The 144,008-nt window shown below is 42.0% G+C and overlaps 3 protein-coding genes across 5 annotated transcripts; 1 reads left to right on the top strand and 2 right to left on the bottom strand.

Moving 5' to 3' along the window:
* The first annotated feature begins 32,505 nt into the window (after positions 1 to 32,505).
* Positions 32,506 to 33,219, top strand: SOD3 (superoxide dismutase 3). The gene has a single exon (XM_009948450.2). The coding sequence runs from the start codon at positions 32,506 to 32,508 to the stop codon at positions 33,217 to 33,219; it is 714 nt and encodes a 237-aa protein (XP_009946752.1).
* A 4,577-nt stretch (positions 33,220 to 37,796) lies between these two features.
* On the bottom strand, positions 37,797 to 87,793 carry CCDC149 (coiled-coil domain containing 149). Of its 3 annotated transcripts, none has more exons than XM_086464358.1 (13): positions 87,722 to 87,769; positions 78,223 to 78,384; positions 77,643 to 77,681; positions 65,991 to 66,098; positions 60,360 to 60,476; positions 58,706 to 58,878; positions 57,182 to 57,254; positions 55,773 to 55,857; positions 54,357 to 54,501; positions 48,097 to 48,173; positions 46,704 to 46,736; positions 42,895 to 43,005; positions 37,797 to 38,389 (listed from the first exon to the last, which is right to left on the bottom strand). In XM_086464358.1, the coding sequence occupies exons 1-13, from the start codon at positions 87,767 to 87,769 to the stop codon at positions 37,797 to 37,799; spliced, it is 1,764 nt and encodes a 587-aa protein (XP_086320484.1). The 3 variants fall into 3 exon arrangements, with proteins under 3 accessions (XP_086320484.1, XP_086320483.1, XP_086320482.1); XM_086464357.1 differs by having other exon boundaries at positions 37,797 to 38,386; XM_086464356.1 differs by lacking the exon at positions 46,704 to 46,736 and having other exon boundaries at positions 87,722 to 87,793.
* A 33,668-nt stretch (positions 87,794 to 121,461) lies between these two features.
* Positions 121,462 to 138,740, bottom strand: LGI2 (leucine rich repeat LGI family member 2). The gene is made up of 8 exons (XM_086464274.1): positions 138,559 to 138,740; positions 138,392 to 138,463; positions 135,459 to 135,530; positions 132,054 to 132,125; positions 131,425 to 131,496; positions 130,155 to 130,324; positions 124,850 to 125,014; positions 121,462 to 122,279 (listed from the first exon to the last, which is right to left on the bottom strand). Exons 1-8 carry the CDS (start codon positions 138,738 to 138,740, stop codon positions 121,462 to 121,464), a joined length of 1,623 nt encoding a protein of 540 aa, XP_086320400.1.
* Between the last annotated feature and the right edge of the window lie 5,268 nt (positions 138,741 to 144,008).

Raw genomic sequence — 144,008 nt, 5'->3', positions numbered from 1 at the left:
ATACAAGCTTATTGGCTGAGCTATATATGTGGAGGTGATGCTGTCACGTCACAGTGCCTGAGAAAGAGTTAACCCTTATCCACACTCAGTCCCAAGGGTCTTGCTGTACTACACATCTTAGATGACCGGAGTGTTTCCGCTTCTCCAGGCTGTTGCAAAGGATATTTAATTACAGTAATACTGCTGTCCCAGTGCTATTACAGCATTGCAAGGCAGTCATAAAGGCTGAGAAAGCATTCTCCTTCTGAGCTTCTGTTGTTAAGTGGCTTATAATGTTTCCAAAATGTGACCTTTAGAGCTGGAATTTATTGTGCTTGCATTCTATCCAAAACTAATTTAATTAGGAAGTTCAAAGAAAACCTGTTTACCAAGTTTTGAGTCATCTAAGTGATAAAGAAGTATTTTTCAATTGCTAAAATAATTCTTTGAATGCAGGAGAAAATTGTACAAAAATAGAAATCTTTTTTTTTTTTTTTTTCCACTTTAGGCTTGCCACATGCTGAGGAATAATCTCATTGCCTGCAACCCCTTTTCAGATTTATCTATCACTTGCAGTCAGTTTTCTCTCTCATAACAGTCTCTGAGGGTAATTTTCACATGTTGGCTTTTATTGTCTCAACTCAGTGTCTGCATCTTTGCTCTTGCTAGAGCTATGACAACTGCAAGTGGTGGCCAAATAGCATTCTTACAGTGAATAGCGTTTGCTTTAGCTTAGGGTGTGGAAAAATGTCAGTATATTTGCAGGTTCTGCCTGTTTGTTCTTATTAGAAAGCCAGCATTAGGTTTTTCCTGTAGAGAGAGATGAAACTCCAGTGCTTAGTAAACCCACCTGTAAAAGTTAGATCAAGACAGTCATGCAAGAAACTAGTAATTCACATTAACTATGCTGAGACTTTCATTACTAATCAAGTAAAATAAAGAGTTCATGGCTTTTTTATAATATTTTACTAGCTCGTGTCAGCAATGTAGTGATACAGACTTGTGCATTTACCCAGTAGGAGCACTATTGCCTTTAAAGAAGGGAAAGAAGGAGGGAAAATGGGACTGCGAAGAGGCTGAGTTCTGCAGTGTCAAAAGGTGTGGCCAGCTTGACACTTGGGGAGAAGGATCGCAAGGCAAACGGAGAATGTGGAGCAGTAGGTCCTGATGGTCTGAACATGACAAGGCAGTGCAAATGAGCCTAAACATCACCTCTAGTGATGGACAGAAAGCCAGGGATGACAGAGGTGGCTGGGAACAGATGTCCTGGAGACAAGGAAGCCTGAGGGTGATGCATTGTGGAGACAGGATGAAACCTTGTCACTTACCATATTTTAATCTGCAGTTGTCATTAATAGTTTCTAGGCTAATTTCCATCAGTCTTACTAAAGAAAAACTTAGAGCCTGAAGAGCCTACTATGGCAAGACTTACTACATTTACTTATAAAACGTCATTCCTTGTCATTCTACTGAGCATTTTGGGACTGGTGCACAACCGTGTCAGGAGAAACACTCCTCTGGGTCATCAGATACAGTAGGAATTTCACCCAGACCCTCTATGAAAGCAGTAGATAGACCAGTCAGAATTTTAAGACAACTGCTGGATATCTTTACCTCATGGAAGAGGATGGAGTTTGGAAAAACGAAGAAACAAGTAGTCAGGTGTAGATCAAAAAAAACAAGGAAAGAAAAAAGAAAGAGTAAGGAAAGAATTATAACAGAGAAGGATTTTTCTATCAAGCAAAAAAAGAGAACTGAGAAGGCCAAAAAGAGACAAAAGAAACGTTAAAGATGTCAAAGTGAGTCAGGGAAAGAAGATGTAGAACCTCAGGCTGCTGTGTTTTGTGTAGCTCTGTGTGTATGTTATGCAAATAAACCGGTTTGCATATATAAGAATAATTATGAACATCAGTTTAAAAAAGAAATTAGTATCAATTAGAAGTATTAGATAATGCCTTTTTAAAATTAAATCCTGTGTTTATCTACAAGAAGAGCTTTCCACAGATACAACTATGCCTATATGACCCCACCCCAGTCTGAGAAGGTTTTATTCCCTGAGGATAACTCATTTGGCCTCCAATGCTCATGCAGTTTGCAGCCTCTTTGATGAATCTGCAAATTATTCCATAGTATAATAATAACATGATTTAGGGGCAGAAATTTTGCAAATACAAGGTTCTGTGGATGGGTCTAATGCCTTGTGTACACACAAACATGACTCTGCAACAAGGTAAGGTACAAACTTAAAAAAGGAACAGCTGTTCCACAGTAATTCCTAGTGTAAAAACACCAGCAGTAGCTGAAGCAACTCCTTTTTTCAGTTCTTAGTTTAGTGTGCTTCCAGTGTGTTCAGTGTAGTGGTTCCTATATTGGTCCCTTTGCACAGAAGCTCTTAGAGATGAAATTTTAATCATTGTTCAGCTGAGCTGGTTTTAGCTGGTGACCTTATAGGTGGAAAGCTGAGTGTCCAAAATGTCACACCAGCCTCAGCATATGTCCCCAGACCTGGCTGGCTTGCTTTGGTGCCAAACACTCATAGTTAGTCAAAGAGAGCAGGGAGGACCAGAAAACTGGTATGAATTGAGGCAGAAAATGATAGGTGATAGAGAAGGAGATGCAAGTAGCAGCTCTCAGCAGTTTCTCTACTGAAGGTCTGCGTGTTTTTCAATTGTACAAAATCAGGTAGGTCTTGAAACTCATGTGTTAGATAGATGGAAGTAAATAGTGTCTTATTTCACACTGAAAGCACATCTGGATTCCAGCTATTTAAAGAAAAAACAAAAGTGGTAAAGTACGTAAGTTACTCACACGGTGTTTGCTTGGTACCTGGACTCTAATTATAAGTAGATGAAGAAAACAAACAGTTAAGGATGATACATACCGTATGTCCTTCTGGTAACAGCACGGTAAGGTACCACATAAACAACTGCCTCAACACCCCCTGTTGATATCTCATATTGAAGGCCGTTGCATGCTTCACCCCTAACTTTATATTTCCTGGAATTTAATAATTTTCCCACAATTTTAGCACTACTAGCATGGAGCTTTGATCTTTGGAACTATTTCTAATATATTTAACAAAGATTTAATTGTTTTGTACTTAAATAATTTAATAACCAACATGCAGCAGGACTCAAAGACTGCCTTTGGAATAACTTTGAAAGGTATTTTTGAGGACAGAAGATGTCTATTTAACATAGACATACTAAGTAAGTATGGTTACACTATTCACAGTTTAGTAGTAGATTTGAAAGTGTTTCATGCTCTACAAGTATGTCTTCCAGTTTCTTTCCAACAGAAGTGCCCCAAAATGAAATAATGCTTTCTCTTTCCTCATCTTTATTAACAAATCTACTATCTTTAACTAGTTAAAAGCTTATAGTATTGCTGGGATTTCTGTCATTCTTTCTATGCTTTATACAATTATCATTCACTATCAGGGATTTTTTTCCTTGTCTTTTGCTTCTCTTAGCAATTTGCTGTGTTTGTAACATTCGGTCTATTTGCATTACCACTTCCCATTTGTTATTACTCCTAAGGTAATTTTTTGTACATAGAACTAATATGTATGATTTTTAATTGCTAAATTTATTTTATCACTGAATCGGGATGGCTTTTAGCCAAGTATTTCCTTGATTGTGAAACCAATTTCTTTGGTCCGATCCTGAAATATATCCCTGTATTTAGAAGGCCAGTAGTAAATTTTAAAGAAAACCTCATTTACGTCAACAAAAATATTACAAATATTTTATCCAAGACTAAATATAAGACAAATATATTTGCCAGTTTTGTACAATGTATCCACATCCTGTTGCATCAGAATTCTACAGTTAGAGAAATAAATTTATGGGTGAAAATATTGAATTGTATGTTAAATACGGTTTCTGTTATTCTAAGTGTAATATATGAAACCAAGTATTAAGAATCATTAGTAGTATGTGATAATTAAACTCTATATGTAGCTGAGGATTTCTTAACTGCAAGTTTACTGTAGAGAGCTCATTGGATTTCTAAAACAAATCATCGGGGACTGGACAAATGATATTTACACTCTTTTAATTATCCATTCAGATTAGTGTTTGCAGTCTGTGTAAGTAGGTCACAAACATAGCAATGAAAATTAATTGTGCTACAGAACAGCAATGATTCATATGTTTTCTAGTCATAATTCTAGTAGTATTTTAAAGATAATCCTCCTTAAATAATTTATTTTTAAGAAGATCTATTAACACCATTAAAAGGATACTTTAAAAGCAGAACAAAACACCACTCTCCGTGGAAGCAATTTCTTTCTGCATTTATCCAGTTTTACTTTGCAGTCCAATTACTTCTGTTTTCAGAGATACGCAGAGTCAGCACTCCATCACATGTGCTGTTTGTCAAAAACCTATGTCCTCAACTGTATTTTTTTCTTTTTCAGGTATAGAGAATGGGAAGGGATGGTATATCAACAAGAAAAGATTCTGAGCCTGTTTTTTAAATCAGCTGTTATGCCAATAGAAATATGTTGGACTTGACCACATTTATGTCCACACACATGTCATTCTTTTTAACCGTGCTCCAGAGTTCATTACTTTGCGATGTTCTTGCTCTCAGACACTTCTTACAATGGTGCTGGCACAACACAATGCTCTGCAAATGTCAGCAAAGACTCCTGCCACATGCTGTAGCTGCTGACTTTTTTGTTTCACACACACACACACCCCCATTAGGCTCAAAATCACAGCATTTTAAGGCATTACCAACCTCCGTGGGCATAGTCTTTCATTACACCCATTTGTTTTATTCATTACATTAGTTCCATTTCCACAGTCATAGTTACACTAGTGTATCAGCATTTCCCACTTCAGTTGTTTTCAGTGCATTAAAAATTAGTCATAAGTATCGTTTCATGATCAAATTTGGCATAACTTGCTTTACAGGTCAAGCAAAGACATTTTTATTTCACAGATTAAAAGAAAAATCAGTTTGATCATATTTAAGCCATTTCATTAGTTGAAAAACATTTAGGTTTAGTAATTTGGAAACGCTGTGTCAGGTTCTGCTGTTATTTATACCACTGTTAATCCAGAGTAACGCAAATATATTCAGTAGATTAGTCTGAATTTATACCCGTTTTTTATAAAAAGTCAAAAATTAGCCCCTTTTAGCTTAAATAAATATTGAGTAGGAAAAAAAAAAAAAAAAAACAAAAAAAGGAAAGAAAAGGAACAGACCGATTAGAAGAAAAGTTTGCCTGCTCATTGAATGGTCAAAATGAGTTGGGGTATAATGCTTTGTGGCTGCAATACTTGCCCCAGGAAGGAAGGCAATTGCAAATACAATTCCTACTGATAGTTCTGTATTTCTGGTTCAGCTGGGGATTTAATTCCTTTGTTTGAATTATTGAATAGCAAGCGGCGTCTCCAGGAGCAAGGCTGCCTTTCCTCAGTAAACATTAACATTTTTCACATATGGAAACAGTGGTTAACATACAACGAGAGTTTCTGCACTATGTCCAGTCGCAAACCATTTAGATCACCAGAAAACCTTGAAGTGAAGTATTCTGAAACCTGATTAACTTTCACTGTGCTAAAGGCATTTTACAAGATCAAGACCTGCCATGGAGATGTCTTCTCAAGCACATCTATTGCTCAAGAACACAGTGCTGTGACAGCAACAACATTTTAGATTACTTTGATCCAGGTTGTGTATCTTGAAGCTAGGATTTCTGAACAGGGTGGATCAAACACACCATGTTGGAATAGCTCCTCTGTAGGTTTTTACTGTTGCAAATACTAAAGAGCCGTTCCCGGGGAGGTCGCAGTCCATTGCACATTACTCGGAGGATTTCAGGATTCCACAGCTGCATAAATCCTTTAATTAAAATTCCTCTGTGCACCTTTTAAGGTAGGCTATGATGTTCTTGATGTAGGTGGATTGGTTAACTGTTCTTTCCATCTCCTACTCAAAACCCCAATAGCTTTGCCAGGTGACAGTAGCCACCTCTGCTACTGAGCTGCATTTCTTGGCATCTTTTTGAATTTCTGCATAGTCATATATCTCTATGACAAGGATATACCTGCTGCCTTCTGTTTGATGGCTGTGCCACTGATGGATTCCGTCTACAAAATCCAGCAAGGAAACCCTTCCAACCCAAATGAAGATCAATCGCACTGCATCTGAAGTTTTGATAAATACTTTTGATCATCCAATAATGACTAATTGCTTCAGGAGAGCACAGTAATTCTGATGACACTCATTTATCAAACAAGGGAGAAGAGAAACTCGGACCTTTATAGCAAAGTCAGCCATCCCGCTTTAGCAACTATATTTTATTTTATACAGTGTAGGTCAGCAAAAATAGCCTCTCCTACCCTGTTCAAATTAATAGGTAAGCCTCGCTGAAGACTAGAGTGAGCATGGTGTGAATGTTACCGCAAATGATGCTCTTTGTCTATGTGGCCTCTGTCCTTATCCAGTTCATTTGATGTCTGAAGGAGATTATCAATAGACATTAATAAGAAATGGCCAAAGCACATTGTCAGCTGTAGAAACTGTTTCCACATCTGCAAATGACAAGCTTCTCAGGCTTTTCGCTGTCTTCTGAAATGCACCTGACTAAAATAATCATGAGTACTTCGTGTTACGCCCATGGGAAGATGAATCCCAATGTGTGGAATACAGACCCGGCAGCTGCACCTCTCTCATACGCTGAAATGACTGTCTCAGACATGGGCCCCCTTGCCAGCTGCTCCTGGCTTTGGGGGACCTTGCCAAAGTAAAGCCAGAGTTCTCCTTGCCTTCTGCTGGAAATGTAGGACCTACCTGCTAATAGAGTTTTGCCACAAAGCGCAGGTCACCCTTCAGCTGCAGTATCCAGGCTGACCTGCGGGTGGAAGTCCTGCAGAAGTAAAAGGGAGGCACAGAGGCAAGTTTCTGAAACTGAAAAACCAAGAACGTTACCAACACCCAAATATGGTGTCAGTCTGGAGGACATTCTGGAGGAACTACCTTGCTCTCCTCTTCCAGCGACACATGATAATTGTGCTTCTGTCCCCTCCCATGGTGTCAATGAACAAAAGAGAGTGAATGAGTATCAACTGTGCTCTGTGGGCTGTGGAAAATGTCTGGTACAACTCTTCCTTCCCTTAGATTCATGCAGTGGTGGCTGAAATTAATACACCAGTCCATAAGCTATTGCTTTAGTTCATGCTGTAGATTACTGCTTCATACTGAGCTCTAGCTACAGGAGCTGAGGAGCAAATGCACTACTTATTCTGTAATATCCATGCAAAATCATAACTTATTTCAGAAGGCATTGAAGTCAGTGGGGTGATCATCTTTTAGTTACCACAGAAAAACTGAGCAGGACTGGAGGATCAGAACTCTTGGACATAACAGGGAATGAGTGATTGTATCTTTGGTCAGCTCACCATTGCATTTCACGCTGTCTCCTCACACATCTTTGTGTAGCTTCCAGTCAGGAAGTGACTTAGCTGAGACCTACAGGATTTCAAGCTAAACACGGGCATGGGTAAAATGCTCTCAGTTTTAGGGTGATAGCCATAGAAGTTGTAAGCCTCAGAGACAAGCCTACTGTGCTTCAAAGGGAGAAAAGATTGTACTTGACCTCTTCCTTTACATAGAAACTGCCTCTGGAGCCAGCGGGCCGAGGTATCCAATAATCCAATACTCTATCTTCATCTAAGCAATCTCTGTGGAGTTTTGAACTGCCACCTGCACTTAGAAAATCTAAGTCAGATTTCAGATGCTGTGGGTTGTTGTCACCCTGGAGGTCAAATGCCTAGAAGAGAGTAGCATCTATAGCAAGGATGCTTTAAAGGTGTACACATATATCATACACGATGCTATCTTTTTTACATCTTTATAATATATTGGCAACTTTTACTTTAAGCAGTAGCTGATGTGAACTTAACTTGTCCCAAGACAGTCCTCAAATCAAGCACTATATACCTAGCAATATAACTCACTTGTTACCATTAGCACAAGAGAGCATACTGATGAACACATTCAGATTCCAAGACTGAGGTTTTAATTTCTAAGGTTGCTGGTTATTATTCTGGCAAATCTTCATGGCATTAAGAATACTGCTCCTCAGAGAGCAATCTGTAAAAGCCACAACCTCATCCTTGTTAACATAGTGTTCATGCTATAGGAAGTATAGTGGGGAACAAAGGAAAAAGAAGTGCATGCATGAATATTCTTGTTATAATTCCTATATGATTTCCATCATAACGTTACATAAGTAAACAGATAATACTGATTGACCTAGCAAGCCAACAACTCTAATGGATTCTTGGTCGAATGGCAATAGCCTCATCTGCTGGCTCAGAACAGCCATGGATCTGAGTGGCTGTGGCCTTCTTTGCCACCCCTGTTCCCTGGACTGAGAGAAAAACATTACACACCTGTTTTTGTCTTAGTTTGGCCAATGCAATGATTCCTGCCAGACAGCAAGGCTGAAGAAACCAGTTAAAGATCTGGGTGAGAACATGGTGTGAAGGCTGTTTCATTCTTAGGCTCACCTTGCTCGCTGACACTGGTTTTACTTTGGAAAACAACCATACTGATGGTTACTGCATTCTTAAGTTATTAATTCAGTATGTAGGATCTAGACCATCTGGATCCTTGAATATCAATAAATATACTTTGTTTATGACAAATGAAATGATAATGAAAACCACTGTCCCTGTGTCATGGTTTAACCTCAGCCAGCAGCTAAGCAACACACAGCTGCTCACTCACTCCCCCCACCAGTGGGATGGGGGGAGAATCAGAAGGTTAAAAGTGAGAAACTCATGGGTTGAGATAAAAACAATTTAATAATTTAGAAGATCTAATAATAATAATAATTTTTTAAAAGTGAGGAAAAGAGGAAAATAATAACAAAAAGAGAGGGAAATATAACCCAGGAAAGACAACTGATGCAAATGAAAACAATTACTCACCACCATTCAACCAATACCCAGCCAGCCCCTGAGCTGTGTCCCCACCCCAAACTCCCCCACAGCTTTATAAGCTGAGCATGATGTCATATGATACGGGATATCCCCTTGGTCAGTTGGGGTCAGCTGTCCCAGCTCTGTCCCCTCCCAACTCCTTGTGCACCCCCAGCCAACTCGCTGGTGGGGTGGTGTGAGAAGCAGAAAAGGCCTTGACTCTGTGTGAGCCCTGCTTAGCAGTAACTAAAACATCCCTGTGTTACCAACCCTGTTTGGGTCACAAATCCAAACCACAGCCCCATACCAGCTACCATGAAGAAATTCAACTCTATCCCCACCAAAACCAGTACAACTTGACGGATTTTTTAGAATCGAGAATGGTTTGGGTTGGAAGGGACCTTCCAGATCATCTAGTTCCAACCCCCCTGCCATGGGCAGGGACACCTTCCACTAGACCAGGTTGCTCAAAGCCCCATCCAGCCTGGCCTTGAACACTGCCAGGGAGGGGGCAGCCACAGCTTCTCTGGGCAACCTGTTCCAGTATCTCACCACCCTCACAGTGAAGAATTTCTTCCCAATATCTAATCTAAATCTCCCCTCTTTCAGTTTGAAGCCGTTACCCCTCGTCCTATCACCACACTCCCTGATGCGAGGGTCCCTCCCCACCTTTCCTGTAGGCCCCCTTGAAGTACTGCAAGGCCGCTATAAGGTCTCCCTCCGGAGCCTTCTCTTCTCCAGGCTGAACAACCCCAACTCTCTCAGCCTGTCCTCACAGGGGAGGTGCTCCAGCCCCTGATCATCATTGTGGCCCTTCTTTGGGGGTCCTTCTTTGTCTTTCTTATGCTGGGGGCCCCAGAGCTGGATGCAGCACTGCAGGCGGGGTCTCACCAGAGGAGGGTAGAGGGGGAGAATCCCCTCCCTTGACCTGCTGGCCACGCTGTTTTTGATGCAGTCCAGGGTGCCATTTGCTTTGTGGGCTGTGAGTGCACACAGAGAATCCCTCCCATCTCCACACTCCTGCCTCATAAGCCTTCTTCATGCACAAAAATGCAGCAATAATTGTTCATACCTGTTATCATAAAATTGTTAGGATACAAAATATGGTTTTTACTCTATACAATGTCAATCTTTCTTCTTTTTTTAACACTGCAGTACATTAGACCTGTGTTAGCGGCCTGAAGTGGATGTAGTTGGATAACTTTCCTTGTTGTGGATGTGTTAAGAATTTGCACTGCTGATACTTCACTGCCTTCATTCACTGTAATAGTAGATAGAAACTTTTTCTCTTCCCAAACATCTACAAACTAGAAACAAGAGTTTAAACCAAGGGGAATCAGTGAGTGCTCTTTAGGTAGGATAGAAAAGTGGTTAACACATGGCAGCTGGTTTGCTGGTTTTGTGGTGACTTATACTAACATTGTGCCTCCTACTCAAGGGTTTCAGTGTGAAAGAGGAGGAAAAACTTCAAATAGTGTTGTTCCTAAAGGGGTCACAAGTCTAAGGTACAATGGATATGTTTAGCATGGCTGGTGCTAACTATTCAAGAAAGGACACACGCAGAAGGAACTGACTTTAGTGAAGAAGATGGTGTTGTTTCTTTTTTTTTTTTTTTTTTTTTTTAAGTGCTGCATTGATGTGAGAGAGAGGCAGAAATGGATGGGCTGGACACTACTTCTTGAAAGTGCCTACCTTTTTGTCGCTAGCATTGTGGTAGTTTGCTCCTGTTCTGCAACAGCTTTTTCCTGTGGGAGTAGCAGCTGTAAGGAGCAGCTGTGAGGAGTCTATGATAGGATGACCAGCAGATAACAGTGGAAGGAGTTTATGAGAGAAGGAGAGGGATTTCTGAGTCTGTCAGGCTGCTCATACTAACTCGAAACAGCTAGTCTGTGCCAAGATACTATACCAGGAACACCATGGTTCAGTACAAACCACTGAAGAGCTGTTCATCTTTATATCTCCCTCTTCCAAAGGGAAAGGACACAATATGGACTGTGGAACACCATGCCTTATATTAGCAGGCTGTGAGTCAGTTTGCCTAGTCTTTGCATTTTCTTCTCAGTTTGTCCTTGTAAAGATGTCAGGCTCTTCCATGACCTTCTGATTCTGAGATTCAGCATCCAAATCCCTTTCATCCTCTGAAGGCATTTCCTCTTCATTTTGTTAGTCTGTTCTGGTTTAAAAAACATAAAAACAACTTAAAAAAAACCAAAAAAAAAAGCAACTTTTTTTACCTGTATTTACTCTTCATATTAATATGCATATTGTTCTGCCATAGCATAGGCTGTAGCTTGTGCTTGCTGATTTCTGTGTTTTCTATGTGCTTGCTTCTAGTGTTTAAAAGACTCCACAATTCCCTATTTTTAATTTTCACGCTTAAATAGTCAAGTTCTCTGGTAATAATATTTCTGTTGAACAACACTTCCTGCAGGTGACAGCTTTGCATGCAGAGGTATAACGTTCCTTATCTTTTCATTTAAAACATTATTTTAACCATGTTAACGTTATCTTCAATGGAACCACTGGCTATTCTGGTCTCAGAGGAGAGTGCTCATTACCATGTTCTTCTCATAAATATTTAAACACATAACTATCACCTTACGGCTCAGTATTTCTTACTACAAGTGGTTTCTGGCAACACACGTGAGATTACCCATTTTCTAATGGCCTTCACAAACAATGCGACTCTGGCCAACAATGGTAAGAATCCAAACCCAATACATGTTTGTCTGCAGTGTAAAGAAACAAATCTTTGCCAACTTTAGACCATGGTCTTACAATTTCTGGAGTCGTCCTCCCAGATTTTTGATTCAGCCTTTTTAATTTTTTTTTTTAACATCCATTGGTATTTTTCTCTGCTTGGGTCCATTTATCTCATTATAGCATAGTTCTGACCTATGGTCTAGATTTTTCCATATCTAGGTATCCTAGATAGCAGATGTAACACTTCTTGCTTCAAGGATTTAGGAACAATCAGTCCATTCCATCCCAGCAAAATTCCAATCAGATTATTACAGGAATGCTATATATGTTGTCTGGAACAACCAGTATTGAAAGCTGGTGTTACTTTTGGAAAGTTTCATTACATTGTGGCTTCTGCAATGACCGGCCACCTTTTCTTGAAGGCTGAAAACTTCCTCCTGAACACTGGGGAACAGGAAAGGCTATACTGAGCCAGATTGCAAATTGAAGTAGTCAGCATCCTCTGCTGATGATGGACGGTAGCATACGACTAAGGAGAAATTGCAAGAACAGGACAAATACAGCATTAAACATTCTTGAGAATATTCTCAAAGCCTTCTGCAAGCAAGAGCCTGTTTCCTGAGACAACCATAGAGCTTGCATTCTCCACATTTTATTTTATCACACACCATTGGAACCATAATATGATACAATCTCACGGAGCTGGCCGTGTACTTGTCTTTGTGCAGCATACACTCTCCAGGCTATGTGGAGTTTGTTTTTCTACCGATTCATCCCCCTTACCAGCAAGCTTTTGTGAAATAGCTTTTTTCTTACAGCTGCAGCTATGAGTGCAAGAGCACTGCTTAGCACTGCGTGTGCCTCCAGTCTGCACATAGTCATTCAGCTCCTTGCATACTCTGAGTTTACATTTCATAGACTTTTCTTTTCATGCTTGTTTTTGCCCAGGCATTGAATGTTTCTATGGGTTCAAGACTGTCTAATGCCGTCATCTACTGTGGCAGTTGGATTTCTCTTCAAAATGCACATCTGGTTTGATGATGTGTCTGCTAGCATTTTTGAAAGACTGTTTCTGTATGGTTTGGCTCTGGGATGGAAGTAAAGGCCTTGGAAGCAAATTTGCAAGGTGTGCTCCTATGCCAAGCTCTGCTCTTTCTCTTATAGACACAGCTAAAGACCAATAAACTGTAACTCTGGATCTTGAAACTTCAGGAAAATTGCTGTGCTCTGAATCACATCTCTTCAAGGGCCACTCATCCTCTCACTACCACTCTCTACCTATTTTGCAGCTACTCCTACTCCTGCCTTTAACACCATGTACAAATAAATAAAAACAGAGAAATAAAATTCAGGAAGAAATATTACACCTCAGAATACTTCATTTTTTAAATAAAGCTATGTAACCTGCCATCTCCAGACATTTCTAATGCTGATCCCTATCAGCAACATTAGCCATTAGCTAACACATTGGTACTCCTATGAAAAAAAAAAAAACAATTTTTTTTTCTAAACTCACAGTAGATCAGGAAGAAAAAAAGTCATTTAACCTATGTGTGCTTCAGTTTCCCATTCTGTAAAATGTGGATTGCAAAACTGAGCTCTACATGAAAGGCAAATTATAAGTTTAAGTAATTAATGCAGAGTAATTTATCAGTATTATTATGAAAAAGGGAAACTGGATGCCAGCACTACATAATCTACATTGTTATTAACATTACATTTCTGTTCTCTTGTTAATTGTTGCGCTTATTCAGATAGAACTTTAGTAGAGGCCTGTAACTAGTGGTGTTCCCCAGGGGTCAGTATTGGGTCCAGTCTTATTCAACATATTCATCAACGACCTGGATGAAGGAACAGTGTGCACCCTCAGCAAGTTTGCTGATGATACCAAACTGGGAGGAGTGGCTGACACGCCAGAGGGCTGTGCTGCCATTCAGTGAGACCTGCACAGGCTGGAGAGCTGGGCGGAGAGGAACCTGATGAGGTTCAACAAGGGCAAGTGTAGGGTCCTGCACCTGGGGAGGAATAACCCCGTACACCAGTACAGGCTGGGGGTCAACCTGCTGGAGAGCAGCTCTGTGGAGAAGGGCCTGGGAGTTCTGGTGGACAACAAGTTGACCATGACCCAGCAATGTGCCCTTGTGGCCAAGAAGGCCAGTGGCATCCTGGGGTGCATTAAGAAGAGTGTGGCCAGCAGGTCGAGGGAGGTTCTCCTTCCCCTCTACTCTGCCCTGGTGAGGCCACATCTGGAGTACTGTGTCCAGTTCTGGGCCCCCCAGTTCAAGAGGGATGGGGAACTACTGGAGAGAGTCCAATGGAGGGCTACTAAGATGATTAGGGGGCTGGAGTGTCTCTCATTTGAGGAAAGGCTGAGAGACCTGGGGCTCTTTAGCCTGGAGACTGAGAGGGGACCTTATCAACACTTATAAATATCTATAGGGCAGGTGTCAAGAGGCTGCGGCCAGGCTCTTCTCAGTGGTGCCCAGTGACAGGATAAGGGGCAACAGGCACAAACTGGAGCACAGGAAGCTCCACCTGAACATAAGGAAAACCTTTTTTACTTTGAGGGTGGCAGAGCACTGGAACAGGCCACCCAGGGAGGTTGTGGAGTCTCCTTCCCTGGAGATATTCAAGGCCGGCCTGGATGCAGTCCTGTGTGACCTGCTCTAGGTGAGCCTGCTTTAGCAGAGGGGTTGGACAAGATGATCTCCAGAGGTCCCTTCCAACCCCAACCACTCTGTGATTCTGTGAACACCTCTGTCACACCTGTCAGTATATAAATGCATAATAAAGAGTCCAAGCCTTTCCAGAGCTTTTGCTCACAGTTGGTTGGAGCAAGGAGTAAATGATGCTCCTTTGACCTCTCTGTCACTATCTCCTGCTGGCCTGGATGACAGGCTTTCCCATCAAATTCCTTTCCTCCTTCCTCCTCCTCTGCCCTTACTACAGCTCTTGATATGTTTTACTATAGTTATTCGAAAGACCTATTCTTAAGGTTCCTGTGACCCAGTTATTATGGTAAGATGTCCACTCATCTACTTACCAAGGGAACATTGTGAGAAGCCAATCTGCAGGATGCAAACATTTGTTTTGAATAAGACCTTCCATGGGTGCAGTTAGGGGCAGCTAAGGCAAAAGTAAACTCCCTCTGTTCTGTGTTCTGATATGGAGAAGTTTAGGGAAAGAGAACGATACACAGGAGAGAGCTATGATAAATTATCTCTAAGTTCACACTCTCACTCTGCATGCTGCATAGCCCTCAGGAGCATAAGTTAATGTTCCAGTAAGATGAAAAAGAGATAGAGTTTTGGGAGCTGGTGCCACCTATATATACACTGAATATCAATGTCATTTATTTCACCTGACATGCTTACACAAATATGTTAAACTTCAAGAAAATTAGCTTTTCATCTTACTCTAGAAAGCTGAATTTAAGCTTTGGAAAGAAACCCCAGTGCAATTCTTTAGTTGTTAGAAAGCTAGCTGCTTTCTAAAATAAGGAGCTTCTGAGAATAGATGCATTGATCAAAGTTGTTTTGATCAGGGGACTAAAGGCTTTGTTTTTGGCATGGGTTTTCTGTTTATGTTTGTTCTTTTGTTTATTTCTTAGCTTGTTTTCCATCCTTCTTTTCCTTTCCCTCCCTCCCACACAGGTTTATTTGGGCGTTTTTTTTTAACACTGATGTGAGACAGCAGATACTCCCCACCTTTTCCTTTCAAACCCGAGCATCAGGACAAGCCCAGTGCTGCTGTGACAGCAGCACTGAGGATTTGCAATGTGGTACTTAAGCCTCAATCCTGGACCACTGTTTTAAGTGGAAGTAGGATCAGGTCCTTAATTCTTTTGGAACTGGATCGTGGTTTCCACTCTGATTGAACACAGTCCAGCAAATGGGCGGTGCCTTGCGTTCTTCACTAGCCTTGGTTGTGTGACTTACAAATGAAGCCCCAGCAGCCTTAGTCTCAGTCCCCTGAGCCATCCCGTCCCCATCTAGTTGGCATTTTTAAATTTAAGCACTTTTGTTCTCAGAAGCAGGTGAGATGCAAGATTAAATAGTCATTTTACAACTACCTTTCAAATAATTGGAGAAATCTCTGGCAGTTAAGTTAATCCTCCTCTCTCTCCCCCTCACACAAATACTTTCTACGAAAGTAAATTCTGCAATTAGCCACCTAAATCCTCTAATCCCACCTGCCGTGCTTGGAATCCTGGCAGATGGTTTGGTCAGTGCGGTCTGTGCCTGCATCTCCAGCCTGCGACGCCGGTGGCTCTCCCTGGCAGTGGCGTGGGCAGCCATGGGCAGCAGGATGAATCCTGCTCCTCGGGCTGCCGGAGCTGCTGTGCACAGCATGGTTTGGGATTTCTGTGCAGGTACAGCCTGTAAAGGTCCCAGCAAGCTGCCACCTGGCCCCACAGGCTGCAGCGAGGGAGAAGTTCTCCTTTTGAGAAACATGCAGTTTGGTCCCCAGATGGAAATTCTGCCCCAAGCTCCCATTGCCCAGGAACAGAAATAGGATCAAAAGCCTCTGGTAGGGACAGTTGTTAGGTGGATGTGGTTTGGCACAGCTGGCATCGTGGTGTCGGGATGCGTAACAGTCCGGAAAATCAAAGCAGACCTTCCCTGGACACGATGGAGGGCTGCTGATCAGACATCTGCCTCCAGACACGAAGCAGTTAATAGGAAGTGTTCATAATTAGACTTCATATTAGCTCTCAATTAAGGTGAACGAGGAGCGTTCACACCTCTCTCAGTGCTATTATTTCAGCCTTGCTGGCTGGCAGACTCCACAAGACAGCAATGTATCCTTGTCATAGGGACCAGCTGTCCCTGCTTAGGTGAAACAGTCCCTTTTTTGTCATTCTGTCCCATTAAAATAATTCATCAACTCCGATGCATTTTAGTAGGGGCTAATGGTGCGACCCTGTTTTCCCTTCAAATGTCCCTATTAATTACTTCTACATATTGTTGTCTGTGTTATATGGTAAAATATTTTTCAACTTTTCTTTTTTTCTTATTTCTTGAAAACTGAGAGTAAAACAGCTGAAAAAAATCCACAATAAACAACAATCCTATTTCTGACACAAACCCTTTCTGGAGGTTGTAAATCACCATTGGGTTGTTTTGTCTCTCCAAATACATTGCAGTTAATTGCTTTTTGGGCAGATGTCTATCACCACCCTCTGCTGGATGGAGTCCAAACAACCCAGTCATATATCACAGACCCTATGTTGTGAGCACCTTGCCTCCATTTTTTCGGATAGCAGGTAAAGAAGCAAAAAGGAAGGTTAGGAATCAGTAACTTTTGAAAAAAATCCTGTTGAGTTGAAAATATTTTAAGGTATAGAATAAAGCTATGTAGGTGATTTGTGGAAGGGCACACAGCAATACGAAAACAGATTGTGTGGCAGATTAGACAAAATCTTCAGATCATGAAATATTTTTTTTAGTAGTGAGCTGAATTTGAAGGGACAAACTCTTTTCTGTGTCCATGTTGGAGAGATCCACAACAAAGAAATCTTGACTGGTTGCTTTGAAGACCACTTAGGCTACTTTCAAGGCTTGTGATTACCTGGTGCGAAGTCGCTGTCACAAAGCACAAGCTGAATCTGGCCCCTTGGATTAGAATAGCATTTTTAATTATTGCCATGAGAGAAAACCCATAGTTTTAAAATCCATTTGATATTTAAATCTTTATAGTCCTTCCCATTTAGACAAGTAACATGGATAGCACACGCAATTTTTGTTGATAGGAAGATCCGAAATGATTTTTTGAACCCTTTGAGGCTTTCATATCACAGGGTATAAAGGAGCCACGTGATGATCATTAGGGACAGGGCTGGCTGCACAAGTTTGTGGGCGTTCCTTTTGCCACGACCCAGGTTATGTGTCCACCAGGCTGGGCTGTCATAGGGTACATGTATCCTGCAGTGTCAGACCAGTATGGAAGGAGTAACCTTGTCAGGTGTTTGGAGCTGAGCCATCCTCACTCCACGGGCAGAGCCTCCAGCAGTTGCCATCCACAGCATCAGCCTTGGACGCTCCTAGGATGCAACTCACACCTTACTCTCAAACTCACAGCCAAGGAAAGTGTAGATATCTGCACTCTGCAGTGTTGGGGGCGAGACTGCTGGAGCCCATTCAGACCGGTTCTGTGTTATAACCTCCCTTTGCTGTTTCAGTAACCTTCATCCTCCATGCAAGAGATGGTCTATACTCCTAAGGTCTTAGCACTTTGAAAATAAATCCTACAAAGAACATGCATCTTTAAGTGTCATTAAATATATTTAAAGTGTGGTCTTTAACAACTTTGTGGGGAAAAAAAAGAGAGGGGGGGGCGGGAAAGAGAGAGAGGGGAAAAAAAAGACAAAAAAAAAAAAAAAAATCAAAGCCGGTATGTGTTTTCAGTCCTCATTACTACAACTTCCTATCACTAATATGGGGATACATGAAATGAAAGTCAATTAAATGAATATTAAGGTGTGTCATGGATAAACATTTACATTGCTCTCCTCTTACCACCCTCTCCTTTCTTGGAAAGTGCCTTTCTCAAATATAAGGACCTGAAAGATGTGACATGTGGGACATTTCCATCCTGTCAGGAGTTTCAAGCAGATACACACTAAAAACCCCGAAGTCTAACGGGTTTCTTAGCCCAGCCAGCATTAATCTCTGTTGGTCAAGTACCTCAGCAATATGTGACATTCCTGTTGATAAAAGGGGAGCAGACATCCAGGGGCATAAGACTCACAAAGACTGAGATTGCTTTAACTGAATAACAAGGTTTCACTCAAACCATCTTTTCTCATAAGGCACCAGTTTCCCACCTCTAGCAGAGAGGATGGTGAACGAGACAGACATGGCTGGGTTTCCAGCTGATTTCCTCACATCCCATATGTTTCTCTGCAAGAGGGAAGAACTGGCTCATTATTCAGAAAACTGAAAGATGCCCAGATTCATCAGTCAGTTTTTCACGAAAGGCTTTATTATCTCTGCTGTTAAGGGGGTTCAGCTCTAGCGTGATTCTTCTGTTTCTTTCAAGGGAATTTTTCTCACATCGTCTCTTTAATTCCTTTAAATTCAAGTGAGTGAATGAGTCAGCTTGACAACAATAAGATAATAGATCTACACCTATGAGATGACTCTGAAATTTACCTTTCACATCACCTCTTGTGCCATACCCTTATGAGAGTCTAATGTCAAGAAACTTCGGTGTGAAACTACATAACCAAGATGCAGGCACAGGGAACAAGAGCCTGGTTTTCACTCTGTAGATAAACATACACTGAGGCTCATATCAAACTAAAGATATAGCTAGAATATCTCAAGTGATACAAAATTATTAGGATTATAGAAAAGAAGCTGGAAATTGAGATGGACTTCCTAAAGTGACTCACACATGTACAGGCTAAGGTAAGGAATTTTTCCTGGCATAATTATTTTCAGTTTGTCTCCAAGCCATTTCTTCTTGGAAATTACACACGAAATGTGTGTGTCTAGCTATGTAAGCATAGGCACATGCAAACATATTGTATATAATTTGGATTTCTTCTTCTTTACCACGATTTTTGTTAATGATGAGAATGAAGCATTTTTATGTGCTTTACATTCTCGAAATCCCAAAGGAATTTAGAAGTCCTGCGTTCGTACCAGGGACACTGACTTTGCACTCACTAAAACAAGAGAACTTTCCCCATTGTCCTCATGGCTAGGAAAACCGGCACTTTGCTTGGTGATATTCAACTCACACACGGCCTTGGCTATTCTAATTTTTTAATTTATTTTATTTATTTACAGGGAAAGTAATGCCACTGGGGGCCAGAGATTTTCTATGGTTTTAGTGAAATGCCATGTAGTCTTTAACTTCCACCTGGACAGCCACCAGAGACAAACAGAAAGGACCTTGGGTTTAATGTCTCATCTAAAGGATATGATAATGTGTTGGCCTCATTATTCACAGCAGAAAAGGCCTTTGTCATGGTCAGATGGCTTTAATGTGTTTCGTATGCTACATAAATTCAAACTTGATGGCTCATTTATTTGTTGGATTGCAGCGCTATTCAACCTAAATGAAGCCTTGGTATTTACTAATAATTTGGGCTCTGGCTGTTGTTTACTTAAGCAAGCAGTGTCCACTATCGGCTCTGTTGTCTGTATTACGTTTGGACTCTACTAATTCAAGGAATATTATAGAGGGGGCCAAAAAATTGCAGAGAAAATAGCTTTTCATTTGTGGACAATTATTTATCAAGCCTTGAAAGATTAGTATTCCAATATTGCAATTTCTGACATCAATTTTCTCAGGGTCAGAAACAACTTCTCAGACTTCATCTAAGCCTCAAAGTACCCCCATGAGGAAGTGAGTCATCGTTATCAACATTTTGAAGAAGGGCAAATTGGAGGTAAGAGGAGGTTAGACGGCTTATTCCATGACAAGAGAAAGACACTGACTAAAATGCATCCGGAATCCAAATCTGCCTTTTAATCTTAGGACTGTATTTCCTGTTGTGATGTGACAATACTCTTTAATGAAGCTACATACAGCAATTATCGAACTATGTGGTCACACCACACCAGAAGTGTTCAGAACACAGAGGTGCTCTTCTATTGTCTGAAAAATGAGGCTATATGGTTATAATGAGGAACTATGTACCTATGCAATTACACAGTGTGCATCCTCTATTCTACCTTATAGAGAGACTTACCTTTTGGTGTGATGTTTTTTAAAATCTGAATTTCATAGTGGAATTCTAGACGAACTCTCCCAAAGCTGATTTTAAAAGCCTCACCCAGTTGGACATTGTGACACCAATCCTGAAATTAAAAATTACCCATTAAATCAAAAGATAAACTAAGAATCCTACTGTCCCATCTTAGATCTAGTCAGAAACGTGAGTAAATATCCATAACCAAGGCTAAAGATATTCATCCTTCCTGCAGAAACACACAACTGGATTTTAATAAACTAAATAACCAAAAGAACTCAAATTGATTAATAGATTCAAAGTGGAACAGGACCTGTATGACTAATTCACGGCTAGGAAATACATAAATATAGTATAAATACCAAACATAGAATCATAGAATCGTTTTGGTTGGAAAAGACATTTAAGATCATCAGGTCCAACCATTACCCTAACACTACCAAGCCCACCACTACACCATGTCCCTAAGCACCACATCTATACGTCTTTTGAACACCTCCAGGGATGGTGACTCCACCACCTCCCTGGGCAGCCTGTTCCAATGACTGACCACTCTTTCAGTAAAGAAATTTTTCCTAATATCCAATCTAAACCTCCCCTGATGCAGCTTGAGGCCATTTCCTCTTGTCCTGTCATTAGTTACTTGGGAGAAGAGACCAACACAGGCCTCACTACAACTTTCTTTCAGGTAGCTGTAGAGAGCAATAAGGTCTCCCCTCAGCCTCCTCTTTTCCAGGCTAAACAACCCCAGTTCCCTCAGCTGCTCCTCAACAGCTTTTTTGCCCTTCTTTGGACCCGCTCCAGCACCTCAACTTCTTTCCTATACTGTGATGCCCCAAACTAGACACAGTACTCAAGGTGCGGTCTCACCAGTCCTGAGTACAGGGGCACAATTCATTTATGCAACTAATTACACTTTAAAATTGTATACATGGACCCAAATGTTTCCTTTTCCTGTGGATACAAGCAGGGAATAACTTTAAAACTTAGAAAACCCCATGGTTCTGGCACTGAACATTCTTGAGCCAGTACTCCCAGTCAAGCTTCTAGTATAAAACAGCTGCTGCTTGCAGCCAGTTAAGAATTTGCCACTCTACCAAATAATTCTGCAAGTGATTTATTAAGCGGAGTCTGCTCAGACAAACCAAGCAGACTTTATGATCACAGCAACGGTAATTCGGCCCTGTAGCAGAAGGAAAGGTGTACCTGGAAGTACAAAACAAAGCCCTTACTCAATACCTTTTACTTTCCTCTTGGAATTGCAAACCACATTAGCTGTGCCTTACAAATCTGTTTTCTCTTTTCCCTTCCAGTGCAGGGCGATGCCAGCACCCAGCCATGCAGGCGTACTGTGTCTGGCTGGGGTGGAGTTAAATTTCTTCATGGTAGCTGGTGTGGGGCTGTGGTTTGGATTTGTGACCCAAACAGGGTTGGTAACACAGGGATGGTTTTGTTACTGCTGAGCAGGGCTCACACAGAGTCAGGGCCTTTTCTGCTTCTCACACCACCCCACCAGCGAGTTGGGAGGGGGACACAGTTGGGACAGCTGGCCACAGCTGACCAAGGGGATATCCCATACCATATGATGACATGTCAGCAATCCATATGATGTCATGCTTAGCAATAAACCTAGGGGTTGAAGCTTTTCCAAAGTTACCACTACTCAGCGACTGCTGGGCACTGGTCTGCTGGTGGGGAGTGATTGCTTTTTCATCACAGGTTGTCTCTGCCTTCCTGACACCCACCACCCCGCAATTAAACTGTCATTATCTCAAGCCAAGAGTTTCCTCACTTTTGCCTTTCCAGTTCTTTCTCCCATCCTGCTGCAGGGTAGCAAGCGGTGGGGTGGGTCTGAGCTGCCCACCAGGGTTAACCCACCACAGCAGGGTAAAAGTCGTTAGGCAAAATGCTAGAAGCTTCTGGAAATTTCTTGACTCCTCCTCCCCTTAAATGAAGAGCCTGTAGAAATTACCTCCTCAGTAGCCCTTGAGTGGCCTTAGTTAGACAACTTCATCACTGTGAGCAAATGGTGGCTCTAAGGTCAGGGGTTTGTTTGTTTTTTTAGTGTTGATGTTCTCCTCTGATTTCTTGCTTTAGGCTCACTAGCTTGAGTTAGCCCCTCACTCACAAACACAGCAATCTATTCACGTTAAGACTATTAGTTATATGTCATCATAATCTCATGCCTTAGGAGCAACAATTTTGCTTAAGGGCCTAGTGTTATGTACTAGGGATATCCAAGTTATAAAAAGCTACAAAAAGCGTTAGGTATTTTTGCTGTATTTAAAACTAACATTGAAGCATGTAACTCATATGCTGATTTTATTTTGGTGCCTATGTGTGCCAGAAGTGGAAAAGGATTCTGAAGCGAACAAGATATTGGGATATTTGTCATTTTATGGTAGGTGAAATACTTTCTGCCATGCCCATTACGCTTTTTCCAGTGAAACCATTACACATCGTTTGCAATGATCCAGCTTTACCCCTCACAAACATGACCTATCCTCTGCGTGGTTAGAGAACTGGACCTTGCTAAGGTGCAGCTCTGTATCTGCTTTGGGATCAGATGTTTCATAACAAGCACAGCAGAGCTTCCAGTGCAATTACTCAGGCGCGCTCCTGTTAACAAAATTTGGTAATCCTCTAATAAAAACATCCAATCTGTATCTGGCTTCTACCACGTACTACATAACCTTATAATCCTCAGTTTTAATAACATCTGCAGGTATTGGGATTAAAGTCTTGCAAGTGACAAAACAGATGACAACTCATGGGAGGGAAACCTGGAGGCTGAAGATGGAAGGTTTGTAACAAAATAAAAGAACAAAGAAAATGGATTTTTCTCTTGTTTTTTTCCTGCATCTGTTAGAACAACTTCTGCACTCAAAGGATTGCTTTCCCTTCAAGAAGGCCACAGTGAAATATTTCTGTGGCTTTATTCTTTTTCCGCACCCTAATGCCGAGCATAGGAACAACAACCAACCCAAGGTTTTCTCCATGTGCCCTGGAAAACAGCTGGTATCCTATTTAACTGGAACGGAAAGGCTCCACATTCATACAACATCCCAGCAGGAGCCTTATTTTGTACAAATGTGTACTAACTTCACGGGGGAAAATCTGCACCAGCATACCTCATTATATCTAATGGAATACTGTTAAGAACTCCATGCCCTGTGAGTTGAAAACCTTTCTGTAAGCAGGTGGCATTCTCAGTCTTGCCTATTAATGCATACATCGGAGCTGGTAGAAACATAGTCCCGTCATGTGTTTTGCCTCCTCTCTATCCTCTGTTTTTCTAGAGCCAAACACCCGGCTTCAGAGATGCTCAAATCCTTTGTGCTGCTGGGTTGGAACTAATGGGATTCACCTGGTCTGAAATCAGAATCTGCAGCACCATGCTGCATCTCTGCGGAGATCCTCAACCCTGACACCATTTGGGGAAACTTTGTTCCACTGCACAGTCAAAAGGGAAAAAAAAAAAAAAGCAAATGCAAATATAGAAATAATACTAAGAGCATCTTCAGACAGAAGTGACCAATCCTACTTGCTCTCCCTCAGAATGGCCCCTGACTTTAACTGTTTATTTAGTCGGGAGTTAATCTTCCTGGGGAGGAATTCAGGTGAAAATACCTACCTCAGGTAGAAAGTTGACAGTGTGCAAAACATTTATGTTAAAATTCTTCAAGTTGAGTCATTTAGAAACGAAAATGTTTGTATTTAATTTTCCAAAAAATGATTCACCCGTACTGTGGCCCATTTGACAGTTCAAAACACCAGTCTTAATGACTTAATGACTTACACTAAAATGTCAAAATGATTTTAAACAAGGTAAAAAACCTCTTGTGTTCCTAATCCCTCAACATCTGATCTCCAAAACCATTCTCCACAGGGGAACTTAAATATGTGCATAGGCTTACAAAAGCTGCATGAAACTAAGAGATGTTAAGGTCAGATGAGGGACTGGAACCTCTGAAATTTCAGATTGTAAATAGGATTTAGGATCCCGTGTTTTCATGAGACAACAAAAGTGGATATAATTAACAGACATTGTTAAACTTCATTAGTCTCCCAGGGTTTCAGTTATGCTTACAGAAATCAACTCACTAAAATAAATATGGCTAAAAAGACGCAGAGCCACTTTACCATGAAAACAATTTTTACTCTAAAAAAAAATTATGTTGGTCCACCCCCCCTTTTTCCACTGTTCTGTAAGATACAAATACAATGGCTTTTACCACAAACTGCTTTGAAAAGTACTCAGAGGTTCAGGCCCTGAACTACTCTGCACGGCTCTCAAAGGAGATGGGTATCCAACAGTAAGCCATACTTTTTTTGGTGTTGTTTTTTTTTTTTAATAGTAGCACACTACAACATCTGTGGTGGAATACCTGCTTTGAGAAAGCCTCCGGGAGCTCAACCTGCTCTCCGGCACTGCTCAAGGATGAGGAGCCTCCTCAGGAGCCTCCCAGATGCTGCTGAGTGTTGACTTCAGCTAAAGCCCAGGGCTGTTGCCTTTCATGGCTGCTGGTCAACGGCACCTGCCTCCACACACAACATTTGCAGCTGGGCCCGTCTCAGAGCAGGAACTGCTGTCTGCTGTCAAAGCCAGGTGGGCGTTTGTCCTCTAAAGCACGATTGCCCTCAGCTTCTGCTGAGCTCCAGCTTGCCCTTGTGCAAAGCAGAGCCTTTGGTGCCTGCAGGCGTCAGCAAGAATAAAAGTGCTGATGGGAGGTTTCCTGTCTGTGGCATGGGAGCACCAAGAGCCTCCTGAATTTGTAAATAACACCTCATCATTTTTCACTTTATTTAGTAAATTGATGTGCACATCTGACTCCGCATTAAAATGCAAATTTAGGAACAGGCATGGCTTTCCCAGTGGTGGTGAGGTGTGCCTCATGGTGTGGGCAATTGTAATGAAGGTGGTGGGGAGCACAGGGAGACTTTTACAAACAGGTGCTGCTTGCAAGAAGCAAGAGGGCCAGAAATGTGAACCTCTGGAAATGTATTTAGTCTAGTTAGCAGGAATTAACCTCCTCTTTGCTTCCATAGCCAGTGTAACATTAAAATGCAACAGGTCCTATCGACATTTTTGGCAGAAGGGAGATGCAGCAAGGTGGGGATGTGCACATAAAAGGTGGCTTTTCACTAGTTTTTGGATGCCTAAGGGTTCAGACACCACTTTGTGTCAGGCAGCACTTCAAAGACACTTCACCTCTCCCAGGGGAATAATGGTAGTGCAGATAGATACATTGAGATAGGGCCAGTAAATGATTTTGGTTCCTGTGAAGTCAGAGGACTCAGGGAGGATAGGTGAGGTTCAATCCAGGAGTCACAGCCACAGAAAAACCACTAAAAGAGGCAAACATTTCCATTCACCTGAAAGCCAGAAAGATAAATAAATAAAGACATCAGGAACTTTTTATTTTCTTTCTATGAGAGAATAACAAGTCTTGCATATAGAGAAGCAGTAGATGTTTATCTTTACTTACGTTACTAAATATCCTAACTACTATCTCACATGACATTCTTACACACGAGCTGGTGAAAAAAAAATGGTCTTGATCACACTTCTACAGAGAAGGTACAGAGACGGTGGGCAATCTGCAGCTGGTCTGGAAGCCAGTCAGTTCCCAATGGGGAGGACAGCCTGCCTCGGGTGCAGAAGTTTGTCTGTGGTTTGCTTTTATTCAGCCCTTCTGTTAACGACTTGGATGACGGAACAAAAAGTAAAGTGATTAAATTCACAGCTGACACCAAGCTGGAAGGGCTGTAAATACACTGTAGGGAAGGATTAGAATTCAAAATGTTTGTGACAAGCTGGAGAAACAATAAGGGGTGGGAGAAATAAAAAAAAGGAGGTAACTCAATTAAGACAAAGGTAAAATCCCATGCTTGGCAGGAACAGCCAACTAAAGAAAAATAAAGTGGAAGCAATTGCATAGACAGCAGTTCTGCAGGAAAGGATCAGGCAAAGATCACATCATGATATAGAGAGTAATACAGTCTGCAAGACAAGTGCAGTAGTAGGCCACGCTGGTCGGCTGATGTGCTGATATGTTTGTGCATTTCTCCTCCAGACAGAGGTGCACAGTCCATGGGAAAAGGAGATATAGTCAACATAGGAGCCTACAAAATTTAGGAGGAAATTTTAAAAGAATTTAGACTGTTCAGCTGAAAGAGGGAAGGGCCAACTCTCAAGTTTGCACAAGGAGGTTGCAAAGAAGAGAATAATCCGTCCCCCATGTCTGTAGAGGATACACCCAAACCAACGGGTCTAATCTGCAGCAAGAACCAGGACAGAGGTGGAAAACCTGCAAGAGAAAGGATAGTCAAGCCACGGGTGATGGTAGATTCTTCATCAACGATGAGTTTTAAGAACAGGATAGATAAGCTTAAGTCATGGTTTACATTGGTATGGTTGGGTACGGTGTCTCTAAATCCCTTTCAGACCTTAGCACAGACACAAAACAAGGGGTCGTGAGTGGACACACCGTCACTTTCCCAGCACTCTTTAAAACAACTTGTATTTCTTTGCACAGTTTGTTTTCCTCCTACTCTTTAACTGCACTGGGTATCCATGATAGTCCATAGCCTTTCACACATTTTGGAGGTTATTTAAAGAGAATGCCAAGTTATGTTTTGTTGAAATAAAGCAAAGTGTATCTGTATTGCAATACGTAAATCAAAAGAGTTTAAAGTTTCTTATTTGAAATACTGTCTGCTGCTTAAGTGAAACTGGACCAATCCTTTACATACAAACATAACAGAAGTTGAACTGAAACATGTGAAGAAAGGCCAGTTTTGAAACACTTAAACCTTTTGCCTGTAGAAGTACTTGTAGTTCCTCCTTTCCTGCTGGCTTCCATCCCTGCTCCTTGCAGCAGCTCTTACCTGCCCTCTCTCATCTTGCTGACATGCTCCTGAGGACAGGGATGAGCTTGGGCCAGGACTGGGCTTGTTCCTCCAGGAAGGGACCAAGCTCTCCCTTTTTGGTCCTGGAAAGCCCTGCTGCCTCCTACTGGAGTGGGAGCCCTCAGGTCCACTGCTCCCAAGAAGCACCTGGCAGCTGTCAGTGCCCACAAACCCACCTCCCAGCGGTGACAACAGAAGCATGGCAGCACATGTACACAAGAAGCGCACAAGCAGAAGGCAGGGATGATCCTGTTATCAACGGCTGTGTCCCCTTACTACACTGGAAGGACAGAAACATCTGAAAACCAGGCTCGGTTCATCCATGATGACCATTAGACTTACGAGACACCTGCTACGACATGTCATAAAAAGAGGGATTGCTTTGTATTTAGTTATTTGCGTGTAACTGCTGTTCATGTACCACTCCTCCCTGTGGCTCCTGAGCTTTGACTTGAAACTACACACAGTGTTGATGTTGTGCAAATATGTGCTATGTGTGCAGTGCGCTCTTTGAAATAAAAAAAAAAAATCATCAAGATATTTCCATTTATGGCCATTGGACAGTGAACTTGAGGAAAGTCTTGTGTTTATTTCTTGTCTCCTCTCAAACAGCAAACCCCTCTTAAGATTAATGCTACACAGCAGGAAGGATAAACATTCAATAAAGGATCAGGGAATTAATGCAAACACAAATAATAACCTAAATTATCTAACAGCTGGGTTCCGTCCCTACTTTTTACATTACATATTTATAGTTGATATCCACATGTGAAGATGAAATTCTGTTAAATTAGGTTGACAGACCTAGAATGAGTTTCTGAATGCAGCTTTTTGAAAAAGCTTACTTACAGTTCATCTCTCCCTCACTCTCATAAAATGATTTCTTCTCAAGCTATTCAAGAGGAAGAATTTAAAGAATTTTTCAAATTAGCTGATGTAGAGTAGTTTAACAGTTGCATGATCTTCTATTTTCAAGAGAAATTATTCCCCAGAGAGAACAGTGTTGTTTCCCTTTTGTGTATTTATTTAACTTGCTTTTTAATGGATAATGTCCTGAAAAGTTGGAAATGCTTATAGCTGTTTCGCAAGAATATTATAAATGGATGCTTATCTCAGGCACTAAGTATCTTTATTCTTTAAATAGAAACACCAAGTCAAGGAACAGGAATAAACAGGAAGGGTAAGCCTAGACTAGTGACAGATTTTCCATTTGCCACAGCAAGATTTTTAGATTTTTCATTTTCTTTTCTTTTTCTTTTTTTTTTTTTTTTCCTGCTTATAGCAATTGCAAATTAGTTCCTCCACCATGATTTCTGTGGGATGAGGTGCTGCTTGCAGTCCAGCACCAGCCCCGTGCTCTCCACGCAGGCTGAAACTGCTGAGCCCAGGACAAAGGCTGTCTCTCGTGGGCACTGGAGCTCCACCAGACATTAGCAGGCTGCGCCGGACACCCCGACAGGCAGTAAATAGCCACAGTCCTTCCAGCTTTGCAGACGCCCTGACAGCATTTCTGCTTTCTAAGTCCCGCCTGACTGGGCAGCACTGCTCGTAGCTCTACGGAGGAAAATCAACGCTGCGGGCTTTACCCGCAGACCCACGGGCAGGCACGGGGACACTAACTGGCTCCCAGGCTGGGACCATGACTCAGAAATGGCAGAAAGTGCCCTAAACTGAAGGAGCTGATCAGGTTCTCAAAGATCTGGACTCTGCTTCCCTCAGGCTACAAACCTTCCCCTTCTTTTAGTGGCTCAATTCTCAGCCATACGTGGAGAAAAGCAGCCAGCTCCATCACCCACTGCAGGAGACGTAAAACCTGCCTTCTCTGGGTGGCATTTTTATGGAGAATCATTCTACCATAAAATCACTGACAGCAGATCCAAGTGCTGGAGCACAAAACAAGTCTACTGCTTGCTACAAAATGATGCTCTCCTATGCAGCGTTTCTTCATCATGTTTAACTCTACGCTGGACAAATCAAATGATGTGAAGTTGAACAGCAGGGTGATGAAATGGGACTATGTCACCACAAAGGAAACCCACCAACCAACCAACCCTGAAGGTCATAGCATAGATTGAGAACTTGTGAGTGGAGCCACGTATAAAGTCCATTCTAAAGCCCATGAGTAAAGCTAAGTCTGGGTTTCCTACGTGGTCTAGAGAGCCTTGCAGAAGTCGTTTTGACAACTCTGTCTTGTATAGCCCGGGAGGCTCTAGGACATTGCATGAAATTCAGGATACAATAGATCCTGTACAACGGGGACAAAAGCAGAGGTCTATTTTTTAAACAGGGATTGTAACACAGGTACAAGTGCACGGTCAGGTCACTGTGGGCTTTCCTCCCATTAACAACTGTCTGCTTTAAAAGCTGTTAGCCCATTATTTGGCACCTCTTTTTAAGCAGAAAACTAAAACATAGGCAGGGGGTAACAATAGATTTTAATGCTACAACTGGCTAGTACTTCACGAGTTCCATCTTTGAGACCCAGACTGAATGCCAAATCACCCTGGCAATTGCATTTCTTGTAGTTATCAGCCCTTCTCCTTTTTAAAATACATCTTTCTGACAGCAGCCCACAGCTAGTATTTCCTTTTCGTTCTCTGAAGTGCAGAGCACTACAAATACATCATTTAGCTTTGCTGCAGTCCTTTCTGTCCCTTTGATCATCTCCTTTACACCCTTCTGCATCTCTGCTTCGTTCCCGCATGTGCAGTACATCAAAAATGAGCTTTGCAGCAAGTACCATGAGCTTTTCAGTGTGGTTTTTTCCAGGGACAGAATCCCAGCTGATGTAAAACAGTACAAATGCCACCAAAGTCAGCAGCATTATTTTATTTAAACCAGGTAAAATTCTGACCCTAGTTCCTATTTCAAAATGCCTTATAAATCAACTAAAGCTTTAAAATTCTTTTCTTGGAGCGCTGACTGGTGACTTAGAAATTTCCTTGCAGAAGCGTTAAACCCAATCGCAGTCCATTACTTTGTGACTCAAGGAGTAAACCATGAACGATACTCCCTTCCTCCTTCCATTCATCATGTCCCCTTAAAAAATGGTTTATGGTGCTAAGAAATAGTTTTTCTAACAGTACCTAGACTGGACAGTTGCTTCTTGAATTTTACAAACTTAGACCATCCCCTTTGCATTTGGCTAGTTATTAGCTGAACATTTTTTGCATGTATTTATAAAAACTGATTATAAAACATTTTACTTCTTTCCAATACTTTAAAACTGAGCAATTTCACAGTATTACCATGTCGCAAGTATGGATTTCCCCAGCTCAGAGACCGTCAGTGAATGAACTTGGGAAAAATCTGCAAAGGAAGTAGCATTAGGCTTGGGGTGACGGGCAATCCTGGCGCTCGGTCTTAGAGTTTGGCTTCCACTGAACACTGCAGTGGTTCCCACGAGAACAGTAATCTGAACAACTCATAAATACCCTGAAGGAAAGAAATACTAATAATTCATAGATTAGGAACTGAAGCCCGGGGCTAAAGTAACACATTCAATATCCCAATATCCCAGGCAGAAGTTAACTCTGTATTTCCAGGCCCTGCCTAGTGGTCCAAGTAGTGGACACCCCTTTAGCGATACCCTCCTTCACACAGAAAGGAAAACGATCAGCTCTCGGATAACTGAGTATCTTGGATCTGATGCAGAATATGACAGCAGTAAGATTAACACACACAATTTTACCATTCCAGAAGCTGACAGCCACATTCCTTACCCAGCCGGCAGAAGATATGAACTGGGAAAACGGATTTTCTTTGCAATTTTCTTGCGTTGAGAATTGTTCCCGAGTAAAAAGAGCTACTCTTTCCTCTCTACAGAAATCTCAGCCTGTTAAATTGCTCTTGTGACGGCTGAATCCACATTTCAGCTACAACAGTGGGAAGTGCTGCAGGCAGGGCAATGCCCCCAAGAGGAGAGCATTTCTCAGTTCATGGGATGATGAAACACAGGCGAACCTTCCATGCTCCAGTCAGCTTCTGGGAAATGATTTCTCTGTGCCTCAGTCTGATGTTGGACTGCCTCAGCACTGTTTACTTTTGTCTTTGGAAAGAAATACCTGCTGTCTCAAAAAAAAGAAGAAAAAAATGACTTCAGTAGAGCAGGGAAGTTGGCAAGTAAAGTAGGAGACAGTGGCCCTAAAAACGTACAGAGAAGCACCGCTGAAATGTACCTCAACATCTGACAGTTTGAATTGTGCCCTTCAGGTTTTAAAACCACAGAAACTTTGGTATAGGTCCATGTGGAACAGTTTAGGTTGCTCAAGCGCCACGTTAAATTTTGGCTAATAAAGAAATAAAAATGCAAACCAGCTCCATGACAACCAGCACATAAGTGAGCGAACTGCCCAACTGTGCCCTAATAAAGCTCCTTCCTCTCCCCTCACTGCACATTGAAGGTCGCTTGTTTTAGATAAGCACATGAAGTCATCAAAAGGAAGATTAATTTGAGAGCTTGGTAACTTTTTTCCTTCTTTTTGGAACGTCAGTGAGGACTGAGAGCCAGACTAACAAACTAACCGAGAAAGGACAAAGTGTTCACCCTGTCCAAAATGAAAATGCCTAAAACTTTTTCCCCCTCCCACCCTCCCACCCTCTCTCCCTCCCTCCCTCCCCTCCCACAGTTCTCCCAGTGACGCCTCCCCTGAGCCAGCGTTACCTAACTTTTACACAAACACGCAGTTCCCATAAGCATCAACTTCAAACAGCTCTGGCTTTGTGTCTGATCACATCTTGGTTTTGGGGAGCAGAGGCAAAGAGCTACTACTGAGGGGTTCTGCAGCAACTCTGCAAGGTAATCAACTTGCTGGATTTTTACTTTTTGTTTGTAATGCCTAACTACGGTTACGTAGATGGACCAAAAAAAAAGCCTCCTGGCAAACTATCTTGCTGGAATTTGCAGTAGGAGAAAAGTCTCAATGTAAACTCAAAAATAGATTAAACACCACTTTGGCTTACCTGCTTCCTGCAGGGAAAAAGAGGCAGCTTTTAAGACGATCTAGTGTGAAATATAAAATTACTAGTATTTTTTTTAGTCATGGGTGTCAGTTGTATGTGTTTAAACATGCGTATGCATTCTGATTTAGTTTCAATTCATCACATTAGACAGATTTAGAAAGCAGCAGTCCACCGGGACCATGCTCCAGCTGTTTTGCTCAGCACTGCCACAGGCTGCGTACCTTTCTCGCCGGCCATGCTGCTGCAAAAAGCCCTTAATTCTTTGTAGCTTCTTGTACCTCTTGCAGGTTCCGACTTGCCAAGATGCTTCTGCTTCTTTCCCTGGTCACTGGGCTTGCCCTGGCTGCCTCTGGTGTCATGACAGACCAAGAAACTAATCCAAGCCAAGAGTCATTTCATGACATACAGAAAAAAGTGAACGACCTCTGGCAGAATTTGCTCTATCCGGTAACGCCTGGTAATGAGACTGATGGGATGATTCACGCCACGTGTGAAATGAAGCCCAGCTCCAAAATAGATGCTGACAAGCCACAAGTGACTGGACAAGTCTTATTCAGACAGTGCTACTCATACGGAAGATTAGAAGCCATTTTTCACTTGGATGGGTTTCCGTTGGATAATAACCAATCTGGTAGAGCTATACACATCCACGAGCTTGGGGATCTCAGCAACGGCTGTGATTCTACAGGAGGACACTACAACCCTTTCAGCGTGTATCACCCTCGTCACCCAGGGGATTTCGGCAACTTTTTTCCTAAAGAAGGCAAAATCAGAAAGTACAAACCAAATCTCTTCGCCACTATGTTTGGTCCATATTCCATCATGGGCAGATCCGTTGTGATCCATGAGCAGGAAGATGACATGGGCAAGGGCAACAATAAGGCCAGTTTGGAAAATGGAAATGCTGGGAAACGTCTGGCTTGCTGTGTGATTGGGATATGCAACAAGAACTTGTGGGAAGAGAAACTGTCTGAGGTTACAGACAAGAAGAAGAGAGGGCTCAACAAACGGACATAGAACCAGGTGTAAGTGAAGACCAACCAGCCGGCTACAGCCTGGGCAGCACAGAGTACCTGAGGCTGTGCCACTGGCCACTAAGATACACGGCTAAAGGATTCCCATTTCCATTTGCTTGCTCCTCTAAGAAATACATATCACTTTGTAGAGCCTCCTTTCTGTAAACCCATCAATAAAAACAGCATCGACTCAACATTGTGATGTATTTTCTTGAAGAGGAAAGATTTTCTTTTATGCAGTTTGGGATTTGAATGCATGTAAGCAAGAGTGCTAACGGATAAGGTCGATAGTCTGTAAAGAGTCTGTGCGCTGTAAGGGGCTCTTAAGGGATCGCAAGTTAGATACCAAAGGAAAAAAAAGTTAATATGAGTAAGTAAGAAACTGACTCTCATTAGATGCTATCCTGTACTTAGCTGCAAATCTGGAAGGTAAAAAGATCTCTATGCTTTCAACAGTGTTGGGTGTTGTGTTGCAAGACCTGGATAATGGAGTTCCCCTAAAAATAAGGGAAAGTATGGACATTTCTGTTTTAAACTTTAGATCTGTTACGTTATTCTAATTACATTTTCAGGTTTTATTCTCAAACACGTATAAGCCTCTCAACTATTTTAAATTGTCCATATGGCTGTAGCTAAGTCACGCTGTTTACATCTAAAAGCAGACTGAAAAGAAATATTCCAGTTTACCATCACTTCCCAGCAAAAATTCCCTAAAGCGCCCAGCTTGTGCCTGCTAGTAACTAAACTGTAGACAAAAGTTTTAATGCAGCTTAGGCAATGATGATAAAGTTAGCAGATCAGAGATAAATATTATTTTCAAAGCCAAAAAATACTGAGTGTGTCTCTTCATACAAAATTGTAGGAAGTAAATAGGTCAATTTAGACTGGGAGAAGTGACAGCAAAAAGATTTAAGTCAGATAATTTTCAGACTTAAAACTCTAATAAAGTTTTACTTTTTTAATTTAGCACAAGTCATTGAAAATACTAAAACACTACCTCATGACTATCATTCATCTGATACTGAGAAGAGAAAAGGAAACAAGCAGGTAGAACAAGCTTATCAGGAAATGCTTTTATTAAAGATGACAAAATGTATTAATATAGTTGAACCGTGTAGTGCAGTTAATCCAGGCAGCAACAAAAGAGAGGTTTGCAAATAAATTAAACTGCATAATTTAGAAAGTAAAACTACAAAACAGTAGCTGGTAAACAAAATCCTATCTTTTAGAAATGTAGCAGACTTTCAACTTAATCTCAGCTAAGATTTTGAAATACATTCCTGAGCTCATATGGATTAAAGAAATTCCACTGTCTTTATTATACAAATTCCCATATGCTTAAAAATAGTCTCACTTAGAAAAGAAGCAGCATTCTGAAAGATGCTTCTTAATCTCTCATTTTCACATACTTATTTTACAAACTCAGTGAACATTGTTTCTCAAATAACCGCAACATCGTACTTTCAGATGAAACCCTTCTCACCGACAATGCATGAATCCACTTTTAGGTGAGACAACCTACTTAAAATCAGTTTGCAAGCAGCATCTTCTCCATAGCCCTGCCACAACATTCCCTCCCCAGTTTGCTTCCCCAAAGCCCGACACCAAAAAGGCTTATATGTCTGGATATGATTTCCGCATTTCTAAAGTCCTAGAAAAAGGGAACACAAGTCTAAATCAAACAAAACCGCCACCCCCCGCCACCCCCCAAAACCTCAATAGTGTTGATTCCACAACAAAACACTAATTAATTTACTGGGGGAAAACCCCCCATTGTTCTCATAGCACAACAATATCAATTAAAGCAATATCCAAGGAAGACACTGACAAGACTATTCAATTAGTTATCACAGAGTGCAGCAAAGATGTCTTACTTTTACAAGTCTCCTGGCTTTGAAGTCTTGTGGTCCTGGGAGAAGGCTAAAAACGTAGCTAGAATACACATTCACCACGGCAGAAAGGAGAGGGACAGTACTGCAGCAGTGAGATAGCACTAAAAATGAGGTGTCCACTGATCTAGGTATTTCACTGGAATTTCATGATTGCAAAGATATAAAAATGGCATCTAAGAGTCAGAATGGTGTGAGGATAATTACCAAGATGTCCTAATTGTTGTGTTGTACATCACTATGTTCTCACAGAAAAAAATACTAAAAATAATCACTGAATGAGGCACTAATAAGCTCCTACCTGCTTGAATTCTTGCACTAAACTCTTCATTAATTAATAGCATTAACTTGCTGTTAAGGGACCAGGAGCAAAATGCTAAGTCACACAACTGTGGCTCAGGAAAGACACAGAACAGGGAAACAATTTGACATCCTCAACATTTCTGAGCTCAGCTAAGTGAAATCTTGACCTTCTTATTCGCTTGCCTCAGTTCTGACTGCATTGATATTTAGCTCTGCGCAGGATTAGTCTGTGAAAGATGGAAAAGAATACATCTTGAATAAAATGCTACTTCATGTGACATTCAAGCATTAAAGGAAACAATCCTGCCACATTCTCCTGCAGATTTCAGTTTCTGCAGCTATTTCTCTTCTGACTTGTCAGTACTGTCACATAAATGAGTCAGTAATGCAGTCAGTTACAATTAATGGGAACAGCATAACAATATTTCAAATACTTAAACTCGTCTTGGTTTTTCAGGTGATGAGGAACTTACATGGTGATCAGGATAATGAAAGAAAAACTTTTTACTGCTTCATGTCCCTAATACGCTTGAATACACAGATGGTTTTTGTTCCTACGGGCTGCTCCTTGCTATCAGTGAAATGCTGCAGTGTCAATTACCTTTAAAGAGAAAGGAAACATATTTGAGGAGCACTGTGGGTATGGCTTTATTGCCTGCAGACAGACACTGAAAGGGTTACATGAACGCACCTGCTAGGGAAAACACATGAGAACAGAGACAAGCCACATTTTTCACCTTCCCACCATCATTCCTTATATTTATATGTAATAATTTACATACAGCCTTTCTTCTGCTGAATACAAACTGCTCATGGACTCTGACACCTTGATTATGGCAGCACCTGCTAGCTCATCTTCCATATACAGAAGAGTTTGTCAGTATTGCTAATATAAACTCTGTTTATTCAGTAGCTGACAAGTGGGCTGTAAAAATTTGCAGCTGGCAGTTATTTGTCAAAGAAGAACTCAATCTGGGAGGGATTTTCCTTTTTATTAGTAGTATTTTATTAAATTTGGTTTAATTCTCTCTGATTGGTTTCAAGTTCTAGGAGTGAGAAATGAACATTTACAGACAATTAGGTCCCAAGCCAGCAGAAAAATTGCCTTGACGGCTGCTGGCCCATAGAAGCTCCACAGCTGCAGAGACTATTCCTTATGCTACAAACAGGAGAGGAAGGACGTGCCTCCCCTTCTCCAACAGCTGCTAACTTCTACGTTAAGTATTCCCTTGTTGCTGCGTTCCTAGGAGCAGAGTGGCACAGCTCCAACATCAGGAGCGAGCTAGGGAATGACACAGCAGCCTCCTTTTTTCCCAGTTATTATAGGAATGTTCTCCTGTGACTAAACAGCAACAAGAGAAGAAGTTTAAGAAAGCCGCAACAACGCAAATAAACCTTCTACCACACCACAGACTGGTGAAATGAGGAGGGAAGGAAGAGTTATCCTTAATTCCAAAATTAAAAAAGACACAGATTCCTTTACAAAGGAGGGCACAGATGGAGTATGCTGAAACCTATCACCCGTTACTCAGCCCCAGGGCTGTTCCAGCTCCTGTAAGTTGAGGAATGCAATTCCAGTAACTGAGAGAGCCAAGTAGGTGGACAGCGCATCACTGGTTCTCCTCTTGCTGTTCTCCTTGCTTTGGAACAGCATTGCCACTTCTCACAGAAAGACTTCTGGCTTCTCTGATGATGTTTATTTCAGAGCTTCATTAAATTGGGTTCTCGGTATATATCTGTGAAATAACTCCCTGCATTTTCATGAGACGAGCTGGGAGAGGGAAGGAAAAATTTTGTACAGTTGAGACGATAATAAAGGTTTGTAATGAGAGAACTATACACATGCAGGGATAGTTTTCAGAAACTTCCTATAAGGGAATAGTGATTTTATTCTAAGGCTGTACTTACAGTCACCATATGTAAGGAGAAATAGAATGCAGTCTGAGAAACACGCAAAAGCTTGCAGCCTTAAGATGCTTCTCAATTTAACACTCCAAATTTTTCATCTTGGAAGATACTTCCAACCATTAAAATAGAGTCCAGCACTAGGACTATATATGTTACAGAAGCCTAGTGGTAACATGGTAAATCATTATCATTGGTCTCTTTGCTACACTAATGTAAATTACATCAATCTATGTAGAAACTTCAAACCGTTACAAAAAGCAACATGATTAAAAGTCATCACTAATTCTTTCCCTCAGGCAATTCACGGTTTTGGTACACTGTAGCCAAAGCTAAGAGAAAAACACCTTTATTGGAAAACCATAAACAGTTCAATGTAAAAATCAACCCTACAGCACACTGTTTCACCGATCATATTTGCAGCAACACTGACACTGCACAAGGACTACAGTGAGATGCTAGAGGGCCTGGATTTCATACCTCAAGCCAAACTGTTATCCAAATATTCACAGTTTTCAGCAGGATCAGATGGTTTCTTGTTTTCAGATTCAGGGAGCTCCTCAAAGCTGTTATTTGTGTCTGCAGTTGTAACACGGAGCCCTCCATGCCTTCCAGGGTCCTCAGGGTGCACCACATCCACAGTGCTGCTATTTTGATTGCCTCTTTCATTTGGGATTTCACAATCACTCTCTGAGGTTTTGTCATTGTCTTTCAGGGCCTCAGTTTCAGCTGTTTGTTCGTTCTCTGAGTTTGAGGGATCTGTGGGGTCAGATGGGTCAAGGCTGGAAGGTGGGAACTCTCCTTCAGATGAATCATTAAGCTCTGCTCCAAGCACCGGGTTCTGCTCCCCTGCAGAAGTGCCTGCTCTTTTCCCCCCGAGTTCTGCAACTGCCAGCTCTGTCAGTTTAATTATCTGACTTCCGAGCTTGTTTATTTCTTCTTCCTCGGAAGGTAGCTGGGGTAATGAAGGATAAAAACGTTTATTTTGGTTTCTGTTATTTAAGTTTGTTCCCTCTGGAGCCACGGACTCACTTGCAACAGCACACGTTTCATCACATTCTCCCTTCTGTTCTGCTGAAAGAGAAATGAAACAGCAAGATGCTCTGGTCAGTCACAGGTATTTTTGGTATATCTGACCTGAAGATCCCCACCAGTGCCAGACCACAGAGATGTTTACTTCAGTAAGGAATTTCCAATTTCTACCCCATCCCAGGTCCATTTCTTAGATAAGCAATCAACACTAAGTTTCCTGCTAGACCTGGCCCTGTTTTGGAGCCTGTCTTTCCCTAACACCAACAACTCTAAAAGAGTCATAGTCGATACCATACTGCAGAACAGCAGGGTCAGGCAAAACTTTTCAAAGGAATATCAACTCTAAGCAAGGCACTCAGCTACAGAAATGTTTGGTACAGTTTACATTGATTCCTACACCACTGCCACTTTCAGGGGTTAACACAAGCTTCATTTATTTGGAGCTTTTCACAGGCTTTCAAGCAATAATGAAGTTTCGTTATTCTAACAGTTCTCCTAACATAAAAGATCATTCTCATTTGGATAACAGCATAAAACAAAGCAGCAGTGGAAGAATTTTAAATATACCATTATACCAAAAGGCAAACACTGAACAAAGCATCAGAATAGAGAAAACAGCAACGTGTAAACAAACAGCTTTGTGAGAGAATTTGTCCTCATCTCAGTTAAGGACAAAAAGCCTCATTGAAAATAAGCTTGCAAAGTCAAGTGAGAAAAATTAGGAAATGCCAGAAGTACGGCTGCATTGACAGCTTAAAACGACTCTTGTCATGCAGATGCATTACCTTTTAGTATATGAGCATTTACTCTATTTCTCCGGCAGGAATCCTGCCTCATGCAATGCATGGGGCAGCCTGGCTGTAGGGAGGGACCAGGGCCACACAACAGACTAGCCTCCTGCCTCCATCGGGCCTGCCTCATCTATAGCGTGGGGGCTGCCGAGTCAGTGAGACAGGGGTTGGCATGAAGGGAACAGTCACTCTTACTTCCATTAAGGAAGCTAGGAATGCTACTCTGAAGAGATGGAATTTAAGTCTGTGGAAAAGGCAGGAGTAAATTAACTTCCAAGAGGTGATCACCCACTGCTTCTAATCCTCATTATCTGAGCACTCAGCTGGAAACCTAGGAGCTTGATTTGCAGTACTGCTTTGCTCTTGTTGTGTATCTGAACACACATACTCAAAGCGCTCCAAAAAGAGCCAAAACTTATGTACCTCAAACCAGCACTCAAAATTAGCAGGGACTCTACCTTATTCTCTGCGTGCCTCAGTTTCCTCCCTCTACAGTGGGATAAGACCACCTTGCTGCAATTTTCTGAAGATAACTGCTTCAAAGCACTCTACCGCCAGAGAAAAGTTCATAGAAAAACAGTACTTTTGTCTTCAGGGAACGCTTGAAATAGCGCACAGGCAATACAGCCGGAACAATGCATTCACCAATGAAGAGGAAAGAAACCTGAATAGCTGTTCATTAGCTGCTGTGATGCTCAAGTACAATCTATCCCATGACACTATCCATCCTGTGCATTGGATAAAGTGAGATTTGGTGGCACAAGACAGTCTTTAATTCATACGATTGTACTATGTCATTATGCATTTTCACACAGGAACTGCAGAGTATATCCTACAGACTTCTACCATCCAGCCTAACTGAAACAATGATAACAAGTACAGACTAAAACAGCTGTGATGAGACCAGGGTAAGCAGATAGATTAGATTAAAAGAGCCTGAAAAAGCCCTCTGATTAATTGTAGACCTAGCTAGAGCAACATTTGAGGTATTACAAGAAGTTCTGATAAAGTTTGTATGTTAGTGCAAAAGCTGAAAACATTTCCTGGGCCAAGCAGGCACCAAGTATCAAAGGTACTATTTAAAGGACCATAGATGACTGACGTGACACCAGGCCTAGTATTTAAAGATAGGTAAGAATTTCATTGCTATTCTGCTTAGCAACTGTTTTCACTCAACTGATCATTCAATTAATAGGAAAATAAAAGTGGGTTTGTTTTTATTCCCAGAATGCTTTTAAACCAAGCGCATACTTGCTTGGTAAACGAAGGCATATGAACACATTCCTGTTCTTCCCAACTGCCAAGCTCCCCCAGATTTTGGAGGTACACTGTAGGTGAAAAATTGCAATATGCACCAAGCTCGTAGACCTCAACAGCAGCCAGTCATTCCCTATGCAGAGTGGCACCAAAGGTGACACAGCGTATCACTCCCATATAGCTGCTGACTGCAGAGGAGCTATGTGACTCCAGGCACAGGGACATGCCCTACAGCTGAAAACACACTGCTTCCTTTCCAAGACTCCAAGGGGAAGATGGCAGCCCCAATCATCCAGAAAAAGGATCTGGAGCAGCAGAAGAAGCTATTGTTGCTCCACCTACTGCCAGAAGCTCTGATGTCTCCCGCACAGCTGGGAGTATATAGGTGCTGATCTATGTCACTGAAAAGTTGGCCCAGTTCATTTAGACTATCACAGAGGTGAGTTTTGTCGGAATTCTCACTGCAGGTTATCAGGTATACTGGGCTGCATGCAAAGGGAAAAACCAAGCTGTCTGTGCAGGCACAACAGTAGTTTCTCAGCCTACTCCAGTTTAACAACAGGATTTTTTGATTGGTCTTGGCTCTGTTACAGTTATGGGATGGGTAGAAGGAAAGAGGGTGATGACCTACTGAGAGCTGATTCTTCCCATGACTGCCACAGGCCTAATCCTTGTCTGCCTTCTCCTCTCCAAGGCTGTTTTCTTCTACTCTTCTCTTCCCCTGCCTAGCTCTTTGCTCCTGCCCTATATCCCTTTGTTTATCCAGTCCCTACACTCCCTCTGCCCATTTCTCATCCACCTTTCAAGCTTTTTTATCATACCTTGCTTTCACTGTCAGCATTTTCATTCCTCGCTCCTGTGCTCTGACCTCTGCCCAGCCAGATGCAGGTCCCCCCTCACACAGACTTCCTTCAACTCTGTCAATCCCCATCTACACCAGTCTTCCCATCACTTGAGAGTCCTGATCTCAGTCTTTCTATCCTCTCTGCTCCAGGTTTTGTTCCCTCTAGGTTTACATTATCTTGAAGGAACGGTGCATGCAGAGTTTTACCAGCCTTGGTGGCACGAAGCAAGCTCAACAGAATCACTGGTTTGTTTTTCATTGTTTTCAGCAGATGAGATTACAAAATGAATGGTTTAGAATGGGGTAGAAACTCCAGCCTGTTTTCTCAGGATGGGAACCTTTTCCCCAGATTTCAAATTCCTTTCAATTATAGATACGGTAAATGCCTGCATGTTTAAAAAAAACAAAGCAGAAGGAAAAAAAAAAAACCACAAAAAACATGTGGTCATCGGAATCTAACACAAAAAAGTGATTTGGCTGACATTAAAAAAAATCAGCTGAAGTAAAAAACACAGCATGGAAAGCTTCAGCCCAGAGCTAAAGTTTGGCAGTATTACAAAGCAACAGAAACAGGGTCTGATGAGATTTGACAGGCAGCTTTAATCAAAACTGTAATACCAACCTCACCTAGAACAAATACGTAAAGGGAAGAGCATAATGCCACCAAGTAAATACTTTCAGTAACTGCAGATTTAATTAAAAATCAATGATTAAGCAGGCAAAAAATGAATATTTATGAGTTATTATTACTCACCAGAGAACTATTCACTATAGTTTCACTTCTTATTTTTAGCAAAAATATCAGCTGATCAAGATTATATAAAAAAAAAAATCAGTCTGGCTGTCAGGTTTTATCAGTTGATGACATGGATAATAAAGTCAAAATTAAGCCACAATGTAGTTTCAGGACGAACAAATAAATTGTTTATGATGCTTCATGGTTAGCGGAGTAAGATCTGGGCATACCAAAATGTTATGCCCATTAAAGAGCTTATCCAAATGCTGATAGGCAAGCACAACAATCCATCTCCCATCCATTATGAAAAAATAAGGTAAAAAACCCAAGGTTATCAGCAAAACACTATCTTCTGCTATTGTCAAACAAAGTTAAGCTTGACTTTAGGGAGATGTTGAAGCTTGCTATTGGGAAAGGATTTTTAACAAAACACATGCAAGACTGTAAAAAAGCAGTCAATTTCTCTGGGAAAACAAATTGGGCATTTCAATTTACCGGGCGCAATCAGGAAGCCTTTCATCTAGATATCAGCTATAATGCAGGAAAGTGCTAAGCCAGTTCCACAGACTGCTTACCTACTGTGTATTTTAACTGAGGGAAAAAGAGCACAAGGCAGTTAACTGTAACATAGATGGCATGAATAACTTCTCACACTATCAAGTTATCCGGCAGGAAAATTCTTTGAGGTGTAAGACCTGATCCCTAGCCTTGTGCAATCTATATAACAGTCATTTTCCAGTCATTTCTTTGCTATTTGTACTGGGACCATCTATCCATTTTACTTGTGGATGATGTATTCAATCTCTGTGATCACTGAAACTTTGCCTTTGGTTACCCCAGCATGAAAATTTACTACGTTTTATTTGGAAAGAAACAAGTGCTCAGCTCTCATCACGTTCCTTATGTTCCAGGTACTCACCTTGTAGTACTTCAGTTTTCTGTGGCTTATCAGCAAACGCTAACAACGGTGACCTGGACCGCTGTATAACAGGCAAAGCTGGATCACTGAATGTTATGGTATCCTTTCCACCTGAAACAATCAAAGTGTTAGAACATTAATTCACCACCTATATCCATTGTGCACTAATGATATTCAAACATACCCTAAAATTTTTTTGCAAATTTATTGAAAAGTACAGAACAGGAAAAGCATCTCAAATGATCCTTCAACAGCATGGAAAAAAATACTCTGTACTGGAGCTGGAATGTGCAAGTCAAATACAGCAAAGGCATATGTTTTTACCCACAGTATTGAGTAAAGAACAGATTTTGAAAGTAGACCAGGTGCTGTATGCAGCAAATTATATTAGCAATTAGCATTCAATTCAGAATATAAATAATCAGATCATACCAAAAGTTTTGCAAAGAGTAATGGATCATTTGCATGCTATTACCAGCAAGTGTTCAGCCCTGACTCTTTACTCTCCATTACTCTGCCTCAATGATGAACCTGCTCATATCGAACATGTAGTTTTACACTACAGACTCACACACATATTATCCTACAGTGCTCCCTTAAAAAAAATATTGAAAGCTCAGCATAACTAAGAACTGAGGGAGCAAACAAGTGTACGTTGCTGGGGAACAGGAGGGATTTTAACCTGAAAATTCCAAAAACATTTCTGAACTTTTTCATTTTAAACCAAATGGAAAAGGGCAATTTGCCAGCTCTTCTGCAGACAAAATAGTGCAAGAAACTCTTCAGCTGAGGACTCTGCTGTAGATGCCTAGTCTTTACATATTTTAGCAATACAGAAAGCAACACCTGCAGATCCTTTAGGAAGTCCTCCACTATTCAGGATGCTTATATGTTTTTAGTGACTGACACTACCTTAAACCTAGAGGGGAAATGGCAGGAAATGTGCAAGATCAGCTAAGCGTGGTGTTTTCGTGGCCTCCAGAACAACTGCCAACCAATAAGTAATGGCTGGGGAGGTGGCAAGCTACTGCTCTATTTATCTCCATAAGAACGGACACCTATGTAACAACCGCTTCTCCCCTCTAAATCTGTTTGCACATTTCACCTTAAGGCAACATCCTAAATCTAATCAACCATCCAAGACATAGACTTTCAAAAGAGCACCAGGTCAGGAGGTATCCAGAATAAATCCAGCTCTGAGAAAGTCCTGGTACCTACTAAGAAAGAATGAAAGTCAAGCTGTTCCCATGGAGTCTAACTGGACTACCCCAATCCCTAACTACTTTTGAAAGCACTGGCTGTAAAAACCTTGATCCTGAAGGTATTAATGACGTTTTTATATCCTTAACATCTTGGTGTGTATACTGCAGCAATATGAATGGAATTAATGCTTTTGAAACATGGGTCTTGTCAAGCTTTGATCCTCCTGTCAAGTATGCATCAGAATTCTGCCTTCACCATAGTATGTAATAAAAAAATAATATTAACTAACAGCAAAGTGGAGAACCCCCCCAGTGTAAGGCAAAATTAATTAAAATGAAAAAAAAAACAAAAGGCAAAACAAATCTGATGGCTATTTCAAATGCAAAAGCCCCTAGATGAATGTACTTTCTTGTAACAGTGAAGGAATTTTGTGGTGGAAGAAAAACTAAATCATACAGGGAACTAGTGGTATGAAAACATCCAATAGATATTCATACACAGTCAAATGTAGCCACATATCCAAAAAGATATAAAAGAATCCAACAGAGGAAGTGAAATTCAAAAAGATGCAAAGAAATAAATTGGGGGGAGGCTTTAACAGGAAAGTAGAAAGCAGAGTTTTTTTATTTTTCTTTTTTTTTAGATAAAAAAAAAGCCGAGCTAAAGTCCCTGAAGATTGCAAGACAAGCTTCAAAAAAGAAACTTCTTGACTTCCAGCCAGCGTTTGCACAGTAAACACATTTACTTTCACATTTTTCTCTGAAAACCAACTTGGTTACAGAAAATAAAGCTAAGCTCATTATCCACACCCCTAAGCAACAGATGTGGCCCAAAAAGTCCGATGCATATTTATTTATTAATAGCAATTCACATCCATTCATGAAGGAGGGACATGGGGGTATTGCTGCACTATATTCTGTGAATCATGATCTGAAGTCGGATTACACACAGAGAATTTCAATTAGCTGCCGTGTAAGCTCAATTTCATAACTTACATAGCTTTGTGTTCCTCTATTTAATGATTTTTTCAAGGATTGCAGTGAAAAGTATACAGAGCTCAAAATAAGCAAACAAATAAGTTTGCAGCAGTAGTAAATTAATTTTCTTCTCCAGGGCTGGGTATCCTCTCATAACCTCTGCTGCACCCTACACCGCTGTCACTGGCTATACCCATGGCAGCTGCTGAGCCCACTAGTTCTACCTTGCCTCTGCTCCACACCGATCACTGCAGAGCAAGAGGCAGCGCCGAAACTTTCTTATCATCCCAGACAGAAAAAAGCCGAGTCATGGTTGGCGCTTTTCTTAGGCTTTTTTTTTTTTCAGTGGAAATCTGTAATTTTGAGGAAACGATAATTTTAAAAAATACATAATTACTTATCTGAATGTCTATTGTGAGAGGAGCAAGGTGGTGTTTGCTATGGACTATTACTGAACACATATTATGCGTGCATATTTCAAGCACAATGTACCTAAGACAAAGCGAAGAATTAAATGCTTCTGTGAACATCACATTCTCTGCTTCCTTTTCAAGGCAAGTAGGCTCATAAAAAGAAACAGAGTTAAATCTATGCCCCAGCTTGCTTTCTTTTCAGCAACGAACCTCGCAAGAGATTCATTTAATTAAAGCCCATTTTCCAAGCAGGGGAAGCTAAAGTGGTAGGCAGAACTTCTGCAGAAAATGAACTATGCTACCAGTTTCACCATTTCAAAAATTAAATAAATACTTCCTCTTGATTTAGCTTCCCCATAGTTCATTCATGCATTGCTCAAAAAGCAGATGACAAATATGTCACCTAACAAAAAATCCGAAGCGGTCAAGCTCTTTCTTCAATAGGATAAAGTTTATTAACATCATTTATTAACACCACTTGGAAGATATTAATATAGTGATAGTGGATGTTATAAATATTATATGGACAATGATGCCTAAGTAGGAAGATTAGCTTCATATTAAAAACCTGCAATTTATAATGTGCGTTTCTTTCAGTGCTAGACTGAACATCAGCTTTCATCTGCATATTTTTTCCAGTGACAAAAAGTTCAACTTATAACCAAATAATAATTTTTTCTCTCTGGATTTAAGACTGGCTAGATGAGATACTCTCCATGTTCTGCCCCTCACCCAAGCCAACACTCAGCTGCAGAGTCCACTGTGGTAGTTCCCCACACTATTTGTTACACGCTGCTGTTTTATGGAGCAGAAGCTTTCCACGCTCTGAAAAGAAAATTGGTGACCCACCAGGTGTTGCAAGGCTCTTTCTGACCACCTTGGGACTAGAGTGCACTTGGAAACAAAAGTGCACTCTCGATTTAAAAGGCAAGCAGCAAATCAACAAACCTTAGGGTTCAACAGAACTCGCAATCTAGTGTAAAACCTCTTTACAACTATTTAAGATCATCCTTTCTTACTATTTCCCTCAATTTAAAGGAATCGTCTTCTAGGGCAGCCTCTATTTCTCTTGTGGTCATCTAACTTACTTGACTGAACATCTTAATCTGCTGGATATAAAAATGTTCAGATAACATTTCCATTTATTTACATGCAGTCACATATTTAACGTACTGCTAAAATCAGTTACTAAAAATAGACGTTAAGCAGAACCTACTCCCAAATCCCACTGAGACATTGTAGCTCAGGCCTTCAGGCAGCAAAAGAAAGGAAGGAAAGAGAAAGTTGTTATTGTATAAACATTAACGTGATGTCTTACCTACATAGACCAACAATGGCGCAAGAAGTTCCCACTGTTCCACTTTTAATACATTTTTCAAAGATTAGAAACACTGCATTTATTAGTGTATGAATTTCACGGAACATTATTTTTGAAAAAAACCAAACCAACCCAAAAAACCCTACAGTACCTTAAACTGGTTAGTTTATGATACACATTTGTACTAATGTAAAAAACCACATTAGCAGGGTCTTAGACAAATATTTCTGCTGCATCTTTTGGAGAATGTGGGGAGGGGCAAGTGCACCAAGTACACTATGTACGTTAGGTGACTAACTGAAGAGTAATGCATGGAAACCAGTTTGGGACCTTCAGTTCTGGAAAGCATCAAGAAGAGAGCCAGTTGCAGAAAGGTGATGGAGAATGCCTACAACAGGCAAGCTAAAGTAGAAATACCCCACATCAGGCCAAAGCATAGGTTTGTCACAAGGGCTCTTCAGCTTTGTCAAATGCTTTCTTCTAGATGGGAAGGTTAGGTGGAAAAAACCCCACAAAGCCAAAAACCTAGAAGCCTAAACCACACTATCTCCCACCCTCAGTAGCACTGATAGGTAGCCGTAAACAACAAAGCCTAATGACGCAAACACCAACAATGGAGTAGCATAATTTACAGTGGTTAAAGAAGACACAATTAGGTGTAATGGGAAGAAAAGAAGCAAAAAGTAAATGTAAATTAAATATCGCACATTTTCCTAACAACGAGGTCTATTAGGAAGCAGATTAATCTCCCATTACTTGAGTAATTCAAAACCAAATACAATACTTAAGATGCTACAGGGAATAAGCCTGTTCTGGAGAGATGGACTAGAAAATTTAAGATCATTTACATTTCCAATTTCTCAGAGTTTATGATTCTGCAGAAAAACATTAAAAATACAGCGATAAAATCCACGGAAATTACAAGGAGTACAAAATTAATAAATAAAATTTGTTGAAAAACATAACGGCCAATATCCTATGTATCATTTTATACAACTGCTTAAATAAAATAGTTCCCTTTTTTTTTTGGCTGCAGACTATGGAGACAATTTGATTATTTCCAGTACTTAAAACCTTTTTCTTTTCAGTATACATATTTGACTTAAGAGTTTAAAGAGTCTAGTGATTTTTGGTTTCAACATTTATTAGAGGTTTCTAATTTTGCAAATGTGCTGAGCAGCATATTCGCAAATAACTGTCATTAAAAAAAATTATAGCCAAGCTTTCCTTAAATGCAAATATACCCTTTAAAACTAAATAATGCAAGCTGTTTGCTTGAATTTTCACTAACCTGGAAGACTCCACAAGCCAGCAATTTCCAAAGTTCTCAATTTCTTTTCTAGTTCTGCCACTCGATTACCTAGAATTCTTCAGGAAAAGAAAACAAAAACAAAAGCCAGGGGTCGTCAGCTGGGATGTGATTCCTTGTCATACTAAGGCAACCAGAGCCCAATTGCTTACATGACTGCAGTTGGATTTTTAACTTGTTACTTAACTAGTACAGTAAGCCTGTATACACTCATCTCTTTTCACTAATGGCAATGGACAACTCCCCCAGAGTTAAAAGAAAATGAAATACAGTTGCCTAATCTATCCCATGTTTTGGTTGTTTTTTTTTTTTTAAATAAATAAAAAAAGGTCTAGGATGTACTGGACATTCAACCTTTGCCCTTTCGTACAGACAAAGAATAGCAACTTACAGTGTTTCTGTTTTCTTGTCTGCAAATATCTCTTCCCGGTTACTTTTACTTTCTCTACAGCTAAAACCAGCTGTATGTCAGCTACGCAGACAAAATACGGAAAACTCAAGACAACATCTAGATTGATTCTGAAGTTCTAAGACACAATTTTGGCCTAGTCCTTTATTCACAGAGGTTTCTCTATCACTAAGATTGCTTAAAATGGCAAGGAATATCTTTTCCACTACACCTTTCTTTTAGTGCTGAACTCTGTTTTCCACTTTATTAAAAAACGTGAAGCTCTTTAGCGCCTTTATCGCCCACTCTTAGTTTTCACTGCATTTCTTGGGTCATCTCTTCTTTTGTATCTCATTCCTACACAAATACTATTTGCAGTTAGCTCTCCTGCAGGATTTAACTTTTAGTCTTAATTCTCTCCCCAGATCAAATTAGAGATTTCTATCTTGCAAAGAAAGCTCTTTTTTCCAATGAATTTTTGAAAGCGTTTCTCTCACAGGCACAGCAAGTCTCCTAGAGTCAGAAGTCTTTAAATAAAGCCCAAACAATACTCAATAGAGTGAAAAACGTAGACGAGGCAGCAATTCTAAACATGACAGCAGAGATAATAGACAGCAAGTTTTACTCATCAAATTACAGCAACAGGGTAAGTCAGTTAAATTTGAACTGAATGCTGAGAAGCCGCATATCACAACACAGCAAGGCAATAGCATCTTCCCATGCTCACCAGAGCTGTGTAATACTGCACTGCGTGCTCTCCAGCGAGGGTTTTATGCTGCAGACATTTGAGCATACTGGGAATGTCATTACTGACAAGATGGCAGAATCTGGGAAGGACGTGAAGAACAGCAAACCCAGCAAATATCAAATGGGCTAGAAAAAATTGATTAACAAGGACTGAATATTTTTGAAATTTCTACTATGAGGGCTCTGAAATGACACAATAAAAGCCTGTAAGTATTTTAAAGATTACAAAAATAGCAAGATGACAGAGAGACTGTAAAAGAGAAAGAGAAAGCTTATAATAAATATCAAAGAAAGAACTGAGAGGTATATCAACTAAAAAGCAAATAGTCCGTCACGTTTAGAAGCAGAGGAGAGAAGACATTTGGGAGCAGTTATGTTTATTTCCCCATTGAAACGCAGTAATCAAATAGGTTACCAAGGGTATGATGGATCTATTACTGTCTTCTCCAATTACAACCAAAATTGTTCAAGTCTAGATTTTGCTTTCAGAATGCTTCCGCCTGGTACGAGAGACCCAGCCTTAATAACTCTTATTTTCATATCCCAGCATATGGCCCGACATCCAGCAGCTGCACTCTGCAGTACAAAGCAACAGGTGACAGACAAAGGCACAGAGCAACTTTCAAGAAGCTCTACCTTGCGCACAGGGAGCCCACTCCCATCTCCCTGCCTAAGGCCCCGCCAGGTCAGCTGAAGGACATGGAGTTCCCCTGCCTTAGAGGGGCAGGGAACAGAAATGATGCAAGACTTCTGCTGCATCACGTTCAGCTCACCCAGGGAGCCAACAAAACAATGTTGATTTGGCTAATGATAGTCACCACAACCGGGTCACAAGTTTAGCACTTCTGCCAGAAAAATAAAAAATTCTTATTATTTTCATAAGTAGTTCACCTGTAGTTCCAGGGCAGAAAAGGGGGGAAAGATACTGCCCTCCCTGTCGGCTAGCTGTATCACAGAGGGAAACTCAACCTTCTGCATCAAGTTCAGTTAATAATCAGATGTACCACAGTATTTCTAAAGGTTTTGGCACAAATATATCCTGATAATTCCTACTGGATCCTCAGAAGAGGCACAGAGCTATTTTTTAACCTTTGTTGCAGGTTCTTACATAGAAGGATCATTCTGTGGCTTTGAACAATGGTTGGCAAATAGAGACAACAACACTCAACCCTGCTCCTTTCATTCAGGAAGAGAGCAAAATACATTCAGTGATGAGTATGATTCCAGTTTGCTTCAAACCACCTTATCTGAAGACAGTATGGGACAAATGAACCCTACATAAAGCTACAAGTCCTTAGAGAAACATTTTTTGAAAAATAAATGTGTAAGCAATCCTGAACACAGCATGGTTTACCCCATTCCTTCCTTTCCCCTGCAACCTCCAAATAATTTCCCACCTCCGTATGTGCTGTGGGAAGACTTGAGCTGTGGTGGCCAGGAACAGTAGGTATTTTTAAAGGGGCTGCAAGTGTTGGTGGCAACAAATTCCCTGATCTATTTTTTTGTCTCTAGCTATAGTGGACCAGATTCTTCGACTAAAACAGAAGGATCATGTCGTGGACAAAGGTGCTGATAGCTACTTCCATTGTCCTCTGGTCATGTGTCTAATGCAACAAGGGATTTAGTCTAAACCTCCCTCCGGGGTAAGGTTTTTCAGAAACCTTTTCAGCAATGCTCCCACCTGAATTTAGAAGCTTCCTTCTGGCTCTCCCATGCTTCCCAACATACCTGGCCATAATCTGAAGTAAGCTGTGCTGATTTACAGCACCTGAGCTCACTTTCAACTTAGATCTTCCTACAGAGAACATACAGCCGCATACAGATACAACCACCCAAATGTATGTAAATAGGGTCTGTCACAGTCACATATCTAGTTTTATACATCATGTGGAAACATTTAGTCAGTTACAGACTGACACAATCCTTCTTTTAATTTTGGTCATGACCAAGCTTGCCCAAGTTAGAAATGTTAAAATTAGTGCAACTTGTCTAAGCAGCATAGCAGCTTCTACACTCACCTGGCTTGCATGGGTGCTGGCAATTTCAGCAACAAATTGCACTAAAAAGAACATCTAATAAACGGTTTGTTGCTGGCAGAAGAAAAAAAGATTTTTATCGACTTGCTAGGCAGGGTTAGGAGTGTTGATTTTTCACATTTATGCAACTAATCTTGCAACACATTAATACATACAGAATTCATTTGTGACTGCCTTTTCAAATTAAGCTAATGTGAGGAAAAACAGAGGACATTACTTAAACTTAGCAGTAGTAGCTACTAATCACCTGAGAAAATCACCTGTTTTCTTCCCAAACAACTTTTTTTTTTTTTTAAATGGGGCTAAAAAAAACAAAGGCTGGATTTAGCCTACTTGTTCCTAGGCACATACACCCACAGCTCCTTTCATCATGCCACATATTTAGAAAAGCAGCAATAATAATAGTGTGTCTGTTCCAAGAGCAAGTGGCAACGGATGTTTTTAACAACAATTTAACAGCAGAAAGTCAACTTCAACAGCACATCGAAATTCTAATCTACGTAAAAAAAATCCACCGCCTTGTTATTGCTTCAGTTAATCAGAAAGCAAATCTACCATTTTATTGTTGTAAACTTATATAGCCATATCTCAATCTGCAAGCAACAAAAGAGGTTTTGACTTTAGAGCAGGTTAACTGTTTGGAGGAACATAAGTTCATAGGTCTGAAAAGCCTCATTTGCTGATAATAGAATCACTAATAGGTCAATCATCTATCAAATATCAAAAGCGGAACTTCTCTCCTGAATGAAACAACCACCCCAACATCTCATGTTCTTTACCCAATAAATCTCACTTTCTTCACACAAAAATCTCAAAGAGCAACTGTGTCCCTGCTCTTTGTGCAGGGAAAGCCAGGTAAACAGGACAGAGGGGTGAAGGAGAAGACTTCTACCTTCTGATTTATTTAAAACCTTTTGTCATTACAGTACTCTCTAGCTCCACATCCTTCTCAACTCCCTACTTTGAACAGAGAAATATCTTCAACAAAAGAATGCATCTTCTACTAGTACCAGTTTGTAGACCTGTCCATTTTACTTGTGCACTGACCTCACTCTCAACTGTAATCTTCTCTGACAAGTGGCAGTTTCTTCCCCATTTTCAGAAGTCAGCAGTCTTAACTTGACACTTTTTACATGGCAAAGAAGTGCCCACAACAACCAGCTAATGCACCTAAAATAAAGGATATTTTAACCTGTTGTCCTACCTGCCTTTCCCTTTATCACTTAGGTATTTCTACTTAAAGTAGTTCCCACTCCTCCTAGCTCCTTAAAAGCTTCTTTAATCCAACTAAAGCCAAAGGTGACAAAAAGAATGAGCATAACACATAGCAGTGTTGTTGAGGCTCTTCACTCAACTTGCCCAGGACTTATCTTTTTTTTTCCTCTGAAGCATCCTGAACTGAATACAACACTACAGCTCTGAGCACACTCCTGACCTAGGAGAGACGTGGACTGTCACCCCCAAGACCTGATCTTCCAAGGGCCATAGAACACTAGTTTGTGCACATATCCGATCTCTACTCCCATGGCTATACATGATCAGTTGGGCATGCAGATACAAGAATTGTATCTCCTTGTGAAGGCTTATATAAGGAAACCCCATAGTCAACAGTTGAAAGCAGAGACGTCAGTATCAGAAAGCAAAGCCATCATCGCAATGATACATTTCAGAGATGCGACAGACTGCACATGATCAAAGGCAGGTATAAAATTAAGAACAAAGTTTGCTGTAGTTACAGGCAAGAGTGTGCAAACTAGAACGCCAGGTAACAATACAGTATCAGGATGTAAAAGGCAAAGATTGGTTATACCTGGAATAACAAAAGATCTTCTCTTGATGTTTTACTTCTGATGTTACATTAGCAGCAAGAATGGAGTAAGCAGGTACTAGCCCTTTATTAACACTGCTCAGTGCAGGAACTCCTTTCGCATTACATGACACACTTACAGACATGAATTGACTAAGCTGCCATCAGTTAGATCTGGGCTACATTTTCACCGCTTTAGTCTCCCTTTAGTTGATTAGGCATTTGCTTTCTCAAGGGTACTAAGAGTGGCTATAAACTGCATCTCCACTTCTGCTGCCACATCACTAAGAATTATGCAATGGAGTCTGCCTAGTATGAGAGTTATCAGTTTTCAAAATGAATCCTCTATTCTAGTGCAATACAGTTTACTTCAGTACCACTCCTTCCTTTCACGAAAGATGTCTGCCTGTTTTTGGCATCTGGTCCTGACATGCTTTTGAGAAGCCTGAATAACCTCTGATTACCAGTAGTGACTCAGTGTTAAAAAAAGGAAAAAAACCTGAGCACAGAATCAGGGAACACTTCCTAGCTCTGATTTTCATACACTGTATAAGGACAATAATATCAGAACGTCAGAAAATGTGTCAAAAATTATATTCTGCCATGACAGGAGTTGTGCAAGACACAAAGAATTCTGTTGATGAGTAGAAAAACTAAGAGTAAACAAATTCTCCTTGGAAGTTCAGTTCAGATTTTTGGAAAAATCACATAGTAGCAATCCAACTGTGTTTATCTCCTACAACGTTTGGCAGAGTAACTATAGGAGCAACAGCTACCATTTGTATGACACACAGGCTGTTAGCCTGTGACAAATATTACACTAAATTTTTTCAGATCCTTTCCTAGGTGCAACATTTATTATTCCCACCAGTGTTCATTAGCAAATTCCTACATTAACTATCAATTATCACACATCTTCCTCAGTTCAAGTGTCCTTCCTGTTAGCAGCTTTTCTTTAGCCCTCCCTACAAACTACCTGCTACAAGTTCCCCCTGTGTTATGGTTTGTCTTAAACCCGAGCAGCAAACCAGTCCTTGCCTAGCAAAGGCAGACAGGTCTCTGTCAACCCCAGGCATCACTTCAGAAATGTAGTTTTTCTCTAAACACATACCGGATCTTAGAAACTAAAAAACCCACCACTTAACAATGACAAAGAATTTTCTGTGAAAATGGACCTTCCTTCCCACTTCCCTGAAACTCCCCCAAAACTATGACTCTTGCATAGCTGGTAAGTTCTATTTTACTCAGAAGTCACGCTACCTACTTGTTGGTTTGCCTTTGGTGTTGTATGACCATGTTTTTTTCATGGATAGTTTCCAGCAATGCAGTGGCCAGTGATTTGAGATCTGAAATAGACTGTGGTGTGGCTGGTAGGCTACATCCATGATCCTCCGACAACAGCTCTTGGACTATAATGTTAAAAACATAAATGAGTTTTGGCTTCTTATACACAGTGATGCGATATAAATATTTCCTTAGCATTAAAGAACTATTCTCATTACTTAAATGAATACATATTTTTTTCCTTCAATTAACAAACAAAGCTAAAAGATCAGAAATATAATCTCTAGCTGGCATAAAGATGGTGGCTTTCTAAGCTGATTGTTATTCTACAGCAATTGCCAGAACAAGCAGAGGTAGACATATCTTATGTTAACTTAATCCTGCTTTTGGAAAATTATTTTTGCTTAGAAGGAAACAAACTCATTCTTCTACAGGCCTACAGATAGGTAAAAATTAGTCATTCATTTCTCTCCCATTTACATTGAAACACAAGCCCACAAAGAAGCATTTATGTTACTTTTTAGAATTATTACATTCATCAGGTTATTTGAGACTGATGTGAAAATACAGTCACCCGTGAACTCTTCCTCTGCAGCTTAGAGCCTGGACCTCTCAATCACATCAGGAAGTTCACTACTATCATTAACTTATCTAACTACAATCTGGCTCTGCCTCTTTTTTTTTTTTTAAATATATATATATATATACACACATAAATATATATATATACGCAAGTACACAGAGAAGAGGACGGAGGATAAGTCAAAAACAGAAAAGCAAGTTTCAACTTACCATGACAAATACTATTGATCTCTCACATGTGTATGACTACACTACCACCTAAACAGTAGGGTGCCAGGTATACTGCTTGCCTCAAAGAATTTTCTCTTCCCTTTTCTTTCCTAATCTTGGTATTTTTTTTGCTACCCATGAAGAAACATGGGAAAAAGGATTACTTGCAAAACATCTGAATGTAAAAGCTTCCAAGCACAGTAGCAGAAAGCCTGACTTAGGGTCCCTTCTCTACTACCCAGCCTATTTTTCATTGAAATATGAATTGTGATTGCCATTGTTAGCAGAGCAATGAAATGAATAAAGAAGTGATTTGTCAGGGTCAAAGTTGCAGAGGTGTTTAGAGATTAAAAAAAAAAAAAAATCTTATAAAACTGATAGGGGAGAGAATGAATGGCAAAAAAGTAACAAAAGCAGAAGCAGTACTGAAGAGGCAAATTTTATATTGTCAACTGAGAAAATGACACAAATTAGCACATCATAATAAACAGGCAAGAGAAGAAAGATTTTAGTTTGGTTGGTGATGAAAGGGTTACTGAAACTAAGAGGTAAGATAGAAGTAACTCAATGAGATGTGCAACACCATGCTGCATTTATGTGGTACCTTGCTTTGCAGACAGGACTCCAGTCAGAGCACTGCTACTGGATCTACTATGAGACTTTGAATTTTTTCGTCTCTCTAGTGCATTCTAAGGAAACAACAAATATCTTATTTAGAAAAACAGCAACCAACAAATCCATTCATTAGGAGTAAAGAGTCCGGAGCTTTGGATTTTGATCTCAGAACAACTCTGCAGGGCCTGGAGCTTTCACCCACAGTAACCTATGGGAGTGTGACTCTCCTGGAGTATTATTCTCTAGTCAAAACAGTCTTTGCAATGTTACAAAGGCTCATTCTGTCTCATTGCAATGACTTTATTGTAGTCTCTCCCACCCACTACCCCCACGGCATTTTTGAGACTTGCCTGTTTTTTAATAATCTGCTGAGTGCCAGTGAAGATACTGCAGTATCCCGTAGAGAGTATCAGTTGGGAACAAAATCAGACTTTTCCCAGCATTTCTTTGGATAGGCTTCAAAGGGAAAGCTCACACTCCTCTATCAGAGTTTCTAGAAGCCCTTTTAGTAGCAAAAACTGACTTTCAAGAATTAGCAGCAGAATGATCCTGCTACAGAAGTCCAGTTCTTCTTTCACAGTTCTGTGAAACCCACCAGGCCACCAAGATGCTCACTTCTCACTAATAATTGACCCACGCTTCGAGAGACCCAAGTCGTAAGTGTGAATAGACACTAAAATGAACTTGGTATTTTGAGGAGCTTTGCTCATGCACAAAAAGCACTTAGTGCTGTGACTCCTTCACAGTGACCCAAATGGTTAAGATGTCCTATTGACAGTCCTAAGACAACTCTTCCCATGCCCTGACAAGCTGCCCAGCCCTCCTCTCCCACACCCCAAAATCACTCGCAGAAGAAAATAGAGTGCTTGACTTCAGGGAAGGGCAAGATTATTTTGCCCCCAGGATTCAATCCGGAAGGCTTCATGCAAAACAGCACGTATCTTAATGCAGGAATGGAAGAACAATGAAGACAGCAATTGTTAAGACACATGAAGAAACAGTGCGGCCATTAAAGAACAGGGAGAGGAGACCTGCTTGTGACAGCAACACAGTCGCAGTCATTCACCACACACTGCGGGACCTGCTACTTTTCACCTACCAGCAGGCTGGAAGGCTGAACACACACCCCAGCAGGAGGAGGGTTCACCCACAGAACTTCAAAAAAAAAGGTGTTCAATTAATTTTTCAAAATACTCGTAATGGGTATCCCTTTGTACTACATCAGCTAAGGAAGACTGAGTATGTAATACGTATGCATACTAATACTGTCAGAATGATAATGGTGGATTTTTCTTTGAAGACACAATTTTGTTCCTTAAACGCACACGAACATGAGAATGAACAATAACCTCCACGAACTACGAAGCGCACTGAGAAGATACACTGAGAGGATCTTACCTTATATTTAGTAATATTAGACTTAAGAAGGTTGACTTCCTCTTGAAGTTGTTTTAATCTCTCTTGAAGATACCTGAAAAAGAAATGTAATCCTTTACTTCACGTTACCTTCAAGTACTGCCTCAAGCGCTCCTCTGCGCTATTTGGCACGTCCTCTCTTTGAACTACTGAGAGTTTTTTTCCCTCTGCAGTTCTGTGATAAAATAACAAAATCTTACTGTTCTTGACCCCATAAAACTTTAAGTAGGGAAAAAAATTGCATCAGAAAAGGAGGCTGCCCTTCTGTTAGATTTGTCAAGCTTGCTGCACAACCATTTTATAATGGTCCCCAGGTTTTTGGGGAGGGAAGCTAAAAGGATATATTTATGTCTAGAGGAAATAGTCAGGAAGCATTTACTCGTGTCCTCTGTACTTGAAGGTTTGTATGTATGTCAACACAAGACTCAACTATCCAGAACTTTTGCATTGCAATATCCATCACTAACATGGCACTTCTCATTACAGAGCAATCACAAAGTAGAAAATTTAACAGTATAGTTGAAAAATGGTGTACAGTTAACTGAAACGGTACAGTTCTTCATAATAGAGTTTATGCACTTGCATTGGACAGCGATTTCCACATAGGAAAATATCTTTTTCATGTATAAAGGGTTTATAAAATATCCTCTTTGATGTAGTGCAACTGCTGCTGTATTAGGGTTTGTGACAGTTTATTTTAGAGAAAAAAAAAATCATATCACTGTTAGGGGAGCAGGGGGCTTAAATTGATATAGAACTCCGTAGGCCACACAAAACAGAAAAAAACCACCTGGAGTTGCTGGGAGGAAGTAATGCTTTTGGTATTACACTTTCCTACCTGAAGCATAAGTCTCTGTAAATGGAATCACAAGATCTATTTCACTTTAAGGTAATTGTTGACATTAAGGGAGGTACCTGCTATGGCTCTGTTCAGTGACTCCTCTCTGTCGTCTTTAGCAGAGACCATAAAACACATTTTTTTCCCAAGGAAGTGGCAAGAATATCCACATGGGTGATTTCACCAGCAACTTTTCTTGGCAAATCACTCCATGTTGACAACCTCTCCCTGTGGTGAGAATTATGTCCAAAACTGTTAACTCAGGGTACTCAAAGTCCCTGTTTCCAACCCAAGATTAGCCCATTACAGCTCACTATGAGATTCTGAAGACACCGATTTTTAATATTCTTGCTTTTGGTGCCATACAGTGATGGGAATAAAAAGGTCTGCATTCTCTTCCTTCTCCTTGTTTAGCTCTATTTGGGAACACCACTGACATCTCTGTAGCCAAATAAAACTGGTAATTTCCTGCAGCCTAACATTCTCAACGTTATTTCACGGTTAGCTACAGTACAAACAAAACAGAAAAAACAAATTACCAAAATCTCTTAACTTCTATTCATGGATACATTTTCTTTAAAGTTTTGTTGTGACCGACTTCCTGATGCTCCTGCTCAAGTAATGCACTGCTTGTTCTACGGAAACAGTAAGGTCTGCAATGCACTCACCTGTTCTCCATACACAGAGCATCTACATCGATGATACGGTTTTCATGCCCTCCTAAGACATGATTAAGTTCTTGGTTTAGTCTGTCAGACTTATCTTGGTAAAAAGAGCGTTCCTCTTTCACATCCTGTAACTCATCCAGTGCAGCCTGAAGATCGTATCTGAGAGTCTCAATCTGAGAAGAAAGGAGAGCTGTATGACTATTTTGAAGTTTAAACAAAAGATTAAATAGCGCCCAAACTGAAAACAGCAGCAAGCACTGCATGTCTGAACAGGATTGATTTTGGTCAGTCAAAAGTCTTTCCAAAGCTCATAACCCCCAGTACTTTTATTCTATTTTGGTATTACTTCATTAATTTGAAGTTAAGAAAATTTAGCAGTTAGACTTGTTTTTCAAAAATTCTAGAAAACAACTAAAATATAATAGCAAAAGAAACCTTAATCCATACTATAATTCTATTACAAACATATTAAGATGGTTTTAGCATATAATTTCTAGGACTTCAGGAATGAACTCAACTGAATAAGAATGTGGCAAATTTGGAGGATGAAGAAGTCCTTTGTAAGGGGGAAACTTATACTAATTACAGGACTTTCAGCAATAAAGCTCACAGAATAGGAAGAAGAACTGAGAAAAGTACAAAATAAGCCAGCATGGAGTTGACAGGGTGAGTTCTGCTATTAAGCAAAAGGCTGAAAGAGTCCAGTATGAAAGATACTCAAGGACAAAATTGCTTCAAACTTCCAAGGAGAGGAAATGGAGAGTGTGAGAAAAGTCTGCCATGAGTCCAGAAGTCTGAACTGGCACCTCAGAAAACACTGATAATCCAGGAAGGACAATAGAAGACCATGTGAAAAGAGGTTAGGTAATGAACAGAGAGAACACAAGCTTGGGAACAGAAATAGCAGAGGATCACATCGGAAGAAGACCAAGTGCAGTCAACAGTCTTTCTGGTAAGTTAAAGTAGCACTGCACTTGAGTGAAGACTGAAAACTAAGAAGTACGCACCTCCTCCTGGATCACAGAATGGCTCATTCAAGGTGGAACTGACATTGGGAGGAATGAGTGTGGGAACAACAGAGAACACAAGCCTCCAAAATCGTCCAGAAAGCTATGTATCATTATTAGGGAAAAAGTCTGATGAATTGAATGCTGCATGGTACATAGTATTAATACAGACTTGAGGTAGGGAAAAGGGATCCGATGCTAGAATTTTTCAAAAGAGGGGAAGAAATAGGCAGGAGGAAGAGGAGACTAACAACACTTCTACAGAAAATTTAATTCAGAGAGTATCTTCAGGAGATGCATCAACCACCACATACTGTGTTGAATATTTATAACAGCTTTCACTAAGTCTCTTTCATTGGCATTAATTGACAATATTCAATTGTCACAAGTTATTGCTGCACATTATAAAAAGAGAATAAAAAAAATCTAGAGAAGGAATTCCTGAGATTAGGAAACTCACTCTAACCACATATGCATGTTTAAGTTAGTGCTCAGTAAGAACTCTTTCAGTAAAAATCCCCAAACCTGCACCACTGTTTGCAATGTTAATTGGCTACCAGCCCTCCAAACACCACAGAAGCAGTCATTTACTTGCTACTGCACTAGCTCTGTAAAACATGACAGTATATGCCCATTTAGTTATTTACTTGTTCTCGAGCCTTCTCCAATTGTTGAACAAGGTCCTCCCGCTCATGTGCTGCAAAGTGTCGAGCCCCAACTTCATCGTCTCCAAGTCTCTGCTTTGCTATTGTCATTCGAAGGAGCTGCGATTACAAAACCAGATTCAGTAAGAAAGAGAAGGCAGGCTGTAGTATCAGAGTACATCTACATTAGAAAGGGTAACGCTGTCATAGATATCATCTCTTCCAGGCCAAACAGCTGCTATTATTTAAACCAGAGGGAATTTTCTGAGCTGAGGGCTCAATCCTGTTCTCAGCAAAAAAATTCCAGTTGAACACTCAAAGCATCAACAGGAGCTAAATTAGACTCTGCAACAATAGTCACCAGAGTATACAAATGATGACAGACCAAGTAAACACAGACATTTGTTCAATGTTTTTTAGGAGTGACAGCAACTAATTCTGGTCACGGTAAAACTAGAGAATTCTCAGAAAGCCATTTTCATATGTAAATTTTAAAATTCTCTGCAGCAGGTAAGTCCTCCTAGTTAAGAATAAAAAGGCACAAAGTGGCTTGCCCAGCTTCATTTTACTGATACCACTTAAAGTCCCACTGCACTACATCAGTGCAGAATTTGCATTAACAGATGCTAATACATTTGCTTGTGCACTATTTTTTTCAGCTACTCACAAAAGTTAATTCATGATAAAAATGAAAAAAAATGGGCCAACAACAAAAAGACTTGGCCAAAAAGCTCAAACAGCTAATGAACTCATGAGCTTTGTGACTGCTGAAAACAGTCTGACTTGAATTAATTCACAGTTACATTCAACATCCAAAGCAAATAGCAACTACCTTTCTAGAATCATGGAGTATTAAAATAACAGCCTACAAGGCATTCAGCTTTTAGGGTTGTTTACACTGAGTACAACCAGGCAAAAGTGTTGCCTCCCCATCGCCTCATTTGTAGGAGCTCCACAGAGATTAGAGAAACCCACCACGATAACCAGTCTGACTTTCCCCGTATCTTTGACTGCAACAAGGAATTAATGTACATCATTATATTGCAGAGTTAGAAAAAAAAAAAATCAATCTTCTCAAGTAGAAGACTGTACATTAAAATCTGTCTTTGGTATTTATGGGATGCCAGTCACCATAGCTGCAATGTGCCAATTAAAATCCTGCTGATGCAAGACAGACTACCAAAATCATCCTCCCCACTTATTTCAGCTCCAATTCAGTGCAAGTCACTGAAACTAGTACAACTTGTTCTGATAAGCAGTTCACTTGTTCAGGGGAAGCTGTGCCCCAAAAAGTAACTGGTTTTGGCAAACTACATTTCCCTATCCCCACAGGGAAAGTACAAACCATCACACAGACAGTAAGGCTGAACGGATCCTAGGAGGTATAATTCCTATTTGTTTTGATACAGAAATTAATAAGTCAAAAAGGCAACTAGCAAATCCTAGAATGGCCTCATAGCTATGGGACTGGTTTTTTTAAATATTAAAAGGCTGACGAACAAAAGGTGGGGTAAGATGATTTAATTCAGTTAGATTAATTTAATTTCTAGAATCTCTCACTAGTGAGAAAGGCAGTAAGAAACAAACGTAATAAAAGTCTGAGGACTCAATCTTGTTCAGAAAAACTGGAAACGGGAAGGGAATCACACTTTACCAATGCCTCCAATGCCTGCAGCACAGCAAAACTTCTGCGTAACGCTCGGCACAGGCTGGGAACTGGATAAGAGCTGTGACTCATGCACTATGACCAAGTCTCCTCAAGCCTGGGAGGGGATGCAGCATAAGATGCAATTATAACTGCAAGCAATTATTACTCGCAAGGTCAAACAGTCTGCCAATAAAAGGAGAACTCTTTATTTACTTCTAATTTTGAGGCAAAAAAAAAAATGTATTAAGTCCTACAAAAAGAATGCTTCAGCAATCCAATTTCAGCCAGTAAAAGCAGCATTATAAACATACACAAAATAAAGTAAAATACCAATCCATAAAACAACAGAGTGCTTCTTCCAGACAGTTGGCCAATCAGAGAGTTGACAGGGCAGAACAGGCCAAGTCCTTTAATTCTGCATTGCGAATGTCTCATGAGGCAACACCACCTGCTATAAAATTCTTCCCTGAAAATGCTGTGGCCAAAGAGATATTAAGTGTTATGCCAGAGGGTTACGGGTTTATTAGTGCTTGTTATAAACTTTACACACCTGCCCTCTGGCTGCTATATTTTTATATCTGTCATTCAGAAATCACTGAGGAAAGGACGGCTCAACTTCATTTTGCAGCTACAGAATAGGTTAATGCTACCCCTCCAGATTCTGTGAACAGCATCCACAGCAGATGGATTTAAATTAATGGCACCTTACCAGAGATAGCTCCTGTTTGTCAAGAAACCATAGATTGTTAAACAAAACAATCCAGTGCTGCAAGCCACTAGTCTTTATTATTGTAATATCACAGCTTTCTCTTAATCAGTGTCAGCTAAAATAATTATTTATAAAGTAGCAACTCTGTATCAGCCCCACATTGCTTCAAACAGGCTTCACTGCGATAGCGGCTGTGCAGGCTAGGAGTCCACAGAGAATGCCTGCACCTAAGTTGTACCTTCCTGATTATTGATAAAACATGCAGAAGGAAAAGGGGAACAAGCACAACCAGTAAATCCTTCATGGAAGGCAGAAGCCATCATGTTTAGCCACAGTCACTGACAGCAATTGTCTTCACCACATTGCCTACAAGATCTTAAAAAGTGGACCAGAACTATGCAAATTTGCTACCTTAAGTCCCAGTTCTGCCAAAACATATGCACCGCATTTATCATTTTGTGCTGCTGCTGCATGAACGATTGTCTGCCTTGTAATAACAAGCTGTCAGTAATACTGCAGCCATTGTTTTCCATGCTTCTTCCTCTTGCTTAGCACTGCCCTCGACAGCTTACAAAACCATTTATTTGTGTGGGTAGGAATTCAAGTGAAGGCAACTGAGTCATCTAGTCTTCCAGAAGCCTCCAGTTTCTCTTATGCTGTCTATTTTCACCCTTGTACAGGAGACAGTTAGATTTCCTAACTATCCTCTTCTAAGTTTCAGTACTTGTTCTCCAAGCATTGCTGCCAGAACATTAAGAAGGAAAAAGATTTACAAATAACTATCATAAACATAGAATAGTTTTCATGTGTCAGAGCTGATAAGAGGTTGTGATCAATCATAAAAATAAACAGTCTTAGGTATCTGCTGCTGGAGCGCTGCAGTGTACCTATTGCTGTATTTCTCAAACTGCAGCAACAAATCCTTCCACAGACTGCCTGAAGAAGTTTTATTATTTGTGCGAACAGAATTCTAGCTGAAATTAAAGGAAAAAAATAGTCCAGTTAAACCAAATGCAAGTAATTTGTTATTGCCTAAGTGATGATGTACTTAACATGACTTCAACAAGTAAAATGTCACCAATTTAAGGTCTTCTTGCTAATCCAAGTGACTGTATCCTACCAGCAGCAAACACTAAAGTGGTGAAAAACAAGTCAAGCTATCAAAACAATTCTTTATCAATAGAGCTAATGTGTGACATTTAAAGAGGTTTTTTCTTTTTTAGTCCTACAAAGCTCTTGCCACTCAGTCACAAAGCCTGCATGAGTCACCCCTGATCAGACAGAGGCAGAATTGTTCATCCATAAGCAGCTTCACTTGCTGCAAAAGCAGCTGTTTGTTCATCTCTTGCCAGAAGTAAGGTTGACGTAGACCATCTGGGCAGGATGCCCTCCCTCACTTTGGAAAAAAGCAGAGAGAAGAATGTAGGGGAAAAACGTAAGAACAAGCAGCAAATTGTTATAGTTCTTTGTTTTTGTATATACCATGTATTATCTGGACTCCAGTGCCTGAAGTAACCCAGCTGCCAGCACAGGAGAACTGATGAGCAGAACAGAATGGCTTCGGGAACAAGCCTAGAATTTTATCATTGAAGCTAGAAGGGAGCAAAATCTGACACAGGAGTAGAGTGTTAAATCCCTCAGAGAGATGGCAATGCTTTTTTAGGCACTTCAAAAAGCAGCAACCTGACTCTAAAATAAGCTCTATTTCTCATTTACTAAGAAAGTAAAGAATGTGTTCCAAAAATGAAAATCCTAGTCTAAATTAATCCCTGTCTGATGCAGTTCTTTCCTCCCCCTCTTTAGTGATGCACTATTTTGCACCTTTTGGAGAGGAGCATGGTGGGCAGAATAACTCTTTTTGTATTTTTCCATTCATTATGACGATCATGAATTTAAATTCATGCTGAGAATACAGATGCCACAAAGATGACCAGCTAATATCAAGTTAACTTGCAAAGGCAAATCTAAATAAAGCCAGTTCAAGCACAAAGAAGTAGGCTCTGTGTTACCAAGATCATATTGTTATAAGGAATTAGAACAGGTACATAACCTTGATATTTAAGTATGTTGTAGTTTTACTACCTTTGTGTTCTGTTTCTACCTACAAACCCTTGTTATCTGTTCATGACTGGCTTGGGAAAGGCTGTATGGCATAATATTGGTACTGAAGAACTGCAAGGCACTGTCTTCTACACTGTAATATAGTTCAAACAATAACATGCAAATGAAAACACTGGGAAAGCTGGTCTTTGAAGGCTTGATCAAGTTACACTGAATGCTATTAGTAACACAAATTCAGGTCTCACTTGACCCTCTGCCAGCTCCCTGCACACCTTCAAGCGAGTCCCTTGTGACAGACAATGAATAAAACTGCATTATCACAATATACTTACATTTAAAATAAAATAAATAAAATAAAATTAACTTAAATGGAAAGAGAAAACCTACCTGAATAATTAAAAGCTGCATAAATTGTATTCACATTTTAAAACCCCATAACTTTAAAACTGTAGTTGAGGGAGGGAAGTTATCATTGTTTCATTTTTTACTTCGTTAACCACCTCGACTCTCAAATTCAACCTCTCACTAGTTTGATCTCTGAATGTACTTCTGCATACAGCTCCAGCTGTGAATGCTACACACATTTGGCTTGAGTTTAAATATTTCAATTAACAGAGACAACAGGAGTTTGATTAATACCAAATGGCAGATTTTGAGCAATGTTCCAAATAACTTGCTAAATTTAGCAATAAAATAAATTAGTTATGTAAGGGTAATAGGATGAAGGAGTAATACAAAGCTCACTGTATATATTTGTGATTAACTGCTCCATACTTTCGAAGGGAAAAATTATACTGTCCCTGCTGGTTTTATCATCTACTAAAATTTTGCATTTTCATTTAAAAAAAAAAAATTGAAAATTATCACATGATGAAGCTGCCATGAGTATCTGTACTTATTTGTATGAGGAAACACCACTAAAATATATTAAAAAAAAAAAGAAAGTAAATCTGAGATTATTAAAGCAAGGCAAGGTGCAAAATACATAGTTAAGGACAAGCGAGCAAAAGCAGCATACAAAAATACAGAATAAGCTGCACTTACTGGTATCCTGTACAAGTTTTTTTTGTTCTACGGTTTTGAGCATTTACTGTAATCAAAGTATTCTAGAAGTTCTGTAACCCATTGTTTTATTTGTTTCCCTAAGCAGTAAATACAACAGTCCAGCCCAATTTACTCATTCCACCACATTTACTGATAACAAAACATATAATACCTTATTGTCCCCTTGTACTTCTCCCAGTCTCTGCTGAAGCTCTCTAATCTCTTCTCCAAGATGTTTATTTCGATCTTGAGCCTCACTCAGTAGCTGAGCAAGGTTTGCCTAGAAAACGAGTATCAGTCAGAAGTTAGTGCCTATGGAGAGAAGTGTAAGTGATGATTGAAAAGAAACTCTAAACTTACTCCTTATCTGCCAAAAATCTTTACTTTTATTGTTGTTGGTACCCAGACTTCATGCTTCATTAGAGAGAGAATAAAAAAAGTCACCAGGGTTCCTTTATCTTTAATAGTAGAAAATACATACAGCATGTGTGCATACACACACTCAGAACAGCACACAAACCCCAAACAGGACAGAGTGAAAACATCTACGCTAGTTCTGGTACCTTGGCTGGTGGGAAAAGCAAAATGCAGAGTACTTTGACAACATTTATACAAAGTTGACAAAATAACAGTGTTAAACTTGCATACAATTAGACAAAAGGCACAGCTGAGAAATAATTACGATACAATTATATTCACTGATGGTGTTTAGAGCAGATCCCTAGTCAGTAAAGAAGATGCCAGCCAGAGTCCCTGCCCCTATACAGAGCTGTACCATTGATATCTAGCAGCACAAAACTTCAAACGTGACCTGACTTGTGATGTTAGCTAGTATGTAGACTTCTAGAAAAACAAAAGTGAAAGCTAGCGATTAAAAGCAAACACCCCCATCCCACCCCCAAATAATCCAGGTCAAAGGTTATCATTCATACTAATCTACCAAGTCAGCAGGGCAAGCAGTCTGGTCTATAATTTTACAATTAAATTCCATCAGCTTGATCACTAACCAAAAAATAACATAATCTCCTTCTTTCCTACCTATGATATGTAAACCCGAGAAATACTACAGCTAAATTTATATTTTTACCCTAAAAAGATCTTGCTAAGAGACAAACATTGACCCAGCACAGGAAAAGCCTCTCAATGACATCTCTTCTAAGTGAGTCATAATCATAGTGGCTAACGTGCAGCCTTTCAAGACATTTGTCTATGGACTGCTAGCTGTGTCATCCCTTGCCATAAATCTGAAGAGTATAAAAAGAAATTTAAAAAGAATTTTCAGATTTTCTAAGCATGACTTGGTAAAGCCCCATGAGTCAATGTTTCTGAGCTACCTTTATATGTGCTCCCTGGGTTCGAGGTCAATGCATCAACTGAGTGTTCTGAGTTCTCTCTTGGTACTTTGGGTTTAGATTCCTTACTTGCTCTGCTTCTCTTTCAACACCCCCATTTCTCTATTTTGATGTCACATTTGGTAGTCATTCTCACTACCACTCAACAGTCTCATAGGATGTTTTTTTGAGTTTTATCTTCAAAACTCATACACTATCAAACCAACACTGTGCCTGATAGCCATTCCTGCAATCTTTCCCCTTCTTTACTAACATCTGCTATTTCCACGTGTCCTGTTATATATTTAAGAGAGCTATTAACACAAATATATGAACATGAATATAGCTACGCATGCATCTGACCATCTGCAGGCTTAAACTATTAAACTATAGTCAACTGGAACTTCTTCACACTACTGTATGAAGAAGCCAGCACCAAATTCCAATTGGTCTAAAATAGCAATAGCTCCAACTCCTAAACAGGAAAAGTAACTCGAGAAAATGATATATCCTACTTGACAAACAAGCCTAATTCACTGCTGCAGCTTCTGTACTTCTGGTGCTCTGAGATCAAAGGTTAAGAAGAAACTAAAGCAAGTTTCCCACTGTTTTGGAAGAGACTAAAGCATTTTTTAAACTACCGATAAACCTGAAGACTGCAAATAAATAATTTGGGAAAAGAGTGTAATAGCAAAAAACATACATAGCCAACTACAGGGCCAAAATTAAGCTGCCTCTAATTTTATTTTCAATACAAAAACCACTCAAATAATGCAAGAGGTTCCTCAAGTGCGCTTTGGTGAGAATGATTTTTTTTTTTCTACAAGTTAAACAAATGTGTAATAGTCACTCATACACTGAATGAATCAAGGAGCTTCAGAACACATTCAGTCAATGGTTTTGAGAGGTAGTTCTCAATGGCTGTTTAAAAGAAAGAAAACAAAGAACCCATGTTTGCAGAAAACTGTATTTACACTGAAGTATCTATGGCTACTGCTCAGATGTAGGTTTTGTTGTAAAGAAAGCTGACTTTCAGTGAAGGCCATCCAACCACCGGACTGACTTAGTTAAAAGGAACATGATTTGCACAAACCTCTCTGAAACACTTCTATTTATAAAGTCCCTTTTTATGATGAATTTGAACAACTCCTAACACCACAACAGCACATCTAATTTCAACACCTGGGAAGAACTCAGTCTCACTAATCAGTGTTTACTGCCACAACACCAGGATTCTAGCAGGCTGTAGTCAAAACCCAGCTCCCAGTAACTGCAGGAAAGGCATTACCATGCCTATACTAAATCTTCCTGCTCAGATTTATTTCCCTTAAAACCATTTCTCTGGGATTGCAATTCTATGCTGAATTTTATTTGTCAGTCATATAAATGACTTAATGTGACAAAACCCCATATAGTCGAGACGGGGATTTTGAAAGAAACTTTAAAGGAAGAATTTTAGAAACCAAATAAAACAGCCTCATTTAAGCATGCTAAGAGCATTACAATGAGCTAAGTATAGACTTGGTCCTTAATGCAAAGCTTCTATTATACTTCTGTTAAACTACAACAACCAAGGTATGTCACAGAATTATTATTATCTCCAGCAATTATTCATTTTCCTGGCTTAGAGGTTCCATGCCACATACAATTTAGATTTTTGCAAGTTTTAAAGGTTTTGGCAAGATCTCATTAAAGCTCTAGGCTAAATGTGGGTAGAAGGAGAAATATTTGATTTTCAAAAGTGCTCTACTGGACTTAAAGAGAGCCAGCCATGAGGATACGCTGAATGACACCTGGACTTGGTACCATTTCTTTGGCATATAAAAGAAAACACACCATGTGGTTGAAAGATGATAAAACCAACAATGGAGGTCTGGCTTCGTGAATCTGTAAGCATGTATTTTTTGAGGAAAGGGGAGAAATCTATACAAGGAGAAAGGCTATTCATTTTTCCACCTGGCAACTTCTTTTCAATATTCATAGAACAAACACAAAATTCACTTAGAAATTCAAGACAAGTTACTTCAGCAGACAAAAAAGCTCCTATCATTTACCTGTGCAACAGAGAACAACTCTGTGAAAATTAGCCAAATTCAGCTTCTCTAGACTCAATTTCTTCAACAGTTTCTTTTGATTCTAGGTGAAGCCTTAAAAACATGCCTGTAACTGTCAGTCACTGTACTTCTTTCACCCACACTATTCAAAACTAACTCCAAAGCACTGACGAAGAGAGATTTCTGAGCCGTGGGTAATGGCAGGGAAAGACACAGAGGTCTATACCTTTCCGCTCTCTCATCTTGTCTTGCCTCCACAACAACCTGCAGCAGTGGAAACTGTTTCTTCTACCCTCTCTCAAGGCAACTGTTTGTAATATTAAGTAACAGATAGTGCTTCGTTCAAGGCTCTGATTAACTGCCCTGTATCAGGTAATCTTTCTAGAGCTCTGCCTGTCTCTGCCAACATTCAGTTTCCAGCAGGTATTCTTGAGCCTCTGCAGCATGCCAAGCTATTTGTTTTACATCCATCTGCCACAGATGGATCATAGCTTGTGATCATTGCATGTACCATAGAATCATAGAATATCCCAAGTTGGAAGGGACCTTTAAGGATCAGCAAGTCCAACTCCTTGCTCTCACAGGACTACCTAAAACTAAACCGTATGACTAAGAGTGTCGTCCTGGTGCTCCTTGCACTCGGACAGGCTTGGTGCTGTGAACACTTCCCTGGGGAGCCTGTTCCAGTGACCGACCACCCTCTTGGTGAAGTATAATTTGAGGGCAGTCCAAACCCCCACTGCAGTACTAGACATGAGAAACTGTCCCCATATTCCTTTTTCCTCTGACCAAAAGCACGACCATAGCCAACGATCCCACCAGAAGCTAGGAAGAAAGGAGAAAAAGATAGGTGTGAGAGTGCCAAGTGGGAAGTGCCTACCTTCATCACATAGGGTAAAAAGCACCACAGATCAGAACAGATCAGAGAATGAAAGATTCAATGGGATGGGATAACAGACCTCACCCTTTTCCACTTAGACTTTGTTAAAATTTGCAAGAACATTTTGGGGATAGAAGGTGGAAGAGAATCTCACTTTTAGCTACAGAGGAGCATCTGAAACTACTGATGAAAATACCTGTGTTTGTTAACATAAGCTAGTGAACACCTGTCAGACAGCAAAAGATCTTTGCTCACTTCTGACCGATAACCCACACAGATGGGGTGGCGGGGGCGGGGGGGGGGAAGTAACTCCAAATAGTCATCCCTGGCATTATGCACAACACTTGAATCTGGCTCCTCTAACAATTTTGCAAATCTAGCCACACATACACATAGTGCTATTTTTCTTCACACTACTTTAAAAATGATGGATAGTAACACAGTCTTTAATATAGCTCTCAATGCTCTTGCACATAAATCTTATCCGACACTTGAAAAAAAAAAAAAAGATATTTTAAATAAAAAGGTCTTTCTGCCTTTAGATACTGCCTGAAAAAGTAATTTGGCAAGGGGGGAAGAGGGGGAAACTTCCAACATAACTTTATAGTTTAAAAATATTTTTAAATACAAACAAGCATTTCTATCTTGCAGTTTACAGTCTTTTACATTTCTTTCAGCCACACCTTCAAACAAAGAAGAACACTGAATTATAGGGCTGACAGGAAAAAAAAGTTTGATGAAACATTAAGCACACTTGATGGGTGTGACTGATAGCAAATTTAATTGCAGTTTCTCCTCCAATGCATTCACATGATTGCAATGGCTGAATTAATACAGAAAAGCCTGCTCTGCTTACCAACTACCACTGTTCACTCCAAGGCAGAAAAACTGATGGCCTTCCCTAGCACTAGCTTGCTTATGATAAATAGCAAAAATTACCGTTTTTTCCTCTTTAACTTGAAAAACCATGTAGAGAAGACTTCTGAAATTATAGGTCCTGGGCATACTAAACAAAATACACTTAATATGCATCATATTTCCCCACAGAAACACAACAGCAAAAATCAAGGCCTTGCCAAGCAGTCACTTGACAAAAGAACAGAAGAAAACCCCCTCCTCCTCTGAGTATCTGCCACTCTGGGAACCAAGAATCCCACCACAGAAGCACATCAATCAAAACTTGACAAGGCTCTGCAAAACAAGAAAGGCTTGCTTAAGCTCACATACCTTCAAGACACTCAGCAAGCAGAAGTTTTATAGAGCTGATTAATAGAACCACAAAGCCATTTTAATAGTAGATATAGAAAATGAATACTTCTTTCCTCCTTTTCAACGTCTTCTGTGTGTTAGACTAGCATGGTGTTGTACAGGACCAAACACCACCGAGCCAGACCTAGAGCATTTGCCGAAGGCTGACAAACAAAACAAGGTTAGCATCAACTACAGACTCTTCTATGAGGCCAGTTTTTGCAAAACAACTTGTTAACATGCATCAGAGGCAACCGAGCATGTCAGTATGAACTACAAGTATCATAAGAAGTCACTTTGCAGAGATTTCTTCACTGCGAAGGTTCAATAAGGTACTTCAGTCCCCCCATACTTCATACACGCATCAAGGTTTTGCTGACAGCAGATCAACATAGTCAAAGGGAAATGATTAATTTGTTCTTATACAAAGACTACCATACTAGAATAGAAGAAAAGATTGTTTCATTGGCTTGTTTTATCAGAAATATTTTTGCTGCTTTGAAATTTTAAGGACAAGTTAAACTTTGAGATAATGCACACAAAGAATCAAAATCCCTTAAACATTTTGAGTGCTGTGGCTAATTAACAGAACATTTATTGAGAGTATTCAGGTGCAGGGGTGGGGACAAGCATCTCTCTATTCCATTAAGGTAAGACACAGCAACCAGAGGAGAGGTTGTTGTACACCTCAGGTCTGAACAGTGCTCCACATTTTTAAAAGGGACTATCACAGCTATTAGAGCAAACATTTCTTCTCTCCAAGCCTTGTGTTTCCTGCAGAATCTACTTGTCGAAGAAAACAACAGTGTTGCTTCATAAAGCACAACTCCTAGTGTGGCTAAGAAGTTCTAGGTTTTGCATACTGCCACTTGCTCCTGTCAATGCAGCAGCAAATTTCAGTACACAGAAACTAAAATCTCTCTACCAGCTGTGCTCTTGGGGCAGGCACATTTTGAAATCCACAGGAATATTGCTCTCTGCTGTGTTGCAAGGACAAACTATCTCACTGCTTTCCATCTGCTACCTCACACTATGGGAGTCAAACACATGCACCTACAAACCAGAGCAAAGTGCACAGGTCTAAGTTTGGCACAGGCATAACGTTTTCCATCTTCAAACCCTCTAAAGAGAGGAGGAAATCACATTCATCTTCACAGCACCATTGTGAGATAAATACAAAATGATTGCTTACCCTGCACTGTATTTTATCTGAAGATTTTATCTCACAGGACTCTGAATGCAGCTTTTGCACCTTAGCACAAGACTAGCAAAACTTCCCGAATTCATTAATTAACAAGAAATAGTCACACTACAGTCACACTAGTCATTTATTCTGATGATGTCAAAAATGTCACAAGGTAATCCCTGAAGTTTGTGTTGAAAGTAATTGTGACAGCTGAGTACATTAAGCCAGAAGCTGAAAGTGGAAGTGAAAGTGATCAAAATGGGCCCATTTGTGGTATGTCACATGTCACCTCCAGTTCTTCTGATGTTCTGCTTGCCTCAAAATACCATGCTCATGAACTGATTCATTAGCAGAAGTCAAGCTGTCTGACCAACATCTCGGTGAGCAGGTAGCATGCTGCTGTGATGACAATGACCACTGAAGCAGCCAGAGTCTTGGTTTGAATTAATGACCTTGGGACACCTACAGGTAACTACGAGAGTTAAGGACCATGACTTCAGGAAAGATGCACACAGGTTCTCTGATGAGACTTCTTGCCTGGCAAAAACAGCAGCTATCAAGCTGTGCTCTGTACTAGGACTATGTCATCATTATGTTACGAGGCTCATTATTAGAAACCTCAAAGAGGGTTCTATGACCATGGGACCCTCTCTAAGACTCCACAGCTGCTTGGAAGACACAGGATCCAATTGATTACATGAGGCAAAAGTATTTTTGCCAAGGAGAGCTTTAAACTAGAAATCATTGGGGAGAAACAAGGAGGCTTGGGATGGGGTAGGCAAGCCAAGAGCCTGGGATGATGGGAAGAGAATGGACATAGCAATTCACAAAGCAACTGAATTGAAGTGCACTTCCTTTGAGCACAGCATGTGAAGAAGGAAGCGCCTGCAGAACAGCCTTGTGGGGAAAGCTCTCAAGCCTGTACTGTGGAACTGTCACATTTGGATGCCCCTCAGAGGCCTCTGCTTTAACACATGCAGCACAGGGAAGACTTTGAAGTCTGTATGCTGTTACAGGGCTACAATCTCGTTGGGATCACACAGAAACGGTGGGATAGCTCACACAACAGGAGTGCTGTGATGGAAGGATACAGGCTCTTTAGGAAGGACAGCAGGAAGGCGAAGACGAGTGTTGCCCTTTACATGAGAGAGTAGCTCGAAAGCACGGACCTCTGCCTTGGGACAGGTCAGGAGTCAGCTGAAAGCTTTTGGGTCAAGATTAGTGGGCAGATCCACATGCATGCTGTTGTACTGGGTATCTGCTATAGATCTTCTGATCAGCACAAAGTAGTAGGTAAGGCCTTCTTCACACAACTGGAAGAAACTTCATGTTCACAGGCCTTGGTCCTCATAAGGGACTTTAGCCACCCAGTATCTGCAGGTATCTGAACATCACTCCCTCCCCCTTTTTCACTGTGAGAGTGGTCAAACACTGGAACAGGTTGCCCAGAGAGGCGGTGGAGTCTTCATCCTTGCAGATATTCAAAACCTGACTGGACACAGTCCTGGGCAACCTGCCCTAGCTGGCCCTGCTTGAGCAGGGGGATTGGACTAGTTGAGCTCAAGAGCTGCCCTCCCACCTCAACCATTCTGTGATCTTGTGATGTTTAGCTCTATTTAATTTGATTCCTCATACATTTAAAATACAAATATAAGCTCTCACCAGTGAACATATGCATTGCAGCTTTATTCTTGACACACAGCCCCACTGCAAATCCATTATCTCCAACTGAGTGGTCTCACTGAGATCAAATTAAGCAAAGCGTATTTAGGACTGTGGCCCAGCACAGGAATTTTCCTAACCATGCATTTTACTTCACCTTTGTTTATTCAGGGGACCTCATTTCTATTGAAAGAACTTCCATTTCATATAGAAGGTCAAAGGATTCACTGATCTGTTATTTCAACAACAAAGCTCCTCCCAAACTAAAGTTATACGGAAAATTTAAGCAACGTAGAAGAAAATAATAGTCAGCATAAATCAAGCTAAAAATCCCAACTATGTCTTTTTTCTTTAAGTTTTCCAGCATGCCAACACTGTCCAACAGATATCCAGTATTTGTTTGCCAATGTCAAAAATGTTCTGTACTGCAGCAAATGCATATAAATGGATACCACTGCAGAATGGAGAATTTATACAGGATGCACAATAGAGGCTCTGTAGAGAGGGGGACATTTTAACATGCCTTTCAAAATGGGGAGTGTCTATTGTTTGCCATCTCTGGTGAATTTTAACATCAAAACAAACTCTTCATTATTCCCATGCTCCTGAAACATTTCACCCCTCCATTCCTTATCCAAAAATTACCCTACACCTGACACTACAAGATATTACAAAACTACCTTCAACCGCAGCATTAATTGTGAATGTTTGGTAAGAGGGGCTAGGAAGGCACTGACAGCTCACAGGCTGTAATAACAACATTAATGGTATAACACCTACTGCCGGAAAAGAGATTTCAGGAGCAGTTTCTCATTTCCTGCTTTTGTTGGTCGGCAGAAGGCAATACGCATGGAGCAACCTTTGGATTGTGTCAGAGGTGAGTACCACTGCACACACAGCTTTGAAAGGGAAAACACCGCACAGCACTGCATGTTAAGATACCTTTAAGTAACACCAGTTTTACAAAAACACACTCTGAGTTAACTGCTTGCTGATAGAAATTGCCTGGTTACACGATACTTTCATACACAACATGAAAATGCTGTGTTGCAAAACAGGAAGAGAAGGCACAGAGTGGCAAACAGGGTATTTTAAGAAGTCACAAAGCGTAATTGATAATAAAGGTGAAAAATGAAGAGATGAAGGAGAAGGAAGCAGCAATTCAAAACCACCTATTACGTTTAAGGTTCCACATTGCAATTTCAACCGTAATTTCTCCGTTGCAGTAAAGAAATGTAACAGATAGCAAATAGTTCAGCACATCATTTTTTCATCTCATTGCTGACCATGAGAACAGCAAGCATTTTGTGTCACACTAAATTCATTATAGGATCAGGGTCTCTCTTTTTATAAAGTGACTGAGGCTACAAACTTCTTAGCTGGTGTGGGGTCTGGAAAACATGTCTTATGAGGAGCATCTGAAGGAACTGGGATTGTTTGGCTTAGTGAAGAGGAGTCTGAGGGGAGACCTTATTGCTCTCTACAGCTACCTGAAAGGAGGTTGTAGGGAAGCTGGTGTCGGTCTCTTCTCCCAAGTAACTAATGACAGGACAAGAGGAAATGGCCTCAAGCTGCATCAGGGGAGGTTTAGATTGGATATTAGGAAAAATTTCTTTATTGAAAGAGTGGTCAGTCATTGGAACAGGCTGCCCAAGGAGGTGGTGGAGTCACCATCCCTGGAGGTGTTCAAAAGACGTATAGATGTGGTGCTTAGGGACATGTAGTGGTGGGCTTGGCAGTGTTAGGGTAATGGTTGGACGATGATCTTAAGTCTTTTCCAACAAAAATGATTCTATGATTCTCCCAGCAGGCAACTAGGCTTCTGGGCAAAAAGGGGATGGAAGAAGTGCAAAAGAGCAGAGAGAACATCACTTTCTTAGGTGAGAAAATGGTAAGAAATGTACGTACAGTAATAATAGATAAATATTCGTAACTTCATTTTACTATTCTTCGATGCATTTTTCAGAGCATCAGAAGAGTAAACTACTAGTCCAGATTATCTACCTTGAATGCTACAGACACACTTCTCAGGAAAATGAAAACTGAAGAAGTGCACTAACAGCCTATTACTGTACACCCTAAAGTATATATTGTCCTTGGGGGAGACCTATAAATGACCCCATTTGAGAACAAGATTTTCTTTCACTGTTACCTAGCATGAACACATAACTTGCTCAGAAAAAAAGTCTCCCAGCTAGATTATTAAATGGCTTTCCAGACAATTGCCATGGTAAGATTTGCCAAAACTTAATATAATCACAGCTTCTGAATTTAGACTAAATTTTGCTAGTATTTTAGAAACAAGTGTCAGATTTATTTGTTTTGAAAGATGGAAGACAAATTAGAACAACATCCATGGGGTGACAAATCTCCCTTCCTACTTATCTCTGTAACGACCCATATACTGCATTGTTGGGGTTTTTTTCCCTTTTAATTCTTCAGCTCCAATTTTAGCATCAGAATGCACAAACCCATATCTGGTCATAAACTTTTACTAGAACTCTGTTGAAATAACAGAATTGCAAATAAATTATGCTAAATAACGAGAAAGTTAAATGATTCTACACTGATCTACTGACTTCTTGGCAGCTATTTGTTTAAGTGCCTGAAGGAGTAATTATATTGCCTCTGAAAGTTTAGTTTAAAACAACCAAAATCCTGAGCCCCTAAAATTTTAAGAAAATAGCAAGAGCTACATGCAAACTCCCAGGGAAAGGATGATGAGTAAAACTTCTGGTCCCTTAAGAGAATGCAATAACCATGTTTTAAACATGGTTTAAAACCTTTCAGGACTAGCAATTACAGTACCAATTTTTGTTCTTTTGGGTTGTCCTTCTCTCCCTGCTCACTCATCGTGTTTTGGGTGCCAATTTTATCTAAAAATTAAGATAATTTTAAGATATGACAACTAACACTCCACAACAGGGACACACTACATGGATCTCTGGGAACACAAAAAAAGTGAGCAGGCAAAAAGTTTTTCAGGGGAACCATAAAATGCAATTACCATTGTTCTTACCTTTTATAACTCATAGAGCCCAAGTGACCTGGGAGAGTACCTAATGGAAAACAGTTCTCACAACAATAAATTAACAATTATGGAATGCAGACAATGCATTCCCAAATTGCTTTTAAGTATGAGAAGTCCTGTCATGAACCCATTTTAGGCCCTAATACAAGAAGGATAAACATCAAGGAGAACAATCTCAAGTCTCTGTGCACTGACCAATTTCAGTCTCAGATGAACACAAAAGCAATAGCCATATATTCTAATTAACGATAGTTCAAGTATTTCAGAGTGAAACACGTTTAGACAAAAGAGCAAGCAGCCACAGTTTAAAGACTGAGCTTTTCAATAGACAGAAATGCTTGCTTTTTACCAGACTTCTTAGTTAGTATCTTCACATCACTGCAAAGTACTTTTGTAGCAGATAAATAACGTCAACTGAAAAATAAATCCTACCTGTTTCCTCTTTTCAGGCGGAAAGGATGGGTCCCCATCCTACAAATAAATGTAGGACATATTTTATTGGCAACTTATTTCTGAAGCCAGCAACTATATTAACTTTGTGGACCAAATTTTAAAGCACGTATTTTAACTAAACTCTTATCAAAATTGTTTCTAAAATACTGCATCTTGATTAATACCAGTAATATTAATTTCAACTCAAAAAATTGTCCAAGGCTAAAGATTTGTTTACATTTCTAGAACAGCAGGTCATTACAAATTTATGTTGCATTATTTTTCATAACGGTACATTAAGTTGCTGTGGAATAATAATACTGCAGTCAGTTTTTAAATGGAATTATGACTGAAACTAATTTCCTCAGAGCACACACTGTCTTTCTGTGTCTTATATAACAGGCACTACCTCATCAATGCGGAACAGATGAGTAATAATATGATCAGGGCTGTACAACTGCAGGACTACTGTAAACAAGTACCTAAACATTTTTAGAGCAGTCATTATGGACTTCTTTCCATTTTTTTTGAGGCTCGCCCTTGTCCCCTAATTATACAGTATTCATAAAGAACAACCTACAATCAGCTCCCGATACTTCTTTTTCAGAGACTGGTGTCGTTCACGTAACTGGTTGGCCATTAGCTTGTATTGGTCTCTTTCTTGTTGACAGGTGTCCAGCTCTTTGGAAAGAATTAGCAATGCCTCCTTTTTACTTTCGAGCTTCCTTTTGCACACCAGATACTGCAGAAGAGAAAAAAAACATAAATGTAACAAGCCATCTCTACCGCAGCCAGTATTGGATTCAAGAGGCTTAAGTTTTTCTCTGAAAAGACGGAGGAAGACTCTCTGTGCAAGATCAAAGTCTGCCACAAGTTGCTTAGCTTATTAATAACTATCACTGGAAAGCAATCTGTTGTATCAGAAGCCTGAAATCCATTTATAAGACCACATGCTCACCTGATCAGCGGAGTGCGAAAAATTCAGCAATTCAAGTTTCTCCACTTTTTCCTCACATGGGATAGGATGAGGAACCTCACAATTTGACCCGCAGCCATGGGAAGGCCTCTAGAAGGAAAGCCTTTGCAAATTCCCTTTTCTACTTCTGTCCACAACACCCAACTCCCAGTTAGCCACCAGCATTTCCCACCTCATTCCCCACTCCCTCCTCCTCCTCCTCCCTGCTACCAGCATGTCCTCTGGGCTCAGACTCCCACCCGGACAGTGAAACAGGACTATATTATAGCAGAAAGGGTAGCATGAGTGGCAACCAAAATGTACCTCGAGACTGAAACAATTACAGTGTGATACCCTACTGGCAGATGTAAAAGGAACTAAATAAGCTGTAATACTATACACATGTGCTTGCTGAGTCAAAAGAATGGGAGATAATGCAGGAATATTGCAAATACCCGAATGGGGAGGGAAGGCAGAGGTGAGCCTTCCCCTCCAGCCACTGCCTCTTATTGCGTAGGGCTCACGCACAAAGCAGAACATGCAAATCTTAGCTGTTCTGCATTAGTCTGATCTGCCTCATTGCCTTTCCCCACTGAGAAAGTAACGTATATACGTCATCCTTCCCTGCGGTGGCCGAGTGTTACTTATAGAAGCTTCAGGCAACTTTTTTCACTTAACGTGATGTTCAATCAGCAGATTCTTCTTACCCATCACCTGACACTGCCCATGCTAAAGCATATATTTCTATTTCTGATGTTACTCGCATAAGACGTGGCACTAAATACTTTCTGAATGTGCTCTGCAAGACACCAAATATCACAGCAGTCATGAAAACAATTTATAGTTTCATTATATACTCTGACAAGAATACTTCGTCATTATGGGCTCTTGCACAAAGCAAAAGCATCAGCACTTCCATACTGTTCAAATCAGTGCTGCTGTTCTGGATAAAAATCATTACTCTTACATACTACTTGCTTGGAATTAACTTTGTTAACCTCATTTTCAAGTCAATGAGAAAGGGAAAAGCAAGTTTGGTAGGTTAGTACAGCCAACGTTTTCCAAAAATGGTAAACGCTTAGTTGCAAAAATCGGGAAGGGAATGAGAAAAGCAATTCCAAGAAGGATTTGACTCTCAAAAAGGACACTTCCACCTTGGATTAATTTTAATTCTGGCAATACTGAACTTGAAATCCTGCCATAAATTTTCTGGATTATGATGCATTGGCATCAACAAAGGCAACTGTACCTATGTACTTATGTCCTTACTGATACCTCACACAAATGTCAAGCCCCTTGATAAAGCACTGAAAGGTATCGGAAGCTAAACTTTAATATTGTCAGTAAGTGATTATAGTGACATCGTAAACTGCTTCAAACTTGATAAAGTAATTCCTTCCCTTACAGTGAAGTACTTGCCTCTGACAATGTCCCTTCTTTTTTTCCAGTTTCATCTCATATCTTATTCTAAAATACGCCTTCCTAAGTTGTCTTTAAATACTAACAATCTGATATAGAAATTGCAAATAAAAATGAGGAACAGCAAACTTCACAATCACTTTCAAAAACAACAGCCCAAACCCCTGAACCAAGTAGCCTGTCCTGTTCCTTTAACAGCCAGAAGGAATGAAGCTGGCCCATCCAGCCAAGACCTAGGTGGAGTAGAACAGTCTATACAAGGTACACAGAGGGAGGGAAGCAAAGCTCGACATCTGGCCTTAGGACTCCCACACCACCAGCACGCACCTCCCAGCCTTGCCACCAGAGCTGGCACATGAAAGGGGGTCTGAGAGAGTCGGAAGCTGGCTGGAGCCTGTGGATAAGACTGTAAAAAATAATACTTATCAGGCCTAGTGCAAAACAAATCTTGCTTCTGCCATGAGTCACAGCTCTCCACAAAGGACACACAGAAAGCATAAAAGAAGGCTTCACTTTCTGCAGCAGCGCTGGTGGGGGCAAGGGAATTCTCCATTATCTATTAGGTTGAGGATAACGGACCATAAACAGATTGTGGGGACAGTTGTGTTCAGGGTCTACATGAAAAGGAATAATGATCTCCTCCTTGTTTAAAGTACAGTTTAACTTGATAAATTATATACTGATGATGTGCCATACGGAAGGAAGGGGCTTCGCATCCCTCAGCAATATACTGATTGGATTTTACTATAATAATTGCCACCTAGAAGACTTTTTGAAGCCATTTTTGCCTTTTGCATATATTGACTTTGACAAATAAATGGGTAAAAATAGTAATAATGTACCGTAATTTGTTTCCACGTGCTTATGGTATAAGAAACAATAGAGCCACAGCATTTCTGTGGAATTTCATTACTTGACAGAGCTGTTTCCAATTCCCATTACAATTTTTGAAGGAAAAACAAATTATACAAAGGCAGAACTCGAAGAGGTTATTCAATATATATGCTTCTGAATGTTGAAAAAAAAAAAGTACTAATAATAGCCATAAACTGACCTAACAACTGTACACCAGAAATGGATTCTACTCAGGGAAAAACTGAGTCCCACCAACAATTTCCCATCTATGGACAAGTCGGTGCAGCAAAATTGGTATGCTGTTAAAAGGAACATAGGACTTTAACAGTCTTTTTGGAGCAATGCAAGCAATAAGGAAAATTTTCTTATATAGTCTGAGAAAAAGCATTCAACAGACACTGCTGGCATTCACACAACGGTTTCTTCCTCTGCAACTGAAGGAAAGCCGTGATCTCATGCACTGTGTATCAGTGAAACAAACAAGTGAAATCTGTTACGCACTACAGTTGCTACAAAATATTCTTACTCTCTTTTGTTTCTTTTTAATTGATGTTCCAAAATAATCTTTGAGTTTAAAAAACAAAGTCAACCAAAAGCCAGCTGTTACACTTTCAATCTAAAAGCTACAACGTACAACTTTTCATATGTGTCGGGTGACTTTTATCTACCAATTCACTGTTATCTGCAATAAAGCAAATTATAATTGCTACAAGGAAGATCATAATAATTAAAGGAATATATATGACATTCTACATTACTGCCTGAACTGCTTTACAGCCAGATAACTACTTTAGTGAGATTGAGTAAAAAGAGACTGACATTACAGGAGAGTGTAACTGCTCCAAGGTGACCCTCTACATAGAACACTTACTATTTGTCCATTGCTATTTTTAGTGACAAATCTGGATAGATCTCATTAACAACGCCGTAGACATGGTCTAATAATCTGATGAAGCTGGGACACTGTCAAGGTTTTAGACTTTCTTTTTTTAAACCAACAAACACACCAAATTCCTATCACAAAATAATTTATTTTAAATTTGAGCAAATTACAGGCCTATGCTTGGGATTTAATGGCAGTTAATGTCAAGAAGGGAGATATCTAACTTTCTGAGGGTAAAAGCAGAGATACTATGTCCAAACTGTGCGTCGGAATCACTGTGGATTACTTTTTGTGTTCTCTCAACACTCCAGGACCTAGTGTCCTCCCAAATGCCGATGGGCCACCACATCGCATGTGGGCCTGGAAACCTATCATCCACTGTGCTCTCAGAGAAACTATGAACTCTACTCACCATCTTTCAGACAAGAGACCCAACTGCTATTGAACTGCTTGAAGTTTTACCAAATTTCTTGTCACTGTACTCTTGGAGGCAATTCTGTTGTGGAACTGACAAACTGAAGAGTCCCAAAATGCATTGCAACATCACTATTCGGGGTGTTTGGTGATTGTGTTTCAGTAACGTTGCTCCCCTTGACTTCAGATTAAACTGTTCAACTTATCTGAAAGAGTCAAGCACTCAAACCCAGAGAAATACACAATTATTGGCCATTTGCCTGCCACCTCATCTCATGTTCTCATCTCTGATAAAACCTGAGACAATGCAGCGTCCTTGGTTTTATCCCACAATATCAACTCTGCTTTTCCTGCTGCCCAGCGCTTGCTTCACTAGCTACCTCCCGACTGCTGAAACACAAAGCAGGCTGGTATCATTTCTTGATGATATAAGTGATACAAGCAGCTCCCCAGAACACCACATCTTGCCTTGATGACAGTATTATACCACATCACCTTCAGTCGTCATTTAGGAATTACCATCATCCAATTTGATTAGTCAAAATAACACTATTTCGTGATGTGGCCCAGCCCTTAAAAGTTTTATATGCTGTGCATTGGATTACATTATTAATTTCTCCGTGTTTGTTTCTCAGCATCCCTGTGGGTATCTTAGTCCAACCTGGAACACGGAAATATGAGAAGCAAACACTTGCTTTGTTGCCTCAAAGCCCAGCATGCAGGTCTCCATAGCACCTCTCCCATAGCTCCCTAGAACTTTGGAGAGTAGTAAGTCACAGTCACAGTCCTTTTAGCACTTCCACATCCTTTTCTGAATGACAAAGCCACTACGATGCCAACCCAATCATCTAGGGACCTCAGAGCATCCACTCCCCTCTGTTCCTCCCTACAGTCACTGGCCAACATTTAAAAAAAGCTCTGAAATTAGTGGCTCCACAGCCTATCAGGTCTGCTCATTTAGGTTTGGTGCATTACATTTCACACTCCGTTTGAAAAGGTAACATGACAGACAGTTAGAGAGATGTTTCATTATAAACATGAAAATCTCACTAATTTTTCTTCCTCTTCTCTCTTGTCCACATAAAAAAAACCCTGTGCAACCAACGAGAGAGGTATGCTCTGCCAATTACAAGCATGTTAGGTTTCTCACTCTTATTCAGAATTCATATCTGGAACATTTAGCTATTTCAACTACAACTACTGCTCAATAGTTGTGCATTTAATAAGTAATTCCCCAAAACACTTTCTCCAAGTTATAAGTTGGCAATTACTAGGCAAGGGATCTCAAGAGCACAAGCATATCAATTCCCTCTGTGATGCCAAAGACCATACACAGTTAATAATCAAGAAATAGCCTCTTGAGAATGAAAATTAAATGGAGACTAAATTTCTTCAAACTAATTTTAGGAGGCACAGTCACATATGAGTAGCTGTAAATAGCATTCAGTAAATGCTCTAATGTGTGGGAGGTGACAAGGAAAAGAGAAGCATTTTGACATTGGATTTAATTCTAGAAGTTGGCAAATCCGAGGGAGAAGCTAGCAGAAAGGACAGAGGGCAACCACTCTAGTCTTACGGGTTTCCTAGGAAACCTTCCTTGCTTCCAGTGGAAAACACCGCCAAAAGTACATGTTCTCCAAGCAGTATTAAATTAGGACTAGTGCCAACTCTCAATGAAGTGAATGGAAGCACGCTCACTAACTTTAGCAGAAAGGAGACCAAACTCGTAGAAGTCAGCTCTCTAAAGTAAGGACAGAAGAGGCCTTGCACATTATGTAAATGTGTGTTTTCCCTACCACACATGACCTGTCAGTACTGTTCAACTCATTCACCCCAAGATCATGCCACCACCTACTCCTTTCTCCATCACTGATTCTATCATCATCCTTGGATCAAATGATTCCAAGTTAGATTACATGGAACTCAGGCAAAAACTGAAATCACACTGTTCTCCACAGCAGAACATACAGAGTTGGAAGCTTCTACAACCTTTCAAAAAGAAGCCCCCAACCACCCTCAAACAAAGCTCATATATCATGTTTTTCATTCATATTCATGGGTTTTAGTTATGTTTCATCTCCCTTACAGACAGGAAAACTACGCCACTAAAGAGTTGACTCACATGAGTTTGTGTAAGTTGACAGCTTAGCATACCCATAAACATGGCTGTCAGGCTAAGAAGTAAGTATGGACATTTAAAAACACTTAAAAGCAAACAACAAAACCCTGCAACCAAGATTTTGATGACCAAAACTATTTTCAAGAATTTTGTTCTCCTCAGTGACAAGTATAGTACCCTTCCATGACTGCTTTCTAGCAGTGCACTCAGAAAAGCAACTAATAACTGTCACACTTTCCTCTTTTCATCCTCTTCCAGATGGGAGAGGTATTTTGTTTGCATCAAGGATTTTATTTTTTTAAAATAAGAGATATTCGAAGGCACGTTCAAAGCAATGGGCTGTACTCTTGGGACAGTATTTTGAGATTTATGAAGATCACTTCTTTCTAGAGGACTTAGGCCGCCATCTCAGTCCAGTCAGCAAGAAAGTTCTTGCTACAGCTCAGTTTCATTTGTGTCAAACAAGCAGTTATTGATCAGGTCTTCACCACACAGCTTCACACAGGCTTTTAAATATCCTAAACACGGCTCATTCAGTAAGGTACATGTTAGACAAAAACCCAGACTCCAAGCAAAAATTATGTGGTAACCCAACAGAGTACTTTACTTTTATAAATACTCATCCACCATCAATACTTGAACTCAGCTAAAGAATGAGCAAAATTATGTGTATTCTCACTCCTGAAGCTTGTTCTTTTGCATTTAGTTTGCAAGATTATCAATGGAAATAATGACTCCTTCTGCTCCTTCAGTATTTGCTAAGTTGGCTTTGTCCCGGTATGCCTTCCTATGTCATCCTATTCAGAGTTAGTTTAAATAATGTTCAAGGTACACATGGTGCAAAGATTGTTCAGGGCACACTGGGCCTGAAATGCAAGTGGCTGTAGAGTAAATGGAAAAATACCTAACCATGGAGGCAAAAGAACAAGCAACAAGTTGGTGATGAGCATAATAAAAGCAGAGAAAGATATGTGAAAGTGTACAGAGCAAAAGGCAGTGAAATGGAACAAAAGTCAAAAGGAAAAATAAAGAGTAAACACAGAAAAAGACTGGAACACACCAAAAACAACTAGCATTCTTCTTATCTAATAAAGAAAGGTCAAAAATATACAGCTTTATGTACCTATATGTAAGGACCAAAAATACATCCCATTGCTTTTCTCAACACCTGCAATACCTAAGACTTCTAACAATATTACAGTTGCTTTGACAAGTATTTCAATTACTCCTAGCTTTCAAATTTGGAGGGCTGAGCTTGTGGAAATGAAAAAGAATGTGACCATGGATCTGAACCCACCAGCTTCTGGTCTTTTATACAAAGATTTTGAAACGCATTCTATGTTTTAACTGTCCAGCATTAGCAAGGTGAGAATATTTGTTTAGAGCTACCATGTATTTTCGTGCCTATGTTATCCTATATTTTGAAAGCACTTCAAAATGTTTATGAAATGCTTAGGGAACAAAACTTCAATTACCCATCAGACACTGAAGCCAAGAGGCCTGGAGAAGCTCTGTATCACTGAGGGATACAGTAAACTGGAAAAAACTTATTACAAGTTACTTCAGAAGTTAGAGCCACTTTCTCACAGACCCATTAGGATGCTGGAGTTAATGGGTACATCGCACGAAATTAATCACAACAGTCAAAGGAAAAGGAAGGCAAAAGAGGGAAGCCTATACCCTGACAGCATGTGTTACAGAATTCACACAGAAAAACAGGCTGTAAGCGTGCTGTGGGAACAGAGAGAAAGGAAGGGAAAATGGAATATAAATCACTAGGCCTCTAATTGTTCCTGAAAAAAAGAAATTAGATGTATGCTTAAGTATTTGCACGAATGTAGCTTAGCACAGTCATTAAACTTCGCTACAATCAAGATGCCCCTAAACCAGAATGAAGTGTTCAATTTCAGGATTGCGTTTTTAGGTCAAATCATATAAAAAATAAAAATGTTCCAAAGTAATTCTAAATGAATAGGGACATTTCCTTTGAACAGACCTTGTGAATTGTTTCTATCTCTTACCCTTCTCTGCCACCCCCACCCCGAAATAAAACTCTGCACAACCAGAATATTACTGAAAGTACACTTTTCACTTTCTTCTGGATTATTTTGTGTGTTTGCAAGCACTTTGTGCATAGGTAGACTCCGATTCTGGATGTACCGTAGCAGCACAGATCTGGGCCCATACAAATTCCCATGGAAATCACTGGGAGAAGTGGCAGGTTCAGGACCCTGGACTCACAAATATTTTTGACAGGTCAGGGCCTTAAGCCATGCTCGCATAATGTAACAAAGGCAAAGCCCTCCTGAAATTACAGGAATTCACCTGTATGCATTGTATTCTAGGACAGTAGACCCAGTCTGGTTCATCTAGGCCCATGCCATTTGCACATAAGTTTTGTTTGCTAGCTGTAAACACAAAAATACTATTTTTATAGTTATGCAAAATTAATGCAATGCAAAATGCAATGCAAAAATCAGCATGCCAACCTCCTTCAAACTTCATGATTCTGCCTATTAAACAGACTTGACTTTGACAATATTACTTTAAGTTATACTGACCTCAAGTTGTTTTGAGTTTGGTAACTTATCCTACGTGAAAATGGGTACCTGTAAACACTGTGGATCCTTTAACGTGGACATAGTAGATAATAAAATTTTCTACTCTTATATTCTGAAAATCCTCTACCTGTTGAAGCTCAAGGCCGCGGTGCTATTACAGATTTTTCTCCCATTTTATAAATGTCACCATGGGCCATAAAACCCTTTCATCTGTGATGCAAGCGAAGTAAAAACCCAAAGCACACGCCAGAGGAGCGAACTCGCAGGAGCAGGCCCAGCACCCACGCCAGCTGCGCTGCTGCTGGACCCCACTTCCAGCCGGCAGCAGTGGGAGGCCCGAGGCCTCAGCCCCACCGGCCACCGCCACAGGTGGATCCCTGGCGATTTCAAGCCAACAGCAGGCTCAGCGCCTAAACCCCTGTTTTCTGGCAGCCGCACGGCAGTTAATACACGCGAGAAGTTGGCAGACACTCGTCCCTGGTATTTGGCAGCATGCAGGGGGGGTCGGGCCCGGCGGCGTGAAGGCGGTTCGTGGCAGGGCTGTGCCACACGGCAGACGTGGCCGTACAGCGCAGCCTTGCCAGGCTACAGATCAGCGAACCCCCGCCCCCGCCGGCTCCACCTGTCACCGCCCCAGCAGCGGGGGTCGGGGTCCCTCTCGGCCCCGCGTCGGGCCGAGTGCCCTCCCGCCGGCTCTGACCCTCGCCCCGGCAGTTCCCCCAAGGAGCAGGGCAGCAGCCAAGCGCCGTGGGGGGCCGGCCCGCCCGCCCCTCTTCCCCCGCGGCCCCAGGAGGGGCTGGTGCCCGGCGTCCAGGCCACGCCGCGGCAGGCAGGGCGCCCCGGCCCGCGGCTGCCCCCGCCTCGCCGCCTCACCTCGCTCACCAGCCCCTGCCAGTCGCTCTCGCTGCGGTGGGAGCTCATGGCTCCGGCGGGCCGCGGCGGCATGCGGCGACGACCGGCTCCGCCCGCCCCGGTCTTCCGCCGAGGAGCTTGCGGGGAGAGGCGGGGCCTGAGGCCGCCTCTTGCCGGCCGGCCGGGGCCGCCCAGCCGCGTCCCGGGCCCGGGCCTGCGGGAGCCGGGCCTGCGGCGGCGCCTCACCGACCGCGGCCTAGCGCGGCCCTGCCCGCGGAGCGGTGCCGGGACCCAGGGCGCCTGCACGCGGCTGAGTACCCCGAGAGCGTCGGGCAGGGCCGCGGTGCCCGGGCAGGAGGGCTGGTCTGCTGAGGAGAGCGTAGGTCACAGCACAGGCACCTGCCTGGGGCTGTACCCAGAGCAGGGTCCTCCACATAAGTAACATCAGGGCTCTGCTGCTGTCCCGGGCACTGAACAGCCAGACGTACCGGCAGAGCAGTTGATGAGGGGACGGGCATCGGAATACTGTACTGCAGTAGAGACTTTAATATAGAATCATAGAATGGGTTGGGTTGGAAAGGATCTTTAAAGATCATCTAGTTCCACCCCCCCTGCCATGGGCAGGGACACCTCCTACCAGACCAGGTTATTCAAAGCCCCATCCAACCTGGCCTTGAACACTGCCAGGAAGGGGGCAGCCACAGCTTCTCTGGGCAACCTGTTCCAGTGTCTCACCACCCCCATAGTAAAAAAATTTCTTCCTTAAGTCCAGCCTAAATCACCCTCTTCCAGTTTAAAACTGCCGTCCCCTGTCCTGTTGCAACTGGCCTTGGTAAAAAGTCCCCACCTTTCCTGTAGGCCCCCTTGAAGTACTGGAAGGCCGCTATGAGCTCTCCCTAGAGCCTTCTCTTCTCTAAGCTGAACAACGCCAGCTCTCTCAGCCTGTCCTCATAGGGGAGGTGCTCCAGCCCCTTGATCATCTTTGTGACCCTCCTCTGGACCCGCTCCAACAGGTCCATGTCTTTCTTACACTGGGGGCCCCAGAGCTGTACGCAGCACTGCAAGTGGGGTCTCACCAGAGCAGAGTAGAGGGGGAGAATCGCCTCCCTCGACCTGCTGGCCACGCTTTCTTTTGATGCAGCCCAGGATACGGTTGGCTTTGTGGGCTGCAAGTGCACATTGTTGGCTCATGTCCAATTTTTCATCCACCGTAGGTATTATTTGGATGTGACAAAAACCCCACGAATTACATACACATTCACATTGCATGTGTAAAGTAAGACACGGCAGGAGGACAAAGAGGTGGAAAACCATCTTCTCAAAACATGGTACTGTTACACGTCCCGCTTTGGGCACAGATCTCTATTGTCAGTTCATGAAGGTGTAAATAATGTTACAACCCAGGACTTGGTCTGGCTTCTTTTTCTCGCTGCCTGTGCAGACTTCTCCATCAGCACTGAAACCCAAGCACCTACCCTCATGGCTCTCCACACCCTTCCAGATGCCTCCATGGCTCAGCCACACCCTCTGCAGCCCTGAGGCCACAGCCACTGCATGGTATGTCCCCACTGATCAGGTCTACCTTGAGGCACATCATGTGCAATCTTTGTTGCAATCTTAACACGGCGAGTGCTCTCAGGACTTAGATTTTCCAGACAGAGTTCAAGTATAATTGCATGGAGTATTCGAGCAGTTTAACCCACAATTACTCTTTGTTTTAAATAACACAACAAACAGCACAAGACAACACAAAATATGTGTGCCTCATCTCTTACCACAATTTCCCCGCTGTTAAGGTTTATCTGTGGTTTGGCATTCAGGCAGAGTGTCCTTCTGTTCTCCGAAATGGCTGAGAGATCCTCCTTTGACAACTTCGCATCCCTTTGAGCAGGTGATGCCTCAGCCTCACCACTGACTTTTCTGTTCCAGGTGCTTAATGAACGGCTTATATGGGAAAAAACACAGGCCACATCTAAACCCAGCAGGAACTCTCTTTGAATGTAAGATTATCAAGTTTAATAAATGCTTCTTGTTATATCATACAAAAAAAAAGTCCAGGAGAGCAGCTACCTTTAGTATGGAACTTTAGTTTGATAAACACAGAGTTCATACATTTTACCTGCAAATTATAAATCAGACATTTTCTCCAAATTATAACTGATTTTCTTCTAGATTAGCTGTTCCTCATCTCTAGGCATTCTATAACTGTAGTGCTCTAGAGGGTACTTTTGTCTTTCCTCTTTGTTCATATTTTTCTGTGGTTTATGTTGTCAGTCGACACTGTCCTGCACAACATCCTGGTCTCCAAATTGGAAAGACATGGATTTGATAGTTGGATCACTCAGTGGATAAGAAATTGGCTGGCAGGTCACGATCAAAGAGTAGCGATAAATGGCTCGATGTCTGAGTGGAGACCAGTGACAAGTAGCATTCCTGAGGGGTCGGTGCTGGGACCAATGCTGTTTAGCATCTTTGTCAGTGACATGGACAGTGGGATCGAGTGCACCCTCAGCAAGTTTGCTGACAACACCAAGCTGTGTGGTGAGGTCGACACGCTGGAGGGAAGGGAGGCCATCCAGAGGGACCTGGACAGGCTGGAGAGGTGGGCCCAGGCGAACGTCACGAAGTTCAACAAGGCCAAGTGCAAGGTCCTGCACCTGGGTCAGGGCAATCCCCAGCACAGATACAGGCTGGGCAACGAGTGGATTGAGAGCAGTCCTGGGGAGAAGGACTTAGTGGATGAAAAAGCTGGACATGAGCCAGCAATGTGCGCTCACAGCGCAGAAAGCAAATGGTATCCTGGGCTGCATCAAAAGCAGCGTGTCCAGCAGGTCGAGGGAGGTGATTCTGCCCCTCTACCTGCTCTGGTGAGACCCCACCTGCAGTGCTGCATCCAGCTCTGGGGCCCCCAGTGTAAGAAAGACATGTACCTGTTGGAGCGGGTCCAGAGGAGGACTACCAAGATGGTCAGAGGGTTGGAACACCTTTCCTACGAGGACAAGCTAAGAGATCGGGGTTGTTCAGCCTGGAAGAGAGACCTTATAGTGGCCTTCCAGTACCTGAACATGGCCTACAAGAAGGCTGGGGAGGGACTTTTTACAAAGGCCTGCAGTGATAGAACTAGGGTAATGGTTAAAAGCTGGGAGAGGGCAGGTTTAGACTAGATACAAGGAAGAAGTTCTTTCCTGTGAGGGTGGTGAGACACTGGAACAGGTTGCCCAGAGAAGCTGTGGCTGCCCCCTCCCTGGCAGTGTTCAAGGCCAGGCTGGATGGGGTTTTGAGCAACCTGGTCTAGTGGAAGGTGTCCCTGCCCATGGCAGGGGGACTTGGAACCAGATGATCTTTGAGGTCCCTTTCAACCCAAACCATTTTGTGATTCTGTGGTTCTGTGTCTGTGATATATCACAATCTTGCATGTCCTCTCAGGCTTCTTGGCAAACCGTTGCTGAAAACAGCATCTTGTTTGCACAGACAAATAGCAAATAATGAAAATTAAATGAACAAGTACTATAATTTAAACCCACTGATTAAAAGAATCATTAGTGATATTGGAAACTCCATCATTTTCATAGTATTGTTAATAGTTAGAGATATACAACTGCTAGTGTAGATGAACCGAACAGAATCTTTTCCCCAGTTCTGCTTCTCATTTGCAGAATTTCTCTCCTCTGTTTTCTTGATTTTGTAGTACTCCAGACTCAGAATGCTCTTGCAGAAAGACTTCTGCTTGTAAGAAAGATAACCCCCTAATAGCCCTCATTTTTGAGGGATGTCACTCATTTTAATCCCAAAGCTGCTTGCATTCGCCACAAACATAAGGTTTTAATTTTTATTGATGATAATTATTCAAATGAGAAGTAAATATTCATGAAAGAGAGGTTATTAAAACAAAAGGAACTCTCAGTGTTTCCAGCTCTTATGATTTTATCAAAAGTCTGATGAGAGCTGGTGTTTTTCAGAAAGCCCAAGCTCTTGGATGAGAATAACCACTTTCTTTTGAAGTAAAAGAAAGAATCAAGGGAATAAATAAAAAATAAGCTGAAATGTGCCTTGAGTATGCTTGATAGGATCAGAAAGAAAATAAAAGAACCTAAATGTGTATTTTTAAGTAACCACTTTTAGTGCCTGATATCAAGCATTTTGGCAGCTTCTTAAGCTTTCCTGATCCTCTCTGCCTTACTTACCAGTGGTTACTGCGGCACTCCTATGTAACAGTCCCAGCTGGGACCAGGTTACTTTGCTAGTCTTTAGGCAGTCATGTATTGAGATATGGTTCCTGTCTTAACTCAGACAAACAAGTCAAGAAGAAGATGATAGAAAAGGAGTACTAAAGTACTATCACTGAGGTTTATAAATAGGAAACTGAAGAGGAGTAATTGCCTTACCCAAGAAAACTGAAGTTTCAAACATAACCAGGAAGCGAAATTGCAGGTTTCAGGAGAATCAGTCGGCTGGTTTAGTTGCAAAACTAACAAGATTTCTTGATTCTGTTCCTACCTGCTGCAGTAACTGGTTTTGCACCATCAGCTTGCCAACATCAGAAGAATACAGTATTGTCATTGAATGTCTGAGAAAAAAAAATCATCTCTCAACCTTCCTCTTCAGCTACCATCCCGTTGTCTTTGTCTCTAGATCTCTTATCTTCTTTGCTTTCTTCCTCTATACATTCACTAGATAAACTTATCTGCTTCTAGTGTTTCATCTCCCTTCTCTGCAATTCTGCTTTGTGATCAATCTTTCCCTCGATATCTTGCATTCATCTGTCTTTACACCAGATTACCCTCCACTTCTCTAAGCATTTTCTACATTTCATTAAGAAGGCTCCAGACTTTCTAAAAAACTTTTTTTTACCTGGACAAATTACACATTCAGAATCAGATCCAAGGTACTGTGGCTCTTTGATGCAACTACTCAGGTAAACATATGTAAGAGGTCTAACAAACTCTTTTCACTTGTAGGAGATTTAATCAACCGTTCCAAAACACAGCTTTCAGAAATCAGTGTCTTTGTCAGACATTAAGAAAGAAAATAACCTGGGTTTTTTTATCCATAGGTAAACCAATGAATGGATCACTTCAAATTTTGCTGCTTATTTTGTTAACATTTGTCTACTGCACCAACGTCGTCATTACATCCATGTCCAACTCTAAAGAAATATATGATTAAAACACCCAGTGTAAATCCTTAAGAACTGGACAGGCTATGTAATTGAAATGTAATGAAAACATGTAGTGTTGTCCCCTGAAGGATGATTCAATCTGACTCTCCACAGATGTTTCAGGGTTCCGTTTAATCAGGGTTTAAATACCTCTGAATGAGGATATAACCTATCATAGACAAAACATCCATTTTCGTACTTTTGGTAATTTATATTGACATTATTCTATTTCATATTCTTGCTAATGTGATGAAGATAAATACACACACAAACCCTCACGCACACATTCTGAAGGAAGCATCCTATGTTTATGGGGGGTACTACTACTTACAGTATTTATCTGTTACCCTATTTGTTTTCTTTCCTTTGCTTTTGCCTCTCCTTTTCAGAGTCTGCTTTTTGTCCATTTATATTCCAGCTGCACATTCTCAATTTTCTCAGGTTCATTGCTGGTTTCACTATCCTGTATCAGCTCTTCTACTTCACATGCATGATCTGTCAGCAGGACAATATGATCTGCAGATCAGAAGCAGTTTAGCAGTTATTCATTTATGTTGAATCCTTTTGTGCCCAGTCAAGTCTGTGAAGGACACATCTTAGGCAAACAACAAAGATCTTTAAAGCGATGGTGTTTCTTTTTTACTCTTCAACAGTTTTGGACCTTCACTGTATTGTATTCCTTGGTGTATTAGATGCTGCATGTAACATTAAAATTGGAGGCAGTCTTTATTTTCTTTTTTTTTTTTTTTTAAGCTATTTTATGACTGTTAGCTGATGCAGCTGGATACTGCAGTTCAGAGTAGAGTAGTTCTCTCTCCTAGAGAGAGAGTGGAAAAAAGAGAATTTGGGGGAAGAGACAGGAACAAACTGTGATCTGCACAAACCAGCTCTGGGGAGGAGCTGGGTGGTGAAGTCTGGCTGAAGGAGGGAAGGGAAAAAGGGCACAAAGCAGCAGCCAAGAGGGAGGAGTGCAGGTAGTGGGTGGAATGCTTATGGAAAGAATTGAGAGGAAAGCTATAGGGTGGTGGGGCAGAGGAGAGACTGCAAGTTTGAAAACAAACTGATTTTGAAAATTAACCAACACATATAAGCAAGAGAACTAGCCTAAATCGGAGGTTTTCTGGGTGATTGAAAATCCAAAGTCAAGAGTATTCTGTTGTATAGATTTTCTAGGAGTAATATATTACATATAACTTCATATGCAAGTGCTTTGCACAATTTTATTTTAAAGGCTGGTTTCTCCAAGGCCCTGTGATATTCCGGCATCTAACTCTTAGGCACACTTCTGTCTAGAGAAATCTTCAGCCTCAGGCAATACAGAAAGTTTCATTGGAAAACAGCTGGTTGGGTGCTTCCTAGCTTGCTGTGGCTGAAATGCTCAAAAAATGGGTAGGATGACCAGCCCTTAGATATTGCTGGTAAACACCTGTTATACAGAACTATTCAGTTTAAACTCTCTCTTTTGTGGACACACTTAGCCTGACACCAAGCACGGACTTCAGCGAAGTCCCCCAGGAACACCAGGCTGTGGACGAGGCTCTGGAAGGTGCTGGGGGCAGTTCAGGTCCAACTCAGACAGGAAGATTCTAAGTTCTTTAAAAGCATCTGTAAAATTAATTGGTTTGATCTAGGCTATATTGGAAAAGTTTGGCCCTGTTGCCTCTGCTATTGATAGTACATAACTGTGCAGGGATTATGAATAAGTTATTTTATGTTCACCAACAAAATTAATGGCTTTTCTTCCGCTCACCCTAAGAATAAGGACAACTCAATAGGAACTAGAAGGTAGCAGTAAAGAAAAAAAGTACAATGTCTCAGAGCCTGTTTTAAGGCCTTGTCATTACAGTTGAATATAGAGTTAGTGTAAATGAATTCTCTTTTCCCAGAGGCATCAAACTCCTCCTGTCAAGACAGTCTCTCAAGAGAGACTGGAAAGTCTCTCACTGCCCTTCTTCTGCATTATTATTATTTCCCTTAAAATTTCTTGCTATTGATGTAACTAAAAATGCAATATAAGATCAGAGAAAATATTTTGTCAAGTGACTCAGACAGGCACAACTGATGGGTACTGAGGAAACGTGTACTGCATTTTATGTTCCTCTGAGTGTGCTAGAAAAATATAAGAAATAGTTCATTTTACTAACAAATCCAGGTAGGGAATTCAGACTACTTTCTGCTACTATGAAACTGAAGAGTGACCTAATACTGTCATCAGATCTGACATATGAGTAGCTTTTCAGACTTGTAAGTCCATTTTTCAGCTGGTGAGGTATATCAAATCCCCGAAAGCTGTGTGACCATTGCAGAGACATTTATTGCTGTGACCACACCAGATTCTTCAGCACGAACACCATCACTTTACATATGTGGTCAATACTTGCCAGACTGTAAGCAAAGAATGAGGTGGGGAACGTAAAGGACAGCCAGTCTGATCCTGTGCTTTCTAGTCAATTTAGAGGAAATAAAGAAGGAAAGCCCACCTGACAAAGAGCACAAAAATTAAATTGAAACAGAACTCGTTGAGAATGTCACAGCAAAATAATTTTCCATTTGAAAATGTCTATCTGGAAAAAACAAAATAGATCAGCTTTGGTGTGCAATTTTTCTGGGTTCCTGAGGAAATTTCTCATCAAACCCCGCCTGCATGCCTTAGAATGGGCAATGGCACCATACAGAGACACTGAGTAAAGTTTGCCTATTTTATGTTCAAATTATGCAGACTTTTGGGGCTTCAACCTTAGTCTTTTCTAAGTGAAGTTTAGTGAGAATTCTTTTACCTCCCTAGAAGCTTCTCCAGTTAGTAAAAGCAGTTCGATCAAGGAGCTGAAGCTTGGGTTTCACTGTCCCAGATAAGACCATAATTGGAAGGACATAACCTCCCTCTCTTCACATAAATACTTAGTTACAAAAGTACAACAGGTTTAACAGAAGAAATTAAGAGATCTATTTCTATGCTCCAGGTTTGAATCAGATGGGAAGAAATTGAACCCTGTAATTACCACAGGAGCCACTGGAGTAGATGCTGTTCTAGAGTGACCATCTCTTTTCTTTGCCACTGCCACTTTCTGGTATTGGTGACAACACCCGCTTCTTTTCCTTTGTGACTTCTAACTGCTCAGTGTTATATAGCTTGATCTTATACCTAGTACTACCAGGGTGCTTAGGAGCTCTTTTCAAGTGTACCCACCCCTCCCCTTAAACTATTCTGGACAAGATTTAGATGTTACGTAGAAGTTGTAAGGTTATTCCAGAATTTCACTTGGCTTATATATTTAACTGATAAGATTATGATCCTATTAAGTTATTATTCCAGTGAAAGTAGATCTATATCTTTAATTTATTTATTGCTGCTTGTTTTACCTTTGAATGTCATACCTTTTTCTTTTTATTCCTGGTTCCTAACTGTTTGTTTTTAAAATAAACTCTTTCCTTTCACCAAGAAAGGTTTTTTTCTTTCATGCTTCTTGGTCACTGAATCTCCTGGTCCTAGTGAGAGGACACATGTGGATGGTGTTTATTTATCCACATGTATCCATATATGTATATATATCTGAGAAATGGTGGAGGCACCAAACAGTCAGTACCAAGCAGAACCCTGTAAAACAAGTTTAAATAAGGGCTAAGGGCTCTGACTTGTATTCAGCAGTGGGCAGAAATCATAGGCTGAAGTGGGTACTTTCCCTGGCCCTTGCCTTGTCCTTCAGAGGCAGCTTGTAGGGACAAATAAAAATTGGGATACAGCTTCTGAATCCCAATGCTTTTAAGCCAAGCATACTGAAAGGAATGAAAATGGATTTCAATTAATTTGTATATGCCATGCGTATCTGTGGTACTTTCTTCAGCCATCTGTTTTACATCTGCCTTCTTTTGCAAGTGAGATTCCTGAAACCTGCCCACAGAGCACAACCTGCCCACAAACCACAACAAGTTTTGAGGGTGTGTACTCACAATGTGGTGTGGTTAGCTGTATCCAGAGATAAAGAGCCAAAGACACTCAGTCCTCAACTGAATAGGTCAGACTGTACGTGTTTTTGCCAGAAATGTTTCCTCCATGAAGAGTTTTCTCCATCGTGGACTTAAAAGGTTTTATATCAAGATTCTTGTTAAGTAGAAGCATCTTTGCTTTACTGAAATATGTACTTTTAAAGGCTGGAATAAATAAAATTAACTGGTGCTTTTACCACTGGAGGTGGAGTCCAAGAGGATCGCACTGTTTAAGCAGCTTTAGGGCTAGAAAATGTGGAGAGACCCATGGTGGAACTGTAAATGCTATGAGGAGCCTAATTGCCATCCAAACTTTAAGATGTCTGCTTTAAAAGCAGCAATAACAGTATCATCTAACAGAGTATATTGAGTAATGTGGCCCCTTGTTTTTTCCATGTTTGAGTAGGATGGCAACCAATTTGTGTACGCAAGGAATGAGACTTTGGTGGAACATTGCTAGTTCCCTCCTATGAGCTTGCTGTTCTCAGTCATAGTTGTGCTAGATTCTAAACTGTTTCTCAGTCTGTTCCTAAAATAAAGAGAAAAAATCCACACAGTAAGAACACAGAAGTCAAAGCCTGGTTAAGGCACTTCCTTGGACATTTTGCTGACAGAGGGTGCACTCTGCACTTTCCAGCCCTCCAATTCTGCTCTGTTCATGGGTTTCACTAACAGCACAATGTCATTTTTCTTAACTTTAGTGGTTGGGCAGACTCTGACACACCAGGAAAATGTATCTGTTTCAATTTGGTATTTAACAAGGTGCACAGATGGTGTTAAAAAGCAGGTAGAAGTGGTTAATCACCTGTGAATTTCAGGCATTTTTCTCCTGTCCATAGAGGACTTTAGAAGTGCATTTACTGCATGGGTTTCTCCACAATGATTTGCATTTTCATGGTTGTTTTCGATCAATCACCCCAGAGAGGTTTGCAAATCTTTTCATTCCAAAGCGTTGAAGAGCTGCCCATGTCCACATTCCTAGCGCAACAAATGATTTGGGACCTGAATCATGTGGTATTCAGTATTTGCGTTCAGGCATATCCGTACCTCAACGCACCCTGAATTGTTTCATTTTACTGACACCATCTGTTTCTTGTGCCTAAACCAATTTGTATTCCATTTCAAGAGTTGTCCCCTATACTCGGCTTTCTGACCTTGTAAATCGATCTCCTGTACAGTCTGTAACAAATACTTTCCTGATATCTGGATGAATTATGTCAACGATTTCATCTTCATCAATTCAGCAATGCATTGAAAGGACCCTAATACATTTGTCATACGTGATCTTCTTTTAACAAAACCATGCAGCTTTCCCTTTACTAAATCACATCTCTAACTGAATTGTAATCTTCTTCCTTATAAATGTTTCCATTATCTTGCTCACTATTACAGTCAGTATTACAAGCCTGTAATTCGTTGGGTCTTCCCAGTGTCTCTTTTTGACAGCTACTGAAGCCACTCAATGGTGAAGTGCATTTCAGGTAAATATCTTCTTAAAAGAAGAAGAAAAGAATTAAAACCCAGTAAAATATATTCCTGGTGTTCAATAGTAGTTTTAGAAATTCACTGAAATGAATGGAGAATGAAGGAGGACTTCTTTATTGCAGGCAGTTAATGGCATTGATGGATCATGGCACAGCCATTCTCAGTATGGCCAAATAATTTCACTGTATAGAATTTTATATAGCTACAGCTAAAATTCAATGAACTGATTCAGAAGGTTCAGGATAAACTATAACAATAAGTTAAGCCCTTAAATCGATTTGGTATTTTAAAAGGATAGGGAGCAGCAAGATGTCATCTTCCTTCACAGATGTAACTTTAACTGGAACTGTAAATCCAAAGCAGAGTATTGGGGGATAAGGGTATATAATGTGTGATTTAAGACCCATCCTGGAAATCAGTAAGGATTTGAGTACACCAACTCTAAAACATAATCGGAGCGTTATAAGAGTCCATCCAGAAAGTTAGGAGGATATTTTTTTAGAAGAATAAAGATAAATTTCATATCTTAAAGAGGCTATTTTTGAAGAGTGCCAGGGAAGATGAGAAAAGAAAATGACTGTGAAAGAAGCAGAGCAGCAGAGGCATAGATAACCACTCATCCTACTATCCTTTCAAGATACGAGCTGGGGATGATTTCTATCAACGACTTCCAAATATAACATTATTCAGCTTTCATTATGTTGTCAATCTAATTTGAATATAAGTTATTCAGAGCACATGGCTGTTTTGCCTTTGTATTTCCCTGTAAAGCACTGCGCACCCCAAAGCCAGGAAAAAAAAAAGAGAGAATTCTCGGATTAGAGATAACGTCCTTATTGAAAGTCCTGTGTGCAAATGCTTGTTTTCTAATCACCTCTGTGAAACCTGCCCCTGCTATACCACACAGAGCAATTCTTCTTCAAAGTAAGAAGAACTGAAGCTTATTTTATACTAACCCTGGACAGCCTTTCCACTGATGAGGCATGGAAGAAACTCCTGCCAACTTATGTTAGTTTCTGGGGAAAAAACACCTGAACTCCCAAGATTTGGCTTTGGTTATGACCTTAAGTTCACGGAACTCTCAGTATTGAACAAACTCCATGTTTGAGATGAAATCCTGAATTCATGCTGAAGTGAAATAGAGTTTTTTCATTGATGTTAGAAAGGCCAAGGTTTCAATCCTTCCTTTTGAGACAGGAGTTATAAAAGTTTTTGCATGCTGTGGCATGGTTACATCAGAATTGAGTGCTGTAGAGATAGCCCACAAGTAATACAGAAAATATTATCCCTAGGGCTGCACTATCTGCTGACTATCTAAGATAGTCACTGTGACTTAAAATAGTAGCTCATTATGTGCGACAAGTCCATCTTTCTTCTCTTAACTCTAAATAAAAGCATGCAAGTTTAACTGAAGGGACAATTAGAGCCTGAGAATGTGCATCGACCTGCCCTTTTTAGCCTACTAGGTAATTTCTAGCTTTCAGCTTCCCTTTCCCTTTTTCCCCCTCTTTACAATAAATCTACTCTAAATTTCCCTATTTTTGTTGCATTGGCTTTTTCCTCCTCTTTGTATTTTATTTTTGGTCTGTTTCTGCCCTTTGGCTCCAGATGGACCCTTTTTCTCCTGACTTTATTTTGTGCATCTGTTTTTGAGCAGCTTTCCATGCTCTCCACCCCAGGGCCTCATGGGAGGACTAATTCACAATTATGAAAGTCCAGATCAAAGAGGGTTTCCTCTCCAGATCTGTCACTGGCCCATCCATGGCTCCCATCTCGTTCTCAAACAAGGCCAGAGTGAGGACTGTCTTTGCTGTAACTCTGGCAGTTACTTTTGGGCATGAGGTACATTTGCAGTTTGATCAGAAGCCATTGCAGAGCATCATGAAGCAAGCACTTGTGAGGCACTACAGCACATCCTACCCGAGCCTCCAGCAATGTAAGCCAAGGATAAGGTCAGTCAATGAGAGTAACTACCAGCAGCAGACTGGGCAGCACAGTCGGACAAGGTGTAAGCAGAGACTGTGTGTGACAGACATGGATCTGTCAGTGTGCTGTTGGTCCACCGCCTTTCCCTTGGGTGATACATAAAATCTGGGTCCGGCAGATCAGTCCACGCCTTTCACAGAGAGTTCTCTCCACTCGGTGCAAGGGTGGGCGGGGTATGTGAGGCAGGACTTTGAAAAATGCCAGTTAATGGTGGAAAGCACAAGAACTGGCCAAACAAGAAGAATACCTACCATATAAAGCTAGGGTTGTAAAAAGTATAGGTTTGAGCTAAGACAAGTGCATTGAATATCCAGCTGAGAGTATAATGGGAGCAGTTTAACATATGAAGACAATAGTGTTTCCATCTCAACAGCCAAAAAAAAAAAAAAAAAAAAAAAGAGGCTATTATATACTTGGGGAAAAGCCAGACGATGGTTCTTACCTTCATATAACAGGATGTACATACTGGTGGTGTGTTGTATTCCAGTGCTGGGAGCTTGGCTGCCCTCTGTTCACAGCGGCAAGAGGTGTGTCTGGGCATGTGATGCAAAGCATGGCACCTCCAAGCACACTGAGCAGGTCAGTTAGCCGTGATGGTGTGCTGCTGCAGAATGCAGAATGCAGAATGGCTCAGTGGGGAACGCCTTCTCACCAAGCAGCACAAGGGATGGATAGGCACAGAACAGAGGAAGAGAGCTACTGATGGTGGATTGTCACTGTAGTCCTTTCAAAGACTAAAGGGCAGCCAAGCAGAGGCTGACAGGTAGAAGCACCAGCACCTGAACAACCTACAAAGGGCACAAGAGCAACATGGACAACACCCAGCTGGGCTGAAATTGTGTTCCCCACAGCAGAGTCAAAGCAATAGGCCATTACCTGCCAGCAAGCAAGTCTGGGTGCAGGCACTAAACACCTCCCCAAGCAACAGGAGAAAGCGATACAGGAAAGCTGAGAAGAGGCAGATTCGAAGGAGAGCGGTGGAGACCAAGCTGCTCAGCTCCCAGCCCAAGCAGAGGGGTCCTGGCATGGAAGAGCGAGCTGCACACTGCATAAAAGATGCAGAAAATCAGCAGTGTTATGTGATCCTATGTGCAAGGAAAAAATTGCAGGATTTTGTGACTTTTCAGGGGTCTGACTCACAATTTTTGGGCTTCAGGTGAGCAGCGGTAATATAGGCAGTTCTGTAAACCATTCTCCACTCAAGGATACATTCCACATATACCATACTTTTCCTGAATTTTACAATAACTAGGTATATTAGCAAATTATACTGGAAAAAGTAATTTATGATAAAAGAAGGGAAAAAATTAATTAATTTGAGCAGTGCACAGGATAGTGTTTACCCTACGGCTTATCTATGTAAGAGGCCAAGAGCTGTCCCATGCAGGCTGCACCTGAGATGTTCCCCCACAGCCATCTTGTTGGCAGTAGGGTTGTGTCAGTGCTTATGTGACCTGGGTGGGGTGTACCACAGCAGCAAGAGGCGGCGTAGGAGTTAACACCCCTGTTGCATTGTCTGCTGGTTTCATGCCTGCCACTGCAGTTACCATTTTTCATTTTTGTTAAGGGAAGGATTTAAATCAGCTCCCAGGTTTTGCACTGGCATAATGTTAGGACGAAAGCAGTTAGTAACCAGTAGGGAAAAAAACACTGCCACAAAAAATAAATAGAAATGAGGTATTCTGTTACAGTATCGGGGCATTTCAACCCTCAGGGGTTATACATGTAAATGAATCTTGTGCTTATTCTGTCAGGGAACACAAATTAATAGCACATGAAGAAATAAGAACTAACAGTCTTAAAACCCCAGATGAAATCAAACCACACAAATCAGATCCTATTATAGATTTCAGGACCATGCTCTTGATCAGAGAGAATTCTGCTTCTGTAAATAAAGTTGTTAAAGGTGACCTCATATTAGGGTGAGAGTTTTGAACTTACCTCCCAAAACATCTGAGGTGTTTGGGGCATGGTTTTTCTTTTGGATTGTGCCTGTCACCACATAAAGCTGAAAGGTCTGCAAATACAGTCTATTTAGAGAGCATGTGAAGGTTTGATTGATCCCAGAGCTCTATTGGCACAGAGACTTACTGAATTGTGCTTTCAGGAAAATACAGCTGACTGTTCAATGCTACCACCACAAGGGCTAGCATCATCCCCTGCAAAAACTAAGAGCACTTCTTCTGCTTGACTATGACACTAAACAACATGTGAAGTTGAACTATGAGAGGGAATACTCCCCGTAATTCCATTCCTGAATATGTGTGAATCTCCAAATACTGAAAAAATACCAAAATTTAGACTAGTAGAGAAGTAAAAAAAAAAAACCCAACCCAACCCAATCAAAGTTTCAATGATATAAAAAGTGATCACAGTAATGAGAAATCACTCTTGATATCAACACAGTTCGCAATCCAAATATCTGGAATTTATGTGCTGCCTTGTCACCTGCTCATCAGAGTCACAGCATTGGGGAATTGTTTTTTGTCTCTTTGTCTCTGAACGCTAAGTTTGTGCTAGCTCACCCTTACAAACTGTTTAGAGGTGATAAGAAAGCAAGGTGATGAAAAGAAGGAAGATTTTTGCTTGGTCACTTGAACCATTTGGAGACCTAAATTACCTGACACTAATCTAAATAACCTAACTTACTTCTAATGAGAGTGAGTTACAATGTTTAGTCTGAACTAGGGTGGCTTTCAGTCTGCAGAAGGCATGTTTTGCATCTCACAGGGAATGCGTATTTCCATAGCAGAGAAATTCAGATTCAGCCCGTATCTGCACTAGCCATATTGGTACCCAGGTACCTTACCTTGCTTATCTGTCTTTAGAGGTCTTTGTTCAGCAAGAGAGCATCACTTTAGTCTTTCTACAGTTTGTTACGTTGTTTACAACCCTACTCAGGCTGCTGTTGAAAATGCTTTTTTCCTCTTCCCAGTGTGAAGGTACAACATGCTGTTACTGTTTACAGGCTAGCATGACTATGCAAGCTAAGGAGGAACATAAATGCACTGGTATATTTGCTGTAATATTTTCACAGAAACTTGTATGTATACAATTTTAACTAGTTTTGGTGTCAAAATGGGTCATTTTGTAAAGGAAAAGAAAAAGAAAAAAAGCTCAAAATGAATTTGTGGAAAATATAATGAAAAAATAACTTGAAAATGTGACTTGCTGTTAATAACTTAAGAACTGGCCTAATTTTAGTGATCTCTTAGAGGAACGTACTACTACTTAGTCAGCAAACAAACAAAACCAAAAAACTCCAGACTAGTGCAAGTAGAAAGCCTGAAAATGGAATTCTGGACAAATTGCTTCCAATTTCATTTGTATCTACACAACTCAGTCTGTGAGCCACTTTACAAAGAGGTGGTCCGACCTCTAAGGAACAGCCAGACTTGCAGAGCTCAAAATTGATCATTAAGACTGGGAAGAGGCGGCTGGTCTCTGAAGTCATGAAATTCCATGTAGATATTTAAAGCCTATATGGTGGTTTTTGTCCTGCCTTTAAAACTCACCCTGCCTTCTTCCAGCATACGTGTGTATATGTGTGCGTGAATTAAAACATATTGCCCTCTCTTGGTAATATAAATAAACTTGTCAATTAATGCATCAAAAGGACGTTGGTATCTATCATAAAATCATATAATAATTGAGGCTAAAGGGAGCTCTGGTGGTCCTTTGGTCCAACACCTTGCTCAAAGCAGGGCAAATGTCAAAGTTAGGTTTTGTGCAGTCTAGTTCTGACTGTCTCCAAGGATGGAGATCCCACAGCCTCCCTGGGCAACATGGTGCAGTGTTTGACTACACTCACTGAGATTAATTTCTTTTCTTCTATCTAACCAGAATGTCCATTACAGCAGCTTGTGCCTGTTGCTTCTTGTCATTTTGCTGTGCAGTACTTAAACATAGAAGGAAAATCGTTCCCTGTTCCATCTAGCGCTACACAGACCCACCAGTATTACAAGGCAGGGAAAATGAAGATATTTTCTGGCTATTACAGTTTCTTTTTGCAGGCTGCCCAAAATTAGATTATACACTCAATTCTCCATTATCAAAAAGTAATGGCTGAATTAAATGTTTTTTATTGATGCATCACATTGGTGTTCAGATACGGGATTTCCCATGCCTCAAGGCTGCCTTTACAAGGATTAACAAGTCTTCATTTCTATGGTAGAAATACACTAGATTTTTCAGGAGGAACCGGTGATATTCACTCTCTCTTCTACTTTGTCCTTAAAACACATGTGGCAGACCGGTAACCACTGAAGTAGCTGGTTAACAGTTACAAATGTATTTATATTAGTGAACATATAGGTAGACTGTGGGGATAGAATATTACTGGAACATCCTTAATCTAGACTGGCTTGCTTGATTTTTGTTTAACTGAGTTACAAAGAGAGTTTGAATCACAATCTTTCATTTAAAAATTAAGAATTCTATTCACCATAATTATTTTTATACCCATAGGTAAATAATAAATTAGGTGGCTACCTCAATAATACATATGAATGATTAGGAAATACAATTATCGAAGGTTAAGGCTGGGAACTGAGGTAGAGCGAAACTAATGCCAAAATCCACACTAAGTGCTTGTATTGGACCTTGGGCTTGGACACATATGTTCTGCTTAAGGCTGCAATCCACCATACCCTAGCTAACACCGTAAGTTTTGCAGGTAAAGTTCACTGAGCAACTGCAGTTACGCTTGTGCATGTGGTCAGAACCACCTTTCAGTTTGGACTGAACAACTCCGTATCTGTCTTATTGTTTAGTCTGTCTAAAACCTCCAGGATGGTTTTCCTCTACTTAAATCTCCAGATTGGCTCCACTGTGTCTCAGAGCACCGTTAATATGTCTACAGTGATCACAACCATTTTAATTTAAAAACAGTACTGGATGAGAAGCTACTAAAGATAAGGGTGACCTCTGCTCCACCTAAAGGCCCCCAAACACTGATGAGCAGTCACACACATTTCTCACGGGCCGAGGCAGGGTGCAGCTCTGCAGTGAGTCATTTTCCCTTTGACAGGTCCCCAGATACATACACTTCCTCACTTCCACAGAGGTGAAAGCTACCCTGCATACGCCTGCATTCATTGCAGGGTATGAGCAAGCACCCAGAAAGGTGCTCTGGAGCAGTGACAGCACTCCTCTAGCTCATCCCACAGACACTTGCCCATAGGGTTCATCACCCCGGGCTGTGAAACCCTACCTTCTGATAATAGAGATCTGCATATTGCAGGGAGGCCAGGGTTAAATGCCTAAATCCTGAGAGGGGAAAACCCCACAGAGTGGTTTGTGGATGGCCACCACGATTTCTAATCTCTTCTGAGGTGCCTTCCTCTACCTATGGGCTGTGCAAGGAGTCAGGGGCAGCCCCCAGGCTGTTTGGCTTGGTGTCCAAGGGACATTGGCATCCTCCTGACATTCCTGTCAGCCTAGCCCTAAGTGACTTGATCACGGACCTATGGACTGAGGGCAGAGCAGAAAATGTAACCTAGGGCTTGAGGCCTAATCTTATAAATACTATCCTAACTACCTTATCTGCAGTTTCGTATGCCAAAGTTGATGAGCTCCAGATAACCTTCACAGCTTCAGTGCAGAAGAATTTGTCCTGTACTCGCTAGAGGGAGCCCATGTGGTCCTAGAAGTGCTAAAGAAAAAAGAAACTGATTTAAAGGCAGAGAGCAGCAGCACTGCTCTTTTCCCAACTTGTTTAAGTCGCCAGGAACCTTAGTCCCTTTTTCTCTTTTCTAGATCTGGGGTTTTTATACAAACTGCAGTTGGGGAAGGGAGACTTTCAGAGTACTATCTGAAGAGAATCTTGTATTTTATAAAGGCAAGACTATATATGAAATACTAACATGGTCAGCTGAGCTCTGGTCCAAACGTTGTTGACTGAGGTCAAATAACATAAAAATGGCAGCTGTCTAGATGTTCCCTTAAACATCGCCCTGACTGGGAGCACACTGCAATGCTAAGACGATCAGACACTCTTCTACACCTTGAGACCGAGGGCCCAAATCCTATTTACAGAGTGGTGCAATGAGGAGATGACCTCCTCCGCAGGCTCCTATGTCACTGTGATGAGAGGAGAAGAGTTCAGCCCACTGGTGGAGATATGGATTCACCATGCAAAGCAATTAGGGTAGATGTCAACCACCAGTGCCACTGACACAGTGCACATTTCAAAGGATTACACGAGATGTGATGTGGCCTTGTTTTTCTTCTCTTCTCTGTTCCACAGTGCACTGCTGCTGTAACTTCTTCTGGCACCTAAGGAAACAGACTCAGAGCTGCTGCAGTGTAGGGAGATGGGCAAGAGCTGGGGAACCATGAAGAGAGGCAGCCTGTTAACTAGAAGGAGGGGCAGGGTGTAGGTGCCCTAACATGAATCACAGCAGAGGTGGCTTGAGTATCATGGGATCCCAGAGGGCAGGGTGTACCCCTACCGCATGGGTCAAACATGCAAGAACATGACAGATTGGAGGTTCCTTGAGGGCTTGGGCTTGCCAGCACTGCATAAGCCTACCATTAGTGCCACTAGCCCTGAGTTTCACTCGTTTGCTCTGGCTCTTGCAATGCTTCCCTTTCCTGTTTGAAGAGGCTTGTTTAATTTTGCTAACGACTCTGAATGAAGATAAGGCCCGTGTGTGTAATAACAGACTAAAATTAAACTTCAAACAAATTATCTGTTAGGATTTAGGAAAATCTTATCTGGGGAGAAATTAATCCTTGCTGCTTGTTTTGGGGCTTTAGCAGGCCACTGGGGATTTGAAAGAGAACACTTTTTCAGTCTGGCGCATACACAGCAACTGGAGCAATGTGCATAATTCTGTGGATATGCTAAAAAAAAAACCACCCCAAAACAAAACAAAAAAAAAACCCAAAAGATACCTAAACATCTGAAGTGTAGCCTGAACTGACTGCAAACCAAATGCAGGTGCTGTACATCATCAGCTGTCACTGTCAAAGTCCTGGTCTCCTTGTGACTAATGGCCCTGCTTCTTTCGTCATTGCTTATCAGGACAATTCTGTAAGCTGTCTCTTAAGCCCTAGTGCTCCCCGCTGCATGGTTTGGAAACTAGCCATTATACCCTCCCAGTGATGTGAGGTTGCTCGGAGAAGATGCTGCTCAATCCAGCCTATTAATCAAATTAACAGAGAGGGGGCAAGAAGTGCCTGTGGGGGTTCCTTTGCTGAAAATTGCTCACGTGGCTCAGCTTGCTGTTGGGAATGGGACCAGAGGTGGGGCTGGCAGACCCTGGGCAAAGTCAGCCCTATTTGAATGCTGCCACCCCATGATGGTTTAAGGGATTTAGTCCCAGGAATGACTTCAGATTAACGCTTTAGTTCAGCTGTACTCACCTGCAAATAACACCCATGACAGACAGTGAAGACAAAGACAGGAAGACCTCTGGAAACACCTTCTCACCCTCTTGCCACAGAGAGACCTCAAATTTCCCTCAGCAAGACATTCCTGGTGGAGGTCTTTCATCTTTTTCTCTTCCATCCATATTTTCTTTCTTGCAGCTTAGTTGTTCACACCGACTGTAGGGTGAAAGAGCAGTAGGAAGAGGGAATAAGAGCGTGAAGGAGCTTTAACAGCCAGGAGGAGATAAACGGATGCTCTTTGTAAGCGTAAACTAGACCAATAGTCAGGAAAATCACATTTGAAGATCTCCAATGTTTACTGTTTTGTGGTTTTCTTAAGCATATTTTTCTTGCAATTCTGGTGTCGTAGATTATGCAGGGTTCAGAGTAAAAAGCCCTCTCAGGACTGCACAGCAGTGTGAGAAAAGAAACTACCTGAAAACATTGTCTCAAATTTCCATTATCCTCAACCACACAATGGGGTAAGATGCAAGTCTTAGGTGGAAATATTAGGTGCCTGAACTCTGCAGAGATTTCCACTGAATCTGTCATGTATTCCACTACTGTCTTGGGAATATTTTACTACATTGCCATGCTATTAGATGGTTATGGTTCAGGGTACTTAGAGCAACCTAATGAGTAATTGAATGAGCTAAACCTGCATCCTGACACCCCAGGAGACTGAATGGATCCACTGTGGGTGTCCAGAACATTTGACTGCATTCCCTGAATGCAACGAAGAGGGATATCTTGCCTGAGGGAAGAGAACGCAGTCAGAAGCTCAGAACACAGCAGGAAAGCATGTACAAATAAAGAGCAAAACATCCTTTCCCCCTCTTTGATAGTTGATTTAGGTTCCTTCCCGCCCAGGTAGATGATAGCTCTTTGGCTACTCTGGCTCCCCATCCACCCTTCCCTCCTTGCGATTTGCAGCAGTAGTCCTTTGGTATTTTTCCCATTGTTGGTATGCTTCCCATTTCAAGGGCTCCAAGTCACTGCTTGGCCTACCGTAGTGATGCAATTTATTAGGAAGTTAAACAGACGAGAACTCACTGAAGTCCAGCTCTGCTCCCCTCCCCTGCCAGCACCATCTCTCACTGCAGAGGTACAGGTCTGCATTATTGCTCCATCCTGTCTCTGACCATGGATTGCATCAAGGAGAGGAGCTGAGAGGGTTCAGTTCAATGGGTGGTCTTTCTGGTAAGAAACCTCTCTCCAGAACAGGGCTCTTTCCACTTCCTGAGCTGCTCATGACCCCTTGTTGCTTATCATAAATCTCAGGTGTCAACAGAGAAGTTGAGGATAGGTGGACTATGAAAGGAAAGATATCTTTGAAATGACCTTTTCCCTTTCATCACAAAGAGTCAAAAGCAAAAAGAAGCACCCCTTCTTTACCTCTGAAGCTTCTGGCAAGGACACCAAATTTACAGCCACTGAAGCACAGTGGCACACCTCCAGCAGTGCACAGAGCAATGATGCCTAGCCCAATAAATCCAGGTGAAGTGCGGAGACCTGAGGATCTACAAACCCAGCAGTGCTGTGTTGGTGCAGTACTTTGCCTCAGCCATTCACCCCTGTTGCATGGGCAACCTTCCCTGCCTTCCCGTTCCTCCCGGTCCCCAGCAGTGCCGCAATCACACGGATCAAACATGGTGCTCTTGATGTTTCTCTTACCTACCTAGCCATCTGCTGAGATGTAAACTAAACACAACTTGGCACCAGCTGAAGTTGTTCCTTCATGCTATTTCTTGAAAGGCATCTAATGACCTGCTGGTAATCACTACCTGCAGTCTTTCTCAGTATGCAGCCAAGCAGGACAAAGCACAAATCCCTAGACACAAGCAGTCTCTTTTCAGTCCAGCCTTTAACTGGGCAGAGAGGTCACTATGGAGCAATCTCTAGCCCATGCAAAAGGAGTATGTTATCTTGGCAATACTTCAGATGTCTGCTGACCTGAAGAGTGAAAGACGAGAGACAAGAGATTAAGTAGTTTGGTGTTCTGAACACACTTTTTACCTTTCTTAAATTTCCATCTGTATCTCCCGTATAGCTCTTGACAATAAATGTCATATGTTTTATTGTAATAGATATTACAAGCAAAAGGCAAATACATTTCCAAAGGATTGAATTTGTTGTCATGGGATGCAATACAAATAATTTGGGCTAAATACAAAGAGACAAAAGAAAGTTCTTTTGTTAAAGTAAATACAATCACTTTGCTTTGCATTCAGTTTTAGAAGGTTCATGAATATCCTTGTTTTCTGTAACCTTGCATGTTATTGAAAAAGACCTTTCATTTGTTTCTACTCTTGGCAATATCGTTAGATATTCTATTTCCTTGCATCTGCAGAAACTGAGCTGTTTTTCGTGTGCTTGACAAACCATCAACATCTGCATGTGAAAGATTTCAGAGAGAGAAGAGACAGTAAAAAAAAAGAAGATAGAAACCTTTCCTAATAATTTTTTCCTTTGATTTTCATACACTTGTGTAATAGGATGTATCCAAGAGTGGATTTTTCTGAAAATATATTTAAACTGAGCAAATTCAGATTTGATTTGTTGACGCTAGAGGACAAACTCAGTGAAAGAAGTAGTCTGTCTTGCTCAGAAGCTGCCTCAGACTGAAGCTGTGTACTCCTCACAGGAGTATATTTGTATCTTCATAGAGCAACTAGTTGGAAGACTGGTCTTGATCTGAGAACATGAAACAAAAATACAGAATTATGCAGGTGTGATACCTACTGGAGGTAGCACCTGTAACTTGAGGGTCACCAGCCAGCACACCAAAGTGGCACATTCGAGTACCTACTCAAGGTCATGCTGCAAAAAGAAGGGAGTACTGAAAGGTGCTGTGAGCATCCAGGCGTCCTTTCTGCTTTCCCACACAATGCGGTTTGTAACTCTGTGCGGTGCCTTGGTTTCTCGGCAACAACAATTGTCAGATTTTACCAAATAAGGGAAGGGAAGGGCCAAACCCCATCCTTAAGAACTGGAGCAAACTTCCTCATAGTTTCTCTGCTGAATTGTTCATGTAAATCCGGTGCTTGTGACTGAAATTTGCTCTGTACAAAATCAGCTGCAGGAGCAGTTGCCACACACTGTGCCCTCTCCATGTGGGAGGAGCTGCTCCCTGAGGAGCTCCCATCCCCATTTTCAGTTGCTCAGAGCAATTCAGATCCACTGCTTATAGCACTCTTGTCTTTTGCCCCAAGACCCTCACACCCTTGGATGCTGCCTGTGCCCAACAACCACGCATCATTTCCAAGCAGCAAAGGAGGTTGCTTATCTGTTCTTATTTCCAAGTGTAGGCTCTGAGGACCCCCAGGACTGGGATACCAGACCCTGTCTCCCCTCAGGATAGAGAAGGGTTGAGCTTTCTGAGCATCAAAGCCCTTACAAATGAGAAGACCCAATAAGCGTTCTTAGCTCACCCACAGGAAGACTCTGGCAGCAACTCATGGCCTACTTCAGATCAGAGAGTTTGCATGGAAGACCATTTTGACATCATTGTTATGACTCTAGGTAACTTTTACAGTGTTTACCTCAATGTCACAGTATTCAGATAGTTGGTCTTCTCAGGTTGAAAGGGAAGATCCTGAGCTAGCTGTCAGCGTAGACAAGTGAAGGTGAAGTACAGTGGGGAAGAAACCCATGGATGAGCCTGAGATGTTTTTAGTGAAGACAAACTTAATGCCTTGGGCTGCAGTTGGGAGCAGTAGGAGTGACTCACTCTCTTCCCTAAATTATACCACTGCGTGGGGCATGCATCAGACATTAGCAAGCTCCCAGTTATTCCAGAAGTTAGTATGCTGTGCCAACTCATTACTTCCTAAATAGCTTCAGTGTCAGTGCTAAGTGGTGACTTAACTGACTGCTGACATTCACTACAAGGTCACTAAGCTAAGTCTATACTTAGGAACACTTTGGTGCTGCAAATGACATGGAAGTGATTTCATCTATACACATTTTGACGAGGATAAGAGGAATAGAGAATTAAATATTCTTAGAATGGCTGGATTTTCTATGCAAGTGGTTATAAGCAGTATATTTCTCCTTTGCTCTCCTTCCATAGGGAGGAGTTGAACATAAGGAAAAAAATGAACAAAAGAAAAACTTTTTCACTGTGAGGGTGACCGAGCACTGGCACAGGTTGCCCCGAGAGGCTGTGGAGCCTCCATCCTTGGAGATCAAAAGCCTTCTGGACATTGTCCTGAGCAACTGACTTTAGGTGACCCTGCTTGAGCAGGAGGGTTGGACTAGATGACCTCTGGAGGTCCCTTCCCACCTCAGCCATTCTGTGATTCTATGGCTTTTTCTGTTTTAGCTCAGGTCATGATCTGACAGCCTTTCTGGTACCTGAATGCCTTGTCTCTGCTGATCCTTCCTATCACAGGCCTGACCAACATGGACAAATAAGGTAGAAAACATAATAATATTCAACTCACTAAATAAAATCTGGAGAAGGAGTCTCAGGAAAGCAAACACTAAAGACAACACCAATAAGGAATTGAATAACAGCTAAAAAAGTGAACATTCCCGCATCTTTCCCTAAGGGATCTAGCATGCCTCTACTGATGACTGCAGCAAACATGCAGCTTTTCTCGATGCAGAGAGCTCTTCTGACTTGCACAGATCTCTTCACAGTCCACATATCATTGCAAAGGGATTCTTCCCTCCCAGTGCTCACTGAAGAGGATCACCCCAAAAGGCCCAGTGCCTATGGTCAGATGACAAAGATCTGTATAGCTCCCCCTGGCAGCCTGGAGCTTTCAGCATCTTCATGAATTCCCAAATTCAAAGGGTAATTCTCATCCCCCTACCTCTACAGCTGTTAGCACATCAGCAAGTAACCTATTCCCAACTGCATCCCCTTCCTCCCCCTTGCTACTAAATCTCTGCCTATCCTAAAGCTCCAGGCTTTTTTAGAAATACTTCCTGCAATCTCTGTGTACCAAGAAATATCATAGAGGCTACCAGTACCATATTCAAAGTCCTGGTCACATTTGCCAAAATATTCCAGAGTAGAGCAGGACACTGCAGTCAATGTCTTTTTAAAAGAGGTTTTTTAGTTCGTTGCTTTCATGGATGGGTTGTTTAGCATTTCCCTCCACACCTTCCATGGGGAAGCTCATCTCTTCACTGAGAAAAAAGGTCCCAGAGCTGCCTGATGCCAAGCTACAAGAACCTCTTTGTTCTCCTCTGCCCAGCACACCAAAGGACCAGGATTTGTGCCAGTTGGCCCTCATTGATAACCCATCAAAAATATCAAATGGGAAATCATCCTCATTTGACCTGCAGATGCTGATATGAGTCTCCCTGCAACAATAAAGATAACTGTCTCGGCTGTCATTTAAGGGGAAATGGCATATGGTACTGCAAGTCTGATGATTCGGACATAATAATCTCCCAGCGATTAGGAAGACAGAGGCAAATAAATTGGGGGCAAAGGGGAAAGAAAGAAAATTGAAAGGAGATAAACTCTCTATTACCTTCCTTTTTACCCCCAAATCTGTCTTGATCCATATCTGAGAAAAGCAGAGGAACCAATCACTATTTGTTACTGGCAGGGCAGCATGGGATTGGGAAGTGCATCTGCAGAAATACACACTCCATTTCAAGCCAAAGGTGGCAAGAAGGCATCAAAGTGCCTGTAAAGTGTCACTTTATTCTCTTGGCTTAGGTCAGGTACATCATTAATGCACATGGGGAAGAACCACATGGGAGCTGTGGAGCTCCTGCAGCGCTGGAGCGGGCTGGCTCAGGCGCATCGGCTGCCTGCACCTCTGTACCTGCGCTGTTTTATGGGCTGGGCCTGGGATTCAGCGTGGACGTGAGCACAGCCCTCTCCACACAAATGTCACCCAGGATTTCCTTATCATTTTCCAGCCCAAAAAGCAGTGAATCGTGGAGTTTTTCCTCCTACCTGCATCCATTTTCAGCCAGCAGCATGCTCCAAGCTCATCCAGCCTGTGTAGTGGCAGGGAAGGAGAGCTGCCCAGGCTCTCACAGTCTCAACTGCGTGGGATTTTATAGGACAAGCTCCAAGTAGGAAACTTTACTTTTTAAAAATAAAAATTGGGTGGTAGCTGTTCCTACGATAGAGGCAGATGAAATAAATTGGTGGGGAGTAACTGCAGGACTCTGTAGTTATTCACTTCGTTAAGTCTTAATTGTAACGATTTCAAGGTGCAACCCCAGCGCTGCAGTCAGATCCCGAGGTGACAGAGGCACAAATAATTGTAATGAGCCTTCCTCCGAAATGAAAGGCCTGCAGTTTTCTCCCCAGATGCTAACGGTACAAAGCAGAGTCAGAAAATGCTCTCAGCAGGAACCAGAAGAAGCTGGGGATCGAAGGAGACCCCTGGGCTACAGAGTTTACAAACAAATAGTAGGCAGATGCCATTAACCAGAATTGCTGGTTTAACTTCTGTTTCCCCTTTCTATTTCTAGCTTGCTCCCAGGAGCATCCTAAGTAAATCAGCACCATCCTGGCCGCATCGGTGCTTTGCTTTCTATAACACTTTGGCAAAACCATTTACCATACCGGCAAGACCAGAAGAGAAAGAAACAGAAGAGGGAGATTGATCAACATGCAGAGAGCAGTCCTCCTTCCGTGTGCCAGCCCAGGCTCCACCCACACTGACCCTACCAGCAGCGGGTGGTGAGTGCTTTCTTGACCTGCTGGCCTTTCATTCACAGGACTAAAATGGAGAATTAATTGTCAGGGCACACCTGCAGCTGGAGGATGAGTCAGCCCCAAGGGGCTGCTGAGTCAGAAGAACTGAAACAGCCACTGAAGTTGGAAAATGAGCATTCTTGTACAATCTGGTGCTAATGTCCAAGCAGGAAATAGGAATGAACTTTGGAATAAAAGTCAAAAATTGCAAATGAATAAAAATGGGAGCAACGCTACCAGAAGCCCTTCATTCTGGTGATGTCATGGTTCCCAAATGCCCTTCAGAAATGCAAATTGCCTACAATGTAATAAAAAGGGCATTTTCTAGAGTGTGCAGAGCTTGCATAGTTTAATTAAGCATAAACTAGGGTGACTCTGGAAAGGAAAATGATGTGGATTGCATTCTCTGAGTGACCTTGGAAAGGCACTTAGATACTTTCTCTACACAGCAATTAAGTAAACTCACACTTCATATGCTGTCACTCCAATTCCTTTTCTTTATTTAGAAACATATTTTTTGTTCTCCCTGATTCCCTGATCTCACATTGATTTATCTCTGTGCTTAGAAAATGTGATTTTTTTTCCCTCAAGGTAACTAAACATTTGTCTACAGCCTCGCCATCTCTAGGTTTCTAATCTCTACTTCAATATTACTTATATTAAACTTCTGGCACCTGCTTTCCTTGCTTTCCACCAAACTCTAGGCTACCTCACTGACATGGCAAAACTGGAATAAGGAGATGCTTATAGAAATTTCTCATCCAATCTTCCCAAGACCAATCTAGTGGCCTTCTATGATGGGGTGACTACATCAGTGGGCAAGGAATGAGCTACAGATGGCGTCTATCTGGACTTCTGTAAGGCCTCTGACACAGGCCCTCATAACATACTTCTCTCTAAATTGAAGAGATAAGGATTTGGTGGAGTGTTCGGTGGGCAAGGAATTGATTGGATGATCGCACCCAGAGGGTAGTGGTCAATGGCTCAATGTCCAGATGGAGATTGGTGACAAGTGGTGTCCCTCAGGGGTCCATACTGGGACCAGTGCTGTTTAATATCTTCATCAATGGCACAGATGGTGGGATCAAGTGCACCCTCAGCAAGTTTACAGATGACACCAAGCTGAGGGTGGACTTGACATGCCTGAGGGATGGGATGTCATCCAGATGAACCTGGACAATCTCGAGAAGTGGGCCCATATGAACCTCCTGAAGTTCAACAAGGTCAGGTGCAAGGTCCTGCACCTGGGTCAGGGCAACCCCTAGTATCAATACAAGCTGGGCGGGTGAAGGGATTGAGAGCAGCCCTACAGAGAAGGCCTTGGGGGTGCTGGTGGAGGAAAAGCCAGACATGGGCCAGCAAGGTGCGCTCGCAGCCCAGAAAGCCAATGCCATCCTGGGCTGCACCAAAAGAAGGGTGGCCGGCAGGTCGAGGGAGGGGATTCTGCCCCTCTACTCCACTCTGGTGAGACCCCACCTGCAGTACTGTGCTCAGCTCTGGGGCCCCCAGCACAAGAAAGACATGGACCTGCTCAAGTGGGTCCAGAGGAGGGCCACAAAGATGATCACGGGGCTGGAGCACCTCCCCTACGAGGACAGGCTGAGAGAGTTGGGGTTGTTCCGCCTGGAGGAGAGAAGGCTCTGGGGAGAGCTCATAGCGGCCTTCCAGCACTTAAAGGGGGCCGACAGGAAAGGTGGGGAAGGACTTTTTAGCAGGGCCTGTTGCAACAGGACAACGAGTAACGGTTTTAAACTAAAAGAGGGCAGACTTAGACTGGATATAAGGAAGACATTTTTTTAGTATGGGGGTGGTGCAACACTGGAACAGGTTGCCCAGAGAGGTGGTAAACGCCCCATCCCTGGAAACATTGAAGGCTAGGTTGGGACGGGGCTCTGAGCAACCTGATCTAGTTGAAGATGTCCCTGCCCATGGCAGCGGAGTTGGACTAGATGACCTTTAACAGTTCCTTCCAACCCAAACTATTCTGTGATTCTGTGAAGACTCATATAACCCACAGATTGTAAAAAATGTATCATCTCCCTTGTCTGCCTGTTGAAGTGCATCACATCCCTCTGTGAATCATTCCAGGGTGGCACTGTGCAACTCCAGATCCTTCCCTCCAACATTTTCTTCACCTGGAGCTATGACATTAAGTTCAGTTTGACTTTGATTTTGCTATGTGTGGCTTTGTAAGGAATCACATCCAACTTGCAATGTATCCAGCTACCCACCACATATTTGGATGTCTCCAAACCATCCATTCATACTTAAAGATAACAGAATTTGCCTTGTGCTTCATAACATGGACCTCATCTTCCAGCAGCTTTTCTCCCATTCAAGATTTTGCCAAACACCTCTGCAAATCGTCACGCAGCTCTGTGGAAAGAATGGCAATGGCTTATGGGGAAAGTGGTACTGGGGGTGGATTAAGTTTTCGTAGCTATCATTTGAAATACTTTCATAGTATCGGTCTCTTATTTTGTGGAGGATCTAACACCGTGTCACCAGCTGGTTTTGTCAGATTTTGAAGGTCAGTTTTGAAGCCCATTGTATCATCTAGCCTCCAGTTTCTTAAAAAGGACGCTGGACCGTATGGGGCATGCAAGAGGGGTTAAGGAGCTGGTTTCCAGATACTAGGGGAAAAAAAAAACAGCGTTAGCATCTCGGCTCCATTTCTTCTGGGTTAGGGTGAGAAAAAAAGTCTGTAATTCCTGGCTGTGTGCATTGCTGCCAAGAGGGAGCGGTGGTAGCAGCTCAGGTCTGTAGTCCAGGAGCGAATGGGACTTAGAGGGGGTGAGTGGGACTCTTACAGATGTTGCTTACACATCTGCCTTCAGCTTGACCTTTCAAAAAGACCCTGCTCTGTCTTCCCCTTGAGGAGTGACCATCCCCATGTTGCTCTTTGGGAATGCTTTTGTCTCAGAATCTTGCTGTGACTTTCAAGGCGGAATAGAAACTTTCCGAGGAAGGTTTGAAGAAGGTGGTAACGGGTGGAAAAAAAAAAGTTCACCCAGCAAGGGCAAAGAAACCGGGGGGAGAGGAGGTGGGGATATGGTGCTGATTGGGAGCTGATGTTTGAGCTGTGACGGAGTTCCAGTGAACCACACCGCAAGGGCTGCTGACTCATGAAAAGGTGGAATACCCAAAAGGAAAGCGATGATCCCGGAGCAATTGCATCCCATTATGGTATGTCAGACATGTCTTTGATTGCACAAGCCTATAATTAGTTACAGAGAATTGTGCTGTTTCTGAAGAAAGAAGAGGAAACAAAAAGAACTATTCTCTGCATTAGTGACTAGCAGGATCAATGGATAATGCTCAAGGATTGCTTTAAATAGAATGCATTCTCTGTTGATAGATCTATTTTTGCAATTTCGGAGTAAATGCCAACAATTCAGTAAAATTTAACAACTTAAGAGACTCACAGTGAAGATCTGAAAGTCCAAGATTAATTTTAGGGCTTGGTTCCTATCTACTCTGTATTTAAGCAACCCGCTTAAGTATCTTTTAAGTATCTTTTGAAAATTATTTTGAAAATTAAAATCTCTTGGTTTTGTGGTAAGAAAGAAAGGAAACAACTGAGTTTAATATGAAAAGAAAATTGTAGTAATAGCTGCATTACATACTTGCTAACACTAGATGGGGTGTAAGTAAAGAGTGAAGGGCAAAGCCAGGGAACAGCAAAATCTTGGAGGTCTGAGCTACCTCAGGCACAGAAACTGAATTTAACTAAGCTGAGCAAAGCTTCCTCCACGTTTTCAAAAGCCAAACCCCATCATAAATGGACAAGGACCTGTGTGCCCACCTTGTCCATCCCTCTGGCACTGTGGATCTCTGTAGTGTGGATATTTTAACACGCACAACACACCACTATTCGTTTCATTAACTACATTTTATTTATATCTTGAAAGAGTACATACATGTGTCAGTAGCATAGATTGCATCAGCTCTTCTTCACTAAAAAAAGCTCAATGTATATACAGCCTTAAAATGCTCCCACTGTAGTGAGCACATTGTATTAAATCTATGCTTATATAAACTACTGTTCTTTACACATAGTTGTAGGTATTTTAGAATACATTAAAAATTACCAGGTGGCATGTTCTGTTATCCCTTCTCACTGTCCTGATGGTCTAACAGTTGTGATAAATTATGGATATACGTAGTTTATTTACTATTCAAAACAGTTCCTATTACAGACTATAGGCCATGGAGGCAAAACCGTTGTTGCATTTGGAAAGTATTTTCGATGCTTAATGATTTCTGTTGTTATGGCTGCATGCTACAGCTTTTCCTTGGGAGCAGGAAGAGCAGAACAAGGCTCTTTTTGAGACCCTGCCTTTGTTTAATGCTGTGAAATGCACCGTAACCTTTTCTTCATCAACCGGTGCTTTTTGCTCTCCCTCTTAGCTGCTTTGACCTCCTGTGCACTAACTCAGCAGAACAGGCGGGCCGGCATCTGACTCCAGGCTCCTCCTGAAGCTGGGAGAGATGCTGAGCTGGGCTTTCTGACCCACCAATACAGCTACTCAGCAGAAGCAGCAGGCTGCCCATAGAATTAATTTCCCTTGCTTTCTTCTTCTGGTCCCGTGTGAATGAGCTAGACTCCTGTGGATCACTTTTTCCTCTGTATTAAGCCTGTCTCTGCAGAGACCATTTTAATTTAATTCAACTTGATAGCCAAGTCTCAGAATCCCCTTGGCTCTTGAAACAGTACAGTCTCCTGGTATTCGATACACAAGCCCTTTTCCACCATCCTCTTGCTTCCCTTCAAGTAAAAAATGCCAAGATCCAATTTCTCTAAACTAGCTTTTAGCTCTGACTGATGCCCCTTGCTGAGTGAACGGTACTCAGAGAGAGCCCTAAAAGCAAGAGCTGGCGCACTGAGAAGTGCTCCTCCTCATCAGAATATCTGAGTCTATTTAAACAGGCATGCTCGACAGAAAAGCAATAAAAAATGCCTTCCCACAACACAGGTTAAAGAAACATCGCTTGCCAGCCATACCCGCTTTACAAAGTAAACTGGGAACACGGTAAGAAATTGCATTCACTGGCAGACATATGAATCATCTCTTTGTTTTGTCACATTTGTTAGCTTAAACCTAGGAGAGGTATTGCTAAAACCTACTGCAGAGGGTTGGTTTGCATCTGCTGGGCTGATTGAACCACCGGGACTGGCACCGCACGGGGATTCGGAGGGCAGCACTCAATACTTCACATGGCTGGACAGGCTAAGTTGCCCATGTAATTAAAAATAAAGCCAGGATGAGCACCTCTATAGGAAAAAACTATCACATAATTTAAAAACAGAAAAAAATTAGTTATGTCTCTGACAGGCCAGTAACAATTTTATTTCATAGTAGCAAGGCAAAAGTTGGGGAAGGCTATGATATGGCAGGTCACTGGTAGGTTGTGCTTCCTCATGGGAGTCCTTGTGCATAATGCTCTTCTGCAGCACTGTTCACCTCTTGGATGTCAGAAAGCCTACAAGAGCATCTCTGTTTGTGGTAACAGGCCATGCTTCACATGTCCAGGGCAAAAATGTGAAGCTCACTCAGCACAGAGAAGGTGAGATAGCCCTGAGTATGAAGGAAAAAGTTTCCTTTACTCCACCTGCTTTACGCAAAGCCTCCCTATTATCCAAGGCAGCAGTGCAGCAGTAAGACATAACAAAACAACTCAGTGTGCTACGTGGTATGAAAACTTAAAGAAACATATTGTGTAAAAGTGAACAAACAAGGGCTCTGTACACACTTCTACTGGGTAAGGATGGAGAGCCTTTCCAGGAAAACGGTCCCTTGCTGACATTATCCTGACAGAGGCTCTGCATGCCAGGACGGACCTATTTAGGATGACTGAATGCCTTAGTCTGCAGCCACCCAAAACAATGCAGCACGGTCTGTTCACATCCTCCTGTTTAACCTTCAACGGATTGGCAACCTGGCAAAAGTCTGGGACCACAAGAGGAAATCCTACTCGGAGGCAGGGTTAGCTCTAGCCTGAAACAGCTCTGGCTGCCTTGGTTTCAAAAGACTCAGTGACACCAAAGTCATATTCAGACCTCAGCCAGAAGGAGGATTCCCCAAATACAGCTTGTGATGACCCAAACCTGAATTTATTGCTTGTGAGCTGTGCTGGGGGAGAACACTGGAGAATAAATCATCTCATTGCATACAGGCGAGCTGCAGCACAGAGTACCTGAATGTAGATGTGGGTTTCAGGCTAAGCTTAAGCTGTGCCTTCTAGAATGAGAAATCACATCAGATTTACTTGTTAAAACACACCAGAATCTACTGGGATCATCAGGAAAAGTATGAATTAGGGCAAAATAGGGTGGATTTCTGGAATACCTACTAAAACAGAAAGTGGACGGAATTTGTAGTTGATTCATTCACGGCACCATGCAGGCCTCTGTTATTTTCTGTCTATGTTAACTTGCTAAGATCTTACAGTCCAGAAGTGGCATACTCTGCTCTTCCTGGATACCCAGTTACTGGGCTACTTCTTATGCACAATTTGTTGCTGAACTAGTGAAATGGAAGACAAATGGCAACAGATTTTGACCTTCCCTTTAATCTACAATGAATTAGAATGATGCCCCAGACTTACTGTAAAGCACAAAGACAGAATTTGAAGACAGACCTCAAGAAACCAAAATAAAGTGTATTCTGGAATGTTACTGTTTGCTTTTACAATTCATCAGCAACCATGAAGAACTGGCTCTAGTCTTAAAATCATTACTGACATGTCAGTTTAAGAGTCAAGATCATCTATGCTTTGTACGGCTTTTCCTTCACTTTCTTCGTGAGATGTTCAAGTCAAGGTAGTTTTCTGGGTAAAATTCAGATAATTCAACATTAATCCTAATGCACTGCACTCTCCTCTGAATGACTGCAGACTGCAAAGTGTCTTTGAAAAAGGATAAAATGGACATGTCATGCAGTAATGAAGTAAATGCAATCCCTGATTAATATGCAACTTTGAAAAGTTCAGAAAAAGTCACCGTACTCGATAGGTGCACCCTGTTTTTGGAAAGGTCTCTTTTTGTTTTGTTTGTGTATAAATCTCATTCTACATGAATTTCACTCCAGCAGCTTTTCATAAACTCAAGTCAATGATGATATGTTCAAATATTTGAGTGTTTCCTTTAAAACTAGAGGCAAAGAAAAAATCTCTTCGATCCGTGGACACAGCTGTGAAAGACCGTGGTGCTTGCACATAGATTTCTTTAAATAATCTGAAGATCTTCTTTTCACCATCCCACTGGTAAATCTGGGAGAAGGTATAGTCACTTCCCAAGGCTAGGTAGTAATTGTTCTTGAAGGAGAAAGGCTGCAGCGTCATGGCTCCTCGGGATGGAAGAGCTTGTATCTCCACAAACTGTTTGCTAGTCCATTTCATAACTCTGGAGTCACCAATGAATCTCGTGAGCGTGATGTACAGGTTATCTTGCATCCTGAAACTCTTCACAGCCAAGACATCTTCCATGTTGGGGATTTCACTGTGTGGGACAAACTTTTTGGAAACTTTGTTCCACTGGAGTATAATGGGAACCTGGGAACGGCTGGAGAGGATTAAGTGTGATTTCCCATCTATATTGAGAAACTCAGCATCGGTGTCCCTGAACCACTCATGGAGGGACTGGTAGGAGTAAAAGCCTTTGTTATTCCACTTGTACACTGTTGACAAACCTGCTTTAGAGCTATCTGCTATGACAAAAAACATTTCACTGTCTATCTCAAAAAGCTCTATATCATTTGGCTTGGAAATGCGAGATACTTCAATATCCTGGAATTTGACAAACTTTGTCCAGCTTTCATCATACTTGTAAATGTGTGAGCCACCAAAGAGCTGTGCCACCACCACAAAGACTTGATCACCAACAAGAATGGCTTTACATCCCACTATGGACTGACCTATTGCCCAAAGGAAAAAAAAAAGCACATATATTAGCACAGTACAAAGCACCCTTTAAACCACAGGCAGATTATCAAATCACCCCTCCCCTTTTTTAAATCTGCACCATCTCACAATTTTGTCTTCTTCTCCACACTGTCAGAGCTTTTTTTCATGCTTTTTTCTCCCCAGTAACTGGAAAGATGACTTCAAATGTTGGAAATGTCATACCCCTCAAGGTGTGCAAGTATGATGCACCCTGAAACGCTCATTTCTTTTTATCCAGAACACTTTTTCTTTCTGTGTTTGGTCAAACACGTGGCCCCTAATATCCAAAACAACTATTTGAGCCAAATTTTATTATTCCAAGAGAACAAGAGTTGTTATCTCATGACTCAGCAGGACTCTGAAATTCTCTTGTTCTTGGAATGTCTGTCTTTCCAGCTTAACTAGAAAAACGAAATATAGTCTATTTTTCTTGCTCCAAGAGCGCCACAGTCAGCTTTTTGCTACTATAAATAGAAATATTGATGCATCTTGTGGCTATATCACCTGACAGCAGGATGAAAAAGATAAATCTAACTCTGTTGTTTCTGTTAAGTATTCTTGAGATTATATTAAACTAGAAATACTTAGGAATATTGCAGTTGCCAGACTAGATCAGATCGGGTTATGGTCTGTTTCGAGAATGTCAAGTCACTCTACAAGAACCACATCAAGAAAGTAACAGCCAGACTATTTATGAAAGGTTTTGTGGGAAGAAGAGAGGAATTCCTCTCTGAAGCGCATAGTTTAAGTAGAACGGTAGCTGCACAGATTTCCCTGCACGTCCTTGGTCACAGTCACTATAGAAGCCTCGCCCTGGCACCTCTGCTGGTCCCCTACCCACAGTTGTTTCACAGCCAGCCTGGGATGACCTACCACTCTCCCACTGTAGGAGGAGTGGGACTCATCTCAAGTACCTCAAGGTATCTGCAGCGTAGTCATGAATGCTCGAGCTGATCATCCAGGCTCTTTCTGGTCTAATCTAGTCAAAAAGCACTCTAGAAGAGATTTCACCTGGCCTGTAGAGGTCTCCTTTTGCAGAGGACAGCAACACCTATTCTCTGTGTGTTGACTGTAAAGGCAATCTTGACAACCAGCTCAGCTCCATAAGCCCATGTTGTAAAGGGCTAAATTCAGATATCCGAATGCCAAGCACACAGTTAGCAATGAAACTCCCCACGGAAAACATGGCTGGCTCCTGAGCTCTACAGAACACCCTTTAGGCTCTCCAAGAGGCTCTTTACATGCCTGTGCCCCCTGGCAAAAGTCTCTTGCTCACTTATATTTCAGAGCCCAGAGCTCAAGCTCAGGCCTTCCAGGAACACAGGATGGTTGTTCGAGAAACGAGTCTGGGCACCTACACTGGGTGTGGAGCTAGGGCACAAGTCCTCAGCAGAAGGGTCTCCTAATCACGTCACTCGCAGGAAGGTGAAATACATCTGGCAAACAACTGTGTTCAGAAATGACCCAAATGCTCAACTTCATTTCCAGGGCTTCTATAGAGCTCTACTAGCTTTCTTTGGGGCACTGACTTCTCAATTTACATCCACTGGTATGTATTCTCCCCCTAATCTACCAAAACACAATGAAACCTAAAAAAGCAAAATTTTTCATTTCCAAAATTTCCTGATGGAGGGGTAGAATCTTGTAAACTTTCACGCTGATCTGAGGAGGTAGGTGCTTGCTGCCTTTGTAGACTTCAACATCAGGTGAAGACGCAGCATATTCTTTGTTTCCCAAAATGCAAGGTGAAAAATAGTCTATCATGCATAACAAGGAACAGAAGGGAAGGATGTTCCATGGATAAATTTAGCTCCTCAGTCTTCAGAATCAGTAGCCTGAAGTAGGTGGGAAATCGGGCAGCATGTAACAGCTCTACAGACTCTGTCCCTTCTGTCATGTTGTGACTGAGCACCATGAGTGTTGGTTAGGGACAGCATTAGAAAATCACCTGGCATCCACATGGGCTTTTGTTTGACAAGTAATCTGGCCAGGATACTAATACAGCGTGTTTGTAAATGGAAAGTAAGCGTGAAAGCTTTACAGCACATCTTTTCAGGCAAGAACCATGGTCTAAGTATTTCTATGTCATCTGCAGCTGTGAAACATGCTTTCCTGGCCAGCCCACCATAGAAGCATCCTTCAGACCTATTTCCTTCCACATGCAGTAGAGTATTTTATGTTCTATTTTGCAGGCACCTTGGCAAGAGCAAGGGCTCCTTCAGCTTTAACTTGCAGTGTGATTCAGGCAGTGAGTGCTAAGCTGGGGCATGGTGTGACATTACCAGCAAGTGTTTGTGCCTTCAGACCAATTTACAAAATCAGACAAAAAAAGCCTAGTTTGTGTGCTACAGCGAGGTTAAATGTGCATGTATTAACAAAATGCAGTACTCCATGAAGACACTCATGTCCAAACACTACACGCTTTCAACAGAAATTCAGGACAAAAACCATCAACTAGTCCCACCCTACAAATCTCGTCTTGCCCTACGAATCCCGAAACACCAACAGTTCATCAGCGACTGGAATCCCAGTGTTCATATACCTGTGATATTGTCGTAACTCCTGAAATTCATTTCAATGTGATCCCACTCCAGCACCATGCAGTTCTCCATGCTGGGCTGTGCAATGGCTACGAACACATCATTCTTTGAGTTGAACGTGTCCACTGAAACTGACTGGTAGGGCAAAATCTGGTGAACAACAAAATCTAGAAACATACATTTACAACAGTTAGGAGACATCCTTGCTGGAAACACAGAGTAAGCGGTCATTGATTAGAACGATTTACACTGAAAAATGAGTGAAATACTCTGGATTTTTTATAAGACTAGCATGGAAGTGTCAGTGCTCACGTTAGGCATGCAACAACAGGGGAAAGCATCTCCTGCTTTAGGCATGATAAACTGTCCTCTGGAAATACAGTTGCCAAGGAGATCAAATAGGTAAATAGTGGCAGAAATCAGATTTCCCAGCTAGGCTGGCTGGTATCAACGAAACCAAGATATCGAGAGAGAAGCCTCTTTCCTCACAGCTGGAAGTTGCTTTCCTGTCAAGTGAAATGGCCTTGCTAGAATCACTTTCAAGCTGAGAGACAGCAACTTCCAGCTGAAGTCCAATAACTTCTTAAGTCATGCAAATTTAATCACTAGCAATTTGTGTTATGCTAAAGCAGGCAGAAAGTGAAATGGCATCTGAAGTTTGCCTGGGGATAACCCCATTTCGGCTAGACCATAGACAAAATGGTGTAATCAAAAACTTGGTTAACATAACGTTTTATGGGGCATTGTAAAGTAGTTTAGGCATAAAATACAACCAACCTGCCAATTACTATCCAGTGGAAAACTTATTCCAGACACTAAGACTGAGGAGTTGGAGCAACCTGTAATGATTAGGAGCGTAACTCCAAAATTCAAGATTCTTTTCTCAAAATCTAAGTGTCTTTCTAGATTTAACATTAAAATTCACCCTCGACTAAGTCAACAGTCAGCATAGAGCCAATCCGGGGCACAGCGAGGAGGCGTGGGTCTGAAGTTTATCTTTGGCCTGACAGCTGGGCAAGGTCATTGTCATCAGAAAAAGAAAACAGTGTAGGAGAGCTGACAAGGAAAAGCCAGCACTTGGGTTTAGAACACGGCAGAAGGCCTGCACTGAAGTGATGTATGATACAGATATATAGAAAAGGAAATGCATCTTCTGCTACAATGGCATTTCTCTGCAGAAGCACAGACCGCTCTGTTTCAAGCTCCATTTGCTACATGCCTTCACCATGCACTCCTACATTGCAAGGGCCTGAGCATCTAGGGATTTTGGTGGAATGGTAATTAAGTCCTCACTCAAGTCCCTCATTTTGGTGCATTATGAAATAATTGGTTTTGAATTAAGAACTCTCTGTCTCTGCATGCTTGAAAGCCTTGCCCTTGAGGAGCTACACTTTTGGAGAATAAAGATAGATGACTACCATTAAACAAACAGAACAGATTCTACAGCTGCAAAAGAAATGGCAGCCTCCATTCTTTGAGGGACTATTATAAACAGAGTTTGGGCTTGATTCATAAATGTTGGTAGGAAAATATTTTCTCAGTAACAAAAGGCCTGGAGAAAACTGACACCAAACTAAGTAGAGAGTAGAAGTAAGTGATAAATCATGAAAGGCAGCTAAGGATGGAACAACAGCAGATACAGTCACAGAAAATCAAAATATTTTTCAAACTTAGAGAAAAAAAAAAACACAAAAAGCCCCAAAAAAACTAATGCTGAAAAAGACATGTCTTGAAATCTGAACAGTTGTGAAACACTTGGAAGGAATCTGCGAATGAAAACAAATCAATCTGTGTGTTAAAACCCACTGCTCATTCAGAAATGATTCAGTGTTAACACAGGTATTTTTACTTGTACCTGTCATTGGGCTCTTTATGTCACTGGATGAGTAAAAATGGGTAACAACATGAGTCGTAATCAGTAAAAAGCAATAAATGCTGTTTTTAGCACCAGTTGGAAATACCAGACACTCATGTGGAACAGGGTCACACAGTAAAGAGATGCTACCACATCAGGCTTGGCAAAAATTTAGGTCTTGGGAGCTCGATTTAGTTTTACAGGCAGGTCCACATGCCTTGCTTCAACGCTAGAAAAAGCTCGTACAGTAAATACAGGGTTGAGGGGGGACGTTTCCCAACACTTTTCTCTTTTAAGCTGGATCAGCCTGCACGGGAGAGGGAAGATGACATGGCCCTCGCTCCTGCCCTGTGCTGTCAGCTGCAGGGGCTGCCGCTCTCTCCCTCTCGCCCCAACGAACAGTCCCACTCTCCCTGTCTCAAGACACGTGGCTTTAACACTGCTCTCAGCCAGAGGGCTGGGGTGGTCCCCCCATCCTCCAGCCGCCCACTCTGCCCCTGGCCCCTCTGCTGTTGAACTGGCATGAGCCATCACAGATGAGCGACCCAACACTTCTGTTGTTGGGCCTATTTCCCATCCGGCAGCCCCTGCCCTGGCTGATCCCAGCACACAGGAGCGGGAGCGCACAGGGAACACTGGAGGACACTAAAGAGAAAGGGAGTGATGATCTGTTTAGGCAGCAGCTCCTCACTTCCCTTCTTCCCCACTTCAGGTGAGGCTACCGGGGACCTGAGGGTGCTATCAGAGTGTTAGCCACCCCTTCCTGTCTCCCACCACGGCAGCACAGGGGCGAGTACAGAGCAGGTAACTCTTAATTTGCAAACTACCTTCCTTCCAGCCGGCGGGGAGAGAGGCCCACCTTCAGAAGACAGTCCCAGCTTGGTAAAGAAAGGGGAAACCAAGCTTCCAAAGCTCAGCGAAATGATCCCTGTCTGCAGGTCTGGGCAAAGCAGGTCCCAGGCACACACACAGCCTGTTTCCAGTGACTGTGGGAGTGCAAGGCCCGTTTTCCAGTCTCCTGGAAGTAAGTTACACGTTCCCCTGGTATGCTTACAGCCACAGCACAGTCCCCTCGCACACTGTTGCAGGAGAAAGACAAGAAACAAAGTGAAACAACTTAACCTGCTTTCATGATGCAAGCTATGAGAAATGGAAAAGAGAGATGCTATCACAAAAAGAGTTAAAAGTGCAGATCAGCGACGCTGTGAATGGCGCTCTCTGTGAAGAAGCAACAGGACCATTTTGTTCTTTGGCTTTTTTTTTTTTTTTTTTTTTAATTTGGCAGCACCTCTCTCCATCTCTCCTCCTGTTACCATTGTAGCAGTTCAGTGGACAGAATGAATGGATGAAGCCACCGAGATGCATGTTTTACCAAGCAAACTGCTTTGTTACCACATCCTACATCCAGTCATGCTTGACACTGAGTACCAGAGACCAGAAATGATGGAAAGTCTGATCATGCCTGCCAAAGGAGGGAAATAGATACTAAAGACTAACATGAATGAAAAAGGCTTGCAGAGCACTGCCCATCCCCAAGTGGGAGAGGAGAATACACCTACAGGGTATGTTGCTTTACTTCAGAATTTGGTACAAGCCCGAGCCTATGACTAATCAATCCTCAAGGAATGAACATGGGCATATTTACGCTCCCTTTGGATCTGGAGGAGGCAATGGCACAGAAGGAAAAAGCGGCTGTGGCCTGACGCTGCAGACCACCAAGGCCACCGGAGCGTTACAGCTTGAGCAAGGCAGCTTGCAGTTCAGTGCAGGGGATGCCATCTCAAGGGTGACACATCCCTGAAGATCTGCATTTCTGCTCTACTTATCTCTGTTTTGTCTCTTACGGGTCATTTCTGCACACAGTCTGTTACTCTCGGACATGGACATGCTGTAAGGATGCCAGAGCTCCATGCCTTCTGCACCCTCCACCTTCACTACGCCCTGGAGCTCTGGGAAGCCTGCTGCTGCCTACCCCCAGGCCAGAGGGGTTAGGCACACAGCCTTCCCTCACAGCAGCCAGAGAATAACTGGTTTGAAAACGTCCTTTACTATCTGAAGACTGTAGTACAGCTACGTGAGAGTGTGAGAGCACTTCTCTGAGGGCATTTGAACAAATCTTCAGCTGGGCAATCCTGGCACCATGTATCACCTTAGGTCCCCAGCAAACCCTACAGCATGTGAAATTAGATTTATGTGTGGTGTAATTTCACTTACAGCGGACACAGGGACTAACATTAAGGGTGAATTTTGCCTGTGGCAACCTTATAGTCAGGTTTCTAGGTACAAAGAGATGACAGGGGGCAGGTAGGTCAGTATAGGTCTGAGGACCAGGTAGATAAGGCTTGCTCTCGCACACTGTTAGTGCTGCGCAATTGCTTAAACCAGCCTGAAATGAAATAAAGCCTTCTTTTACTTTGTACTTTTGCATCTGGGTGATTTGGCAGACACAGGAACACAACTTTGGTACCGTTCTAAGCTACATCGCTCTCCTGTTTTTGACATCCTTTTATGTAGCAGACAATCGCGCTTTACCTCTGCTGCTCTTATGACATAGTTTTGAATTCTGAGTTCATTCTCTTTTCCTTTACATACTGCCCTTGGATTGCCTTTGGCCTGAAACTTTATTTTACATTACTAGTAGTCAGCTTTTCTATTGTCTCTTAATGATGATGACTGCCTTGATGATGACAGACGAGAGCTCAAATGCCTCTGATATTACTGTATAGAAAAAAGGCAGAGTGCTGACATCATATACATGAAAGATGAAAAACAATACTCGCAGCTGATAATCTCAGTTATATGATGTGACTACATTTAAAGATAGGTAACTGCGGCTGTTCGGTCATAAAATATAAGCATAACCACATGCAAGTTTCTCTTCACTTCCTTCAGCATGCTTCACATTACCTAAAATAAAAATCAAGATCCTAAACAAGACAGTAGTCAGAATATTATGGGACGTTTTTCTCCAACTTAATGGAGTTCCATGAAGAACTGCTGGCAGTATTGCCGCCACATTTGATGCTATTAAACTGTGGCCTATTGAATAAAGATAACAGATATAGCCACATTATTTGAACTTCTTTTCATTGCTTTCTGTGAAATACAGAGATTTTGGAAAGCTCATCTGCCATAACTATATGGCCTTATTCCAGATAATAGAAAGCATTCTGTGATGAAAATTAAGTCACAAAGTGAGTCATAATCAAGTCTTTTGGAATATGAATAGTCAGAGCTCTTCTCCCATTATCACTTAATCCAAATAAAAACGCGGTACTTACTTTGGCTTTGAAATGTAATTTTCCCATTTTATGCTTGTTCTAGTATTTGGAAGTGCTTTGTATGTAACCCTTTCCTCCCCCCAGGTCATGCTCACAGAAGCAAAAGGGTATAGTCTGAACTTCTGATATTTAATCATGTGTAGTGTGCTTAGAAATATACATTCTGAATACCTGTAGTGGTGCATTCATAATCAAAACTTGTCACATCATTTAACTTCTTATCCTGATATTCTGCTGGACCAATACACAGGACATCAGAAACAGTGGAATTTGTCATCTTTAACCACAAAAACAACCACTTGGCTTTGCAGTCACACTCAAATTTATTTCCCCTTAAATCTCTAAAAAAACACACAGAAATAAACATATTTGAAAAGGTTGATAGCAATACGAATACTACAGAACTGTTATCACCTTGACATGCTGAATTTAAAAATATCTGAGTAGCCTTGAATTGTTTTTGAACTGAGAACACGGAAGTTTCTTAAGTTTTATTTGGACTCTCTTACTATGGACTCTCCTTCACTGAGTGTTGTCCTTGGAAAAACTGCTCACATATAATCATAGTAATAGAGCACTGTGATTCGCGTGTAAAGTCATTCATGTTTACGAGTTTTCACAGGATTAGGACTGTAACGTAATAAATCCTGATAGTCTGGTTGTCTGCTGCAAGCCTCCACCCCACCATCTACCGCTGACACAGCTAAATCCCATTCCTTCCCTAAACTACCCCAGTACAGCTGGTTGACAGAGGAGCCTTGCTGGTACCATTTCTGTGTTACAGTAAAATACAGATGTAAGGCTTGTATTTTTAAAGTCGTTGCTGATGTGGAGTCAATTTATCCTCCTCCTACTAATGTGTGTGAAATTTCAGCACTGTACCTGTTCTTCAATCCCTTGGCAAATTTTGTGGCTTACAATTATACTTTGCTGTTTGGGAAAGCCAGGCCAAAAATAGGGGAAGCTGACTAGCAGCGCAGTTTTACACAAGAAAACACTGACAGTAACACAGCAATGTGCTACAACTGCACAAAAAACAAGAAAAAAAGCATTCTTTTTTTTTTTTTTTTAATGAATGCCTTTTACTAAAATAATCCCAGGGAATACACGCAACAATAACAGGAAAAAATGTTCAGAGAAATTGTAGTTTTAAAATCCATTGTCTCCCTTTCCCTAAAAAACAATTTACATGAAACACTGGAAAGAAGTACAATAATGCAAGCTATGTACAGCATCACGAGAAGCAACAGTGATTTGAGGAATAGCGTTAGTTTAGAGCAGTCTACCAAGTAAACAATTTTAAAATGAGAAAAGCTAGAACAACAAAACGCACATTTCTTTTCTGCGCAGATATCTGATACAACACCACACAAACCCAGAAGGTAAAACTCAGAATGACAGAGTGACAGAAGCAGTCAATAGAAAGATTCTCATTACTTACAGTTCAATTAAAGAATCTAAATCACTGAAGACATCCCTTGGCAGAGCTTTGAGACGGTTATTGGCCAAAGACCTAGAAAAGAAAGTCAGAGCTTAGCATCTTTACTATCTCTTGTCTAGCTGACTCTAAGTATGAGCTCACTTACAGGTTGTTAATTATCCTGTCCAGCCACTGGCACTGTTAATAGTTACAAGGAACAGGCACATATTAATTATTCTCATTCAAGGATGGTGATTGCTCGAAGCTCATGTAAAAGTAAAATATACAGTTTTTTATTGCCCAGGTGCAAATGTAACACACAGACCAACCACTGAGCACGCTGAAAAGAAACAGGAATGTCAGTCAGGAGTAGGCAGTGTGACGGCGGTACCGGTGTCGCATCCGCAGGTCACAGCCGCACCCCAGCACGAGCTGCGAGTGTGCGCAGGCAGCCCAACGTGCCACAGCGCTGCCCCAGCAGGAATCTTTTTAAGGCCAGTTTTTAATTTGTGGAAGGCACGTTACTGACAGTGGGAGGAAGCTGATGCACGGAGGGGAAGGTAGGTTTTCTGCGAAGCAGGAAAACCAGCAGTCCCCCAGAAGAGTTTTGTTCAAGTACAAATTACTCTACCAAGTGTTAAATAACTTACAGGTGAGTCAGGTCTCGAAGCCCACGAAATGCATTTCTTGAAATGGTTTCAATTTTGTTTCCTTCAATGAATCTAGGCAAAAAAAAAATGTTAAAAGACTTTAATTAACATTATTATTAGCATTACCAGTGCTTTAAGCTATGGTCTCCAAATTCAGCAGGTCTCTGGGTTGCCCCTTCAGACTTAAAGGCTGGGAAGTCACAGTGGAGCTGCTCATGTTCCCTTTTCCCCTTTCCTCAGGTGGACCACAAGGAACGATGCAGGTACTGGGCAGCACAGGGGCCAGCAAGTGACACAAATATTCATCAGAAGAGAAACAAAATGAACAAAGCAAAAAACACTATTCCTTTGTTGGTTAATCCTCTCGGGGTGTGTTGTGGGAGGCAAGAGACCTGCACAGGAGAGGCTTTTGAGATGGACTGCAGAAGCTACAGTCCTACCTTCCTCTCACAAGTCACCCGTATTTTAAAACCACAGGGCAGCACAGCGGTGCCGGGGCTGCCCAGGCTGCAGACGGACGCTCTGACGGGGAGCTCCCATGGCTGCACGCACGGTGCCACCTCCACACCCACAGAGCTGTGACATGAACTGCGGACAGCCAAAGCCTGCATAAACGGCAAGCCTGCTGCCTTGTTTTTCTTCTTGCTGCCGCAGCTCAGCTCTCTCCAGCTGGGACACCACCTATGCAGGGAGCCCGGCTGCACACAAGTCACAGCCCTGAGCGCTGGGGAAAAAATGACAGGCACGTATCGATTCCAGGAGCATGCTGCTCCTCCTGACTGCACATCAGCATTTAAAGAAAGAGCTGATATTTGAGCACCTTGACCCCTCAGCACTTGAGGACGCATCCCTAAATACACCATCAGCCCTGCAAAGCGACTGCAGGTAGGTGGCCATCAAGATATTGCATGGTACAGCTGTACCCGGATGAAGACAACGGCATGCTGACTTTATAAAAGGTTTTATGGGATAAAAGTGTCTCCTTTCCTCCTACGTATCCTTGTTCGCCTTCCAGGGAAATAGAGGAAAAATGCTATGAGCCAAGGTCTCTTCTCAAGAGAGTCAAGATGGGGATGCAGGAGATGACCAGTGCTCTTGGTTCTGCAGTTTAGGCATAGCTAAAATCCTTCATGAAGTGACCATGATCCTGACTGCAGGCAAAGGGTGCAGATAAGAAACTGTTCTGTCTGCGTGGGGGATGTCAGAAGAGGGTCAGCCGTACTCCGTTACAAGGCTGCCTGAGGACATGAATTCTATCTGCAGAGCAGAGAGCCAGACTGCCTCCTGACACCCCTGCCGGCACCTGGCATCACTGCACAGCGCCAGCTCACCCGTCCGTGCAAATAAACACGGCTTCACTGAACACACTGCAGCGAGACGATGGACGTTTGGGCTGGGACTCGGTAATTTGCTGGATTCTTGAGTCACCAAACCTGGCCTCGAAGGGATGCTACCCTGGGAACGCCACTCTGATCACGAGGAAAGCTTCCATCTTTATCAGACCTGTCTTATGCAGACTCTGTACACAGAGCTGGTTAGGTTAAGGGTGCATTGAATGCCACTATCAGTGCTGCAAGTGCAGCAGGTCACAGCTGGAGAGAGGGAGAGAGAGAGGTATATTTAGGTATCTGCTGTGGGTGCTCCCCAGCTGCTCACCATCCAGAGACTGCTTTGTACACAAAGAAACTTGACATTCTTGTTTGTCAGCAGGGTTTTCTTCCTCTCCGGAAGGTCTGATCACTGGTAACTGAGAGACATGAGTTATTGAAGCTGTATTGGTGTTATCGGCTGCGTGGCCAAAAACAACCCCAGAGAAAGGCCACTTGCACCCAGTTCCCAAACGGCAGAGGTGTGATCTGCTGGGAAGAGGAAGAGCTCTGTGCACTTGGCAGGGAGTGCGACCACAAGCATTAACCGAGACCACTTGTTCCGCTGCTACCAAAGGAAATTGAAACTGTAAGGCTTTACCGGTCTTCACTCTGCTGCCTCGTTTGCAGCTGGCAACCAGGGACTGAGATTTTTCCCTTTGACCAGCTGAGGAGGGGCAGGATTTTTTTGTTTCAGACAGGGGGTCTGGCTGCAGTTACCAATGCAACTGCTACGACTTCATATCCTGCTCGGACAAGCTCCATGTTAGACTCATCAGTACTTGAAAGCAAGTCATTAATGAAACAACATACAAATGCTTTTCTTCCTTTTTGCAAACATTCTATAAATTACTTTTTTTTTTCCCTGTATACACATGGAAAAGAGAACAGTTAGATAACTCGCTATCGCTGAAAAATCCAGATGTAGCCAAATCGTGGCTTTCAGCGTATACCATTGACCACTGTCCTCTGTTTCACGGTCAGCAAATTCCATTGTTGCTTCCTCTGCGTGTAGCAGACTATTGGTCCTAAATATACCCCACCTTAATACCTACTTGCCTGCAAGACTTTAGCAAGAATCAGTTTTGTGACCATTGGTCTTCCTTTAGAAAAAAGACAGAAATGTTTTCCACAGCTACCTTTCAGCACAGGAAGGTGGGTGGAAAGATGAATTTTTTTTCAGATCATATTCAGAGTTTCAAACATCCCAGCTCATGTCCGGTAACACAGATAAATGGCAGTCCTTTGGAGTATGAAGTGAGGATAACCTGGTAGCAGGGCTAATATTTTTTTTAAAAGAAAAAAAGATGACCTAAAAAAAAAAAGATCGGGAAATGAAGGTAATGTAAAAATCAATGAAGTGAACTAAGTAAAGAAAAGGAAAGTTAAATAAATTTAAATAATAACATACATAATTACAATAACTTATATATGAAATATATTTATAAATTCATGTATTTATAATTATTTATAATATAAAGATATATGCCACGGGCATCACCGGGCTTGGACTAGATGATCTTTTGAGGTCTCTTCCAACCCCTAATATTCTGTGATTCTGTGATCAAGTGGGATATCAGAACAAAGACAAAGTTGAGAGGCAAGTTTAGGGGAAGTGAAGCAGTCTGGTAATCAGGGTTGTTCTGGGCAGTACACAGATACTCTACACCTCCTCTTCAGGCTGCCAGGAGGCCAGGAGAGCCTTCCCCAACTCTTTCCCGAGGTTCAAAACCCCTTGATGGTGACAGCACTGTTCTGGAAAGCCAGGACAAGCTCTTGCTCAGCAATGCTTTTTTGGCATATTGCAATTGCACAGAGCCACCCTGCATTGACAGCACATTTTAAAAATCCACTGCAACCTCTGAAAAATGTTGAGCCATCGTAAAGGACATTCGCACAGGAGTGGAACGTAAATCCTTCATCTCGCCTGCTCCTGGGAACCACAGTAAAGACTAAGACTCCATGGCAGGAGTCTTGGCAACTGATCAAAACATCTTGATTTATAAAGGACAGGGAAGACATAAAATACCAAACTTACAGGTATTCTAGATGGAAGAGACCAGCAAAGGCATCATCTCGTATAACAGTGAAGGAGTTGGAGTTCAGCAAGCTGAAAATGAAGAGCAGGCATTAGGAAAGCACATTAAAACTTGACACACTGGATTATGCCTCTTGTGTTTATTGCCCGTGACCAAACTAATCTTACTGACTCGAGCCCATATTGCCCCACCAATGCAGCACACATAAAATACTGTGGAATGGTCTATTAAAAAAAAAAATCAAAGGCATAATATGATGCTAGTTAATGTCTACTACTCCCTAGGAAAAATGCTTGCTGTGCCATTCACCGTGGTTAAATGCAACCTGGCCCTCGACTCTCTGGTCCCCTGACCAGGACAAACCATCCCTAGAGGGTAGGTCTGCTGAGTGGTGAGTGGGGACCCCAGTTGCCCACCACCCCTGCAGCACACCAACAATTTTCAAGAGACCATCTCAGCAGCACTCCTGAGCTCCCAGAAAGGGGGGAGCCCAGCTCTCATTTGCGCAGGCTCGGCGGATCAGCGCTCACTCATTCTGCGTTCCCAGGGGGGATGCTCTAAGCCTGACCTGCAAACGGGCTACATGGTTCACATGTCCAGTTCATCAGCTGGAAATGCAGATGTGCCCAAACCACCAGAGACAGGGTCCTGCTGTCCTTGCAAAGCAAAACCCTGTGTCCAAGGGCAGCAAGGAAGAGGGGCCGTGCTGCCGGCTCCAGGCTCTGCCTTGCCCTCCCTCGTGAACTTCAGGGACAAAACGTCTTAGAGCTGTGCCGGAGCAGTGGTCACCCGAGCCAGAACAAGGCGGTCAGGGAGAAGGATGCTATGGAATGGCAAGCTCCTTTGCAGTATCAAAGCACAACGATCTCCAGTGTTGTTGTTCAAAGGCACAGACAGTGATTTCCTTTTAAGAAAATGGCAAAACTTCTTATTTGGCCCAAAAATCAAACGCTACTCAAAAGTAATCATTTTGGGAAAATCTCAGAATTTTCTGCTACAAGTGAATGTATCTGCACTAATCACTTTATTAGAGTAACTTATTATCCTTTTTGTATGGTTCTAGGCATTTCACTAAAATTAATTTAGAAGACTAATGAACATGAAATGCAAACTTTCCCTGTGATCCTTGGTTATTATGTTAATACCAGACAAATGGTCCTTAAATTATCCCAAAGAAACCTGACAGACTGCAGACTGCCATCAAAAATAAATCCTTGCGTTAGTGCTTTACCATGGCTACTGCCACAGAAGACACAGTCCTGAAGTACCCAAGTGCTCAATTATGCATGTATCTCTTTTGTCATTTAATCATTCTTTTTCCCTATGTTTGAAGGACAAACTCACAAATTGCACCAACCAACAAAATTTGTCAGGGCCCAAGGCGGTGGTGACGACAAACCCCTCTCCCTCCCATGTCTGATCTACTGCATAAAGTGACATGGGCAACTTCTGACTTTGTCACCAGTTGATCTCTGCCCCACACCCCCCACCATCTCCTCCTGGAAATCTACTACAACTAAGGAAAAGGGATAACCTTCATCTGCTCTTCCTCCCTCTTCCCAGTATCACTATCCAAAACAAGCCAGGTTCCCCTCATCTCTCATTTTCTACCCACAGTTTCTCTCAACCCACTCTTAGATCCATCCCTTTCCTTCCCAGCTGGCAAGAGTCTGTTTGGCCCCATTCACAGGTCAGCAAAGTCCCCCTGCCCTCTGCCCAGGGCTCTGTGCTGGCCCCCAACTCCCACAAAAACTTGGGTTTGGGACCAGTGCCACACTAAAGGTGAAAGCCGCCACCTCTTGCTTTGCCTACTTCTCCCCAGCATTTTCCATAGCGTGCTACCACCCCCACAGATAGTGAGCCAGGCCTTTGAGAACAAGGTCGGGGGGCCTGAGGAGAGAAGGCTGGTCATCATGCTACCAGATGCCTGTAGGGACTGACTACCTCTTGCTAAGATCAATTTTAATCTCTAGCTCTGTGGCAAGCACTTAGCCTGGGCTTCTGGCGCGCCTCGAATTTTATTGCCAAATTTTTCTTTGCAGTGTGTCTTTGCTTTGGGGGCAGCCTGCTCCTTCTGGGGAGAGACATGGAGGGTCTGCTTGGTATCAGGTGTTACAGGCAGGCTGCACCGGGCTACGCAGGGCACAGGCAGCAGCACAGCTTCTCTGCCGTCCACTTGAGAAACAAGCACCCGGGCTCCCCAGGGGAGTTGGGGAGTTGTACTGCAACTGTCTGTGCCTTCCCCTCCACCGCCTCCCAGGACAGCCAAATTAAAGCAAGTTTGGGTCAGCTACAGCACCTGCAGCCACACACCTGACTGCAACACAGGCACGACCCAATGACTTGCCCGAGGCTGGACAGGAGGGAGGGCTGCAGAGCGCCGGGAGCTGGACCACTGTCCCTTGGGACAGAGGACCATCCCACCTGTAGGTCCGTCAGGTCAGAAGGCACCCGAGGGGCCACCCGCCAAGTCGGACACCAAAGCACAGAGTCACACTGCAGACAGCACCAGCGCTTCACGAGGCGCAGAGGTTTTCCTCCGAGGTGCGTCCCGGCAGCCTCTGCTCGCCCGCAACATCCCAAAGCCAACGTGAGGCTCCTGGCCATGGAGCGAGGAGGAGTGAGAGCCACTGCATGACTCCAGAGGGGGGGGGGGAACTCAGCCCTAAACTTATAAAAGCTGAAGTTGAAAAAGGGACCGAGGGCATCCAAAAACAATTTGTCCTCCTTCACTAACTAAAGAGATGTTTTATGAAGTGGTTTATGAGCAGAAAATGCATCCCTCTGTTATGAAACTGCAGCTACATCAGGGTGGCTGCACCAGCTGGGGATCTACCCATTACCCCCCTTTCTACAAGAGCACCCGCAACCCTACGGAGGGGGGACGGTCAAAGCCCTGACGGGCCGTTGCCCTCCTCAGTGCCATACTTACAGCAGCTGCAGGGAGGGCAGGTGAGAAAACATCCTGTCCTTGACTTCCGAGAAGGTCCCGTTCACCAGACTCCTGAAAAATAACAAAACCCACCCGTCAAGCGGGACAGCCTCCCCACACACCCCCGTGTACCCCCCCCCCCCTTCCCCCCTCAGCCCCTCACTCACAAGGACCCCAGGCCGGCGGGGAGGCTCCGCGGCGGCCCCGCCGCCCCCACGCACAGCGCCGATTCCCGCCAACAGCTACAGGGCGGCCCACAGCGCGGCGGCCTCCTCGGAGCGGCGGGAAGCTGGAGGAGGAAGGTGGCGGTAGCGGTGCAGAGAACCAACAGCCGCAGAGGATCCGCCATACCGGTGCCGCTGACCGAAGGCCGGCGGGGAACCCTGACATCAGCGCGGCACCGCCCCGGGGTGGGTCCCGCCGTCGCCGGGCGAGGGGCGGTGCAAGGCTGGGGGGGGGGGGGGGGGCGCGAATGTCACCGTCGCCCTCAGCCTCCCGGCGGGCCGTCGCCCCGCCGGGAGGCTGAGGGCGACGGTGACATTCCCCCCTTCCCCCTGCCCCCACCTCCGAGTTCCCAAGCACTGCTGGCCCAGAAATTATTTTCTTGCCTATTCTTCCAGAATGACCAAAAAAAAATAATGAGGGGAAGGAGAATCACTCGACTTCTGGACGGCTCTTTACACAGAGGTTCCATATAGACTTTGGGGCTACAAGGGGACAAACGACTCCTGTGGTAGTGCTGTCGCTGGGATGAGTTATTTTCCTCCTAGCTAGCCTGAATTTTGTTGGGGAAATCTCTTCTAGCGTGAAATTGTACGAACTTTCTCAAGGTATAGATGTGATTTACATCGTACACGGCATAGTCACGATGACTGGAGGACTCCAGCTCGTTGCAAGGAAGAGGATGACAGACCCCACCCTGAAGAAAAAAGGGTACCCCTTGGACTAATGAGATAACACCAGCATCCCTGCACCTCTAACACCTCTGTGAAACCCTCCCACCATAGTAATGGTAGCAGGACCAACTCCAGGGACATCTAGATCAAGAAAGAAACAGATGGATGATGACACCATAGAATTATAGTTGCTTTGCAGCTGCATGTGTGTGTTAAGCAGTGATGGATCAAATCCCATTGTATCTGAATACTTGAAAGGTATCAGAACTATGAGTAAAACCACATTTGGGGTGCCCCAATTTGAATGGGAGACCTTAGGCACATGAATAGAAGAATTACTCTTGTAACTCCACCCTTTGTGTCCAAGCCTTGCTCCTCAGTTGGCACAGGCCAGTTGCAAATTTTTATGACAATTTCCGCTGCTGCGACTTGTGTCTGCTGCCTCTCACCCTTGACTGCACAGCTCCAGCACAGCCTCCCATTAGGCAGCTGCAGACAGCAGTGAGACTCCTCTTCTTTGTGCTGAGCAGACCCAGGTCATATCATCTCCACCCATACATAATCCCTCTGGCAGGCAAAAATTCAGAAAGCATGAGCAGCATGTGAGTTAGCAGGTTAAGTCCTTTCTCCTCTGATTAGGTAGAAACTAGACAGAGAAATTATTTGAGGTCAGTGATATTCTCAGTTTTCTTTGCTTGGTTTTGTCTTTTCTGTGATTTTAATGATTCCTGTAATACACCTCTTCACAGGAGCTATTACGTACCACATCTGCATCTTAATTCAACAATCACAATAATCTCAGGATGTTAGTTTCATTGGCAAGCAGACAGAACTTGTTGCAAAACATGAGCCCTGTTGGATTTTCCTTCCAGCTGGGTCACAGGTGCTTTATCCTGAGGTCACTGCAAGCCCCCAAAAAACAGAAATACAACCACACTACCAGAAATCAAAAGCTTTTTATACTGTCTCTCACAGTATCCCTCTGGACAAAATATCCACCACACAGCCAGACAGGTCCGTAATATGGTGGGTGAGCAGTTGGCTGACGGGTCAGCCTCAAAGAGTCATAGTAAATGGAGTTACATCAGGTTGATGGCCAGTCACTAGTGGGGTTCCCCAGGTCTCAGTTTTAGGGCCAGCACTCTTTAAAGCCTTTGATGTGTCCAGCCTTTCCAAGTGACATTCAACACAGTCAGGAAACTCAGTTTCAGGGTTTGGTATTTGTACAAGTTTTTCCAACGACTACAAATGCCTTGTCTCTAAAAGGTACACACCTATTTCACCCCAAAGCATTTAGGAGCCCAGTTCTGCAACTCAATTCTACAGCTTTCACTTGTGCTGAGCTGTTTCATGCAGACCTCTAAAAATTCCAGGACACTTCAAAAGGGAAAATATTTACCTGCTATCACTTCCCACAATTAATTTTGCAGACAAGGTATTTTCTGATTTAACTGATCTAAATGCAATTTGTTTGTCGATCATCTCCCCGGGGAGGAGGAAGATTTTCTCCTGCTTTCCCCACCCGGGGTGTTTTGCGCAGCTTTGCCTGCAGCAGCCCTGCTTCACTCCATGAGGTGCTGCCAGGCACAGACCACCCACTCCACGGGTCTTTGAGGTGTCGAGGAGCCTTCCTCACGAGTCAGAGGAGGATGAGGTGGAAGGAGAGGCAGGTGCAGCAGAGCTTTGTCAGAGGCTGAGGAGAGAGCCTGAGCGCCAGCAGGACGCAGCAGACGGCCCTGTCTTGCTGAAATTAAAAATGAATAATTGTTTTGGAACATTCATATGACAGAAAACAGGTGTGTGGGGGGTAGAAATATAAATATGCATATACATATATGCACATATCAATTTCGTTAAAAGAACATTAGAAAATTGCTTCTTTTAAAAACCAATGTCTATCATATCGATACAGTAGCCCTGCATAAAATTTAAATCCTCTCTCTTCTTTGAGAAGAAAACAGGCATTGAAATAGAGCACCAAGGAACTAGAAATATCACTGAAATGTGCATTCTGTTGCTTTCCTTCGAATTCCAGTTCATAGGCTCAGGTGATTTTTTTACGTAGACTTGCAGGTGCATCTATTTAAGCCACAAATAAATGCAGTCAACTGCATATGAATGATCATGCTATCAGATACCCATAGATAAAACGGCATTTCAAATGGGTAACACAAGCAAAGCAGCACTCAGACAGCATTTCAATGGGCACGATACAAAAATCTGAGCAGATGTGAGGTGCAAAGGATATGCCATGTCTTTAGTCACCGCAGCCAAGTGTGCAGGGGAACAGGCAGGTCCCCTGGGACACCGCACGTACCCCAGCGCAGACATGTACATGTGCACATGATCCTTCAAAGGGATGTTAAACGGAAAATATTCCGATTCCCAGGTAAGTACGGCTCAGACATCTCACCACTCTTTTGTGTCACGTTATCACTGTCATTTCTGCTAACACGACAACTCTTTCTCTTTTTCAAGATCTCCGATATTTATCTTGAATTGCAAAGAGAAATGGAATCAGATGAACATTTAGGAGCATATTAATATTAAAATAAATACTCTGATGTGAAAGTTGTCAGCTCTGTTTCTTCAAGATCAGAAAGATATTTCTCACACATTCTCATTTTCACTTCTCAATCTCTTTTTCATAAACCCCTGCTTTATTGAGTAAATATTAACATAAATGCTTTCACTGTATTTTTTTCCTGTAGCTTGACAGAAGTGGACAGAAAGCTGCTGATCAGCTCACCCCATACAAAATGAGAAATATAAAGGGAAAAACATTTCAACATTTTGTCTGAGAAAAATTAATTTCTAGATTAATTTGCAAATAAAAATTAGTTCCATTGGATCACTACCAACCACCTGCCCAGTAAGAAATTTGAAAAAAAAAAATGTGGGTGAGAGGAAAGTATGTCAGTGGAAGCGTTCCCACTCTGAGGACTCTTAATTGCTTGTGACCCTGCTGTGGAAGAAAGTATGGGAAAATTAATGCTCTGAGCAATATTCATCTTGCTGAGTGTTTTGCTTTCTTTCTTCACTCATGGCTGATGTGACCTTTTTGGACTCCAACTGCTAGAGGAGATGTACTGCAACATGCAGGGTACATTATTATTATCTTGAACATTCTCCAGGTTTTGTACCAAATGTTTAGTCTGCTTGGTCAGGATTAAATGTCCTTTGCTTTTGACTTTTGAAGATTTCTGGTCCAGATCGCGCACCTGGTATTTTACTGCAGTTTTCCTTTAAAGAAGCACAAAAGCAGTTTTCTTTGCTGAAATGCAGCAGTGCAAGATAGGCTTTTACAAAAGGTATTTAAAAAAATATTCTCAGAAATCAAACAAAAATACAGCTTGCCAAGTCCCACTTTGGGAATGCTGGCAAGTCCTCTGCAGTGACACCCTGCTCACCAGCCCCGGTCCCTCAGACGTGCCACTTGTGGTGGAGGTGGTTATTCACATTACACCAGAAAAAAGAGGACTTGGTCCCATGTATTGTCCCTGCTTTCATCTTTTCCCAAAAAGGGCCCCGAAAAGGGATTCACAGTGGCTCCAAACCCCCGGATCTGGAAAGGAGTCACTATAGAAAGAGGAACAGGCCGAACAAGTTGGGTGCCCCATAGGTTTTCACAGGTAGCTTCACCTATGGCCCTATCCTGCAGTAAGTCCTGAGAAAAGGTATTAGTAGTGTATTAGCACCATGTATGGAGGAAAAATTTAATAGACATAACAATCCACATGCCTTTCTCTCGCTTGTGAAAGCCTAAGACACCAAAGGAGCTGCAAGTCATTCCTCGAACAGCAAAACGAATGGAGTCTGACTTAAGGCTGTATATCCTCATCCCCCCACACCTCCCCTCCCTGCAGCATCCTCACCCACCCGGGATCTGTGCTTCTCTACTGCCCCAGTTTCAGCAGCCTTGTGCAATGGTCACCCTCCTTCATAACAGCCCCATGTCCCATTGCTGTGCCTGCCAGGTGGGCAAGAAATTGGAAGTACCTCCAGCTGGTGCGGTACTCTGTGTGTGCTGAACCAGCTGCTGCCAAGCTCTGGGTACTGCAAAGGGTGAGCAAAACAAGGAGCAGCTGAGCACTCCTTGCCTGCCCCTCTTCTCTTCTTCCCACCAGCAGTCGGGGGGAACTCAGATCTCTGTGTCCTCCATCCTTCTCTCCAAACCAGTTCAAACCAGATGAGCTCAAAGTTATCAAAAGGTTCTGGCAAACAGACCCAAATGCAAACAGGTGGTGCAATAACAATGTCTCCGTTTAGCCGGTACCTGGGGCTAAACTGTAGCAGTTGCTCTATCACCCAATGACCCCTCCCCAGTTGAGAAGGGGAATCAGGAAAACGAGAGGAGATCCAAAGGTTGAAGCAAGGGCAGATTTAATGAACAGCAAAACAAATAAAGTATACAGAGTTATTCTCAGCCTAGAACATCTGGCCCTCACAATCTTCAGGAGCAGGAGGAACCCAAAGGAACCCCAGCAGAAATCCCACAGGAACTCCCCTTCCTCAGCAAACCTTCCTCCTTTGTAATGACCATGACACTATGGTATGGGCTACACCTGTAGCTGTCCAGGCTGACCCAAAACTGTCACAGCTGCCCTATGATTCTATCCCAGCCAAACCAGGACAAACAGAAATCTCATTTCTTTAGGACACCTGGCAAAAGAAAAACCTCATAGACCAGGTGACAATTCTACAAGAAAAAGAGATTTTTA

This window comes from Leptosomus discolor, chromosome 4, assembly GCF_034619465.1.
Source record: "Leptosomus discolor isolate bLepDis1 chromosome 4, bLepDis1.hap2, whole genome shotgun sequence".
Taxonomy (NCBI): domain Eukaryota; kingdom Metazoa; phylum Chordata; class Aves; order Leptosomiformes; family Leptosomidae; genus Leptosomus; species Leptosomus discolor.
This window is presented reverse-complemented; position numbering and strand designations above follow the sequence as displayed.

What these genes read in the sequence shown, in the direction of transcription:
- SOD3 (XM_009948450.2), top strand. Translation starts at nt 32,506, where the DNA reads ATGCTTCTGCTTCTTTCCCTGGTCACTGGGCTTGCCCTGGCTGCCTCT.
- CCDC149 (XM_086464358.1), bottom strand. Translation starts at nt 87,769, where the DNA reads ATGAGCTCCCACCGCAGCGAGAGCGACTGGCAGGGGCTGGTGAGCGAG. An exon ending in GGCAGGGGCTGGTGAGCGAG is followed by an intron (nt 78,385 to 87,721) that starts GTGAGGCGGCGA and finishes TCTCTTCTGCAG; the next exon opens with TATCTGGTGTGCAAAAGGAA. An exon ending in CTAATATTACTAAATATAAG is followed by an intron (nt 55,858 to 57,181) that starts GTAAGATCCTCT and finishes TTGTTTCCTTAG; the next exon opens with AATGCACTAGAGAGACGAAA.
- LGI2 (XM_086464274.1), bottom strand. Translation starts at nt 138,740, where the DNA reads ATGGCGGATCCTCTGCGGCTGTTGGTTCTCTGCACCGCTACCGCCACC. An exon ending in CTGCCCTCCCTGCAGCTGCT is followed by an intron (nt 135,531 to 138,391) that starts GTAAGTATGGCA and finishes CTTCATTTTCAG; the next exon opens with CTTGCTGAACTCCAACTCCT. An exon ending in TTAGATTCTTTAATTGAACT is followed by an intron (nt 130,325 to 131,424) that starts GTAAGTAATGAG and finishes GTGTTTTTTTAG; the next exon opens with AGATTTAAGGGGAAATAAAT.